General features: G+C 29.2%; 3 protein-coding genes and 1 long non-coding RNA gene across 4 annotated transcripts; 3 read left to right on the forward strand and 1 right to left on the reverse strand.

The window, feature by feature from the left end:
* The first annotated feature begins 20,951 nt into the window (after positions 1-20,951).
* On the forward strand, positions 20,952-95,082 carry LOC148234197 (discoidin domain-containing receptor tyrosine kinase B-like). The gene is made up of 6 exons (XM_088188316.1): positions 20,952-21,083; positions 80,528-80,696; positions 92,016-92,118; positions 92,183-92,414; positions 92,557-92,704; positions 93,582-95,082. The coding sequence occupies exons 2-6, from the start codon at positions 80,615-80,617 to the stop codon at positions 93,908-93,910; spliced, it is 894 nt and encodes a 297-aa protein (XP_088044442.1). The 5' UTR covers positions 20,952-21,083; positions 80,528-80,614; the 3' UTR covers positions 93,911-95,082.
* Positions 95,083-102,720: 7,638 nt separating this feature from the next.
* Positions 102,721-108,103, forward strand: LOC148234198 (uncharacterized). Its single transcript, XR_015810178.1, has 3 exons — positions 102,721-102,784; positions 102,864-103,021; positions 107,509-108,103. It is a non-coding gene; the product is annotated as an uncharacterized LOC148234198 (long non-coding RNA).
* A 3,270-nt stretch (positions 108,104-111,373) lies between these two features.
* Positions 111,374-115,027, forward strand: LOC148234199 (ephrin type-A receptor 4a-like). Its single transcript, XM_088187896.1, has 7 exons — positions 111,374-111,586; positions 112,055-112,192; positions 112,264-112,514; positions 113,393-113,485; positions 113,558-113,699; positions 114,640-114,790; positions 114,867-115,027. The coding sequence occupies exons 1-7, from the start codon at positions 111,392-111,394 to the stop codon at positions 115,022-115,024; spliced, it is 1,128 nt and encodes a 375-aa protein (XP_088044022.1). The 5' UTR covers positions 111,374-111,391; the 3' UTR covers positions 115,025-115,027.
* Positions 115,028-116,100: 1,073 nt separating this feature from the next.
* LOC148234200 (uncharacterized) lies at positions 116,101-118,521 on the reverse strand. The gene is made up of 3 exons (XM_088187897.1): positions 118,112-118,521; positions 116,899-117,293; positions 116,101-116,233 (listed from the first exon to the last, which is right to left on the reverse strand). Exons 2-3 carry the CDS (start codon positions 117,290-117,292, stop codon positions 116,157-116,159), a joined length of 471 nt encoding a protein of 156 aa, XP_088044023.1. The 5' UTR covers position 117,293; positions 118,112-118,521; the 3' UTR covers positions 116,101-116,156.
* Positions 118,522-121,896: the final 3,375 nt, after the last annotated feature.

Consider the following 121,896-nt stretch of genomic DNA (forward strand, 5'->3'; position numbering starts at 1 on the left):
TCCAGTTGCAGTCGTTGAAGGTGACGGGTTAGGTCAAGAATGGAGTACATGTTAATGTTACTGCTTGATAACTGCCCGGTGAGTAAGGGCTTTCTACAGCTCTTAGAGTTCTGATGACTTGAATTTTAGTTGCTTTTTAAGTGTGAATGTCTGTAGAAGTGTCAGAGAGATACTCTGAGGGAGTATATATATTCCCAACGTTTCCGTATTTATGCTTATAACCAACTTCATAAAACATTTTGTTTTTCAAACCTTTCATTGCACGACCAATTATAAAAGGGTGGCCGTTAAATAGTTTTTTAAAACAGATTGTCGTTTTCCTTAAAATTAGATTACGAACGGCCGTTTCGAACGCACATGTCAACATCTCTTAAAGCGTTTGCGACGAATATTTTAAATATTTTTGTTTTATGCGAGGATTTTAATCTGCAAAAATATTTTCTAACGGTAGTGTATTCTTTGATGTTTAAAATTCATTAAAATATTATATATTCATTAAAACTCGGTTCGAGAAAAAGTGTTAAGGTAAGTAGAAATATCAACAAAAATCTCTGATGAAAATGATCGATATTTGCTCACATTTCGTCCTTTTTATATAAGATTTTGTTTTCCGCTATTTAAAACTAGTACTTAATACTAAAAGAGTGGCGAGTATTTAACAGATTTTAATTAGCCGCTAGAACAGATTGCAAACGGTCGTTTTGGTGACCATCCAAAGCGCGTGTAAACCTTTCTATATTAATTTCTTTTAATATTTTAACAATCAGTCTATATTTTAATGGCATTTAAGATTTTACAAAACAATGGCGTTTAATAAATCAAAAAATATAATATTTAAAAAAAAAAACATTTTTGATGATATAGCACTTAAGAAGTTCACCAGATCAACGATATGTACAAACCATATATTAGTTTTAGAGAGAAAATGTACGCTAGTGCGTATATGTATGTATGTATATGCGTGTAGATTTTACGCCCACGCATGCAGTGCAATCTCCAAGTTTCACTCAAGCATCACGAGACGAGCGTCCATTATCAGATGAAAGCTCGAGAGCAAATTTTGCGGAAAAGCGTGCAAGCCTCTCTCGTTGAATACGCGCCGAAAAGTTTTTGCTTACACAAAAATTTCCAACTTATAACGGGCGATGCGATAAGGCGTTCTCATTTCCGCCAGTACTGATAACGCAGACGCTCTTATTGTTGGCGCATATCAATCGTAAAGCGAGGCCTAAAACTCGATGGATACCAGAGATCAAAATTTAAGCTGAAAATCTCATTAGACCTAAAGAGAGCAATTGGCGCAACAGCTAAACAATATGCTACGAATCAAAATTGTTCATTAATCAAAACGAAATATCTTTGTGGTCGATGATATATGTATAAATTTAAATCTTATATACTCTGCTAGTGTCTGTCCGAGTATCTGCCTCGATGTTTCTCCAGTCTGCCTCAATGTGACCAAGTGTCGAATATTTTATATTGATTATTTGAAACAGCTATGTTATATTGTAGATGAGGATATTACGAAACAATTGTATTACTTCTTGGACAAACCTTCAAAATTTAAAACACGGTACAGATGGCTATTTCGTTGTGTTTGAATAACATTCTCATCTTCTAACAGGTGGTTAATGTTTTGGTAACCAGAGTTCGAAGAACAATAATAATAGACGCAGAGTCGAAACAATATATCTGGCGCGTGTCTTTTGACGGTGACTGTGAAAATGAGTTGTTAACGTCTTTAGAATTATGCTATTCGGTGTCCATGCAATATTGCTTTTGCTGACGCTGGTCTTTCGAGATACTGGGATCCTTCTTACATTGTGTGTTGTGTGAGGTCTTAACTTTCATAAACGGTTTGATAATTTTGAAGTGTGGGGAGATTTCTCTTTTTGTTGTTCAGGTAGTCGTTATGATGACCTCTATATTTTTATTATTCTCTAATTAATATAAAACAATAGAAATATAAAAATACTTTATTATCATCTTAATTGGCAATACCTATTTTAAATTAAATTTACTTATATTTAATATAAACAAATAACTACTAAATATTACAAATATCATTTTATCGCTCGTCACTAGTAAATAAAATTTGTTATGGTAATAATTCCAAATAATTGTAATCACTTATGTTTCTTTGTCATTCAATTCGAGTGGCACATAATATTATATCATTTGTATAGAATTTAAGAAGTCTAAAAGAGTAATATTAATAAAAATAAAATTAAACATAACCATCATCATCTGTGTGTGTATGTATAAATAAGTAAGAAGAGCTAATGCAATATTTACAGAAAAACATTCACGTTACTTTGCTTAGCCCTAACGGTTATCGAAAGCTTTAAAGATAATTCAATAAGACGCGATGTCTCAGAAAATAAGCCAATACGTACATCGCCGTACTAAATTCACTAAATCATTCATAGCATGTGATCGTAAACGAAAGAAACTATCAAAGGGATATCGTTTTAAAAAAATAGTACCGTTCCAGTTATTAATTTATAATTGAATTCTGATCGATCGATATGAACAACATTTATACAATTTAAATTTAACCAACGTAAGTCAAACATGTAAAAATTTTCTCCTTAAATGAGTCTGGCGACACAGCTCATGTTTAAATTTTTATCCACTATATCGGGGGTGGGGGGTGTCTTAAAGAATAACATTTACGATTATTGCCACTTAAGTACACGCAAAATGGATATAGCAAAAGCTGTCACTAAATGCAAAAAGAAACACCTATCAAGCAAAAGAGTATGCCAAGTGTAAAAAAATATTTGTTCCAAATGTAAAAGATAAAAAATCAAAAGAGTATGCCAAATGCAAAAAAATGTATTTTCGTAAATTTTCTGAAAATGCTTAATTTTATATTACTGTTGCCAAAACTATTATTAAGTAATTAAAATACGTTGAAAATAACTAGAATAATATTTATTATGTAACATTGTCACAGAGTTAGGTTGTCCAATCACAGCAACATTCCGGTCCGACCCTGAAGCGAATAATAACAATTCTTTTAAATACATAATCTCGAATTCTATGACAGTGTTGGTCAATTCGGGTGAGTTGCCACCCCTAGTTGTACGGCATTTGAAATATACCTGTGTGAAAACCAATGCAATGCATACACTGCGTTGGTCGAGTGTAATGCATTTGTCGAATTCAAATATCAGTCGCATTGGAAATGTAGGAATTCATGGGACATACCAATATGCACTAACGAATGATCTCTCAATTTTATATACACATTGAATTGGTATCTATTTCGTGCACTTCAAGACCAAGAAAGCGCTCGTAACTTTATTATTTAACGCCGAAAATAAGGTATCACAAAGGTACGTAAAGGAAAGAATTGAGTAAATCTATCGCTAGATTATTCAGGGTGCTAAAAGTGTCTGGTAATCGGTTCTAACTAGAGATTCTGTGTCGAGACAACCAGGGAATTTATTCCCGAGAATTCAAAGATTTTTTGCTGTCTCGAGTCCCGGGAATTTAATAATTAATAACCCGGGACTCGAGACTTTCCGAAGTGCAATTTTACAAAATTATGTAAAGAGCGAATTTGATGTCGAGCTTAATTTATGTCTCGCTATGAAGACAAGGTGAAATTCCTTATTACCCATGATCTCGAGATTTTGAAAGTTACGAAATTGCATTAGAAAATCATTAATTGATCTTGGCATCGGCCAAATTTGGAATGAATCGAACATTCACGTATTGGAAAATATTTGTGAAGTACTCACTTTTATAACACTGGCAGTTGAAGCTCTAAGTCGTCGAGATGCCACTTTATTAACTTCCGAAATTATTGTTAATTTCCTTTTAAAAAAAATATTTGAAATCAACACAACTCTGTCGCACGAACCACCAAAATATTTTAACGACTAGAAATAAAAAAATTAACTTTAAAAAGGAGTTTCAGATATTAGACTCAACTATCAAGCGAACTCCGAATCTAGAGCTTTTATTCAAATCATCGCTTACAATTAAGCCAACATCTACAGAAAGCGAGAAAGTTTTTTCTACATCTGGAATATTTGCCACAAAAACCAGGAACAGGCTATGTGATTCATCATTAAGCGCCTTGGTGTTTTCAAAAACATATTTTTCCTTACAAAAGTAAAGGTTTTAACTTAATATTGATATAAATATTTCGATTACAAAAATTGTAATAAATTAAATTTAAATAAATATCGAATAAAGTGTTTTTAAATTGTTTCAATACATTTTCACCTATCGTACCTATAGCACAAATAATATAAGTTAATAATAATAAATTAATTAAAGTTAATAATAATTAGTTAATTTTTAACATAATTTTTTTTTCATGATTATACGAAAAATAATCAAAGTCTCGAGTCCCGGGAAATCCCATGACTTTAAAAATTTGGATCTCGAGTCCCGGGAATCGAAAAAACCCGAGACTTCAGAATACCTAGTTCTAATCCCTTATTGATTGTTCGTAGTAGCACTTTTCTTCATTCTTTAAACCATTTGTTTAAAATTCTTAAGTTTGGACCTCAAGTGGACAAACTCTTGCGCTCAGTTGGTGTCTTAAAATTATGCAAGTTGCATTTTCAAATCATCAATTTGCATCCACTGGAAACAATTTAAATCCAGTACCCTAGACCAGAGGTCGGCAAAGTGCGGCTCCGGAGCCGCATGCGGCTCTTTGACCCCTTAAGTGCGGCTCTGGCACAAATATCTACGGGCATTCGCACCAGATTTAAAAAAACAAGGAAATATGGAGCTCTAAATTCGAACGTCTTTGTGTTGATTTGGAAAATTATAATAAAGGTTTGCTGCTAAATTAATAAATAGATTTATCTCTCAATTTTTTTAATCTTTGTAATGTGCATATTTGGCTCTTTGGCTAATAAGTTTGCCGACCACTGCCCTAGACTACTAATACATCCAGAAATTTAATTATTATATTTTTCCGTTCCAAACTTCTAAATTGCTCAAATATTTTCCCGAACTGGGCAAGAAACGAGTTTTCAATATGCTCGTACTTCATATGTATGTGCCTAATTTTTTTTCTACGGTTGTTTTGGCCTTCTCGAAATACTTTTTCACTTAAGAAAAATACTTAATAGTTTTAGTATTTATACCTCATTTTTTTTTAAGGTAACTTGCAAAGGCTTTTATGTATCTAAGCATAAAGCCACTACTTTTGCTAAAGCTTATAATTTCAAGTTAACTCCATTTATATGAACAGAGAGATCTGTTAAAAACAATGCATTGATCCATTTATTATCATTGAGCTTAGGGAAAATCATAAAAAAATACCTTATTTTTTACAAAGCACTCCACAAATCTGCATTGGCACACAACACCTAATGATGAATAATGTAAGAAAAGAAACAAGTGGACGTCCAATAGCTTTTATAAACAATTTATTAAAATAAAAATATTAAAGCTACTTTATTTACACATAAATTATATTCTTTTTAGGATTCATAATATCTCGGATAGCTATAGGCTTAAGAAATTTATTTACCCGAAAATATTGTACAGCTAGATAACATATATTTAAATTAATTTGATACTTACTTAAAAACAACATATATCAGTATAAGTAATGAGCGATTAAAAAATGTGTTCAGCACACTAGCAACTTTAATATAATCACTCTTGAAAATCCTTTTTTTTAATGAAAAGAAATTAAAAAGTTTAAATACATATAAATATATTATAAAATAGTATTACGATCACAAAGAAACTAAATATGACCAATCAATATTTTAAAAAGAAAATGTTAAAATAAATGGGAATCATAAATTATGCCATAAATGTAAATGGAAATCAAAAACTATGCCATTTACTTATGAAAGCGCCCTTTTCGGACAAAATTAAGAAGTAGTAGTCAAAACCTCAGAGGGGAAAGCAGGCGTCATAATATAATCAAATTGTGCCCTGTAGGGCCGAATTCGGTAATATATTTCTTTCGAACTCCCCCTACCCCTAAGCATCGGGTTAATTAAATCAGCTCATTTTCTTTGCTGCGCATGAAAAACATTACTTTTAAAGATTTGTAATCATAAGTTCCCCTGCAGTAGCCAGGAGCCTAGGTGTAAAATGACTTGAAGGCTCATTAATATCCGTGCCTAAAATATATAAGATTATCGTCCCTTAAGTACCCCACGTTTCTTTTCGACACTGCAAAGATTCTACTTTTTAGATGATATTTTTACTACTATGAAGAACCGCAAATATAAACAGTGAAAATTCAATAAACAATTGTAGAAATTAAAGTAACTAGACAAAATATATTTTTTGGAACTGTTGATTGCCTGACAAAGCACAATTAAAAAAATATTATTTGCACCTCCTAAAGAACTTCCGTGATAGCTATATTGTGAGAGGGGATTTTAATGTCAAGCTCACAGACTGGGGATCAAGATTAACTAATACAAAGAACTTATAGATGCAATAAGTAATATAAAATGTGATTCTCAAACAACTGGCAAAGCAACCTTAAAAAAAATGACAAACCGTCTTGACTTCTATATTTTCAGAAAGGTGGCTACCTTAATATTTATTAATTTTAATTAAATTAAGACCATCGTTACTTAACTTAAATAACTTTAATTATATCAATTTTGTTATACATACTTCACTGCGCTCAAGCGAATCCTGAGTGTATTAGTAATACAAAATACGAAGAGACCTTTGAACACTGGATAAAAAACAGAACAGTGTAAATGATAATCTTAAAAATATTTGACCAGATTTTTGGAAATGCATAAATAGAAACCATTAAAAATTTAATTTCTTTAAAAAAGAATAGTATTCAAGCATTTTTGATTATTGTTAAAATAAAGAAACATACAATTATTTATTAAGAATTGCTTAAATATAAACGGTCACAGAACAAATATATAATAAAAACAGTGGTAACTCGTTGAGAAAAAAGTACAAATTATTAACTTTGTACACTATACTAAATAAACGCCCCATATATGTACATAAATAACATGTAAATAAAATTGCACGTTCTATCTACAAAATTCAGTTAAAGTATTTTTTTATTTGTGCACTCGGTAGCAATTAAATAAGCAATGCAGGCATCAACATTTACCAGTTTTTTATTACATTGTTTCCCTTTTAACCAGAGCTTAATTGACCAACAACTCAATTATTGATATAGTTTAACAATACGTCGATCAGCATTAACAGTTTCCACTACTGATATTGTTCCGTTCTCTGTATTTTTTTAACATACACATTAAACGGGAACCGCAAAAATTGATGCGACAAAGCTTCAATTATTCATATAATGCATGATTGCATGTCGATTCAAGTTATTTATATTAAGCGATATATTTGTAATTTAATTGCTATTCGTTTCATAATAATAAATTAGTTGTTTATATTTCGTTATAATTCACAGCACTTTGGAATACGCAATAACAAAATTTTGATTAATTAGTGTATTGTATATAACAAGCGTTTTTTCTCGAGAATTATATAATTTTTTGATCTATCGAGAATGGTCATAAAGAATTTGCGTTGAATATTTTTAAATGCTTTTTTACCTCTGTAAAAAAACCAGTGGGTCTATGCCAGCTGCTTAACAATTCTGAGACTTTTTAATAAAGGTCGAAAGCATTTGAGTGTTTACGATATTCTAAATTACACTTATCAGCCATACTTTACTTTGGTAATCTAAGAACTACATTAAATATTAAATGAAAAAACTATCCCTCGTGGGACTCCAGGGATTTAAAATATGTGTGTTTTCCAAATAATATGACCGATTCCATTTTAGATGCCATGTTATTCTTAAAATGTTATGTAAATAATAATATGTAATTATTTTTCTACTAATATGTTCTAATAAACGATTAATATTTTAGCATGCCTCAAATTCTTTCGAATTTTAATTACTATGAATAATGATTGAAAGATAAATTACCGTAGTCGAACAAAATTATTTATAAGGGAATTGGCAACATATTTGATAAAACAAAAAGGTAGAGAGTGGTGAAAATAGTAGTAGAAACTATTACAGGCACAACACGGCTTCGAAATATATAATAAACTTACTTATAATAATTCAACAATTAAATAATCAGTAACTCATAGGACTAGAAACAGATAAAGTTTACGCTCCAGAAACAGGGGCAGGAAATAAAGAGTTCACTACAATGACAGTAATAAGTCAATTTGTGTGGTTAATAGACCCCAAAAAAAAAAATGTCCTGATTGCAATTATTTGTAATTTTATAATCATATCTAATTTTAATATGTATTATTTTACAAAGATGAAATTTTAGAAAAAACATTTTTTATTTTTATTTAATATTAAAATATGGCGGCCAGTCATAAATGCATTTATTGCAAGGTATATTATATTTACAAAAATGCATATGTTTTGTGATATATTTTTTTGTCAAAAATGATAATTTGGCATGAAACATTGGGGGCCAAACGATTTTTCGATTTTTCTACCTTCTTTCCGCTAAGGGTGAAATATTTGCAAAAATAAAAACAGTAAATATATTTTATAAATTTAAAAACATCTATAATGATACATTATTAAAATCATTCACAATATATCACACATTTTTATTTAATAAATATCGAGAAGTGAAAATGAGAATTATTATTATTAAAGAAATAAAAAATATCTAGAAACTAAAATTTCAAAACATCTATAAATAAAAAGGCCATGGCCCTAGAAGGAGGGGCTAACCCAGGGTCCCGGGTCGCGAGAGGGCTCGGCACCCATCGATTTTATAAAACTATGTTTTTACTATTTGTTACGAGATCGATTAGTTTTGTTTATTCTCGTATTTTGGAGTTAATTCGACTTTCAACTTGTCGGTTTACCTGCAACAACCGAAGTCTGCTATGTCAGTCGTATAAACTTGACTGGGTACCTACTATGACCGAAGTTCTTAGAATTAGTTTGTAGCAATTTCGGAAAAGTCCGGCTTTATTATTGGTCTTGTAAATATTTTGAAGCTCATTTAAGAAACACATTCCCATGTTTGTGAAGATCCTTTGAAGTAACTTGTATTTAGCATTTTATTTAATGTAAATTTAATTGTTTCTACAAAATCAACAAAGAATATAAGTTTTGCGCTTTTATTTAAATTGTCAGTTTAATATAAAACTTGTATATAATCAGGTTATTCTAACTTTCAAAAGTTGTAAAAAATTGATATAGTAATTTTTAACTCTATCGCACCGGTGCACGCTGAAACATTTAAGTTTTATTTTTTTATTTTGATTTGAATTATTTAATAAATTTTTAATTGGTATATATATATTATTTTTATTAAAAAAATAGTACAAAAATTTAATTTCAAAAAATCGGCATTTTAGTGAGAGGAAATCCGAATCAGTATGTGGTGGGCATGGAAAAGTCTATAGAAATAATGAAAATCTGCTCTGCCATCTTTTCCGAATTTTAAAAAACTGTTATTTACTAAGCTAGCCAAAATCATAAAATCTTAGCTATTTTGGTATAGAAGGTGCCTATTCTGAGCTTAAGTTAAATTAAGCTCTAGTCCGGCAGGGAAGTGTATTGTGCCCCTTACTGTACCTACATCACGCCAGTGACCTACCAGATGATAAAAAATACATTATAGCTACGTCTGAAGATGATACTGCATTCTTAGCTGTTGGTGATAATAACATTAATATAAGTATGAACCGAACTAAATAACTTAATCTCCATTATTTATACATGGACAAGTGGAGAAGAGTAAGTCAGTAAAGCAGTGTTTTCAAAAAATAAAAAGCATCGAGAAACCAGAATGCCTATTTTTACCAGTACGTTTGTAAAATTAATAAATTCTAATGAAGTAAACTTTTTATAAAAAAATTAAAACTAATTTACAAGATGTATGTTTGATTTGAACCAGAAGCGTCAAAAAATAAATACGAGCTTAATTTGGTAAGTGAAAAAAAAATTTTGAACGACTCTTATTATCCTTGTAAAAAATACTTAATTAGTGTGTTATATCTTCATTTTTCTCCTTTTAGTATTTATATAATTCTAATTTATATTACAACAATTTCATATCCATCCCTTTGATAATGCGAAAAGTCGTTATGAAAAATTTCAACACGTGTCATCAACTTCAAGCCAACAGAATATTACGCTCCCTACGCCATATTACAGCATCGCAACACGCGTAATAATTATCGTAAAGAAAATGCGAAGAGACACCGTAAATAAACACGCGTTTCCACAATGACAAATATGTTCATTTAAACACTAATAACATACTCAAAAGCGAGATGGAGACAAAGGAGAGAGAGAGAGAGCAAGAGACGAGTTTTTGCGTAAGAGGCGGAAGTGGGAGGCCCATTCCTTTTCATCCTCCGTCTCCTTACGAAACTGACGCGCCTCGCATAAATGAAGTTTACGACCTGTAATTTATACACGGAACTCCAACCTAACAAACTCACTGCCATAATTGGATGCTGCATTATTGAATGGAACTTCCATTGTATAGTGGTATCGCCTCACGGTGCCCGTTATTGTAAGAATCGCAACGGTTACTGGATCCTTTGTTCGGAATGGCGATTATTGTTGTTCATTGATATGTTTCTACAACGTTTATCACTATGCATTTTGTATAAACAACCATCAATATACTGTAATTATGTCATCAATAATATGTTCTAAATATTATCTTTTTTACATTAAATATAGCTTTTCCGAATTTAATTATGATATTTATTTGGAGTAATGTGTAGCCAAACTGTAGACAAAAAAATTTTTAATTTGACAAATATTTGTACAAATTGGAAGGCTTCTTAAATCAATTTAATTTAAAGCAGTTGCAAAGACCTAAAATTTAGAGCCATTGGTTTCTTTGCCTTTACCCTTGCTGGCCATCTTGTCTTTTAAATGTTGTGTAAGGAATAATGTGATGAATGATGTTTTAATCCTATATTTTTACCTTATACTAAAGAAATTATAAATTTGATAGTTAGTAGCAAAGAAAGTTATTGCCTCCTTGCAATATTCTGACAAGATTTAACACTTTACCTACCGCTCACGCCAATTGGCGTCCTGAGTGTGCCGAAAGTTAAGCACCGCAGACGCCAATTGGCGTCCTGTGTATGTTTTCGTTTCCATGGCAAATTAAAAATATATGTTTAGTGTTTTATTTGCTTTTTTTTAAGAGATGACTAAATAAATGTATGAATTTTCATTTTATTTAAATTTTTTTTTTAATTATATTTAGACAAATGCGAAGGTTTTATAAATATATTTTATATTTCTTTCATCAGGCAATTTCACTACCAGACAAACTTATGTATCTTTTGATGTGGTCCGAATATTTTAACAATTTTTTCTAGACATGTTATAAATGTAAAAATGCATCAATTCAAGTCATTATTGAGTGGTTCTCAACATGTGGTTCGCCGGAAATAGAAATTAATTATTACATTTCCTTATTATTAGATTTTAAAATTGATTGATGATTTTAAAATTATAAAAGCAAGTAATCTAGGAATTTAAATAAAAATAATTTAAATTGAATTAACCAGCGGTTTATGAAAATTATAGTGATAGTGATTCAGACTCCTCTGTTCATGAAAGAAATCGTCCACATGCTATGATGCTCATCAGCAATGAGGAAGATGAACAAGAAAAATATTTAGAAGACACTTTACAAGACACAAAACTTTATTGAAGATGACTTGTTTCCCGTTATTGCAGAAGAAACGAATGGACACCATAATCAACACATCAACAGATACAAACTGCCAATAAAATCTAAAAAATGGGTGGATGTAACGGTACCAGAATTAAAAAATTGGTTTGAGTTGATATTGCTAATGGGCCTGGTAAAAAAGGCTCATTACACCTGTTTAGACAATAAATCCACTAATAGGAACCTTGATATTTACAAAAACCATTAGTAGAAATAGGTTTTATCAAATATTACGTTACCTGCGTTTTTCCAATAATGAAAATGTTTCTGATAATGTAGGATTACTGTTCAAAGTACAAAAAATAATTGATTATTTCTCCGAAAGATTAAAAAATATGTACAAACCAAGCCATAACATATCTCTGGATGAGGGTATGATCCCATGGTGTGGAAGATTAAATTTTCACGTATACAACCCCAGTAAGCTCACAAAGTACGGTATAGTGATAAGAATGGTATTAGTGTCAGGATACATATCGAAATTTAAAATATATTCAGGACCTGGAATTTCGTTACAAGATTCAATATCACATCTAACATCAGACAATAAATACAAATGGCATCATCTTTATATGGACGATTTTTATAACAGTGTTGTAATAGCAAAAAAAATATATATAAAAAAAAATATAGAATCTGTGGTACCATAAGGAAGAATCGGGTTTTACCAGAATATCTGAAAAATGCAAAATTACGAATATTTGAAACCAAATATAAACGATATGGGGTAATATTGTTGCAATTGCGAAAAACAGTAAAAAATCGAGACACTTTAAACTTTCATTATATAACTAGTTATTGTGAAAAGTGATTTACACGTGAAAGACAATGTAAATTATCTGTGTATGTGCCTGGAAAATTTCACATTACGCTGGAGTGAATTACAAGGGTTAGTGGATATTTTATTGCAAATGAATTATATATCAGTAAACTCGTATTAGTAAAAATGTCACAATACAAAAGAAAAGTTTGCTTGAAAAAAGTTTTTACAAATTTAAAAAAGTTTGAGAACCGCTGGTTAACTCAATTTAAATTATTTTTATTAAAATTTCTAGGTTATTCGTTTTTATAATTTTAAAATCAAGATAATCATTTTAAAAATCTAATAATAAGGAAAAGGAAAGTAATAAGGAAAATTTTTATTTCCGGCGAACCACATGTTGAGGACCATCTAATAATAACTTGAATTGATGCATTGATACATTTATAACATGTCTAGAAAAATTCAACAAAATATTCGGACCGTATCAAAAGATACATAAATTTAAATAAAAAAGGTAAAATTCGCGAAGTTTTGCGAAAAAGTGCCGGTATTTAGCGTAAGTCTGGTAGTGAAACTGCCGGTCGGTAAAGTGTTAATATGTGATTTTCGTTACTAAAAACTGTACAATTGCTATTTTCCCGCAAAATAACTGCTTGCACACCTTTATATTTACCTACCATATTGGCTCCATTATCGTAGCCTTGTATTACACAGTTTTTAAAACTTAATTTTAATTTCTGTGACAAATTTAAAAATCGATTAGCAATTTCTTGACCCGTATCTTCAGAAAAATATTCGAAACATAAAACGTCCTTCAATTAAAAATTCCAATTTAATAAACTTGACGTAATGAGCAGTTAATGTCATTTGTTCCTTATGAAATGAAAAATAATTTGCCGTCCTAACTATTTTAATGAACAAGTTTTAAATAAACGAATCGCAAATATTAATAAACTCGTTTTGTATTCTCGTTAAAAGATGATGCCCTAACATTCTCATGTTGTCTTCTTGTACAGCTCAAACATTTAAAACATGCTGCACTAATATTAGACCATATTCAACTAATACAATCAAATTAATGTTATGTGAACTTTCAATAAGCTGCAAAACAGTAGCTCTTTTCCATAAAAAAGTATTAAAACGAGATTTTTCTAATGTTTCGTCTGGTTAATATTCTATTTTTCGATCAGCTTAAGCTATTCAATGTTATTTTTTTTTTACATAATACGTAATCTTATTCATGTGTAAGAAAATTTTGTCAGATGGTATAAATGAATTTAATCAAATTTCATGCGGGATATATATATATTTTTAACATATTGAATAACCAGAATGATTCCCGTTATAATATAATGAATGGCACAGGTCAGTTGCTTCTAATGCCACTCCATTCTCATAGACCCTGATTGTATGTATTTTATATAGTAAAAATATATATATCTATATAAATATTTACATACTGCTATGGGCATTCTATGATCACGAGTTCAAATACAGTCGTGGTAAAAATACCGAATATATATTTTATAATATGTAAAAATAAATTATCTATATACAAGTTGGGTTACTTTGCATTTTAATTAATATAAGTTATTTGTGATATGTTTTTGACTTCAATTTATTATATTTTGGTATAATAAATATCCTTTCGCGTTACGTTACGCATGATGGCAACACGTGTAGTGTGACGGCCGATATAGACATTGTGGCAAAATGAAACAACCATAAAAATACAGACGTTTAGATATGGATTTGGAAAATATTATTGCCGTTATCTGAGAGCGGGGAAAAAGGGCTCACGTATTTTGGCTGTCTGTTGTGGAAAATAGAAAAATTGGAAGATAGCGGCACGTGACGGCCGCGGAAAACACATCAAATAACTTGAGCCATACTGTTTGGCTTTTATACATCGCTGATCCTTTGCCAACGTAGATCGATGTGACGGTATTGGTATATACGTGTATGCGTATGTATAATACACTTATAATATAAAAAATATAAGGTTCGTACGCACTGAGAATATTGAATTGATTGGTTGAAAGCGACCTTTTGAGATAGTAAGATTTACTAACATTTTTTTCCAATGTTTAATTTATATTTTTTCGTTGTACACTACAAGCAATTTTTTCGTTTTTTGTATTTTGTGCATGTCTACAAGAGTTATTTTTATATTTAAAATTATAAAATTATGCCTATTGTATACATAAAATTATTATGTTAAAGTTAATGTCTACTATATGTTACAAGTCATCTAGTAAAATTATTAAAACAATAAAGTAAAATATCTAAAAACCAGTTCAAATTGTCTTAAAATTTATTGTAATAAATAGAGTTGCTAAAAATTTACAAATGACCTCACATTTTATATTTTCAGTATGAATGTAGTCAGAGTATGTATTGCTATTTTTATTCCTATATTTATTTGTTTATTACAAGTGCTAGACATTACATTTTCACGCCAATACATCATACAACTTATTAATAATAAACATTTTTTTAAATATTCGTATAAACAATTAGATTTAATAAAATACCATAATAATTGAAAGACCACAATACCTTCACCGAATGTTAGTACCAGGAAAAAAACAAATCAATTCAAGATGGTTAAAAATTAGAATAGCTGTGTTAATTGTAAAATTGTTAAGTAATCCTATTTTTACATGCGATACGTCAAACAATAATTAAGCACAAATATTTTTTTTTATTTAAATACAAATATAACATACCAATTAAAGTCTCCAATTCGAGTAATCGAGTACTCGATATTCGAGTATTTTTGTCTATTTTTCAAGTACTTGATAATATTTTGAAAATTACTCGATTAATACTCGAAATTAAAAAATTTTAAAATATTTCAGAAACAAAAATAACTTTAACTCGGTCCGGTAAAGGTTAACGTCTTGCTTTTATTTGGCGTTTATGCCCGAAGTCCCTAGTTAGAGCGGTTACTATCAGGTATAATTTTTTCATAGTTCCATAGTTGCATAGTTCCGGTCGTCGGCTATGTTAGTGGGTACGACGGAGAAATTTCTTTTGTGTTTTCTGTTCGACAGTCCCGACTTATCTAATTTATGGCAATGAACAATATGAAATATCAACAAAAAAAAATTTTAGGTTTTATGAGTATTCAGTTGTAGCGTAAAGTGTTGTCAATTGTTTATACTGATCCCTCAGCTTAAAATATAAATCAAAACAATTGTGTGTTTTAAAGGCATTTAAAGTAAAGTCAGTTCTTTGCGAACCGTTTAGCTCTAGAGTGAAAGGGATTCACCCAAATACATCTTCGAAGGATATAGATTTAAATTCTTCGCAATAATCAGAAGGAGTAGAATATTGTATATTGTTAAGAAAAAAAATCTATTCAAGAAGAATTACAAAATGCGATTTTGTCAATAGTCGAAAGTAATAAAAGAAAAGCAGAGAAGGGAATGAAAGAAGAGAACATAAAAAGAGAGTTCAAAAAATTGTATATCTATAAAAAGCGAACAGATATAAATTAGAAGCCTTATCCAACGCGTTAATGACAATAAGTCCAACATCAACAGCAACGGAAAGGGTTTATTCCAAAACGGGAATATTAAAACCAAAGGTTAGCAGTAATATTAAATTCGAGACACTTTTTGCATTATTGTTTTTAAAAAGTATGTTCGTGAAGTTAAAATAATTGTAAAAATTAACATACTAAGTATTTTATTTATTTATTTATATGTGCACGAATTTGAATAATAGTTATTTTGGTACATTTGGTAAATACTCGAAAGTACTCGAGTACTCGAGTATTTTAAAATTTGAATATTCGATACTCGAGTAGTTGATGGTTCGAGTAATTGGAGACTCTAATACCAATAATAAGTGTTGGTATACAAAATAATATTTAAACCACAGTGCGTCTTCTAAGCGCTAATACCAAGATGAGAACAAATCGATACTATTAGACAAATGATTAAACAGTCACATTAAGAATTTGTCTTGCATAAGGTACTTCAAACAATACTTAGTATTGCAACTGTTGGCAAATACATGGTGCTAAAAAACAAAGTTCTTATAGAATCTCCGTATTTTGTAACAGCTTTAATAAGTGATTTAGACACTTCCTCGAGAGTAGACGGATTTCCCGATTTCTTACATAATTTTATATTTTAGTAATATAATATTGATTTCAGTAGAATAGCTACTGCCGTATACCATGTCAAGCACTTGAGGGCGCTTTCAAGTAAAACACTGATCGAATGCACAATATGGCGCCTCATAGAATGTCGAGAAAAAATTATATAATACTAAAAATACTATTTTATTATTTTATTTTATTTTATTTTATTAATTTATTTAGCTTAATAGCTAATCTTTACATCTAACAAATTTAGTAAACATATATAAAAATATATAAAAAATACATAACAGAAAGAAAAAATGAAAATATACAATAATAAAGTCTTAATATTATAATTTATTTCTATATGTACGAAGGTGTTTTTTTATTCCATTTATGAAACCCGTTATATTTTTGCTGTTTCGGATTTCTCTTGGAAGACTATTATATAAATCAAAACCTCCGTACATAATTCCCCTAGCCGTACTCGTTTTCTTATACTTAATTTTCTTTAAATTTTCTCTATTTCTAGTATTATATTTATGTACATCTTTATTTCTTATTAAATACTTATTAAAATATTTTGGTAATATATTATTTTCTAACTTATATATAAATACTAAAACATTCATACTCAATATTTCTTGAACATTCAACCATTCTAATCTATCAATCATACTTTTACAATTAGTTAATCTATTTTTATTTAAAATTACTCTCATTGCCCTATTTTGTAATTTTTGCAACATTTGTTTATCTAATTTATTTAACATATTTAATAGTGTTGCACAATAATTAAAATGGGGCAATATTATACTATTATAAATTATTTTTTTTGTATTTATACTTAATATATTTCTTAATCTAGATAATAAACCTATTTTTCTACTATTTTTTTTTAATATGTAATTACAATGTTCTTTAAAATTTAATGTTTTATATTAAATTTTATATTAAAATACAATATGTTTTATATTAAAATACAATACTAACACAGTTGTAATTGAAATATATGACAATTTAAATAACAAAAAAACAATTATTTTAAACACTGAAAAATAAAAAATAAAATAAAATTTAAATGTAAATATGTATTTGTAGTATAAAAGAGATTTTTCCAAGAATAGGTAAATAATGTTTAAAATAAACATGTTATATTCATATTTATTAAATTTGAAAAGAAACGTGTCTCGCTTTATAATTAATATAAATTCATTTTACATAATGTTGCATATCAAATTCCACTTAATTTATTACTGCATATGTAAGTATACGTAACGTAATTCATACACGTAACTGTAAGAATCTTTCATGTGTACGGCGTATAACAAGTTCGACAGTTTTGAAAACTTTAAACGCTATATTAAAAGTTAAATTTCATTCTGAACGCAAAAGTTCTCTACTAAGAAAAATTAAATTTTTATAATAAATAATGAAAATATGTATATATAGTGTTGTGCAGGTATGTTTAGATAAGCAGTAAAAAATTTAAAAATAATCCCTTTTACAAAGTTATAAATTAATTTAAATCTTGACCTATTTTAAAACCGTTTTTGCTCAAGTTGGTCATGTTTTTAATTATTTATATGGGACAAAAAAATTATTTGAATATATTGCCAAATATCTATTAAACATACAACTTAATATATTTTATTATTTTTCGAATGTATAATATGTACTTTACTAGTCAAATATGTAACAAGCGTTGGCGGAGAAGGAGTTAACTCACAAAGATGGATTCTTCATTCTGACAATTGCCAAGGGCGACGTAAAACTCGGCTAAAGTTAAACAAACGGGCATATGCTTATTTTTTAATATACGTGGCGTACAATAATAATTAGTGTGTATAACATATTAAAATTAAAACTAATTAAATAAAATTGGAAATAATAATATAGTATTGATTCATAATCATATCACAAACAAGATATTTGTCATATTGTTTTCTATCTCATATATATGGTTTGCTATTTTATATAACTATTGTCTCTCGCAATTATTATCTTACGATAATATCCTTCGTGAATTTATTTTGCAGTGTACTAGTTTTAATTTTTAAAAAGCATATTATTTGAGATAATTTTACATCTGGACAAGCTTTAAAATCTTTTCATTAATCTTTCCTTATATCAATTCACAGTAATTCACAAATTTCAACTGAGTTTTTAATTAAATTAAAAACCTTTACAAATTATTTTTATACTGTTCAGTATTGTATATATTTAGTAATTAAAATACTTATTTAAAACTTTGTCCAGCTGAGTAAAGTATGATTAACAATATTAAAGTATATCAATACGAACAATTTGTAATAAAAACACACAGCGCTTAAATAAATAAAAGATAAAGCTAGTAAAAATGTATTTATAATAATTATATAAATATGAGAAATGTTACAGTGGCTATAAACCTACTTTAACAAATATAAAAAAAAAATTAAATAAATATAATTTTTTTTTTTTAAATTCAAATTTCACTTTGGTTCTGTGTTTAAATGTTCTGATTTTTTAATTTTTATTTATTTAAAATGATATTTAATGTTTATTCACAAAAAAAAGTTTTTTCTTAAAAACATTTTTTTTTACAGATTTTTGCGTAAAGAGATAAAAAAATCAATTGAGCGACTGTAGTCGACTATCGCGTTCAAAGGGTTAATATAATAAGTAAAAGTGTGGCAAAAATTTCTTTAGTTTACAAAGTTTCATTCTGGGTATTTATCCTTGGAAAATGAGCCCCATTAGAGGTCCCATCAAAGTTTCGAGCAGACCTTCGATTTACCAGTAATGAAACTTATAAAAAATCAATCAAATGTCTATGACATTAGTCATTCTCCCAGTACTTCGCACCTATCAATAACTATTTATTTTGCTCCTTGCATACTTATTTAATAAGTACAAAATATTATTAAAGAAGACAAAACATTCCTAGATAAGTTTATTCTTTAAAACCAAAAAATATTTATAGGAATATAAGTAATAAAGTAACTAATAATACTGGTTATATTTATTTATAAAAAAAATAATTAGCATACTAGTCTATTACATAATAAATAATGAAGTTTCTAATTATGAACAAAACGGCAACACACAAAAAAACAATAAATCAATAGACCAGTGAAAGTCACACCTTCCAATTTTTACACACGTACATTCGCGCGTGCTAGAGCCGAGTCACAAGAATAAAGTCGTATACGTCGCACGAAAATACGATTGTGTTTTGTTTTTATTTCTACCTGCGCTGCAATACCTACGCTGCTACCTGTTTCTCAAGGGTCCAACCTGGGTCTTCTGCTTTTCATGTTATTTATTGATGACATAAATACGACAGTTATAAATTCAATTTTTTTCTATATGCATATGATGAAAATTTTTAAGATGTATTCGATTTTTTGCGAACTCTTTTTCTCTACAGAGTGATTAAAAAAATAAGCTTTCTTCAACCATCTGCCCTTTAGTGTCAAAAAGTGTCATTCTATCGATCCCGTTTGCCAACAGATTATTTTTACAATCAGAGTGGGATTATTTTGGCTATAAAAGGTTGCACTTAAGAACTATGAATCACTTTTGATGGCAAGTGGAAGTTCTCTCTACACGTAAAAGACGTCTGGACGTCCTTCACTTTAACGATCGATCTGTTAATATTGTCTTTTATGACACTTTAGTTCGTAGTTGTCTTAAATCATAATCTATAAAATGGAATTCCCGAATCCCTATGTTACCATATTGATGCATTAGAGTAATCTGTTAGGTTACGATGGTCTTAATTTAATTTTATTAAATAAATTTATAAATGTTTAACTAATCAATATTTTTTTCGAAATAAAATTAATTTAATATTACATTGTTTAACTTAATAAATATATAAGCATAATTAAATAAAAATATTTTGTAACATAAGACGCTTTTGATCAGAGCTATCAGCTTTCACTTGTCCAAAATACCGTTGACGACAAGATAACTATGAAGAATAGCTTAACAAATAGGTTATTTTATAATTAACATATAACAAAAAATCTTTATTTGTGCATTAAGCCTAATATTGAAACAAGGTTTAAAAAAAATCTGCCTTTATTATTATTGCGGAAAAATTTGTTATTAACTTCGATAATAATATGATAGATGTGTTGGTTTATTTCTTTACTTTTAAATTTTATAGGGCGTTCGGCCGCAATGTGCGCCCAGAGCGACGCCCCATGGACACCGGTCGGCCCTGCACGCAAGCTTTGTTACAAGTTGGCAGAGTAGGGGTGAAAAAGTCAGAGCGAGAAAGCTTCATTGAGGAGCCTTCGGCCGGGGCGAGTGCACGTCGCGCACGACTTGAAAGTTATACCGGATCGATGTCGTAAGCTCCGCTTCCAGTGAGCTTTCGCGCGAGCTTTGGATAGGTCGCGTATTCCTACCAAACTTTTATTCAATCGAAACTTTCCATTTTCGATCTAACTGCGTTGTGGAAAATCTCTGAAGCAGACCAAAACAGTGACTGTTGGAAACTTTGGAGGTTTTGCAGAAAAGGATGACCACTAACGTTTCCGGAGTGGTGAGTACATTATAATTTTAAATACGGAGAAAGCTATCCAACTAAGCACTATTTTTTACATTTGCTAATTAACAGCGATATGTCAGATCCCATTTGTTTATATCATATGTCATCACACCACATTTTATTACCTCTTAAATTTTAAGGCCAATGTATTTAAATATAATATTTTATCTTGCACTTGGTAATTAAGGCAAAATATTTTATTATGCTTCACTATTAGAAAGTTGAAAATATGTTATTATACATTAATTATTTTTGTAACAATAAAGTTTCAAGGCCCCTTTATATTTGTTATTTAAACTAATGTTTTAAATTATTTATTTATTTAATATAATAAAACCATAATATTTAATAACATTGAAATGAAAATGTTTTTTTGGTAAAAACAAAGGTAATTACAGTATTGTAAATTCTAATTATAAATAAATAAATTTTTCAACCGTTTTATTTTCATTTCTATAAAATAGAATTTAGTTTATTATTTATAGTAGATCTTGCTTAATGTTATTATCACTACGCTTCTTTTATATAAATAATTTAATTATAAAATTTTAAAACATTAGAGCGCTTATTAAATAATGTACATACATTCCGCAACGGAACATAACAATAACTTAGACGAGACGGAGTAATTAGACCTGCTATTTTTTTTTAAAGTTAAATGAGCAATTAACAAGCGACAAATTTATGTATATAGTTCTTAGAATTACGGTAAAAACTACCTGCTAAAATATTTCGGTCAGTTTATGCACTTGTAGAGAGCTACACACCACTTTAAGGGGTGCCCCATTATTATGGCCAAGGCTGTATATATAATATATATATATATAAACATATTATTAATAAAGTGAATATTGAGCTAATTTTTTCGATATTCGTGCATCACTACCTAATTTAATAAATTAAGTAGCAATGCAAGGATTATTTAAAAAATGCATATATAAAATGTTTTGATGTTTTTTTTTAATTTTACTTTTTGTTTGCTTCATACGAGAAAAAACAACATTACCTTTAAAACATATTTTTAGAGTGTAGGGTATTTTTTATTATGCAGTTTTATCACAATTATTTAATTTTTAAGATAATAACGCGCAGGCTGCATTAAAGAGTGTTGTGGACCGTGGGTTTTTAATAAATGAGAAAAACAAAAAACATATATAATTTTACATTAAATAAAATAAATAAAATTTATTGTGCTAGCTTAGGCACGTATCTTATATTCAATACTTTTACCCAATATGTGTGACGCAGGTGTGGGTAGTGATTATTTTTATTATATATGAAAAATCGTTCATTAATCACTGCGACAAGTTATCAATCAATCAAATGAACGTTTCATGAGTTTATTTACGTTATATAAATATCGCGTGATTGTCGTGATTTTCTTATTTGAAAATTCAATATTCGGATCGGTGATTTTTAATAAAAGTATACTACCTAAAACTGATTTATAAACAAAATGATCAAAGAAAATAATAATGATTATTAGGCCTACTATAAGTTTTCTTGCAAATATAATTATAAAAAATACAGTAACTGAAAATTAAAACTCTATTATTATTGGTGCTTTTAATAACGTTAAAAAATCGAGATTTTTCAGGGCCTGTATTTAACTGTTCAGTAAAATAAAATAAGCGGTCCGTAAATATTATATAACTTAATGATTAAAAGACATAATAAATGATCAGTATCCGTTGATCAAGTTATTAAAATAAATAATCAGTATTTAAATAAAATCATCAGTGATTAAAAACAAAATGATTAGCATCTATTATAAAATGATAGGCATTTCATAAATAAAGATCGATAATTACAATAAATCATTGGTTTTTAAATTATATGCTGCTCTAAACTGTCATTCTACTAGCGTGTAAGTGGTAGTTTTCAGCTGATAGTATGAATACAACTTGTAGTATAAGTTCATTGTTACAGTCACGAAACGTCCATTTTCTGTTAAACCCAAACCTAACCAAATAAAACTAATTCATGTTTTTGAACTTCCATTACATTAATTGGTTTAGATTAGGTTTAGGTTTTAACAGCAAATAGACGTTTAGCAACTTTCAAATTGAATATTATAGACATTTTAGAACAGCGTATAATTTCACTAGCGGCTGTCAATTGAATTATATTTTCGTTATTAGAAATATATATCTACCAGTGAAAATTTTTATGAAATGGCAATAAAACTGGCTTTATTAAGTTTTTTTTATTTAATTTACTTTTATTATATAATATTGCTTATTTTTCATTTTTTAACTGATCATATATATAAATATTTTCTTATTAAATAATTATTTGCAATTTTTCAGTCGTATTTATAATAATAAATACTGATTATGTAAATATGTGTAATTGCAAATAACCGTTAATAACCTGTATAGTTGTTCCCGCCTCTAAAAATATTTCGCATCATTATATAAAAAACCTAATAAATATCTGATACATTGCTGTAAAAACACATCAAGTTTGTTACCTGGTTGTCACCTGGCAATCTTGTCGGTCAATGGCCATTAAATCCTCTATTACATCCCCCAGTCTCGCCCGATTCTAAAGAGCAGCGACTTTGAATAAATTAAAATTTCACAAGGCACCACGCGAAACACGGCTCGTTCTCTCTAAAATGGAATATGCATTATGTATATATTGTAAGTTGCGCCTGGGCTATTTTTGAGAATATATGAGTGCCGTTAAATCATCTAAATAATCTAAAACAACGCAAAGGTAGACACTTAAAGGTACATGACCCATCCCGACGAGAACGGGCAAATTATATTCCCTCCTACGCCACCCCTTATCGAAAACCACTAGTAGAGATAAGTAATCGGCGTGTCGAAACATCATCTGAATTTATATGAACCCAAGGGATTATTTTTAAATTTTAATCGTTACAATTTCTATCGATTTTCCTCACTTATTGAATCAAAACAATATTTGCATATTAAAGATTTATCGCACTGTCATTAGATGGCTTAAAATACAACTCGGATGACCTTTTAATGTTTATGTTCTTGTAAGAGACTACTTTATGATTGCCACAATTTAAATAATTATGAAAATGGATGTTAATTATCTTTCAAATCAATTTAATATGAATATTTTAATATGCGGTAGACCGAATCAAGAAATATTCTTACTGAATCATAATAAAAAATATGTATGTGTATGTAAAGTTTACATATACTACATCTGGACAATCATTTCCTTATGATGATTCTCTCTGTTGTATTCATGGAATATAGTTTAATAATTCTACGTATTCAATAGAGTTTGCTTTTAATATTTAAAATATTTTCGTGAACAAGAAACATTATGGCCCGCGTGTGTATTGGGTATTGAAAGCAACATAGTTGATCTATAAAGAGAGCCATATTAATTTATTTAAATTAAATTGAGACTATCGTAACCAAACAGATTACCTCAATGCGTCACAATAGCAAAAAACAATACATTTTATTATTTACAAAGGTCGGCAAAATACGGCCCGCGAGCGAAAGCTGGCTTGCTGCATATTTTAATCCAGGCCGCGAGCCAAGAATGAATTTTACATTTTTAAAACTCTTAAAAATTTCAAAGTATACGCTACAAAAGAACGGCATACCATCAAGTGATATTCATTAGGTCACTTTCAAAGTAAAAAAATAAGAGACTAGTGAACTTATTATGTCATGCTTTGAAACCAGAGTAGAGTGTGATTTTTTTTGTTATCAAATTATGTTTATTCTGAAATGACCTGACGTCTATACTAAAATAATACAATAAACATCGTCATTCCAAACTCAACAGAATATTCACACTTGTAGAAAACTTGAAATCTCTGCTCCTCTTTGACGAAAGATCAAGAGATTTTTGCCGTTAGCTGTAAAGCAGTCATGAAGGCCAAATGCACGCATTGTTTATTTTCAGAGCGACGGATAATATATTTTTTTCTGATTTATGCCGGATACTTTGTGCCTTTAGCTGTTAAAAGGTTTTCGATGGTGGTGTTCCATTTTAACGAAAATAAACTATTTTTTTATTAGATGGTTAAAACGCTTTATCACAAGTCAAACTGTTTTTTTTTTATGATTTAATAGCAGTTTTATTGCTTCAGTATTGCTTTCAATCTTTGATGAACAAGTTTTTCGAAGACTTTTAATAAGATCGGGAGCAAACTATTTTGGTTTAGCGATATCCGTTCCTGCTTTGTGAATCATTATAATCACCTGACATAAGTAAACGCATCAAATTTTTTAGTAATGAAGACCTTTCTCCTCCTTTTTTAATAACTTTAACTTGAGAAAGTATAACTAGGCACACGTATCATTTTTTTAAAAAAAAGCAAAAATTGTCCATTGTTTAAAGTGCGGCTCTGTATTTTAAAACCACTGCACTACTTAACAATTAAATAACGTCAATAAGCGCAATGTGGACGGCGATGACTCACTTCACCGAAAGCGGCAAAATTTTAATACCTACAGTAATCGAATCTGAAATGAATATTTTACGAGCTTTTCGAGCGACTTTTCAAATTTTGACACTAGGGCTTTGTTCAGGCGCGTTTTAAAATTAAAATGAGCCGCTTTGGGGCCAGAATATGTATAAACATTGTCGAAGGTGCGGAGGGGACAATGGGTAGAGGACATTCGTGTACGAGAAAGATTTATAAGCGCCGATGAGAGCCGGATAATATCGCGATACGAGCTTACCCTTTTGAATAGTAACAATTTTCAATGCTAGCTATGGGTACGTAGTAGGAGCAGAAATAAAAATATAATAAAACGAAACAGCATCAAGATAATGGGAAAATTTACGTTCCTAAAAATAATTTCATCCCGACCTAGTTTCGTGCAAAAATACGTTAGTTTTTTGTTATACGTGCAAAAGTATGACAAAATAAAAAAGATGCTTATAAGAAATGTTTTATAAACATATTTCCACTTAATTTATATACAAAAAAAATAATTTAATATATGATAAAACCCAGTGAACTAAATCTGATAAAGGCTAATATCATTTTGCGAAATTCACAACACACATCGCAGAAAAAGATTTTCGCAGTTTTTTTAAGAAAATACTTTATACCATTTTATTTTAACAAAACTCCGATTACGTCAGGAAAAATGTCTGTCCAGTCCGATTTATTCTTAAACCAAAATATACGGCTCACAAATTTTAAAATACTGAATCAAACATTTTTTTTAAATTTTCAAACTGAAAATCTTATAAATATGAAAAAAATTCTATAATAAAAAACTTTTTTTTTTTAAATTCAATAACTTATTTACATTAAATGATATTTTTTTTATTAGAAACAAAACAAAAAAGGTTTTAATTAAAAATTATTTTAATATTTACATTTTTCCTGTACGATACTTTTCATGTCTTATTTTTTAAAGCGTTGAACAAGATTTATCTTTTTTACATTCGCAGGCATTTATCGTTTTTTACCTGTGTGAAATACCGGAAATTCCACTTTTATTTGGTGTCTTGTTAAAGTTGTACAAAGAAAATATCGTATGATTGAAATGTCTATACATAGAACCCAATAGAATGTTTTATAAAACTACTTAAAATTTGAAAACAAATTTGAAAATAATATTTTTAATCATTTAATTAAATTGTGTTCATCAATTAATAAAAATCTAACATAGTACCTATTTAAAATATGTAAATTTATTTATTTGTCGATATTATATGTAATTAAATATTTATTAGATTAATTTAGCTTAATTTCGTCAATAAAATATACCCTACATACATACATAAACTATATATTACAAGTTCTTGTTAAGTTTCGCCGCGACAATATCACAAGAGCTTTGTTAACAAAGCTCTACTTAAGTCTTTAGAATTAATATAGCAAATACTATAACAATGACTTTTTATTTATTTTTTATATTATTTATATTTCAAATTATTATTATTAATATAATAAATTTATTTTATTTTAAAACTTATATATCTTGCAGTCAGAATGGCAAAATCATCTATAATTCAGCTTTTTTGCTTTTTTTCTATCTAAATGCATGCTTTTTTCTATCTAAAGTATACAAAAATGGTTTATTAGTAGTTTTTGAGCAGTTTCAGTTTCAGTTTAAAAGTTACCAGAATACTAAATAAATTTATCTATGCTGTCTCTATAAGTTATTTCTAAATGTTTCGTTTATTTTTAATACATATCAAAAGTCCGTATGAATTGCATAAAATATTTACTTATTCAGTTTCATTTAGCGATATTATATTTAAACCAATAAGAAAGTAAAAAAGTTTTCCTAATCTTAAGTTTAGTTGCTCGATTATTGTATCAACAGCGTATGTGTATGTATTGCATATGTAGTTTTTTTTCTCAAATATAAAGCTTAGCAAGATCTACACTCTATTGTTGAAAAGTCCTAAACTTATTATTTCTTATTGTGACGATTGTATTACTTACATCTTCTTACTAGCAATAGAAACAGTTATGGTATTTATCATATTCACCCTGTGAAACTGCAGATCAAATAAAAATTATTTGCTTGCTTAACCCTTTAGGCGGTATCGCCGTACATGTACGGCAGTAAAACTTTTACTGTTTTAAGGTATCTCATATAAGTATATATTCACATATATAACTCAAAAAATAATATTTAAAATCATTATATAATATTTTTGTGATTTGATTTAAACTAAATGATTTTTATAAATAATAATACTAATAAATTATATAGTACGAATTAAATGAAAATACCAAAAAATATTTTATTTTGAATTGACAAAAAAATACACATAAGCCGAATAATATACAAAAAAAATTGAATAGATAAACGAAATTTAATAATAGTAAAGAGTTTAAGTAAATGATTGAAACATATTAATACAAAAAAGTAGTCACTGTTTTTTCTATAATTTAGTATAAATGCAATATAAAATATTATTAAAAAATGTTAACAGAAATAGTTTTAGAAAATACGTAAAATTAACTCACTCTTTGCTGTATACTACTAAATAAAATATGTGTTTAAATTAACTCACTACTCAAAGGATTAATATTTATTTTTGCTGCCAGTTTCTCACTTTTTCTTCATTGTTTAGAGGTCCTCTCAAGCATTCAAGATCATTAACAACTATTTGAACACTGTAGATACAGCTTTTTTTTAATGACCAATGAGTATTTTAATATTTCTTAAAAGACACAGGTAATTTAGACATAATTATTTTCTATCTAATGAAGAGAAGAAAAAAAATTTTGAATTGTATAGAAGAATCTTACAATTTATGGCTATTTTGAACTTAAATAAAATTTTAAAATTGCGCAATTTAATAACCCAAAATTTCATTTTTTGTTGTACAATCGAAAAAATTGAGAAAGTATTTCTGCTTATGAATTTTATTTAAAATATTTTTTCTCACTTTACTGATGAGTTATTCCTTGATTTTTAATATTTTTCTAAGTAATTTTTTTCTGGATGTTTTACGGCTTCGACATGGCAGGTATGTATTTCTAGGTTATTAAATTAATTTTTTCAATAAAATTGCGGAAAAATTTTCAAAAAATATTATGACATAACGGAAAATTATTTTCATCACAATAAATAGTCGCGGTAAAAATTTTATTTATTTATTTTTAAATTTAACATCAAATTTTATTTAATCACCTCTGATTTTGGCGACTGGGCCAGCTTTGCACAGCTCTTCCATAAGGACTATGGGAGAGCCGTGCTTTTGAATTTTGTTTATTGCACCTTTCTTTGAAACGGCCAATTACAAAATGGTAACAGATTGCCGTTGGCTGCTGGAGCAGATTATAAATAGCCGTTTTGATGGAATTCCTGAATGCACCTAAAATTCTTTCCCAATACGTTTTCGACAGATACTTTTAATTCTTCTGATTCATGGTAAACATTGACTTAATCAATAAAAAGGTTTATTTCACGGTAGTGTCTCATTTTAACAAAGAAGCGACTTTTTTGTCTTAGACATTTAAAGTATTTTTATGTCACAAGCTGAAACTAGTTTATATCATAATATTTGGATTCTTACGCTTGTCAATTTTTCTATAGAACTTTTTAGTCATGCTGATTTAATCCCTACAATGTAACGGGTGTCAGACCAATGAGTTAACAGCTTATATAATAATTCTTTAGACAAGTAATCAGTATTTAGCAATCAGAACGATATTTTTAATAATTGGAAATTATTGGAAAAATAATTTTAATTAACTAATGCAGCTATAAAACTCAATTTTCTTGCGGGATACGAACGTATTCCCTTGAGTAATAAGCTCAGACCTCTACCAAAGCGCAATTGAGGCCATTTAGATGCTATCGTACGCTTGGAAAAAACGACTCTAGTTCTAATACAAGACTTATAAATTGCCTGCCAATTTTTAATTAATCATTAACTTTAATTTTAAATCATATATTTAATGTTCAAATTATAGCTTGTATTATCAATTAACATTTTTTAAGTGTTAACTAACCATACATATATTGCCTTCTATTTTCATATCAATAGTAGCTATAATTTAAATGTTCAATAAAATTAATTCCATAGCAATTAACCACTCCACAGGATCCACCCGGTCCGATTGGCCTATTTTGTCACTTACCTCGCACATAACCCCTTAAACGCCCACATCCACGTAAGCCTCACTCATACTCACACATATAAGCATACGAGGTCATAACAAACGATTTTACCCCGACATTTACGCCGATACGCATTTGTATGGTCGATCCTAGCGTTGACCCATATACTTTGCAACAAACTTTTCCTGACCGCACTAACGGTCAACGCAACAACGCTTTGCCTCGATTTTTTTGGCACCCTCCCTTCGTAACCGTCTTTGCAAAAATTATTTACATACCGAATTTCACGCTCGGCGTGCAAAAGCGCTTTCGCCTATTCTCCTTTATTGTCAGCTTTCGCCTATCTCGCTCTTCTTCTCGCCTCCTCCTGCTCTTCTTCTTCTCTTCTTTTTGCTTATTTTCTTTTTGTCTGCTCGCTACCCTACCCATTCCCCACAATCCACTCGCCGCCGAAAAAGGGTGATTTTTCTCTCGTCGGACGTTTTATCTCACCTCAGAGACATCGCTTCGTTGCTAAAGTTTCATAATTTAAAAGAATCTGTCTTGTCGGATGTGCTACCCCAACTGCTACAAAAGCTATATATAAAAATACATTAACCTTAATTTAAAACTAACTATTTAAATGCATTGCCATTGCTCATTGAAACATCATGTTCTTTACACATAAATGTAATTGCGTTTACCTCTTAAAATATGTATTTAACAACTCAAGTTTAAGATCGTAACTACGTATTTTAATAGCTATATAGATATTTAAATATGTTTTAATAAAAATTTCATCATTAGAGGGATTAATATAGAGGAACGGCAAGCTTCCCAGTGGAACTCAAGAGAGTTCATTATTTAGCAAAACACTATAGCGTTGACCTTTCAGGCGTAAGCGTTTTATTTTGAGAGTATAACAGAGGCTTAAAACCACCGCACCATACTATATCAAAAGTTTTTTCAATGTCGAGCAACCATAATCCTGTTCATTATCTTTTAAAAAATTACTTTTTTAACTCTCTAGAGGGCTTCTGTTAATTATTGACTTTAAGCTTTCAGTGAATGCAAACTTTAAGCGCTGTTGCTTTTCCCGCGATATATTATATATCTAACATATAAATTTCCTTTTATTTTTTTTCTAAAAAACACCGAAAAATAATTACGATCACAATATTTTGATTTTGTAATTATTGCGTAAACGTAGCACACAACATTTTTTCAAAAAATACAAAAATATTGAAATTAGATATTACAATACATAAATAAGTATAAGTCAATATATATAAAAAAAAATGGCAGTATATCTATTAGGTCGGGAAACCAATAAACCAGGGGCTTTTGTAAACTAAAATTTATATTTTACAAATACATTATTCATTGCTAAAATATTCTAGTACGTTACATTATAAAGTTAGACAAGAAAAAAAATTCAACGGAACAAATTACACGTGGAAAAAATTAAACTGCAGTACTTTCACATTTCCTAGTAGCATGTACAACTCTTTTAGTGTGCATATAAAATATCAAATATCTTTTGAACTAAAAATTCAATTTTTAATCTTTATACATACATTCTATAAATGATGGAAAAATTAAACGAACGATACTAACTTAAACAAAATTGATACATATTTATGGCACTATTTTAAATAGTTTCACTGAAATAACGTTGATGACAACATTGCATCCTATAACAGAAACACGTTGAAACTCTAGGAGGTTAATAAAAATATCCCTTTATTTTTTACAACATATCGAGTGAAGTTATCATGGCTGCACAATAGTTATATTATATTAAATCATACAATATTTCGTGATTGAATGGTTGTAGTGGTATCATTAGATCTAAGCCCAATTACTAACAATATTGTCAGTTAAGTTGAACACAAATGCGTCATTTCTAAATAAATAAATAAATAATTAGTCAAGCGTGTATACGCAAGGGGACTTATTCGTGTATATACCTACATACATATATGTACATACACACAATACACATATCTAGATATATCACGAATACGCATTGTTCGCTCGTACAACATACAAATACTCGTCTACTCGCCGAATTGGGATGGCCATTATACTCAAATATAATATGACATATAATTTATGAATAATTGTAAGCGTTCCTATAAAGAGTCTGAATAATACACTTTATTTATCCAAATTAAAACAAGTTTTACCTAATAATGGGGCGTTTAATGCCAAAGAATATGTATTACAATTTTTAAAACACAATAACGTAATATACACATTAAAAAGATTCGCTACTTATAGCAATTTTTATTTTTATTTTATACTAAAATTTATCAAACCATTTAGGATAATACAGTCCATTCTAGATTACTTTCCCAAAGAATCATCTATAATAAATAAGCGTTTCACTTTGATCAAAATCCGATTATGATTGATCGAAATACCTTAAATTGGTCAAAATACGATTATGTGTAAACTCAAAACCCAACGCATGATCTCCAATACTTCTATCATTTAATATCATAAAAAAGTATAGCTAAATTAAAAATACGCATAAATGAAAATACAAGAGTACTTAAAGAGACAATACAAAATTAAATTTAACACCTCCCTTTGTAATAAATATTCTTAAATATTCAATTTATCATCCTATTAGCATTTTCTTCTGCTTTAAAAAAGTTATTTTTGTAAAACATTAAATAAACAATTCGGTTTATACAAACTCCATTCATCTACTCACCGAATCAACAGACCATTGAAACACATTTCCAGCAATGTTATTATAAAAAACCAGGATTATTATACTTAATATCAAAAAAAGTCTTTGGTATATTATTACATAATAAAAAGTAAAACCTTTATTGCTTTTTTTCTAAGTAATGAATTTGCAAAGCTCCGTAAAATTTTATAATATATAGAATTTCGCATGCTAGTTTGCTCGAGCTATTTCCCTCAATTTTATACACTAATGATTCTCCATTTTTTAATACTCACTTAATAATCTACGCTTACGATGTGGCCATTATTACTGGTTAGGGTCAAATTACAATAGCTAAATAAGTATTCCTTCATTATTTAAATAACAATTAAACATATAATTTTTTTTAAATGTATCAACATCTTATAGTCAAGCCATTACTTCTTAAATTAAACAAGTAAGTTGAAAAAATGAAGAGAAAGTTTTATATACTAACGTACAATTAACTACACCTATTACAAAATAAAAGCTATTTTAACCAGGTTTTTAAAAATATATATTTGAAACCGCAGTATTATACGCTTCAGCCTTAAAGTTTAAATTGACAAGGATTATCTCTTAACCTTTCCTTAGTAACATGACAAGCCTTATATCAATACATTATTACGAAGTAAACACTTAATTTTATTAATAATCGATTTCAATAATTAAAAATGTTTGATAATATAGAACTTTAAAAGGTATTATTAATTAGTAAATAGATCGAGTTTAAAGGACCGCAAATATTTTAAATGACCGCTAATCTACGATTATTGGATGTGCAGTCAAAAATTACCGAGAAAGACATTCTACAGCCAAAATAATAATTTTAATATTTTAAAATACATATGTGTTCCGCATATTTCTATTCCAAAAAATAATAGGTAATAATAAACTGAAATAAAAATAAACATCCTGTCATGAAAATCCGTAAATGGTTTAATGTGGTGGATAAGGTGATTAATTGAATCTGTCGAAAAATCTGATATAGAAATCCAGGAAAGGAAGTAGGAAGCGTTCATGGTCAAAGATTAATATTATACGAGATATATGCGGAAACGGTCCTTCCTCTCAGCGCGCCGGAGGCTGTGGTCCACACACTTTTCCGGAGATCCGTTTGACGTTCGTGAAATAATTACGTGAGTAAAAAACGCCACTACGTGACAAAATTTCACAAGTAGCATTTAATTTCAATAATAAAAATGTTTTATTAGGAAAATCTCTCTACATAGTTTTTACAAAAATGTATTTAATGATCATGTTGTAATTGACGTACTTTAATAATTTAACCTTTTCCTTGCCGAGCTAAAAAAAAAAATTATGCGTTTTATTGCATTCACTATTACATACAATGAGTATTTAAAAATAAAAAAAATAATAATATTCATACATATCGAAACTTTATTAGTATTGAAGTCATACTAAATATTCAAATTGAATTGCTGAAAATAAGAAAAAACAACGCTTGAAAACCATAAATGGCCGAAGGGTTACTCAAAGCGGACGCCCGAGTGCGACTGGCTTCCGTTTGCACATCCGACCAGTCTCGTCAAGGTCATCCGATCCGTGTCACCAGGGGTTTTAAATTCCATCATACTTAAACTAGTTTTATAAATATACAAGATGTCAAAATCAATAAAGAACACCGCTAATAGATTAAGTGTTCTTATAAGTGATCATTATATTGCAACACAAAATGTGTTTTTGTTCTTTTGTATGGGTAGTACATACAGGTTACATAGACACTGATGCACTTGTTGGTACTTGGAATATGATTCGAAGATTTCTGATTGGCTTTAATTTATTTTCTAAAAGCTTTAAATCTTTTGTCTTGTATCCAACTTATAATATGTAAAATATTTAGCTGATTTATGAATAAGTATTAAAAATAAAATTTTCCGTTCTCTAGATGAAGATAGCTATTACCTTAATAAATACGCTATGATATCTTTTAATATTCGTAGCTTAGATTTTATTAATTAATTTAAAATAAACTTAGTAATAAGAGTACCATTTAAATTAAATACATTATTTCAGTTGTATTTATGTTAAAAATATGTAGAGATTATCAAAGGGTTATATTTTATATTTCATGTTCTGATTAAGATTAAGGTTATACAAATATAGAACATGTATGAAGATATAAATAGATTGACAATCATATACAAATGAGCATTATATTATTTAATGCCAATGCCAACATATCATCATTTTTATTCTTATCGCACAACATATCCATTCATAAGTATCAGATGAGATAGCCGAACGTTAAATTTTGCACACGTTTAATTAATTTAACCTGCGTACGGTATGAACATTAAGCTTATCAGAAGTACCCAAACATCCCTTTAAGGGTTATATAAATGTAAACAGTAAACCTTCTTATGAATATTTTTATATATAAAGTTGTTGATTTATATTAAATGAATTTTATACTAAATTAAAAATAAATGTTGTGAATTTATGGCAATTAATAATAGATTAAGCACCTAAGGTAAAGCGCCTATAATCTTATACAATATGAACTAAATTATGTTATATGGTTTTAATAAAAAGCTCTATTTTGTAGGGACATGTCATATTTCCATAGTTGCATTATCGAATAATTAATTACTTATCAATCTTTCAGTAGTTAATGGCATGTTTTAAATATTGCAAGCTTAGTCATATGTATTAATCTACCAGTATCAAAGAGATCTATAAAGCCTTGAGTTATATATTCATATTTAATTTGCCTTATTGTGTCATCAGATTATTCTTTCAATCTCGGTGAAACGTTTTGGCTAAATAAACCTTTACCAAAGATCTCTGAATTAATTTTGAGAGCAATTGGAGCTTCTTTATTTCCGTACACGGTGTCTAAACTTAGAAAAAGTTCTATAGATACCGTTATAAGAGATATATTGTTAATATCTGTTCTTATATCCAGCGCCTTACTTTTGTGTTTCCAATAGAAAATGCATATTTTTTAACATCTGACACGGACTCGCCATTTCTTATGCAACGGTACAAACTATTTAGCGGTAGTTTTACAAATATTCCTTAATTACATCTCAAAGTATTCGTTTAAATTTAATTTATAGCAAATAAAGGCTGTATAAAAATAATCGATAAATCAGCAAATTACTTGAAAAAGCATAATTCTTAATTTGCCATTTTTTTATTCTCGAAAAGAAGCACTATTCCATAGCAACAATTTTGTGAAAAACAATTTCATTATAGGCAATCGAGAAGATGTTATCTACACTGATCTTAAAAAGCTTTCTGATGATTATTTTATTCCTCAGTTCTTAATTTTAAAAAAGCATAAGCTTGAGTTTTTACAACAAATGATTATTTTTTATCGAACTTTTCAGATCGTTGTCAAGTTACAACAAGTTACTAAATATATTGCTTTTGTTCTGTTTATTAATGATAAAATAATTCGTAATTACAAACCCTTACATTTTGACAGTGACTTTAAAGTGTTTCTATAAATAGATTTCGTTAATGATTATAAATCACTTCAATTTAATGATGAAAATCAATGCGCCGTCATTCGCAAATAGATTTTCACTTGACTTATTCCTAAGCAAAAACCATAGAGCATACATAAAGCCTTAAAGATGTTGGGATTTGTCTTGCGATACGCACATCAATTGGGGAGTTTGAGACACTATCTACATATATTGTATAATCACCTAATGCGCAGCACCTTTGCGCATTTTTCTCTAGTGTACAGTAAAACCTCGATATAACGGACTAATTGAGGGGTGGGTGTGTCCATTAAACAGTATCATAAGGGTATACAAAATCTCTATTCTGTATCAAAAATTTAAGTCTAAATCTTAGAAAGGAACCAAATACCAGCGTTAACTATATGCCAAGTCGCATAAAAGCTCGTATGGGAGCCCGGTCAATTTACCATAAAACTTGTTTTTAAAAAAAAAAATTTAAATACAAATTAAGCTTCTGAATACTTTGTGCATACAACATTTTCCAGTAGCATTTGATTTTGCAAAGTTATGACACTTTTAATTTTTGCAATGGCCGCCATTTTGTAAAAAAAAATATAATATTTTTTCATAAAAAAAATATAAGGGGTGCTCAGTAATTCTATATGATACTAAAAATTAAGTTCGAAATCCTTAAAACGAATCAAATAAATGCGTTAACTCTTCTGCAAGTCTCAAAATGGCTCGTATGGAGGTCCGATCGATCTGATACATCGCTTGTTTTGAAGCAAAAAACTATTTTTTTTAATATTTTATTTAGATAAAGTTTAAGCTTCTCAACGTTTTATACATAACAATCTTTTCGTTAAAATTTAATGACGTAATAATCATGGGCAGAACATTGTTTAAAAGCAGTGACATTTGGATTTAAAGATGTTTAACATTATCAAAACGTTTATAACAATTTTCACATTTGAACGGATATTTTGTCCGTTATATCGAGGTTTTACTGTAGTTGCTAAATAATGCAACTGATGTACATTTAATAGAAAAAGTGCAATATAGGTTTTTTTAGATACCTATACATGAAAGAATATAAATATTTTAGCGATAGTAGATCTTTGATCAAGTCAGTACTTTTTCTTGAGTGTATTCTGGAGGTGATGCGCAAACATAAGACGAGACGTAAGTCATGCAATAAAAATAGTATTCGTCAACTTTATTAAACACAGTATTGATTTGTTCTCGTTTAAGTACTCGAAGTTGGATGACGCTTTGTGACCTAGCAAATAATATATTTTTATTGCTAGCGTGTAATTTTCATTGGCGTAAAACTGTTATTTTCGCACATGTATGTAAATAAATTAATAAATAACCTGGTACTTCACTTTATTAGGTTAGTTTTTACACACTATAAACACACGCTTTTCATTCAAACTTTTAACAAATTGCAAGTCACTTGTCTAGACTCCTGTTCCTATCTACCTGCACCATAGATAGTCCTTGAACATACATTTATTTATTTTTCTTTACATTTTAATAAATAGTTATAAAAAAAATATTTTATTTATATCTGAAATATGGTCTTGAATCTGAAAATTTCTATACTTACTTAATAAGACAATATTTAATTAAAACAAATAAAGGACATTAAATAAAAAATAAGCTATTTACTGACTTTATACATCTACCTATAACAGTCAAGTTTGAGAAATTAGTAAAGTTGACGTATTTTATACAAACATAAATCTTAGTTTTTGGGATAGGTACTGTGTATGATAAACAATGGCATCGAGGCTTGGCATTTTCGAGTCCGACTCGATGTATACATATTCTATGTATATGTAGGTCGCGTTCTTGCTCTGATTCGGCAATAAATATCCAAGCCGAGAATATTAAATTGAAAGTGGCAAAAGGTCGAGGGCAAGGGTGAGGATGGGAGGGGCAGTAGATTGGTGGGGGGGTTTACTGCCGCATCATCTGAGGCCAAATATAAAATTTTAATATAAGGACATCAAAAAAGAGTTTATCAAAGAGTCTAAAGGACCAAAGATTGCTCGGTTTTTCTCTTCTCCGCCTCCCCCCTTCCATTTGCAATTCTTCTTCAAGTACCCCTACTCCGTTTCAATACTTCGAGTCCGTTGTTACCGATTCGACGGTGGTGGTAAATTATATACATAAAAAAGCAGAAACATACAAATTTGGTTATTTCATTGATTTATGTGCCCCGGACTACTTACCCTCTGTGTATTTTCCATTACGCTCGCAGGCGTGTGCAAACAGCTATTAAACTTTTAATACTTTGCGTGTTTTGAGGGGAAGTTATAAAGCATGCACACACAAAATATATTTATATGTATTTCTTATATGTGTATATACATGATGGACGAAAAAACTTACATAATTATAAATCTAGATATCACGTGAATATCGTAGAGAAAGAAAAAAAAATATTTCATAAAAAAGTTCGCTTAAAAACAACATAATATTTAATTGAATGCATTTGCCAAATAATATAAAATCAAAGCTGCGAAACAAGCGATATTCACCAATGCATTTCACGTACGGACCGCCACCCATGATAAAATAAAAACAAGGAATAGCGGGCATTCTGGATGACGTCACAAAAGATTCAACTTTTCCAGTTCGCGCCGTATATACAATAGTCACTACAAATCGGATCAAAAAGCGCAATTCGCGCATTTCATGGGGTAGATAAAAAAATATTTGACGGAGCAATGAAATCATGAAAAAATGAAGTTTCTCTTTCAGCTGATTTTTTTAAATAAAATCATATATATTAGACCTGATACTTTGACAAATTAGATTTGACTTTGGAAGTCAAGCCCCAGTTCAGACTTTATCTTGAAATCCATCACTAAGCCGTCGTCTGAAACCAGAATCTTTGTGCTAAGGTAAATCGCCCTCTTTCCGTAGTCCATGGACCTATCTACCTGCGTGGACCAACGCTGAGCCCGACCTCCTTCCCAGTGGCGTAGCTAAGGTGGGGCGGAGGGGGCGGGCCGCCCCGGGCGGCACTTGCTTGGGGGTGGCATATTCGCGATGGAATCGTCTAGTGTGGTTCTTAACCCTCAATAAACTAAAGTTTATGTAAATCTACGAATAGCAAGAGCTTAACAATAATCAATTTATTATTATAAGAAATGCTGATTTTATGACCCTGCAAAAAAATATATGGGGGGGCAGCAATTTTAAGGATTGCCCTTTGCGGCATATACCCTAGCTACGCCACTGCTCCTTCTTAAGCTATCTTGAATAACAGCCGCATGTGAACACCTTTTTCGAAGTTAGCATGTTAGAATTGACACAAGAGACATCAGTGGATCGTCACGACGATAACCTCAGCTTATCCACCAGCACTTATTCTATAGAATACTTATTTAGATGTTTTAAAAAGTTGCCTTATTGCTTTTTGACATTTTTATTGCATATGCTAACTTTTATATGTGTTGTCTCGTTTCAAGTTTCTTTTTAATTATTTTATCTTTGCTATGGTTCCCAAATAATATTTTTTTATATAATACTTAGCACTTCATGACTGCTCTAGTGTGCCTGAGAACCGATTGCGTCTTCTATGGGGTGAAAAGGGTTTATTTTCCTTGCATACCAAAGCCGTTTCTGACTTTTTAAATGTACTTATATTAAAGGTTTTTAATTATAAGCAAAGAGATAAATTTTATAACTGTAAAAAGTTATGCATATACAAAATATTCTCCCATTTAAATTTTATGCGCTATACATAATTAGTAATATATTATATATGAAACATATATATTTAGGTTATTGTTAATTTTTAAGCCTTAGCATTTTTTTTAAACGTCTGCCTTGCTTATAGTGATGATTTTGATTTTGTCAATTAAAAATATATATAAATTTATTAATTTAGAATTTTTATTTTCTTAATTATAACTGGTGTAATTATTCATACTTTTACTAAAAAATATATTTTTGAACCATTCTTTAATAGCGTTTTGTAATTATGATTTATAAATCAGATGTGTCCAACACCTATTACATAGCTGTGATTTATGAAATCTCACGCTAAATCTGAAGCAAATTATACATTACAAAGGGGAAATACGACTAATATTACTAATTTAATTTATTTGTATAAACTGCACAATAGAAAGTATTTATAATAATCATTTAAATTTTAGTCAGTAATCCATAAATAAATATCGTTTTTTAATGAAACAAAAAATGATTTTAAAATGTTGATTGTAGTTGTAAGTACTTCAAATGTAATGTTTATTGTAATTGTAGTTACTTAAAATTTTTATAAATATATTTTTTAACGTTTATCCACCTCTCGGTATTTTTTTTTATTCTATTAGCATAAAAAAAAAATTTCCGATTGTCTATATTATTTTATTTATTTTTTCTATTCAGGAAGTTTAACATTGATCAAAATAAAAATTAGTCATAAGAAACAAGGTCTGTGAAATAATATACAAAAATCCTAATACAGTTAAAAAATGACAGTATTATTCCGATTTAATTTTGAATGGTTAAGAAATCAGTCTCGTTGCCCCTCAATGACGTTTTTTTATCTATTCCTTAGGACGTCTTTTCTGATCTTTAGTAATACAAAGTCACTATTGTTCATGAAAAGGATGACAAACTGTGCCACTCAGTATGTCAGCTTCAACAATTTTTCGAAATATTTATATATAATTACGTCTTTAATCACTTTCGCCAAATTTTGTCGAAAACCAACAACAATAAAAATAATATTCTATCCCTTTGGGAGTTTTATTTAATTTATTAATAACCACTATGGCAGTAAAAACTTTAGTTTTCTTCTGTATGCAGATAATATTATATTGTTTAGATGCATTAGATCTGTAAGTAAATTAAATTCTCTATAGAGATGGTCTTCTATCGACCGCTTGCCCTCAAAAAGTGACATATTTGTCATTGTATTGATATGGTTTGCCATCAGATTTTTTCTACGATCTTGGTAGACGCGTTTTAGTTAAAGAAACTTTCATTAGAGATCTCGTAATCACTTTTGAAAGCATGTAAATGACGTTTGGTTTGCAAAAAATATTTCAAGATTAGAAACGAATTTCATTTAGATTATAAGATAATTATACCCCAGAGTTGATGCTGGGCACTACTTAATTTTTATTATTTTATATATTACATGTAGATAGCGCTCACTTGAAATGCGTAAATAAAACGAAAGGTAGCAAAAACTATTTTTAATTGTTAAAAATAAAAACACATATGTTATTGATATCTAAAAATCAAATAATAAAAATAAAAATATCTACAACTATGTGAAAAATAATTAATAATGAAAAAATATATTTCTATAATGACACTTATGATAAATTCTTAACTGCTAATAAACAAATAATAAAATAAAAATTAATTTTTTTTGTATATAAATATTTTTATAATATATACTTTTGTGGCCAAAATGTTTTACAATATCTTATTAAATAGAAATAATGACAACAAAAATAATATTGATGATAATAACTTTACAAAATTTCGTGTGATAAGTTAAAAACTTTACTACTTACTGATTTATTATTAAAACCAATACATTAGACCCACTTTTGTACAATATAAAATATTGAATAACTCAACAAAAAAATGTTACCGTTAAGAATTTAATATTAGTCCTGAAAAATTCAACATAGAATTGTATAACAGATGTTTGTCAAATTTAAATTTACGTTTTGCAACTTTAAAACAATTTATATATGCTTTGCATATTATATAATATACCAAATATATTTAATATAATGGTATAAGTGTATTGCAGGCTTGTATAAGTATTGCTGTATATTTAATTATTCAAGCAATTGAAAAAGTTTCCTAATCATTTCAGCAACAACATACACATAATACATATGACAGAATTAACTTTCTCAGTCAGTTAACTTTCTAGATGGCAAAAACAAGTTTTACTTCTACATTACATATATTGTACATACGTATTAAATACATATTAAATACATATATTAAATATATATTAAAAAAAATTATTTACGTATTTTATTACGCGTTTTTTTTTTAATTAGTTTCTATATTTTGCCAAGATCAGGAGTTTTCACATTTTTTTGAGAACACTTTTTTTACTTTTTTTTTTATTAAGCATTTTTTATGCGTTTTTTTTTATTGATTTTAATGTTAAAAACACGTTAGTTTGAATATTTATACCCTCACTGCTCCGCGGATAGGAGCATACTGAAAAAAATGTAATCGATCGCTTGTCCTATTGTTACAATTATTCGATCGTTGAACATTTTTTTTAAATATAATATCGCGTAAAAAATAAACAATTTAATAATATTACTTGTGAAATATACCTAGTTTTTTTTAGTGTTGTATAAACATACTTACAACAGGCAGGTAAATTGCGTCTAAGCATATTTCATAAAAAAGTATTAATTCTATCGAAAACTACTATTTCAACTAATTTTTGCCAGTCGTAATAAAACATTAAATTAACCAGTGAAATCTCAATAGCTATACCAAACGCAATTTTTTTTGTTGAAATGCGCAGTTTTTTACTATTTAAAATTAAAGCCAAATCATTGGAAAGCAACGTATATTATTTTAATATATTTTTTTGACATTTCATAAATTGGAAAGCTTTATTAGAAAAATTGTACATGAATCGCAATAATATATAAGTAACCCAATTTGTGATCGTCACGAATTCTGGAGCATAATTAAACGAAATACCAATTATAAATACTCGTATTATGAAAGTATATGATAAATATTAAAAAAATATACAAATTAAATTATATAATATTTTATATTTTTTAGTTATGCTATGTAAATAATTTTAAATCGAATCTCTATTCGTAAAATCACAAGAGTATTATCCTCAGAGTATAAAATTGAAATAGGTTCGAAATAGTTCAGAATGGATTAAAAAAGTTTAAGTGAATATTTGCTATAATATATAATAAAAATTGTGTTTAATTTGTTTTATGCATTTGATTCCTCCTTTTACACCTCTTAACATAAAATATTTTTATGACCTCGAAGGTGTTCGCCATTGTTCAAAAAATGAACCGAGTAATATTTTAGCATGCGGTACCAAAACATGTAATTTTCCGTACGGTTGACCCTACAATCAATTTGGATTAGGGTCGACCCTTCTTAACTATGGATAACACTGTAACACCGAAGGTATAATCTACAACAAAAATGGCGTCAAGTTTTATCAATATAAGCTAAAATATTCTATTTACTTGTTTATATTTCATTTCGTCGACCGAATCAATTGGATAGCGAAGGATTATCATGTTATTTATTTAACAATCGTGGCTGTTTAAGCAAATAATTGTGCAATACATTTTCCTGTTTTAGATTATCATCCAAAAATATGTTAAATAAAAATATTAAACGATGTTATTTTCAATTTCTTTAAAGTCGCGGAGACAAATATATTAAACATATTTAACAGCAAATACATTTAAGTATATTTATAAAATAAGACCGAGATATTACTGACAAGTTTTCGAAAAAACTAGTTTGTTAATAATTGAGCTATTTGTTATTTGTATAAATCATAATAAACTCTATACGATTACTTAGCTAGTCCAAATCTCACAAACGAAATATAAGCAAGCTTTCTCTAGACTTTAATGTTATTACATATATGCTTTAATTTACCGTAACTCCACTAGTATTTAACTTAAGGTCAAACTATATTGTATTATATAGTCAGAAGAAAAGTAGTGAAAGTAAGTACATATGATTTATATGGCAATGTTCCAACTTATATTTTCTTGGTCAAATGGAAGATATTCAATAAAATTTTAATTCCAGATCATCTACTCAAAACAGTATAAAACGTCTATTGTTGATTGTGTTTTTAATATAATATTTTCCTGTTGTATAAAAATTACAAAAGTGATCCCATAAATAAAAATGAAATAAAGGAATGATGTAGAATTATAGGCCTGCTTCAATTGTATCAGCAACATTTGTATTTATTTTTATTAATATGCTTTAAAGCATATCGAACGATACTTGATCAATTTTAGGTCCCCCGTGAAGCGATCCATTGCAACTAAATTTCCAAGAACTATAGTCACCCGCGCGCCCTTCCATCGCGCAGTTAATGTGCAAAAAATTACCATTGATATGTATTTTAAGCAGACTACTAAAATGCGTTTCTGCACGTAGAGTACGCTCGGGATAAGGATTCGGTTTTGTATACAGGTATATGAGAGAGAGAAAATATATAGGCGCGTATGCCTATTGACAGAATCTTCGTACTCTCGCTTTCTCTTTCAAAGACATTAGTTGATTCGTCATCGCTGTTGTTTATTTTTGGAGTACAGTGTGACACGGAACGTTTTTGTTTATATTTTCTGGGATGTATTTTAAAAAGAAAGATAACAATTATTATAAAAATTAAATTTATTGTGTTATTGTCTTTTGATTAGGTTAATAAATTGTGGTTCATTTAATATCATTATAAAACTACTTTCCGCTCAATACTAAAGAAATAAAGTATATGGTCTATCAATTTATAAGGGACTCTTTGTAATATCATAAATTTATGCTAAATAAACATGTATTTTTTTTAAATAAAATCTGGATTACCAAACAATAGCGTTAACGTTTAAAATATTAAGCCCAAAATAAAGCACATTTTTCTCGAACCGTTGAAAAAAAATACTCTTTGTTTGAAAAGGATGCACGCTAGACAATACATTTTGCGCATATTATTTTTGTTATTTTACACTCAAGTTACCAATCGCCAGAATAACTATTACTCCGTTTATATTTTAACGCATAAACACGTTTTACGGATGTATCCAATACGCGATGCAATTTCCCCGCAAATATCTTCATCTGTGAACCAGCATTATAAAAGATGATCACAAAGGGAAAGGCGAGTAGGTCAGTCCATTGAAACAAAGTACTCTGACTTCCAAAACCACCTGATAGCGGCATCTACATTACTCTATATATGTGGTAAAATGTATATGTTTTCCGGGCGTCTATTTTGACTGCAAAATCGCACACTTTCGAACTTAAAACACGAAAAATAGCTTTTTTATATTGCGTAACGAATCGTGTACAAGTGTAATGCCTCTTCATTTAGTGTTATTGAGTCCCTCTGTATTTGTAAATATATTTAAAAAAAAATATTGCTATGTTTTGAAACTGTTATTGAATCACACTGTATATATTGTGGTCAATTTTTGATATCCGGTGTTGATTGTTATTAAAAAATACATTCCACGCAAGGACATAGCAATGTATGAAAATTATGAGTTTCCTGGGGCCTATTACAAGCTTAATGTGTAATGCAGTATGCGAACAAGGCAACTTTATGTCGCCCTGCTTTACAATTAAAAGTGACGCTTAGCAGCTATATATTAATGTTAAATCGGAATGAATTGCTCAGCGTAACCGTTGTTCTGGTTATATAAAGCTCATTCTAGAAAATGAGATTCCGCAAAAGCAACAAAAAATAATATTCTTTAAAAATTGATCAACTCGGCTGAAAGATAGCTGCTATTTTCTTTCACCTTTAAAACGAATGAGTGGTGTATATTATTTCTTCAAAGTATAAAACACTATAATAAATGTTTTAAACAGTGTCTAATCGCTAACTTTTCACTATTATTATTTTATTTATTTTATTAATTTATTTAGCTTAATAGCTAATCTTTACATCTAACAAATTTAGTAAACATATATAAAAATATATAAAAAATACATAACAGAAATAAAAAATAAAAATATACAATAATAAAGTCTTAATATTATAATTTATTTCTATATGTACGAAGGTGTTTTTTATTCCATTTATGAAACCCGTTATATTTTTGCTGTTTCGGATTTCTCTTGGAAGACTATTATATAAATCAAAACCTCCGTACATAACTCCCCTAGCCGTACTCGTTTTCTTATACTTAATTATCTTTAAATTTTCTCTATTTCTAGTATTATATTTATGTACATCTTTATTTCTTATTAAATACTTATTAAAATATTCTGGTAACATATTATTTTCTAACTTATATATAAATACTAAAACATTCATACTCAATATTTCTTGAACATTCAACCATTCTAATCTATCAATCATACTTTTACAATTAGTTAATCTATTTTTATTTAAGATTACTCTCATTGCCCTATTTTGTAATTTTTGCAACATTTGTTTATCTAATTTATTTAACATATTTAATAGTGTTGCACAATTATTAAAATGGGGCAATATTATACTATTGTAAAATTTTTTTTTGTATTTATACTTAATATATTTCTTAATCTAGATAATAAACTTATTTTTCTACTAATTTTTTTTAATATGTAATTACAATGTTCTTTAAAATTTAATTTTGTATCAACAATTAGTCCTAAATATTTTATATTATCCACTATTTCTATACTAGAGTTATTTATTACTATTTTGGTACTATTACCTAACACATTTTTATAATTAATAAACATACATTTAGTTTTATTCTCATTTAATTTAAGTACATTATTCTTTAACCATATTTCTAATATACTTAATTCATTATTTAAATTATTTACAATTTCTTTAATGTTATCACCTATGCAATACATTAATGTGTCATCCGCAAATAAATGAATTTTACATTTTTTCACGTTATTAACTATATCATTAATATACAAAACAAATAACAATGGTCCCAATTTAGACCCTTGTGGTACTCCATAAGACACTAATTTCTCTTCAGAATATACATTATTTATTTTAACTTTTTGTTTTCTTTTATATAAGTAATTATTAAACCATCTTAAAACTATATCACTAATACCTATACTCTCCAATTTCTTTAACATTATTTTTCTGTCTATTGTTTCGAAGGCTCTCTTGAAATCCAAGAAAACTGCTCCAATGATTTTGTTTCTATCATTAGCCAACAGCCAATCATTTATCACTACCTGTAATGCAGTTTCAGTGGAATGCTTTTCTCTGAATCTTGATTGTTGTTCACATATTATGTTTTGAGAAGTAATAAATTCCTTTAATTGTTTGATTACTACTTCTTCTATTATTTTTTCTATACACGGTAGCATGTTGATTGGTCTCATTTCTTCAACTTTTTTACTATTTTTTATTTTAGGTATAGGTACAATAGTAGCAATCTTTAAATTTTCTGGCATTTCTCCTAAGGAGAGTGCTTTATTTATTAAATAATTTAATTTAGTTCCTATTATTTCCCATGTTTCTTTAATTATATATATATCTAGTTCATCAGTACTAGTTTCTTTTTTAAATTTACATATTATGTTATGAATTTCATCTAATGATACTGATTTAAATTCACTAAATTTTACAATTATTGCTCTATTATTATATTGTACTAAATTACTAATCCTTGGTATTGAATTCACAATTTCTTTTATGCTCTCAATGTAATATGTATTTATTTTTTCTGCTATTATATAAGGATCTTGATATATATTTCCATTAATTTCCATTTTTATTATGTCGTTTTTCTGAGTTGGATTAATTAATTGTTTTATTGATTTCCACATCTTATTTGGATCATTTTGTATTTCATCTATCAATTTTTCATACCATTTCTTTTTAGCCATTCTTATTACTTTGACTGCCATATTTCTACATTGTGTGTATGTTTTCCATTTTTCATTAAAGACTTTATATTCTATTTGTTCTGTTTTTAATATTTGAAAAATTTTGTATGACTCATCTCTTTTCTTTATAGCATTTTTAACATCATCATTAAACCACGGTTTTGGGTTGTAACGATATTCCTTTTTAAAACTATATTGACTTTTTGTTTTACAATCTACTATATTCTTATAAATTTTGTTCCATATCATATTAAAACACGATTTTTAATTTCTTGGCTTTTTAAAAAAAATACAAGTTAAACATGCCTATTAATTAATATATTTTTAATTATGATTATAGTGTGCTATATATTCATAAATAAACGCTGTGGAAACTTTAATAATTGCTGAAATTAAATAATCAATACCTAACAATTACTGATATATAAACTATTTTTATCATACGTATTATTAATTCACTACATATCGATTTTAACATATTTTTACTTATAAGTATATCCGTATGTACAAAAGAAATATTAATAAATTTTTATTTATCTATATATGTAAAAACTCGTGCAATTTTTTCGAGGTAAAATAAAACGTTTTATTTTTTTTAAAAATCACATATACATTCTATGACACTTACAACACGATATATACATGTACAAATTTATAAATACCTTTTCAATTTAACTGTCTTTAGAGGCAAAAATATACTTACTCTCTTTTATAAATTTGTTTTAAAACTATCGATTTTCAAGAACCTAAATAATACAGTTTTAAATAAGAACACTTAATTCTTTTGGTTGAAAATTATAGTAGATAAATTATTAAGCTTGCACTTGTATAAAGTTAAATAGGTTTCTTATGGTTAACAAAAAGTTGGCATTTATAATAAATCTATAAATAGCACTTTCTAATCCATTACTTTTAACTGCCGCTTAACGTGCGTATTTCGTGTCTGCTAAAATCGTGCAATAATGTATCTATATTAATAAAAAAAAAAAACATTTTATGCATCCCCTCGTTATGCTTCACGCTACTTGAGTTTTAATTCAGTTTTCCTCAACTTCCTGAACTAAGCTTTTAAGCGGAACCACGAGAGGTTACGTTTTAGATTTTCAGCCAGAGATTCGCAATTTGTTGAAGAGCGGGTAAAAGTTTTATTTTCATCTTTCGAACGTGGCTGTTTGTTTTGAACTTTGTTCGCTCGAATCAATCGTATTGCTAAATTGCTTTGACTTAAATATGTTTTTATTATTTTATTTATTTCAAAAATAAACTTGCATGGTAATTCAAGTAATGAAAATAGTCAATGTATCATTAAAGACAAGGTTAGTAATAGTGAAACGGGCGAGACGAAACGTACGCTGTGATTATCGAAAGTATCTTTGGATTATTATTTGAAACAATTAAGCAGAATCTGACAACACTAACATATATTCAATTAATAATAATAATAAAAGTAAATTAAAAAGACTATTACATTTAAGTTTAATACTTAATAAATCACACAAATGTGAATTATTGCCTTAGCACCCTTGTACAATATTATAAAAGTATTTGTCTCAAGTCGCGTCTCTTTAGTCACACGAGTAACTTTTAGTAAGTGGTCTTGAATATTGCAAAGTATATTTGAGAGGTGACGAGATGAACACAATGCCTGAATGGGGATAATAAATTGTTAAGTCGCTCGTCATGGAGTGCGCCCATGAGAGGAGTCTACCTGTTGACGTTTAATTATTCACACGAATAAGTCATAGCCGGCAAACTGCTAACGATGTATAAAGTTTGTCACATAACAATTAATAAGCACGGTGTGTGTGTGTGTATGTGGGTGTGTATAGATGTTTGGAAGGGGTGCGATTGTGGGTGTGCACGTGCGTGTGTGACATTTAATAATAATTCAACAATTTATCGGCTTTTCGCGTTCTGTATAAGGCGCTATTTCATGGCTCCATCGTTTGGATTCTCAGCGAGGCAAAGTACTTATTGTTGTTAGAGAAGGTTCAAAGGAAATTTCTCAGGTATCTCTAAAAATCAATATCAATAACGGTGATATCATAAATTAAAAAATCAAGTACTTAAGCTTATTACAAATAAAACTTAACGCCTGTTGGTTATAATATTAAAATAATTTATAGTACAAAAAAAATAAGATTTTTATTAAATAATCAAAAAATAATGTTTACCATCCAGGATGATAAATACAGTATCGATTAATAATTTGCAGATTATTTATGCGTTAAGTAAATTTTATTTTATTGAATAAAAATATTCTGAAGAGCCTATAACAGGCATGTGTTGCTGAAATACATTGTTGGGGACTGAAATGGCAAAATAATTGAGCATTTTAGAGGACTAAAATAAAAAATCTTCCTGGTGATTAATATAACCAAAAAGTAAATATAATCGAATAATGTTTCAAAACCAATAAATTTTATTAAAAGTACAGGGTTGCCACTGAAAGCTAAATTGTTAATAGATAATGCTATTTCTCATCCAAACGAAAGCATGTTCAAAATAAATTACTGTCTTATGCTTGGAATTTTATATCAACCTATGCGCCAAGGTGTTTTATCATTATTGAAACAGCTTCAATATGCTGGTTTTAATATTTTCGTTATTACTCTAAAAACATTGTATGACAAACTCTAGTAACCACGAGTAGCCTTAGAACTAAGGACATTGAGGCCGCGCCTTTCCACTCAGAATTTTATGACACAACCTGTACTATTCTGTCGACTAAGACAGTGGCTTCAAACGAGATATAATAATTTGTTTTAATATAATAATTGGTTTACCAGTACTTTTTATTTAAAAACCACCAATTTTATACGGCAGAGATTTTATCAAATGAGGAGGCCATCACATTTATAAATCGATTAAAGAAATGGGTGCATCGCTGGGAAAAGTGTATAGACTTACAAGGAGACAATGTTGAATAATAAAAATTAATTTGTGTTAGGCTACAAACTCTTCAAACAGCCCTCGTATATGATTAAAAAAAAATAAAAAAAACCGTTGTTATTAAAGAAAAAATATTAAAAAAATAATTATATTTAACAGAAAAATAGTTTTGCTCGATATACTTTTTTATGAAAAATAAGTGCCTAGAAGTGTAATGTATGTGTTTAAAAAAACATCTCGTTTCAAAATATATGTATAATGATCGATATATTATACTTTTTATGTACAATCTGTCATTTGTGTTAAAAAAACTTATTCTTTCCATGATAAGCGAACATTGCGGTCAATGGTGAATGGTTAAAAGTAAATTAAAATGTGTTCTACATAAGGTTTTCAACTTTGCAATATATTAAAAATTGCAATATAAAATGCTTAAAAAAAATTTTATACGTTGCATTTATAATTTCTGAATATCGTATATAATATTTTTATATAACTAAAATATATGAGTAATGTAGAGATTATTTTACCTTATCTTTGTCTAAAAAATCATAAAAACGAACTTACGAGCAAGCTGCGTTTGTAAAACGCACACGCACATGTGGCGGAAAATAAATAAATAAAAAACATGGTCCATACAACAATGTAAACGTTCGGTCATAAATCTGGTGTCGCAAACGAAGGTGACACGTCAGTAATGCGAGTCGAAAATGGCCTTTGTGCTATTTTTCGGCCATGCTTCATAATTTACGGAGTAGCGAGCAAGCATAGTGGGCTATTTACTGTCGCCGCATAATAATCGTAAATATCCTTGCCTCGCTGTGAAAAGAGCATAATCTAAAATGAGATTTATCTTGGATTTTACGTTCGGAATTTTCCGGAAAATCCGTATTAAGAAACTGCCTCGAGAGGTCCAGTCTCGCAGAAATCTACGCACCGGGTCTTGTGTCCCTAGACACCTTTGGCATTGTGTTGTGTGTCGTTAAGTGTCCATTCTGAGACGTTCAGGGCGGGTTCGTATTCTGTAATTTGGCTTTGTTTCAAAGATCTGAATAGTGCTGGGGGTTAGTTTGAGAGCTTTCAAATATATATTCATTTCTGCTATATATAATGGAATCAATAGCAATTGTTAATTTATTATTTAAATGAAAATATCGAAAATTGTCGTCGATAAGACAATGTCTATATAATCATATATATCCATTTAAATCCACTGCCTCAGTTGACAGAATAGTACAGGTAGTAAGTCACGCCATTCTGAGCGTAAAGGCGCATTTTTACATTTTAGACTTGTATATACTAATTCAAAACTATTATTTTATTTTTTAATACATTATATCCCAATCTTAAATGTACCTTATGAAACTGTGATTAAAAAAATTGTATAGGTTTATATAGTATTATTGTCATACAAATAGAATTCTGTATTTTTTGTTACCTTGTATATAATTTACGATACATGAATATATTTATATAATAAAATTATACTAAATAATTTTTGGCGATAATATAGTGAGTTAATTTTTTTTTTGTATATATAAATATATCATGAAATTATTTAGAGAATGTGTCTGTTAATAAAAATCTATTCATGGCAGACTTTTCTCTAGACAACCTTTCATGTTTCGCAGTAAGTGCTTCTAGGTAAATATAAGATGAATATGTTATAGTATATAAATAGATCTTAACATACAAAACTGAGTTCACGCTAGGCCGGAGGTTGATAACGACGATTCCTCCAATTGGGATTCGCGAATTTATTGCGAGGCCTCTCTGTTCGCCTTTTGTGCTTTGTATCCCTTTATTTCGATTCGTTATACCGGCAAACGGAGCGTGAAAGAAAAACATACCTTATTAAGCACAAAAAGGGAACGTCGTTACTGCACTGAACTTGAATATATTTTATCTAAAGAACAAAGTGATCAAAAGGGCACTATGTATTTAATTTATTTTTAAAAAAGATATATTACAAAACAACTATATACAATAAACTGAAATCTTGCAATGATATCGATTACTTGCTAGAAATAAATAAACTGTTTTGCTAAAACTTGTACTGTAAAGTTTTTATTAAATCAATTCATCTGTGCTTTAGAAAATCGAAGACCAGATGTCAAAGAAAAAGTGTTGAAAAACAATTTGCACCAATGTTCGTCACGCCACATGCGCAATTGTTAACTGAGTACATATGCATACATACATGTCTGTGTTTTCCTGGCGCGTCTTGGCGTACCGCATGTAATGTAATTCAACCAGCCACTCGCAGGCCGCAAAATACGACGCCGGCGTCTCTTGCGACTATATCAGGTAAACACTATCTATAATTGAATTTTTTTAATGCATGGCAGCGCCCTTATCTCGGCGACGGGAGGCAGTCGGGGAAAACAAATTTTCGTACAAGGATTACATGTTCCGATTTAAGAATTGTTTTGCCGTGACAAATAATGTAACTTTTATCAGTCGTGCCGAGACTTAATACGGTGCTTGGCCACAAACTTATTCCTATTAATTTTAATTTAATTTAATTTATCCCCGTCGTTAGATATGTCACAATACTTATTTTATTTTATCAGATACATTAAATAGAATATTAGGTTTAATATAAAGTACGATCTGATCATTTGATATATCCCAATAACCCTAATTGCAAATTGGTATTTAATCAAAAATTTAATCAAGGACAAACGTTTTACAATCACCTTTTTTTTTTTTTTTTTTCGCTTCCGGACACGCAGAACTTAAAATAAAACATTCTCTACTCTGTAAATCGTATCGTCTTGTATGAACGGTGTTTAAAAATACACGTAAACAAAAGAAATATATTTAATTATAATTAATAAATGTAAAAATAGAGTTGGTACGATTATTTTCGAGCCTCCGCTAATGTATTCTTTTGTTGTCGACCAATGAAAAATAAGCATTCAAATATAAAACAAAACGATCGACATCAACAGTTATAATAATTCTGTTACGCGACGATAATTTTCATTAATTTGTCATGTGCGTTGTTCGATTTGACTGGATATAAATAATCAGATTGCAAATTAACTAGGTATGTTATAACTATGAAAATGAAATATATACATAACGTGTGTAAGAATTAAAAGAATACATTGATTAAACTAGATAAACAATCATAACGAAATCTTCAAATTTTGAATTCCCGTCGACGGGCTTCGAGGCCGAAAAGTGAGTTTTTTCCTTTTACAATACATAAAAATTATCATTGCTTCTGATTTAATGCACATATTTGTTAGATTTGACGAATTGCAAATAAATCAGATACGTTTTAAACGTGAACGTGTAATATATTCTTAGTATGTATGAGGATTGAAAGTTAATGTCGATCGAATCGGCGCTGTCGCAGTGGGAGCGCTATATACAATATATCAGCCAACGGACAGCTTCTTGGATGTTATCTAATAAACGACATTTTACAATGTTTATAATTATGTGATTGCATACCTGTAATAATGGACAGCCAAAATATTTAAGAGTGGGTGATTTTTAATTCCGATGTAGCAAAATATGTATCTACGTCATGGTTTCTTTTCAATTTCTCTTCTGTGCAATCATTTCTCTTTTGGAACAGCCAAATTAAGGATTTTCAGTTACATTAAATTTATGTAGCATGTTCTTTATAAAAGATAATACTTGCTGACAGTGACTGTAATTTTTATTTTATATATATACCAATTCTATGTTGTCAATAAGACTTCTTAAACGGATATGTTATCTGTCATATTTTAATTGTTTGCCATACGTCAATTTTATTAGATCATTCGTTGCTTCTGAAAATTAATTATAAACCATACTATACAGTGGGTAAAATGTAACTTTTTATTAACACTAATATGAGATTTTTCATTATTACTACCATTGTAATATGTTTAATAAGCTTTGATATGTATGCCCTTAATTGCCAAATCACTGCTGTTTGTTTTTAATATGTAATCCTAGAAAGTCAATAGTATATTTTTTAGAATAACCGTGATATATTATTCATACAACCAAACACTGGCACACTCATAATTTATAGTTTTAATTATATTATATAAAATTTCAAGTGCTACATCATTTGTACACTTTGTAAGAAAAATGCTGTGATTATAACATATTTCACTGTTTATTTATTTGCACTGAACTGCACGCAACGAACGCTTGCCAGATGACAGAAGAGCTATCACATGTATGCAAATTTGCTAGTTAAGGGAAATCCCGTTTTTGGGCGCGCTTGAGAACTAACTACGAAATTACTTTTATTGATTTAAATTCTAAAACACTTTAAATTATCAAATTCTAATAAAAATATTTGCTTAACTTATAAAAAATATGATTAGTTTATACGATATTTTAAATATAATATAAATAATGTGGATTTGTATTAGCTTTTCTACAATATATAAAAAAAGACGTATTTAAATTTTTGCGAGCGTTGGCAATTTAAAGTTATAGTTTTTATAGACTTTTTAAAATTTCGTTTGAAAAAACATTTCCAACAAAAAAGGCTAGTGACTCAAAATAAGTACTATTCGTAAAGTACTGTCATTAACAACCAACTATTAAACAAGTAGTGTTTTAAAAATCGCTCTTACTAATGCCTTTGAAAGGTTAAAAACATTTTCTTTAAAAAATATATATCAGTTTTAAAATATTCGCTGAAATTTCTATTATCTTATTTGAGGAGCTCAAGCTGGAATCATTATACAGTGTAAAAACATACCTCTTACTACTCCAATATGTGGGCTTTTCTGTATTTGTATAGTAAGTGTATCAAACCGTCATGTCATACCGTGTCGAAAGCTTTTTCTATATCTAACATTAAAGGGCTCATACTCTTTTTTATATTAAAATTAGTGTATATATGCTTCGTTAAACTATTAACTTTATGTTTTGTCAAGTGATTTTTGTGGAAGAAGTACTGTTCGTTGTCACTTTTATTTCTTTTTTTTTCTTATATATGTATAATATAAGTTTTTTTTTTAATATTTTACTTAATGACGGTAATTTACTGATGCTAGTTACCCTAAATTTTAGGATCGATACAGAGCTTTTTTATCAAATGAAATAAGTGATTTTCCAAATTGTTGAGAAATACATAAAAGATAATTAAGCGTTAAAGATGTTTGTTGCGTAATAAATGCATATTCCAGGAATGTGTTTAATCAATGTGTCTATCTATTATTTCGAGGACTTTTTTTTTTCAGTTTCTAATGACACTTAAAATTTCCCCTTATTTAACTTTATAAATTGAATCGTTTTATTTTTCTTATTGATATGTTTACTTTTATTTTTAGTTTGAGAATGCTTAAACTATTTAGTGAGCTCGTACGATATAAAAAAAATCGTCAACTATCATCTCTGCCTTACCCTAATCTATATAAGTGTGATATTTTCAGTTTTTAACAGTGAATTTTTTTTGTGCATATTTATTTGTAAATTATTATCTGCTGGTTTTAGCTTTTTAAGTTTACGCGATCACGTCGCTGGCATCAAGTGACTGGCAAACTCGACTGGCATCGTGTTAATCAGCCTTAATTGATGAACTCCAAATTAAAAAGTCGTTTTCTAACAAATAATTGTATTTCGGAAATTCTGCGCAAATTTGGTGTCGTTGACAAAAGTTCAGGTACTAATAAAAATAACAGTAATAATAAATAAACGTGTGTCCTTGGACTTGGAAATATTTTATACGAATATTATGCAAGGCCCGTGGTTAAATTATTAAATAAATAAAATGGTTACAGGCTCATTCAATGTATCAAAGAAATAAAAATAGTTTAAATTATGTTCAATAAATTCAATATTTACTCTAGAATTGCCATGTACATATTTTTATTGACATAATATTACTTTTTCTTAAGTCAATGTTTACATTAGAATAGTAATTTAAAAACAACAAGCAATTTAATTTTCCCCAAGCAAATATATACATTCAATATTTATTTTTAATTTCCAGCTTTATTGCACGATAAAACTTTATACGTCAGTCAGAAAAGTAAAGATTTTTGCGAAACGGACGTAATTACTTCTGCAGCGAAAATAAAAATAAGTTATATACATAGAAAAAATAAAATGAAAAAGATATTTACACATTAATTATTATATCGTATTATTTTTTTCTTTCCATCAAATATGAATATTGAAATGAAGTGGCAATTAGCAAGCAGAAGCTTTAAAAACGTTTTGCCACATATTTTTAACAAGAATGTCGTATCTTACATTTTATCGTGAAAAAAGTGTAACCAAACTTAATTAGAAACTTTGCAAAGATGTTTCTCGATAAATTTTCATCTGAAAACTTTTATTATTCTCGGTTCGTTTGGAAAGTGTGACTGGAGGCGTAATATGTGCGTTTCGCCAACTTAACGATGATTTGCAGCCACGTTTAAAACTCTCTCTTTCTCTCTCTCTACCTATCTCTCTCTCTCTCTCTGTGGTAATCCCCAAAGATTTGACTCTGACACTATTCTATACTTACCATGAAGTAATAATATTTGTTTATTAACATTAGTTAAGCACTAAAATATGCGCAAGTTTGCTAACCTTCGCAAATAGGAGTTCATTAAATTGAGGCATGTTTGTTTCACAATTTAAGATTATTTTTATTATAAACTACATATATACCTCATCTAGCATACTTTAAAAATATTTTTATTCACTACAAATTAAATCATGCATAGCTAAGAACAAAATTAATTATTGAAAGCATTGCTTAGAAATTGCCACCCCCTTGAAATATGTCTGACAATTTTTTTATTTAGAAAATTACAACTAACACAAAATAATTTATTAATTAAAATATAAATACAAACATTTACATATACATACTAAACAATAACTAAATATAAATGGCTTGTAAGTCGTCACTTGCATTTCTGTACAAAATATATAAAAATCCCATTTCAATCAGGCAGATGGTGGCAAATGGTATGTCTGCAATGCTGCTTTTTTCAACTGTGGATAAAGTTTTAACAGTGAGCACCAGAAGTCCAGTTTCTTAAATTTCATTTAAATACGTGCATTCGCTCGTGCTTCTAAAAAATCGTATTTTATTGGATCACCATCGTCTATCGAAATTAGATAAAATATAAATGGATCCAGCATCCATCTTCAAACTTTGCTAATATCTCTCCTGAAAAAAATCTTTAGAAAGACTCACTGAATTGTTGGTAATGTATTGAAACTTCAGTTATAACTGTGATTTCCTATTTTTCAGAAAGATTAAAACCAGCAAGAGAAAGTATGCAAAGTTAACATGTTTAACTCTATGAGGCAAAATTTTAAGTTTTTCAGATATTTTCAGATATTTTATGCTTAAATAAAACGTCTTTAATTTGATTAAAAACGTCAATTAAGTTTGACGTCAACTCCAGTTGCTTACAAAATAAAAATTCTTCTAACATTTTTTCTCCTTAATGTTTTGCACAAATACTAAAAACGTAACAACAACTGCAATTATAAACATCAGTTGACTCGTCCAGTTTAATTTTCTTTTTTACTTCAGAACCAAAAATATTTTTTACAATTTATTATACAATTGCTTTATCTTATTCCTTAGCTATTGTGTGATATTTTTAATACCACACAGATATAAAGCTTGATAAGAAGCTTATAATAAGGGATTTTGCACTGCTGCAACGTTTAATTTTGTGATATCACCTCTGGTATCAAATCTTGCCTTCTAAGAGTTCAAGGTGGTATGACTTTGTCTCCTGCATCTTCACTATAATTATGGAAATGCTCTAACAACTTAAACGATTTTATTTTAAAGTTTTAAAATATCTTGCAACATAAAATGCATTGTGGTTGTTGCATACCATATTTTCATGTAATACAATTTAATCTATAAGATTTATAATCGTCTTTCCATTAGCAACCCCCATAAAGCAACCAATACATAAAATAATTAAAAATAGATATTTTTCTAGGCTCTAAAAGTAGATAGTTTATTCGTGTCATGTTTGTATAACATAAGATCGTTTTAAATTTTTAATTACACATTTAAGGGTTATTTTTATTTAATTTCAAAGCATTTCCAGGAGACCTAGTTGCAACATTAAAAATAGGTTCACTCAGTTATGATATATTTAAGTATTTATTGTAATAATGTTACAAGCTAATCACTAAATTAAAAAATAATACAAAGACCCATCTTGGGTTGTAAGGGTAATAAAATAATAAAAAATAAATTCAGTAGGGTCTTGTTTTTACTTATAATTGAGCTATTACTAATAATTGAGCTGTCACGTTTAGAAATATAACCATTGTTAAATAATTTACGCAAATTAATAATTAGTCCAAAGCTTTTGATAAATACAAATTAACTATTATCGTATGTTATAATAAATTATATTTAAATTTCTTAAAAGGTAACTGATACTTATATGAAAGACAATAGGTTTCCGATTTCTTTCAATATTGAATAACCGTGTTTCGGAAAACATTGAAAAACAATATTATGTAACGTAATTTATAATACCGTACACTAGCTGTATATGAGATAAAATGCTATTTAACAAAAACACAGATTTTTTTGAGGTGCACTGTTCAAAAATTTAGCTAATGCTGTGTTAGAAATTGGCCATAATAAGATCACTGTACAGACGCGATCATATATTTTCACTTAGATTTCTGTCATTTAGAAAATTTATACCTACGTATAATTTACTTTGAATTACATCGATACTGTGAAAAATTATGTTCTAATTTCCTTCTGTTTTTGGAAACATTTTAGCCTAATTTTGATAGCATTTAACACATGACATATTTTTATGAGTTCTTAAAATAAACACTATCCTCGTATTCATTTGCGAGCTGTTTTATACCAAATTTCTGTGCATATAAATGACATAATAATATTTACACAAATAATTAATTTAAAGAATCAGATAATAATTCAAATACTTAAGTAATTGTCTCTCATATTTATATTTATTTTATAACAACTACAAATGGCACTTCAGCGTATACCTTTTGCTTTTCCTTGCCGTAATTTCTAAAAACCTACGAATTCTAAGCCAAGTTTCTCGCGCAGTAACACAAATAAAACTTCTTATTAAATATGTCTCTAGGGAGTGCCTAGCGTCTACTTACGATTCGTTTTTTTTTCTCATATAGTATATACCCGAGGCAAAGTTGCAATTTTTCCGATTCGACTGTGTGAGAGGAAAAAGCGAGGAGAGAGGAGCAGTACCGAACACCCAAACCCAGGAAATTCATGGAAAATTTTCCAACTGATAAGCAAAACCCTCGGTGCTTATGTGAGTCGTTTGATTTCCTGTCTAGAAGTTTAATGAGACGAATATTCACATTTTGCCGATAAACACGCTCTGGATGAACATTTTTATAATCTACCCATATGAGCATTTATACTTTTACGTGTGTGACGTGGACATTCGATCCCATTTTTCAGGTCGTGGCTACGGCAATATCTACACAACCATCAGTCAATTACGGTCATATGTTATTTACTTTTATTTTGATTATGATCTAGAATAGGGAGATGGTGGTTGGTTTTTAAAAATATATAAAGCGATATTGGTGGTACAACCTTGGAATCATAAAATAATTATTCACGAATCAATTATCTTATTAAAATAATAATATAATATAACTGTCTGGTATTGCTTGGTTTCCCTCAAAAGCTCTAGTCATGCCTTTCGTGTTCTTTATTGTATAAATTGATAAAGGACATATTTATTGATTGGTATTAATTAGGTAATAACATATGTATAAACTATTTTTATGCGGTAGATGTGTTTATGCAGGATAACGCATAAAAATAACACGGCCCACATTGAAAAATTAGGGATGCGTTCAATATTTTTTTAAACGCATGACTCTAAATCTAAAGATAATCAGTGATTATTATATTTTTATGCAGTCCCTAATCTTTAGATAATTTTTAATTTACTAAAAAGCTCAAGACCTTCTACAATTATAAGTGCAATGAAAGGGGCCATAGATGTTGGTTTTTCTAGTACGTCGATTATGGAATTATCCGCAAGTAATTTGTGGTTATTATTTCGGCTAAAGTTATAAAAACTTTCTCCGCTAATTTTATTAGCAAAAGGAATAACTTCTGCTGATATTTGTGTTGCTTCAATGGTTAGACTAACTGTATTATATTAAATCTATATTTTTCAACAATAATTTAAGGTTTGTGGTCATAATTCAGCAATGTGACATGATTTATTAAGATCAGCTAGTTTTAATGCATCTTTTTTTAGTTCATATACAATACATTGATAGGTAATCTTAGTGTTATATCTCTTAAATTAGCAATTATGTCTTGCTTCTCTGACTGAATAATCACTGTGTTGAATAAACACATGTCTTAAATTCGAACAATTAATAAAATTTTAAAATTGATAGCTTTCTGCTTTGTGTAACTTTCTACTTCTAGTAAAAACAATTCATGAACCTTATAATAAATAAAGCAGTCATCACCTGAGCCCTGTATAATAAAAAAATAACCAATTAAAAATTACATTCGATACAGAATTCGTATCAAATATAAACCGCATATTTTTAAAACCACATATAAAGAGACTTTACTTTTATTGGTCATTGACTAGGGCTTCCAACCCAGGTAGAACCGGAACCGGTTCATTTTTAAAAGAACCAAATACCCTGTTATTTTCAACGTGTATCTGACCATTTTAATATTTAAATATTATTTCATTTCTGAACATAAAATATATATTTCAAACGATTTTAAAGATGCAAAATTCTCCGGCTATTCTTCTATTTCGCAAAATTCATTTAGAGTTTAAGTAGGTAGTGAGAGCGGTGGTATGAAAAGGGACAGAAAATCCCTTTTTAACATTCCGAAAGTATTGTTTCACAATGTAAGTTTTATTATTTATTTTATTTTATTAATTTATTTAGCTTAATAGCTAATCTTTACATCTAACAAATTTAGTAAACATATATAAAAATATATAAAAAATACATAACAGAAAGAAAAAAGAAAAATATACAATAATAAAGTCTTAATATTATAATTTATTTCTATATATACGAAGGTGTTTTTTTATTCTATTTATGAAACCCGTTATATTTTTGCTGTTTCGGATTTCTCTTGGAAGACTATTATATAAATCAAAACCTGCGTACATAACTCCCCTAGCCGTACTCGTTTTCTTATACTTAATTATCTTTAAATTTTCTCTATTTCTAGTATTATATTTATGTACATCTTTATTTCTTATTAAATACTTATTAAAATATTCTGGTAACATATTATTTTCTAACTTATATATAAATACTAAAACATTCATACTCAATATTTCTTGAACATTCAACTATTCTAATCTATCAATCATACTTTTACAATTAGTTAATCTATTTTTATTTAAGATTACTCTCATTGCCCTATTTTGTAATTTTTGCAACATTTGTTTATCTAATTTATTTAACATATTTAATAGTGTTGCACAATAATTAAAATGGGGCAATATTATACTATTGTAAAATATTTTTTTTGTATGTATACTTAATATATTTCTTAATCTAGATAATAAACCTATTTTTCTACTAATTTTTTTAATATGTAATTACAATGTTCTTTAAAATTTAATTTTGTATCAACAATTACTCCTAAATATTTTATATTATCCACTATTTCTATACTAGAGTTATTTATTACTATTTTGGTACTATTATCTAACACATTTTTATAATTAATAAACATACATTTAGTTTTATTCTCATTTAATTTAAGTACATTATTCTTTAACCATATTTCTAATATACTTAATTCTTTACAATTTCTTTAATGTTATCACCTATGCAATACATTAATGTGTCATCCGCAAATAGATGAATTTTACATTTTTTCACGTTATTAACTATATCATTAATATACAAAACAAATAACAATGGTCCCAATTTAGACCCTTGTGGTACTCCATAAGACACTAATTTCTCTTCAGAATATACAATATTTATTTTAACTTTTTGTTTTCTTTTATATAAGTAATTATTAAACCATCTTAAAACTATATCACTTATACCTATACTCTCCAATTTCTTTAACATTATTTTTCTGTCTATTGTTTCGAAGGCTCTCTTGAAATCCAAGAAAACTGCTCCAATGATTTTGTTTGTATCCTTAGCCAACAGCCAATCATTTATCACTACCTGTAATGCAGTTTCAGTGGAATGCTTTTCTCTAAATCCCGATTGTTGTTCACATATTATGTTTTGAGAAGTAATAACTTCCTTTAATTGTTTGATTACTACTTCTTTTATTATTTTTTCTATACACGGTAGCATGTTGATTGGTCTCATTTCTTCAACTTTTTTACTATTTTTTATTTTAGGTATAGGTACAATAGTAGCAATCTTTAAATTTTCAGGCATTTCTCCTAAGGAGAGTGCTTTATTTATTAAATAATTTAATTTAGTTCCTATTATTTCCCATGTTTCTTTAATTATATTTATATCTAGTTCATCAGTACTAGTTCCTTTTTTAAATTTACATATTATGTTATGAATTTCATCTAATGATACTGATTTAAATTCACTAAATTTTACAATTATTGCTTTATTATTATATTGTACTAAATTACTAATCCTTGGTATTGAATTCACAATTTCTTCTATGCTCTCAATGTAATATGTATTCATTTTTTCTGCTATTATATAAGGATCTTGATATATATTTCCATTAATTTCCATTTTTATTATGTCGTTTTTCTGAGTTGGATTAATTAATTGTTTTATTGATTTCCACATCTTATTTGGATCATTTTGTATTTCATCTATCAATTTTTTATACCATTTCTTTTTAGCCATTCTTAATACTTTGACTGCCATATTATTACATTGTGTGTATGTTTTCCATTTTTCATTAAAGACTTTATATTCTATTTGTTCTGTTTTTAATATTTGAAAAATTTTGTATGACTCATCTCTTTTCTTTATAGCATTTTTAACATCATCATTAAACCACGGTTTTGGGTTGTAACGATATTCCTTTTTAAAATTATATTGACTTTTTGTTTTACAATCTACTATATTCTTATAAATTTTGTTCCATATCATGTTAACATTCATATTATCTACATTGCAGTCACATTTTTGTAATTCTAATCTTAATTTATTAAAATTAATTTTTTTAATTATATCAATTTTTTTTGTTTTTTTAACCTTAAGTTCATTATGTATTTCTATATTAATATATACAATAGAATGGTCAGTTATTCTTGAAGTTGATTTTACTTTACAATAAATTCTTTTGTTGTTGGTAAATACTAAATCTATTAATGTGCTCGATCTATTATTTGTCCTTGTATTTTCTTTGACACATTGTCTTAAACCAAATATATTTGATATTTTTTCTAATTTTGATGTGTAAAAATCTTCACATTTGTTTCAATTAAAATTCCAATCTCCAATTAAAACAGTATCCAAAATTTGATCAAAACTCCATTCTGCAATATTATTTATAAATTCTATGAATATATTCGGATTACTATTTGGAGATATGTATGCTATACATAATATTATGGGAATTTTTTCAATAAAAATCTTAACTGTGATAGACCAGTATGTCTTATCTTGATTATTTTTAAATATAGTATTGAATTTTATATAATTAATTTATATATAATTTTATAACACATTTCGTTTCGGTATCCCCGAAAATTTGCCGTTAAAATAATAAATATGCGAGACGGTCGTACACAAAAAACGACATTTAGTCTATTGTTATTATTTACCGTCAGTGATTTATGATCATTAGTCTTGCTCGCTCGTTATCCATGACAAAATGTAATCTTTCCTCAATACAACTGTATAAAAATTTCATCTGCTAAATATATCAACCATAATATTTTTTTCTGTTTTCAATTAATATGGATTGTTTTTTGAACTTTCGTAGAGTTGTTATGTAATAAAATAAAAACAGCATTAAATTCCTATATTATCTTGCTAATTAAAGCATACTTCTGTGATGTCCATCGTGATTTAAATAGTAATCCTAATGTATATTCCATAAAAATAACGAATGATGGTAAAAGTATACTAAAAAAATGTATGCCGTATGTAAAATAATGTTAAATGATATAATTGCTTAAAAATACAGATTAATAATATTTTATTTGTAATATTTCACATCATAACAATTGTTTATTTAATCTCTTTTATTAATTTATTAGGCTTATAAAGCTAATTGTTTTTAATTTATTTTGCTAATATATCATTACAAATGGTGTCACATTTTTATACTAATTTATGACTGTTTCAGATAATAATATTTATATGCCAATTGTATCGCTTCTTGAACACACCTACGAAATGTGTTTACGCCTTAAAAATATTACCGGTCTAGGTAGTAAATTTAGTTATCGGTCCCCAAAGGGTAGAATAAAAAAAGTTGTATGCGCAAGGTATAATGTATTGGCTAGCACACATTCTTTCCAAACAAAGAGTAGTTACAATACTTACAATACTTATTGGTGATTAGCATCTTAGGACGAATGTGTTTGTACAATACTTACCAATTATTAAATCAATCGTTTAGTTTCATCCATTGTTGTAGAAGTACTATGTGTGCCCTTGCTTTCGAAACATCTTTTCGTTTGCTCGAAACGGTCATTTGAACGAACTTCAAATAATAACAAATTGTACAGATGGTCGAAACTCTCACAAAACATATTTTACAGCCAATAAAAATCTGGTAGGCAATGGGTTAAGCAATAATATATTAAAAGAATATTCAACTTTAAATTTAAAATTCTAATACGGTTATTTGATATTCATGGCAAAAAACTTAAAATAGTGCTATTCAGTGGATCTTGCTGTAAAACTTGCGGCGAACCATTTTAAAATAATATAAGTCAGTCAACAATAAATCATTACCAGGTCAAAAATTTTATTTGACCTCTTCATCAACGTCGGAATGATTGATTTTTTTGCCGTGCACTTTTCCCTCTCGTTCTCTTTTTCAGCGCCCGGGGTTCGGCCTTACTTATTTTTAATTACATCGGCTCTGCCTCGGAGTCCCTCCTGTGAGTGTAAGAAGTTGGAAGTTAAATAATGAGTTTTTCTCCGGCCGGAGGAATGCCTAATAAAAATTTAGCCCTTGTTTGAATTTAAGGTCACTCTTAAACGGAACCGTAGTGTCGTTACGGTGTTAAATTTCTTTTTCGCGCATAATGACCGAACAATCGTAAAGAGAACTTTCGGCCGCCCCCTGTGACTACCCGGATCTTGCCTCCCCATTTTTTTGTATGTTAAACACGTTGTAATATAAATCTTTCTCTTTTCCGTGTTTCCTTCACGTGAAATAGTGCTATAAAATTAATAACGACGAAATAAAAGATTTTTCCCTAGGTTTTTTTTTCAGCGGCAAAATTGGATAAATGTTTCGGGGCATTAAGTCGGCGAGTTTCAATAATAAAAGAAAATATACCCTATATAAGTCGTTTAAAAATAAATTCAATTATAAAGACACCCCTCGTCCCCCTTATAATAAACCGGATATTTAAAATTTATGCGTTTTCACGAAAAACACTCCAGCTAATCACTTTAACCTATTTACCTGCACGTAGAAGTAACAAACATTCGATTTAATTAATAATCGATACTATAGTTCTCAAATTTTGTACTTTTTATCTTTTGACTAAATTTTTAGAAATGAGATACTTAAATAATTAAATTAATTTTATTTAAATACTTCATTAAAAATTTGGGCGAATAATAAACTATCTAGTTTTATTCTATAATTTTAACTTTGAACATATTTAGTGCCCTATATTCTTAGTATATATACTGTTTCGATTACTTTATTAATGCTTAGATCTAATGAGTAAAATTATTAAAAATATAAATAGTCTGTTTCTCTTTTTAATTATTTTCACGTCAAATAATACACAAGCTCTTTATGAGTTAATTATCTGCAAATACTATAAGTTTCTGTCAAATTAAGAAACTATTGTTCGAAGTTCATATTAAATATTGTATGTAATTTATTTTACACCCAAACAGAAATTTGTATGGTGAAAAAAATAAGATTAAAGTGATTAATATGTTATTATAACTAATATTGTGCATTATTACAATTTATAATCAGTAATTAAATTTAACCGTCTTCGCTTTTGAAGAGGGTCGTCTTTGCGTAGAAGAGGTTAAATTTAATAACTTGGGTGCCAGCTACCACCGCTCTCCAATTGCCTTAATAGATAATGATATATACGCGAAGAGCTTGATATATAAATAGCTGAAATATATAAATAACAACAAAGTTTCACTTATTTAAGCTATTTAACAAATTAGCAAAATTATAAAAAATATTCGCTTTTTTAATACTTATTTATATATAATCAAGATTTGGACCACGAATACTTTTTATGTACCCCTCAGGAGTTTTTATTATCCAAATCATTTTTATGGTATCTAGAAAGCTGACAGTTGTTTTTTAAGTTCTTTAATTAAAAAAATTATCGAATAGATATTGTGCAACATTTTTGTTGCACAATATCTATTCGAATTTAAGAAATTGCGTTTAATCGTTATAAATTCGCACTTGAATATCTAAAGCAAAGGCTTAGGAATTACCCATTTATTTGACCAAACATGTCCAGTTTATTTACCAATTAATGTTTTACTAATCCTTAATACTCCGTTCTAATTAAAACTGTATTTAATAATGTTTGCAGACCCTTTATGAATTTTGCAAGTATTGTATCCCCTGATTTTCTGAGCTACTGTTTATGTAAGCTTAAATGTATTTGCATAAGCACATTTATATTTTTCGTTGCACAACGTCTATTTGAATCTACTTAATTGTGTTTACTTAAATATATTAAGCATAAGCTTTAAAACTGTCCATTTATTAAAATTAGCATTAATTGTTTTAATGACCATTAATAAATATTAGAGAAACCTAATAAATGATGATGGTAAGATTTGTACAAAATAAAAAAATCGTGTAAAAAGATATTATTTTTTTGCGTAATTGCTTTATTTTTCAATAAAAATAAATTAACACGTATTTAAGTGTGTATGCAATTAATTCGGCTCGTACCTTCAAGCTTTTAATAGCTGGTATAAATGTATTGTGCTTCGATGGTAATTGCGACTTTTTATGCATTACCACATATTTAATAGCCGTTTAAACGATATTGCCTAATCATACTTTTTTCAATAGCTTTATATCCTTAAACTTAAAATTCCATTTATTTTTAATAAAATATTAGCCACTAATTATAACAAACATTTACAAAACATAACAAAACAACTTGCAGTTACAGTTAGGACAAGTTTACTTTATGTTTAAGTCTATTAGTCTAAATATAGTTTTTAATTTGTAAAACTATGTCTAAATCTTCTACACCAAAAACAGGTTTATAAAAATTATTAATTTTATAAAAACTTATTAACGAAATATTATTTTTCAAAAAACTTTATTAGAAAAATTTTTATCAATGGTTAATTTCTATGTTACGCAAACCCAAATCCGTCACAAATATCTCTAATGAAGACTTAATATGAATAAGCAACAAAAATTATGTTCGTCTTAAACTATTAGGCGGAAGTATATATCTTATAAAAATACGTATAGTTATCCCATTACTAATAATATTAATGAATTAAAGCAAACGGTCAATTTTAAGCTTTTCCGTTTCTCGCCTGCCAACACGACTCGTGTGCAAAAGTATTTCCAAATTAATTTGCGAAAGCTCAACTCGAGCAAAACTATGCCGTTATACAAATACGTATTACGTATTACGTATTGTGTAATATTGTATGACACACGCGTATGCGTGAATTATGTACGTATGGAAAATCATGAGCTATCCTAAAACTTTATTAATTAACTATAGGTGTATTAACTCTAAGCAACACGCGCGCAAATCGTTTAATATAATACATAATACGTAGTAATACTACATGATAATTCCCATAATCTACAAATTTCTAATTATACACAAATATCTATGTATGCAGATATATTAAACAGGCATTTTGCTTCTAATTTATTTAAAATAAAAATGTGATATGATATTTGAAAAGCTAAGAAGTATTGATTTTGTAGAAAACATTCAATATATATATATAAGAGAGAAAAAATGCTATGGAATCAAACACGCAAGTCAATTGATAGCAAATAATTTTATTGTCATGGTATAAAGCTTTATTGACATATATCATTGTAATGTCCACATTTAAAATGTTATATAAATGCATGTCCGAAGTGAGTTATCTTCAATCAACCTCAGACACTTTAGATTTAACATCAGAAAATAATTACATGTATCTAAAGTCTATAGCCTACTTTTGTATATTTACATAAAACATTTTAAGCTACCTATTGTTTATTTTGAAAAGTTTCAAACAGAGATATTGATTACAGTTGTTTAAAGTTGTAAAATGTTTACACAACTGTATAAGTTGTTAAATATATAAATTCGAAGAATCGAAGCAAATATTTAAGTCAAACATAAATTATAATAATTATTTCAAGTTAGTTCCTTAGCTTTTTTTACTTTAATTTCTAGATCTCTTCTGGTATTTTCTTCATCCTGAATAAGATTACTGTTTGTTACGTATCATAGTGCGTTAACAGCGCATTAAAGTACATTATTCTGGAACTTTTAATTATTTTACGGTTTAGTTAAGCACCAAATGTGAATATCGTAGTTCCATTTCACGATCTGCTTATATTGCAATAACCTGTTTTCTATTGGAAGAGATAAGTTACTTCCCAATAAGTAACGCAGTTTTATAATAAGTTCTTATTTTTTTTGGTACACTATTTCTAGTGTAGTGTAGCATATGTTGTCAATCCCAGATATTTTGCCTGATTGAAAAAAAATATTTGTCGGTTAGTAAATATTCACATTGGAGATCGGGTTTATCAGTTTTGTTTTACTTCTATTTTATTATCATTTACAGCTATTGTTGCAATATTGTCTGCAAATATTGCTGTAATGTTTTTTAATGTGAAGTACACTTCCCTGCGAGACTCCAGCTTCAATTTTCTTAAGCTCAGAATAGGTATCCTCTTGCTTAATTCTAAAAGGTATTATTCAAATTTTTCCTAGCTTAGCAGAAATTTTTTTATGAATAAGTTCATCATCACATCCTGTTAAACGCCTTAAAAATGTGAAGAAATATGGCTGAGCAGAATATATTCTATTACCTTCTCTATTTTGCTCGTTATCATATGCATCTGTTCAATTGGCAGGCGATTCCAACGAAACTCAATCTGGTTGCCATGAATTATTACTTTCTCCTCAATTAAAAACGGTTATAGTAAATAATTTTGTTAATATTAAAATATAAACTTGAACCTCTTTCTTCTTAGCATTTGAATATCATTCTTTAGAATATATTCTACATGACATTTCGTAATATTTTTATCAGTGGAGCACTAACTTCTCTGATGATAATTTCATTTAGTGAGTTTGTAGCTTATACACTTTATTTTTAGTAGCCATAAAAAATTATTGTTACTTATTAATAATAAAAATTTTCTAATTCATAAATTTCTGAAAAATTATGGTACACTAAAATTAATATAATAATTGAGAACAATGCAGATCTATACTAATTATGCGCATTCTAGACTGGGTTTAAAATATGCTTATTGTTATTATTCAAGCAGAATGTGTAGTCAAATTGCAATTCAAGTTTGTGCATAAACTTTTACTAGCAGCCTTTAGCGAGCGCATAATCTAGATGTGCTGTGAATATTTTAGCACATAATACCATGGCGATTTTATATTAACAACAAAACAAAATGACGCCAGCAATATTATCTAATTTCATTATCAATATAAACATCTTTTGTCGAAAAAAAAGTTATATCGCCTCAACAATCAAATCTTGGCACGGTATAAATTGTTTTGAGAGATGTATATAAATAAATAACTGTAAAAGATACTGTTTCTAAAAACTAATTGAAATCTTTCAGAGACTATTTAAACTAATGGTTGCTCTAATGGAAAAATACCCAATTTCTTCACAAATTTTATTGTTATTAGAATTTCATTGTAAAGTAAAAAATGCTACTAATGCTATTTGTCCTCCTCAATTGATTCAGCGAATAAAATCCAATACATCGGCATCCGAGATTCACTTTCACTAAGACTTCCATTTGCAATTAAAAGCAATCAACCGACTGCATAGAAGTCGCTGGGCATCCGCAGGGTTTCGCATTCGGTAAGACCCATTAAAGTTAGTCGCTAAATCTCCTACTAGAGGCTGCAGCCAGAAAATGAGCAACTCCAAAACTTCGTTAATGAATACGATTGACACGGAGAAAGTTTTTACCTGGCGGATGTCGCAAAATCACGCAAAAAGTGCTTCAAACATCGAATAATTAATAACCAATTTGAATAGCCGATGTATCGATAATTAATTGAAATCCATTTCATACTAATTACTTATTAACGTCAGTACAATTTCGTGATACATATAATTTATACAATCATCAGCATAACAAAATCTCAATTTGCAATAATCATTATGTAAAAAACCTCAAATTGCATCCTGTCTCATTGGCAGATTTATGTATACAAACTTGAAGAAAGGCTCTTCTGTACAATATCGATATTTTTTTGTAAAAATTACCTATAACTATTCTATGAAATAAAATCAATTGTAAAATGTTTTGCATGAACACTTTAGCATTCAAAATGGTATTATCATAAAAAAACAGGAAGATTTTTTATTTAATTTCTTAAATGGTCTAGGTGGTTTTGCTTTTCCAATCACTTGAATTTATATTTTATGATTTTCATATTAATTTTCAAAACACATAAGTGTAATACGCTCTTTAGATGATTTCAACATTCAAAATTATATGGAAAAAAAAATTTAAGCACAAATGATCCGAAAATCGAATATCTTGCAAGCTAATAATAGAAGGTACAATTTACAAATAGCGAACTTATTTTCATTACGAGGTAAATCTACGTATTATCCTTACTCAATGCATTGCTTTTAATTTTTTAATTTATTCCAGGTACTTTGACTTTATCCGCAAAATATTTTTCTCACGGTGGTGTCCCTTTTTTTCTTGTCGTACATTTTTAAACCCTGTCTTTAAACATTACATGCCGAAACTCTCTTTGTCACTGATATGATTTAATAGCATATTATAGAGATTCTCACGTCTGTAAGTTTGGCTAAAAGCTTCCTAATTAATAATTTTAATTTGTGGTTCAATTGATTTACCCGATAGTATTTATTTAAAATTTTATGAAAATATTTATATACATATATCAATCATTTAAAATACGTTTTTTGTTATTTATACAAAATAAAAAAATAAATATAAAATATAACGTGTACTAATAAATAGTGTTATCAAATCATGATTTAGAAGATTATTCCACTTACTTTTAAATTACCATTATATCTTCTTTTTGAATGTTTTACATTTTTTAGTTTGAATGACGCGAAAACTTACAATCGAATATATCCTATGTAAAATTTATTATCCACCGCAGACATAAATCATCATTTTTTACCGCAGATTGTTGTTGGGCACGATCACTGATCGGAATTCGCGACTCTTTCGCTTTCGTAACTTTATGTCTTCGTGTCTCATTATGCCGTGTGACGTCCCCGGCAGGCACCGGCCCCAATTGACATTTCGCCCCATGATCTAAGAAACGAGGACCTTGGGTACTACTGGAAACAGCAGTCACTACCGATTGTCACGAGCCAAACCCATCGAACCGTTCGAGAAACTCGTATAAATTTGTGCCGAGATCGGCGATAATTTTATGGACTATGAAGCTGGCGCACGCACACGCACTGATTGGCTATAAGTTCAAAAAAATGATACATAAATTAGGCGAATGTGTGCCGCTCACGTTCATGCTATAAGTATACCTATAATATAATTATAATAGCTCTAGTCTTTTCCATTTAAATTTCGCTAATATCACTCTAGCGATGTTTAAAAAACGCTCAATTATATTTGATAAATATAGTACTTTTAAAGCACATATCATTTTCTAAATTCCATATGAAATTTTTCTCACAACTCAATTTTGAATATATAATTATGTTGCGCAACCTTTCCGTTGAATTTTGCCCATAAATGTTGTATAAGATTTAGGTATGGTGGCTGTGTAGACATTCTACAAGTGTTAGACTCTTTGACGCAAGCCAAACCCTGCTTTTTAGAGAAGTATGACACGGAGCGTTTTCTTGCTGGAATCAGATGGTATTAAAAATATTTTTCAGTAGGAATCTATTAAAGTGCATTCTAACATATAAATATAAATGTCATTATTCATACTACCCTCGCAAGTATATAGGTTTTTCGACCCTACTGCTGCCCCAAACCATAACGCTTCCGCCAATATATTTGACTTTGGGTACTACACAATCAGCTAGATATTTTTCTCCGACGCTTGGACGCACGCATATTTTTTTTAATTGTAGTACGGTTTCATTTTTTTATTGTTCTCTGTCTAAGCTTGTTTTTAAAACGAGTTAATTAAGTTGGCAAAATTCAATAAGATAATTTTTTGGCAAAATAAAAAAATGTTTTATGCACTGGGTTTCTGCACCGTTTACAAATTTAGCTTGAATTTATATGAAATAAAATGTTAATTTTTGCATTACAAACAGTTGTTTGTAATACTACGATATAATTATAAAATATTAATATAAGTGAAAAAATACAAGGAAAAAGTATAAATATGTTAAAACGAATATTTATTGAAAATGTATATAATTAATAATCTTTGACATAGTTTTATAATTATTTTACATTAAAAAAATGTATTTTTTAATTTATAGCGTATTTTATATTTATTAAATATTTTAAATTATGAAATAGTATTTTGATTAGTATTTGTTTAAAGTTAACTTACCTTAGAATGTAGAGAAAGCGGTTACATAGCATTCAATTAAAAATATTAGCCTAAAAAGGGTTTAAAAAAACAAAATTAATAATACGGCTATTTTTTAATTTATTTATCACTTATATTTCAAGGTAAATGACTTAAAATTATTTTCTGAAAAGTATTTAAAATATATTTCTCTTCAACTGCAAATTTTATGAAACTGAATCTCTATACTAATCTGAATTTATATTGGCAATATTAATCGAGACAGTAGTGATTTTGAAGGAGCACTATTTTGGATAGTAGTAAACATTATAAATGTCACGAAAATAATATATCTTTCTTAACTTGTGAAGCGTTATATAATTATCTGCCTTTATTTGTTGATAATCGTGACCCTCAATGTGTGCGTTTATCGTTAATGCAACCTTCAATTATGAGTTTTTTTCTAAGCTGGTAAAATTAATATTTATATAAAATTATAAAATTGCTTGTATTTTCGCAGTATGTATTTTTACATCTTCGTAATGCTTGATGTGTTCGTTAACGAATATTAGTATTGTGTGAAATTAGTTTTTCTTAAAATGAATCTTTGTTAAAACTAATGTAATGGTTTTTCTTAAAATTATTTTTTTTTTACAAACGACTTTAAAGAGTGTTTTCTTTTTGTTTAATAGAAACACTGCGATATCATTTTAACGACTGAAAATTTCAGCTAAGTAGTCCAAAATCACATCTCCTACATTTCTATATAGTTCCCCAAGTTATGGATATCCTGTAAAGGTTCAGATATTTCTTTCTATTGAAACAACAAAAATGCTGAGCACGGTGGTTGTTACTTTCTCTAATATATAACTAATTTTTCAAGCAAAAAAGAATATCTAAGAAAGATATGAGAGATGGGCGCGAGACGTCTCGGGGGCGCGCCATTATTTTTGCACGGCGTCTCCTCCTCTAAGACTTAGCTTTAAGTAAACATAAATCACTCTGGAGAAATCTGATAATGGATTTTTAATTCGAGAAATAACGCTGAAGCGCAAAATTTGAAAATTGTGCCGGCGCCGGGGATTACTAGTACTTCGGCGTGGCGCAATTTTCGGGGCGCGAGGCAAGGGCCTCGATAAATAATTAATCCCGCGGCGCCAAGGGTACACCGGATTAACGGGCTAAAAATTATGTTTGGATTGGGTTATTAAATTTTTCTCTCTCAGGAAATATAATTATTGAAAGTGGAAAAAATGTAACCGGCGATCAAGTTGTGCAAACTACAAAGGTAAAAGCTAAATAGGGTGTGCTCACGAGAATATTGATTTTTCTTCCCTGAAACAAGGCAGTATACATTTTTAATTCTCGCAAGCGGACTATATTGAGGTATTGTTCTATATGTATATCATAACAGATTTGTGTAAAATCTAATCTTGGTTATTCAATATCCGCTCAGCCAAAGATATAAATTAAAAAATATCGAATACGGCTCTCGAAATAATAATTGAGAAAATTTAAGAATCAATAAAAAAATACTTTAAATCTTGTCGAAGCAGATTTAGCATAATCTTTCAAAGAAGCAATTACTTTCTTTGGTACTTTTCAGCAAATTCATAATTTCCTTATTACACAACACTTTATAAACAAGCAAGGCCAGAAGCAGTAAACCAGGGGCCCTAAGTTTAAAGAATTTGTGATAATATTTGCGATAATAAAATAAATCGTCGGATATAATAGCAAAAATCTAGCAAAAACAGACGAAATTATAAATTTATTAATAAATGTATGCCCTAGGGATTCTGTGTCGAGACAACCCGGGAATTTATTCCCGAGAATTCAAAGATTTTTTGCTGTCTCGAGTCCCGGGAATTTAAAAATTAATAACCCGGGACTCGAGACTTTCCGAAGTGCAATTTTACAAAAATATGTAAAGAGCGTATTTGATGTCAAGCTTAATTTATGTCTCGATATGAAGACAAGGTGGAATTCCTTATTACCCATGATCTCGAGATTTTGAAAGTTACGAAATTGCATTAGAAAATCATTAATTGATCTTGGCATCGGCCAAATTTGGAATGAATCGAACATTCACGTATTGGAAAATATTTGTGAAGTACTCACTCCTATAAAACTGGCAGTTGAAGCTCTAAGTCATCGAGATGCCACTTTATTAACTTCCGAAATTATTGTTAATTTTCTTTTAAAAAATTATTTGAAATCATCACAACTCTGTCGCACGAACCACCAAAATATTTCAACGACTAGAAATAAAAAATTAAACTTTAAAAAGGAGTTTCAAATATTAGATTCAACTATCAAGCGAACTCCGAATCTAGAGCTTTTATTCAAATCATTGCTTACAATTAAGCCAACATCTACAGAAAGCGAGAGAGTTTTTTCGACATCTGGAATATTTGCCACAAAAACCAGGAACAAGCTATGTGATTCATCATTAAACGCCTTGGTGTTTTTAAAAACATATTTTTCCTTACAAAAGTAAAGGTTTTAACTTAATATTGATATAAATATTTCGATTAAAAAAATTGAAATAAATTAAATTTAAATAAATATCGAATAAAGTGTTTTTAAATTGTTTCAATAGGTTTTCACTTATCGTACCTATATCACAAATAATATAAGTTAATAATAATAAATAAATTAAAGTTAATAATAATAAGTTAATTAAAGTTAATAATAATAAGTTAATTTTTTAACATAATTTTTTTTCATGATTATACGAAAAATATTCAACGTCTCGAGTCCCGGGAATTCCCGGGACTTTAAAAATTTGGGTCTCGAGTCCCGGGAATCGAAAAACCCCGAGACTTCAGAATCCCTATTATGCACGCGTCTTTCTTTCAATAAATTTATTTATTGTGCAATATTTTTGTATACTATTTAGTTTTGTGAAATTTAATGAAAAAAAAAGAGAATATAGTTTCTTATGCAAAATTATTGTTAGATAAATTTAAATGAACTTATACTGTTTCGTAAATCTGAATGAAAATCTGAACTAAAACATATTTACGTATTACATATGTTAAAAAAATGAATTAAAATATGCAGTTAAAAGCAAGTTTATCTGTATTTACCCCGGAAAAGTTAGTTTCAAACCGTAATCCCGTTTTGCGCAAGTTTGTGGTGCAGTAGCCAAGAATTCCTTTCTAAAAAACTCGTATACTTTAACCAACAAACTCTAAATATTTGTATGTGTAGATGTGTAAAATATAATATTTACAATTTAATTAATATACAAAACATTTAATATATTATATTTTTAAACTAATATTATTCTTTAGTTCTCTAAAATTTAATATTAGATAAATTAATGTTTATTTACCTTTAAACACAACACTATTCGAAGTTACTATCAAACAATAATCTTACCGAAAACTCATGATATGCCCTATAATTTAATTTTAATAATCAAATATTCAATTAACCTTTCGAAAACACTCAAGTTTCCAATTGAAATCTAATTCATTGTGATATTAAATAAACCCTATTCTTCACGTCACACAATACTCTTGCGTGGGTTTATGCGTTAATTAGTTAATGATTATTGGCGAAATAAATGTTTGATACATAAAACTAAAAACAGAATAAGTCAAAGTTTAATTTAATCATTTATTGCTCATTTGATAACACTGACACTAAATTATGTTTTATATATATATAGCTTTGGCTGTAATAATGGGGCACACCTTTAAATGGTGTGTAACTTTTTACAAGTGCATAGTCTGACCGAAATATTTTAGCAGGTAATTTTAACAGTAATTCTAAGAACTATTCATACATTTGTATTTAAGTCTGAATATGACCTGATTAGTAGCATATACTATATGCGTATATCATTATATATATATATGTGTGTTTTTTTTTGTATAAAGACTATTATAACATGAAAATCTAAATATACAGAGACATAACGAACCAGTTTATATTTAAAACTATGTGCTGATGTTTTTTATCATATATAGTTTTAAGTTATATCTATAGTATCTTTTGCAAGGGGCTATCATTTATGTGACCATTCGCCCGCACGCCGCTTATGATATGGAACTCGAGTGTGAAAAGGGTGATTTATTCGCGCGAAAGGTATACATCTTGATATCTGACAAATCTTTTCCATTTCGGCCCTGAGTGTACGAGACGTCACGTCTAGTTTAGCCAAGGCGTTCGGATTATAAATTGACCCGTTGGCAACCCGATCACGTATTGCGCTTCTGACCCGTTCTACAAGCGCACCCAGCTGACTCCAAATGGCGGTTGTTTCAATTCTTTGTTACAATTATTATCCTGGACCGGAATAATCAACAAGTCCCACGCTCGTTACACGCCCGGCAATCTGAATCTCTAAACATCATTTCGATATATATTTTTTTTATTTTCTCTCATCTCAATAAAAGGTCGATTGGAATGATTTTTTTGATGCGCAAGGGATGAATCACTGGTATAGAGACCATTGTGATCTGAATTTCATTCGTCATAAAATAAAACTACGAAACTGTATCAATCATATATTTTCACAATACAACTACAAAAACCAGCAGTAGTTTACTCTCTTACTGTCTCAGAAGCCCTACACTATAATGTTCCTACGATCTTGGTGGAAACATTTAAGCTAAATAAACTTACACTAAAGATCTTAAAAGGGTAAAGACGTGAACGAGATTAACGAAAAATCTTCTACGAACATTTGTTATGAGGAACATGTTTTGCTTTGCCGATCCATCAGTTATTCTTACGCTCTATGCTACTTTGATTCGTATTATTCTTGAATTAGTATCTTTAATTTAAAATTTTCAAATAACCAAATACTCCATCTAAATCAAAAAGGTTCTTGAAATACATTTGTAAGAGGATATTTGTTTTTTTCTTATGGAGCTTTGGGATACGATTTTTGTAAAAAGTTGTATGTGGCTAAGCATTTCTTAAAACTACCGAAGGGTCAATAAGCAAACTATTCTCGAGAAATTCCATTTTTATGTTCCAGAACATCTTCGAGATTCACGATCACGTTCTTTATTCATAACTGTTAGAGCCAGGACGTCCACAGTATCCGACTCGCCTGTATCTGTCGCCATCCGGCTCCTTAATATGCCGCAATTGCACATTGATCAATTTAATGCAGCTACTAGAAGCTGGTCCGGATCATGTCATTGAACTTATTTTAATATGTTACGATTTTTTCTCTTTGTTACTATGTATTTTTTTGAGCATAGTAATAATACAACGTATTGTTTATATTTTTGAACATCGTCACGATTTGGGGTAACTTGTTGTCTTAAGATGGTCTTAATTTAATTTTTAAAAAACGTAATAGTATTATCTGTAGACTTTTGCGATGTACCACTTTTAAAACTTTTAATGGCATTAGCTCTGGTGAGAAAAATCAAGTAGAGTTGTCTATGTAAAATAAGGATATTTCCACATTTTATTTTATTTTTCAATGGATTTTAACAAATAGCAGTTCTTAACATTACAACAGTATTATTGATTTTTTAGAAGTTTGTTTTTTGAATTGCGAACACTATTTCCAGCAACAGCCAATTTGAGAGCTGATGTTTTTATGTGCTCAGTTTCATTTGCTATTTCTCCATGAATGGACTTGTAAATTGTGCAAATTTATTTCGAAAATCGTGGTTCAGTTCGCAATACTTACCGTGCGCTAAGTCCATTTTACGGTTGACTTAAACGTCCATCCAAGCAAATAATTCGAATATCCATGGATCGTTTTCGCACCACGCTTACTCTAATTGATACGCATCCGCAGAGACGATATACAGAGCGCACAGAAGAAGTTGTTTCTGCTAGTATTGAGAAGGACCCGAATGAGTGCCATCGTATCCAACCACTTTATGGAAGATTTTGCGTAAAAATCTTAGCTTACGAGCTTGCAAGATCTAGCTTATGCAAGAATTAAAGTCGGTGAATGGGCCAAAAAAATAATTACTCTTGATCCTCATTTTCACCACAAAATTTTGCTCAGCGTTGAAGCTCATTTTTATTTAAATGGCTACGTCAACAAGCAAAATTGTCACATTAGGAGTAAATAAAATTCACAAGCCATTATTGAGACACCGATACATCCACATAAAGTCACCGTTTGTGCACTTTATGGACTGGTAGAATCATTGGTCCATGTTTCTTCAAAAATTATACTGGCCAGAACGTTACAGTCAATGGAGAGCGCTATAGATCCATGATAACTGACTTCTTCGTTCCGCAATTGAATGATTTGGAAGAGCTATGGTTTTAACAAGATGGCGTAATATGCGCGCGCCACAATCAATTTATTGAAGAAAAGATTTGATGAGCGCATAATTTCGCATAATGGACTCTAAATCGTGTAAATTATGACAATTATGACGTGACAATTTTCTGTGAGGATATACAAAGTCGCTAGTCTACACCGATAAACCAGAGACGATTGACGACTTGGAAGCCAACATTCGCCGCGTTATTGCCGATATACGTCCCCAGCTTCTCGAAAAAGTGGTTGAAAATTGAATCGCGGCGCCCAAATGCCCGAAACACAAATGCCATTAAGTTATCTTTCCATTAAAGGCAATACCATGGCCATTACCATAATTTGTCTGTGTTGTATTTCATTATAAACTTCTATACCTCTTTAAAAAATATGCATGATTGATTGATTTAAAAGCAAATATGTTCCTATGGTAAGAGTTTTTTAAAAGTAAAGTGTTACCACTGGAATAGTATTATTAATAATAAGTGAAGGACGGTCTTATGGTTGCCAAAGTTTAATTCAACCCATGGACCAAAATGTTATATCAACAATGAAACGCTTTACTGTGCTGGTCTTTGCAAAAATCTTGCTAATGAAGATGACGGTTTGATCAGTTCTGAGAAAAAATGACAACATTGGATACTACAATATTGGTCAATCGTAAAGCCAGTAACTCGATCGTGGAGAAAGACTATGTGTATTAGATTTTGAAGAGATTGAGGTGCGTGATAAATCTGAAATATGCAGATTAATTGAAAATTGAAAATTCTTTAAAAACGCGAGTAGTGGTATGATCGCGATTAATATGTATTGTGAATATATTATACATATTTTAAAACCAACTAAAATTTGATAGTTCGGATTTTGCAATTATCCTTGTCTTTCTTCCTTAAAAGCTAAAGTATAATGTAAATAGAAAATTAACGCTTAATTTACAATATAATACTTTGATGTACACATTAATCGTTGAACTTTAACGGGTATACATGGAACAACTTTGTTGATAAGTTAATATTGAAACTAGATAAAGTAAAAAAGTTTGTACAGGAAATAAGACTCCACCTTTCTATATAAGGAAACTTATAGCTCCTATGTTTATGTACATTTATGTATATGTGTATAGATATTTAAAAACTTAAAACTTAATATGATAATAAGCTAAAATAATTTTAAAATATTTCCAGTTTCTAAAGAATCTTTTATTTTCTCTTGTTTCAGATAAAGAGCGCTCGAAAACGGGTGCGAGGACTTAGAAGGACTATGAGAAAAGACGCAGTGAATCACGAATGACGTCAGGGCCAAACTATGTCCTCGCGGAAGTTAAGAGCAGTCTTTTCGGTCGCAATATTCAATTTGCTGCTGCAACCGAGCCACACAGTAAACTTGAGTAATTTCATATTCAATTACTTTCAGTTTGCTAGTAAACTTTGCTCCTCGAAAGCTTTGAGCAAAGCGCTACCACGTGACGATGCTTTAATATTCGTTGAAAACTTTTCGGTTTTGCCTTATTACCTTATTCATACGAATCCGTGAATATATGTTTACTAGCATCGTACCGTTGTATTTTTAGTATAAAAGTTAGTAAATAATAGTATGATAATTTATCCACGTATGTATGTATGTATATTATATTTTCACTTTCTGTTCGATACAAATTTATTTGTAAATTCCATAACAATACAACAGTTTACTCTTATTTTTCTCTTTAAAGTCATAGTTTTATTTAATATTATCTTTAACTCATATCTTGTGCATAGTTCGTAAGTTTTATATTTATTTTAAAAAATCAATATATTAAAAAAGTATTAAATAGATTATCCATTAAATCAAGAATCATGAATACGATTAAAAAATATTTAATGACTTAATAAAATTAATCTCAAGGTATCGTTAATTGTAAGGATTTTGACGAATTTCAATTAAAAATGGTGCTAAATGAATTAAAATAAATTTTATAGAAAAAATATTATTCTATCAATAAGTTTCGACTTAAAAATTCACCAACTGTTTACAAAAGTTCTTTCACTGGATAAAAGATATTTTTTCCGGACAAACGGAAATTGAAGTTTGTCGTCAAACGCCGAATCGATGCACGGCATTTTTTTATGAATTTGTCAACGCTAAAGTACACAACGGAAAAAGCAGCACCGCTGTATGCAGAAAGCCATTTGTTTGGGTTCTGCTTTTTATCTGTGCTGTTGTTGAATTTTACCAACCAAACAACACATTTAATTTACTTGATGAATGGCGATTTTCAGAAATAGACGAATTCCTTTCGTGCAAATTATAAGTACAATGAATTGACTATATGATTAAGGTTATTATAAAAATAATTTCTATTTTTGTTTTAACTTTCATATAAAGTAAAAGTTGAAATTTCATTGCATTTTTAGTAAATTTTTCGATCTCTTTTCAATAACGTCAAATTCGGTTTTGATACTTTTTTGCTTTAAATTAGGTTATTTAAGATAAACTAATAAAAACAGTTAAAAATGAACAATAAAGCACCAAAAACTAAAGTTTAAAAAAATAGCTAGCAAATGATGACAAGAGGCAATTAGACACAGATAGCTCGCTGCAGTAGATCTTAATAAAATTTATAGTCACATTGTTGTTCCTATCCCTTCAAGGAAATCCAATCACAGAGTAAAAGTTTACGATTCCAGAATCCAGTATTAGTCTCTTTTTAAAAAATAATCACATTAAATATATAACTAAAATTATTAAAATTGGTATAAAAAATGACCAATACAGTTTATTTTATATGAGACATTTATTTTTTATTATATATTATAAATACAATCATAGTCTATGATTGATCTTTATGGTATATTATTTACTGTATTAAATTTATATTTATGATTCATAGAGATAAATTAGATTATTATTAAAACAATACAATAAGTAATTTAAATATTATTTTTAATAATATGCTGTCAATGTAATGTCAATTCGATTAGTCCGGATTAGTCTCTAATTCGAGTAATCGAGTACTCGATACTCGAGTATTTTTGTCTATTTTTCAAGTACTTGATAATCGAGTATTTTGAAAATTACTCGATTAATACTCGAAATTAAAAAAATTTGAAATCTTTCAGAAACAAAAATAACTTTAACTCGGTCCGGTAAAGGTTAACGTCTTGCTTTTATTTGGCGTTTATGCCCGAAGTCCCGAGTTAGAGCGGTTACTATCAGGTATAATTTTTTCATAGTTCCATAGTTACATAGTACCGGTCGTCGGCTATGTTAGTGGGTACGACGGAGAAATTTCTTTTGTGTTTTCTGTTCGACAGTCCCGACTTATCTAATTTATGGCAATGAACAATAAGAAATATCAACAAATTTTTTTTTTAGATTTTATGACTATGCAGTTGTAGCGTAAAGTGTTGTAAATTGTTTATACTGATCCCTCAGCTTAAAATATAAATCAAAACAATTGTGTGTTTTAAAGGCATTTAAAGTAAAGTCAGTTCTTTGTGAACCGTTTAGCTCTAGAGTGAAAGGGATTCACCCAAATATATCTTCGAAGGATATAGATTTAAATTCTTCGCATTAATCAGAAGGAGTAGAATATTGTATATTGTTAAGAAAAAAATCTATTCAAGAAGAATTACAAAATGCTATTTTGTCAATAGTCGAAGGAAATAAGAGAAAAGCAGAGAAGGGAATGAAAGAAGAGAACATAAAAAGAGAGTTCAAAAAATTTTATATCTATAAAAAGCAAACAGATATAAATTAGAAGCCTTATCCAACGCGTTAATGACAATAAGACCAACATCAACAGCAACGGAAAGGGTTTTTTCCATAACGGGAATAATAAAAGCAAAGGTTAGCAGTAATATTAAATTCGAGACACTTTTTGCATTATTGTTTTTAAAAAGTATGTTCGTGAAGTTAAAATAATTGTAAAAATTACCATACTAAGTATTTTATTTATTTATTTATATGTGCACGAATTTGAATAATAGCTATTTTGGTACATTTGGTAAATACTCGAAAGTACTCGAGTACTCGAGTATTTTAAAATTTTAATATTCGATACTCGAGTAGTTGATGGTTCGAGTAATTGGAGACTCTAGTCCGGATCTAAGTTTGGTGTCTAGGCAGCCTGAAAAATCCCGCTCAGCCTCCACACTCCTCGGAGGTATTGTCATGAGATATCTGTATAACAGTTCGAGGTGATGACCACATAAAACGCCATTTTCAAATACGTTCATTTATTTCTTATTACGGTCATTTTAAACTTTCGGTTCGTATGTTATCAAGATTTTTTTGATTGCTTCGTGTAATTGCTTTTTCGTCGTTATTTGTTCAACTGATGAAAATTGTGAGTGAAACGACTGCCCCAAGTGGCTCTCATGGTCTTCAGTTAACATTTTCACTAATTTTTTAATTCACTTCCTAAGATTATTTTTTTTTCAGGATAAGTACTATAAATCTCTATATATAAAGTACTTATATATATTATAAATCTCATCAAAAGATTTGGGATTAAATAAATAAATATGTATCTGTCAAATCTATTTGCCTTCGTTATTCTACATGTTTTTTTAGCGCAGTTTGAGCTTAATGCAGATTTAAGCACGGCCAACTGCCTGAAAATTTAAGAGTTGCGTCGGCTAAGCACAAGTTGGAATCACCTCGGCAAAGTGCTTCAACAGCTAATTTTAGAGGTTTAAAAACTTCTATAATTGCTGCAATTTTCATTCAATCGCATTTATTGAATTTTACCTTTTTTTTACTTCTTTTTAAAAAAAATCGGTTCCGTATATTATGAAAAGTATTCCATCAAATATTTTGGGAAAAAATAGCATCATTCTTAGTGAGTGAACTTTTAAATAATATGATGAATTTTCTCACTCTATTTACATCTCTGAAGTCGTGTTTTTCAGATTTACAATCAATTATCAAAAAATATTTTTATATCCATTAGTGAATTCATATTGATAGTCTTCTTCCCAACATGATTATTGAAAATTAAATTAAAATCATTTTGTAAATAATTTCAGAAACATAGTGAATTCAATGAGTAATACATAATTGATGTTACGTAAGTGATACATAATTACGAATGAGCGTGTGTGAGTAATGCAGGGATGTCAACTTAATAATGAAGGATATCCCTATTTTATTGACTTTTGGTGCTATTTATTATTTGTGAGTTACATTTTTTTATAGAATTCAATCCGAATTTTATTAATAAAATAGCCCACCCTGAAGATTTCGAGATTATTTTTTATAATCCCGAGATTGGTAGGTATCGAAAATCGTTCGGGATATCGGGATTGGATTTCTTACTTCAGTCGTTGTGGCTGGAGTGCCACCTAGCTCATGGCTCACCCAATAAGTCAGACCCCACAAAATTTCAATACTATTGAGAAATGTAAGCAGCAATTTTGGTTCTAGTAAGAAGACGAAAGATAACGACTAACTAAATGTGTTAGTTTAGAACCATGGATATTAATTCGAGATCCGGCACAAACATTTGGTGTTAATAATGCAGCCACGAAAATTAAGCAAAAAATTCGCTTTTACAAAGTTTGTTCTGGGCTTCTTTTATGGTACAAAATAAATATAATTTACAAGAGCGAGTCGTCTAGTTTAGCGATAGTTGCTGTCTACGCTTGATAACATTCACTACAATTTTGTAATCCTTGCAAAACTATAACTTAAATTTGTTTTCAAGAAATCCACAAAATGCACTAATAGCTCCGCACTCTCCAATCAAAAGGTCCAATTCCTTTGCGCGACCATATATCACATGGGTTTCAATAACATGGGTTTTGTCCCGCTTGTTCTGTCTTCTATCTTTCACCAAAATAGTGCCAAAATCTCTCAATGTTGTGATACAAGTAGATTTTGAGAAATCCCTCGACAAAGTTTGGCATGGGTTATTCAAAAAAAATTGTCGTACCTTGGTTGCTCAAATGAGGATGCCGGTTTGTTATTGTGTGCGTGTACATGTATATAAGAGGGAGAAGCGGTGTAGCGTGTACTTCGTTGTCTCACTTTCTCTTTTAAGGACAGTCGCTGATTCGTCAACGCTGGTATTCGTCATTAAAGTGCAGTGTGGCACAGAAGTTCGATCTTCTCTAGTGATTTATTTGAAATAATTTTGGGTTGATATTGGTTTAAAACCCAGATATGTCCACTGCCCCATGGGTAGGTCACTAAACTTGTGCCACTGTTTTTTATTTATAAATGAAATTTTAAGAGAACAAAATTTCTTGGGCATATCTGGGTTAATTGATATCAAGGCTTCAAATATACACTGTAAGTTATTCGTTCTCTTACCCGTGGATTAAAATATTTTAAATATTTTTCCATTAATCCGTACGTTGTTGGTTTTTTTACACTATTCTCTGTAAGGCTTAAAAAAGTTATTATTCTTATCGTTGCGCCAATAATAATTTTTTAATTTATTTAATGGATTCTAATGATTTAATAGAGTCGTCGAGCCATTAAACAATCTGCGAATAATTTCTTTCCCCATTTTATATCTTTTTGCTTTTGAAGAATAGCTAAAGACTTCATTATTTTTTTGACTAGTGAAAGATTTTGAATTTTGCAAATATTTAATTAATGACATCAATGTCTGGTTTCTTCGATTATATAATATATTTTTAATTGTCCATTGAAATTTCCAACTTAGCTCAGATGTATGTATGTTAAATAAACATATATTTTCTTTTAAAATAAAAAAATTAAAATTCTGAGCGAAATTGTATTGAGCCACACAGTTCACGCACACAATAACAAACCGGAATCCTTATCCCGAGCGTATTCTAACCTATGGCGGCCGATTCTCAAAAGAGTATTTCACCCCTTCTTAAAGAGTCCATTCTGGGCCCCTTCAAGTTATTTATGAATATATTTATTAGGTATTCTTTCTGTATGCAGATGATTTAAAATTGTTTAGATGCATTAAATATGTTGTGGACTCCTTCTTTCAATACAGTGAATAAGATTCTTTATGGAGATGGGATTCAATCAACCGTCTGCTCTTCCGTGTAGCCATGCTGTGTCATTTTCTCGATCCCGCTAGCCATCAGATTATTCTAACGATCTCGGTGGAAACGTTCTAGCTAGATAAACTTCCATCTGAGTTCTTAAAATCACTTTTGAGAGCAAGTAGAGGTTCTCTTAAAACGAAAATAGCATCTACAACAAATTTTCCAAAATATTTTGATTTATTATGAGGAACGCATTTCATTTTTACGATCCGTTAGTTATTTGCGTCTTCTATTTTAATTTCCAAAAAACCAAATGCTCTTAATCTAAAACAACTTAGTAAAGGTTCTTGAGGTACATCTTTAGGAGGTTATTTAATTATATCCGAGCGTCTTTATTTTAGTACCGTTGGAATACGATTAGTTGAATTCTCATAAAAATATATATGTCGCTAAGCATTTTTATATACTACCAAAAGCTGCAGATGACAATCAAACTATTATATTCGTTTTGGGTTCCGGAAGATGTCTTTATAGCCAGAACATGGTTGTCACCATCCATCTCCTTAATACGCTGGCATTGAACTTTGATCTATTTTATGTCAGCTATGAGAAATTGGTCCAGTTTGTTTTATAAAATTTTAATATATAATAGTATGTATTTTTAATTTTTCTTACTATGTAGTATTTTAACTAATTATGTTATTATTTTTCACGAATCATTTTAGCATTGACTTAAAATACTTTTATAACACAACTTAAATTATCTTTAATTACAATGCCTTCATTCTCACACCTGCTCTTTAACCTGCACCTAACGTGTAGAGTTTCCGATAGTCTAATATTTTTTCACGCATTTAAAAAAAATAGTTCTTGAAAACTTCTTGAATATTTTTTTGTCTATTGCAATAAACAATTTCGGCATTGGTTTTGATTTTGGTACAAAATAAATGGATTGCTGAAAAACTTGCATTCGACGGGACTGAAACTTGACACGGCTGTTCTGAAACATACTATATATGTAGGCGTTGCTACAACTGAAGCCTAGTCACGCGAACTCAAGTGAAAACGAAAGTATTTCTATTGAGTAAAAAATGGCTTTCATTTTCACTAGCCGTGTTTCTTTTTTTACAAACATCCCTCGTATATAAGTAAAAACATACTGTTTACTGTGTGTTATTCTAAATTCCAATCCTGGTGTTCGATTGCATTAAGACATAATCTGAGATACGGAACAGACTGCGATAAGCGGCAGTTGTGCTTCAACGTTCATTGTAGCAGAATATTCCCGATTCGGCTTACATTTCGGGAAGCGATCTTAGTATTAAAATTGCCATGGTAGGCTCTTTGTCTGAACGATTGTCTTTCGAGAATCTGGCATCCTCCACAATGCGTTCCCGACAAAGAGATTAAACGGTAAGATAGCAGGTTGTATTAAATTTGATCGCCGGAGCGTGACGATAACGAACAGCTTTATAATTTCATTGTTGAAACTTGACGCGCACCGATGACGACTTTCACAGTTTTTCTATACTCCGTATGAAAATGCTTAGTTAATTAAGCGACTGCTGCAGCTATCCATCTGTTTTACTCACTTGGAGTATCTAAACCTTCCGTGTCACACGTGTATCTAAATTGCACACTGTTAAAATTCGAAGATATGTGCAGAATAATTTGCGTAAATATATATTCACAAAGCAACAAATGTAACTAAGAAAAGTAATAATATACTATTTACTCTATCTTTGTACACAAATATATTTTATTAACAAAAACGTGATTGTCGTGTCGATGTTTATACAACGTGTTAAAGCTGATTACAAAGGCTCCCTTATTGAATTCGAACCTTCAATACAGAATAAAAAAATATGGTATAATTTTGCAATCGAATTGAAACCTAGTCTTAAATTCCGTTTACTTTGGCTTCGGCGCTCGACCTCTTAAAGATTGCCAATATTTCCTTGTTTGAATTGGGTCCCTTGCGGCTCCCTGGGAAATTCGTAAAATGTCCACAACAGTATCCGAACATAAAGTAGTTTGGGCAAAAACTTAAAGCACATAGCCAAAGGTGTGGTCGAATGTGCAAATACTGTTGTAAATATCGCGAAGGGGCGTGCGTGAGATAGGTGTACCGTGATTTATGAACTGATTCTCTTGAATACATATTCTTTATCTTATGGGTCTAAAGATTTTTCATCATCGATTGGATAAAATAGGCTTCTATTTATTATTATTATTTTAAGGTATATATTATGTTTTTCATCATTTGCTTTGAGGTTTAAAAAAAAATACATTATTTACAATTATTATTAATATATGGCAGAACGCTTCAAAACAATTATGACATATTAAAGTAATCATTAACATATGTACCCGAAATTATTTGTGTATATGAAATGTAAATTAACTACCACCTGTAAGTAACCAAATTTTCTCGTCATTACAAAGTTAACTGGAAAATAAATTAGTACACACAAATTACCTGAAAATTAAATGAGTATAATGTTTTTTATATTTTAATATTTTTTTAATATATCAGTGGTGATAAGTACAATTTTATTTTAATTCGATTAAATTATAATTATACTGTCAAAAAGTTTTTTAAAATCTTATCAATTAAATCAGAAATCACTTAAAGGTTTAAAACAAATATAAGAGTTTAATTTAATTGAAATATTTACATTGAATAAATAAATTCTACATAAAACCATACATTTTATTTCAATTTTCTCATTTTTATTTTTTGTGCTCTTGAATACATATAATTTATTTTTATAGAATTATTATCAGTTAATATGCATAACCTAGCTCGATTTCGATTATATAAAAATCGAGAGAAAAAAATAATATAATAAAACCTAATCTAAGATGATGAATTTAAATTAAAATTAATCTCCCAGATACGATGAAAATTAAAAAACTCTAAGGTCCATATGGGATTCTAACCCGGGTCTTACAGGTTTTTGTTTTCAATACAGAATTTTATTTTATATTAATTTGATTACCGTATTATTCATTAAATCTATATTCAGCTATAAAAACTTTCATTGCATGTCTAATAATATGTTATTATATTATTTATGTCATGGAATATCGTAATTTCATACTTTATACGGTTATATGTATAAGTTTCTAAGGTCAAAAATTTAGACGCTTGAAGGCGGTTTTTTCGTTATTGATTTAAAAAATCAATTTTTACAACGAATCATTGTTTGTGATGAAAATGGATTTTGTATGATAACAGATAATTATCTCGATAATGGTAATAACATGTTATGATAACACAAAAAGAAAAAAAATCTGGATAATAATAAATAAAACAACTTTTTTATTTTGTGGTGAAATTTATTATATAATCGAAAAATTTAAAAAAAAGCTATTTTTTATAAACAAATATGAACCAATTATACTACACGACAACGCTTGACCGTATATATCAACATTAACAAATTGAATTATTTAAATTATGAAATTTTGATGCATCCTACGTATTCAGCAAATTTCTCCAAAACAGATTTTCAGCTATTCCGATCCTTGGAATAAAACAGAATAAATTTTGCCCTCGAGCGGAAGTAGGTAAAGGGTTCCAAAACTTAAAATATTATAGTAAAAAAAATTCAAAAACAGTGATTTTAACTGGGTTTCTTGATTAAAGAAAAACTTAACTTATTTTGATTAAATAAATTTAGTAAAGTTTTTTAATTTAATTAATTTGAATTTACTACAATTTTATAAATTTCTTAGTACAACCTATATTTTAACCCTTAGACCGCCGACTGGTAAATTCTTAATTACTCGCTGTACGCCATGCGTTTTTAGCGATATAATTTTTTGGCTACTTACTCTGTTTAACACATCATTACAGCCAAAATACTCAATTTTTATATTTTAAAATTATATATGTATGATTAACATGATTTAAACATTCTAATTATATCAATAAACAAACATTTTTAGTCGTATTGTTGGAAATATGGAGTGAAAAAAACTAAATCTATTGGTCGGTCCGCGTGTTGGCTCGCGTACACACACCTACACACACATGCACGCGCGCGGCACTATACAAGCAACGACAAGCAGGGTCATGCTCACACTGAGACAATTTTAATATATAATATAAATCTGCAACGCATTTTATCTTCGTCTGACCTACATCCTGTTATAAAAATTTACAAATCGACAAGATTTCTTTGATGCATACAAAATCACATATATCGTACACAAAAATAACCCTAATAACGAAACCGTTTGTTTTTGATCAATGGTGTTTGCAATTGGTTGTTGTTGAAGGTTGTCATATTTCTTTATATATAAAAATAATAAATAATAAAACTTGATAGCAAGATACGATGTTACATTTAACTATATATAATTAGATGTATAATTTATAATATATACATATTCTACTTCTTCTTCCACTGCACTACAACCGGTGATCGGTTTTGGCCTTTCCACCTAATTTCTTGTAGGGCTTCTAGATATATCTTGAGTTTTAGTATTTCTTTCGCTATTGTTTGCATTTTTCCTGGTTGTAATATTGCACATTCCAGCTTCCAAAATTGAAGTTCAGTCGTTTATCTAGATTTCTATCGTCTAGGTCATTATGAATCGGGGCGGATTTATTATTTCTTTGTGATTTTTTCATAACCATTTGGATTTATCCACTTTAGTTGGCTTGCTCCATGATAGAAACCCTCCTCCTTTATACGGGGTTAGGACCAGCAAGAGTGCAACATATCTACACTCCAGGCGGAATATGTAATATATATTACACACACACATATATATATACAATAAATAATAAACTTTTCGACCATCGTGACGCATTGGGGTAACCTGTTAGGTCACGATGGTATTAATTGAATGTAAATAAATAAACACATTACAAATAAATTATAAAATAATAGAACAAGTAAAATAAAATGATTCTACGACAAGGAATCGTTTTTGTTATTATTATTATTATTATTATTATTTAATATTTACTAAGAGTTAATATTGATATTTTATTAATTATATCTTATTTATATTTATTAATAAGTATTTAATAGTAATTATTATTATTATTATTTAATTATTACAAACAATAACAACCAATCACAAAAACAGTTGACAATATTAAAACAGTCGAAATAACGTATAAATATATTCACAAGTATTTACAAATCACAATTATCATTGAAATATTGATGACATAATTTAATTTCGATTCATAAATTAAAGTATAAAAAAACGAATTTCCGCGATGCGTTTGTGCTAACCCTAAAAGTGGTCTAAAGAAGCACGATCGAAACCGCGCGCGAAATACAAACGACTAAAATTAAGGCGTGACTTTATAATTATATATACCACTGTTTCATCGCAAATTCTATAAATAAAATCACTGAAATCGTTTACTAGGAACTCAAACTGATTTTTAAAACATATATTGCCAACTTTTACCTTTCCGTTTCTTTAAAAAACGAAGGTTTTAACGAGCTCATCATATAATGCGCTTGGCGTTGAAAGGATTAATGGTAAATTTTTAATATTAATTTTCTTATTGTTTTTAGGCTCATTTAGAGTTTGTCGGTCAGCATAATTATTTTTTATCTGAAGTATTATAATATACAACATGTAGTTTATATATAATTAAATAATTTATATAGTATTAAATTATAAATATAGTAGCAGCAATATTTGAGGAACATGAGATATTATTAATATATATTCTCAATAGATTGTTCCACTTCTAACATTTTTATTTTCATCTACAGATTTTTGCTCATCTGCTTTGGGATTAGAATCCGGCTACATCTCAAACACTAGTCTAACTGCTTCGTCCACTTACGCGATGAGCGTATCTCCACACAGTGCCAGGTAACATGCGTTACAACCAATCACCCAAAAGTAAATCGATTAAGCGAAACAATTCTCTTTCAAGATTAAAACAAGAAGTTAACGGTGGAGCCTGGTGTCCCAAGAACCAAATCGAACCGGGCGTCAAAGAATACCTCCAAGTGGATCTCTTAAAACCGCACTTCATCACCGGCGTGGCGACTCAAGGTCGAAACCACAATGGCAAAGGGCAAGAGTACACCGAGGAGTTCACGATCGAGTACTGGAGACCCGGGATGAGCGAATGGAGGCAGTACTCGAGATGGGATGAGAAAATTGTAAGATCGTTAGCATAAGGCCCTCGTATTAGCTCAGCAAAACTCATTGTTCGTCCAAAACTACAGTCATTCAATATTGACTGTATTCTTAACAAATAACGTTTAAGTTTGTATGCATATTGTTGTTGTTTTGTAATTCTAGATATTTGGAGGAAACTCCGACACGGACACCGTGGTTCGACACCATTTAACCCCGTTGATCCAAGCAACAAAGTTTAGAATTGTACCACACAGTCTTATGAGACGCACCGTCTGCTTGAGGTTGGAACTTTACGGCTGCATAGATGAATGTAAGTGTTTCTATAAACGTGATATTATATAAAAAACGCATATGCTAGATATACAGATCGACCAATATCCAAACCTCATATCTAATGAATTGTTAATGATAATAAATAAGTAATAAAATCACTACCCTAAAATTTTAAAATTAATTAGACAATGGGAAACCGTGATTATTCAGGAACAATAATGGTTAAAGATACAAAATGTTAGTAGCAAATATTATATGATTTGATTTATTAAAAACACATTTAACAATAAGTGGGTAAGTAGTGAGACACCTAATTAAAAGCAACGTCTATAAATCAGTGACATATATTTAATAATTTATAGATTTTTATTAAAGTGTCCATTCACACGAAGAGTAGTACTTATCGGCGGTATCTCTTTTTCATTGGGTTGTGAATATACTGTATGTGTGATCTTTATTTTTGCTCGTTCGAATGGTTGTTAAAGTGACAAAAAAGCAGATAGTGAAAAATTAATTGAAATAATACATGTGGAAAAAAACATAATCAATAAACTTAATTCTCGAATACACCTGTGGAGATCCCTATGAAGATATGTATTTATACAAAATGTGTCTGAACAAAATGTAATTAATCAAGAAAATCCAAAATAAGAAGACTCATCGATCTTTAGTAGTAATATAAAAACAAAAACAAATCAATTAATAAAGGGCACGAAAAAATGGTAGGTAAGGTAGATAGAGATTTAAATTTTACATATAAATCAATCTCGATACTTTCTTGCCATTACTGCGGTACGATAGCGATAAATTTGTCAATCTAGACTCCATTGAGACGTAGCGTCGGTTTTCCCTCAAGGTCCGTCCATCTCGTGAAAGTAAAACAGTGTTTGTAAATTGTGATATATTGTTTGCAGCCGGCGTCGTCAGTTACACCGTGGCCGAGCCTTCGAACGAAAAGGGCGATCATGTTGATAAAAAATATGATGGATGGAAGGACTCTTTCGGTAATATGAACGGAGGTCTCGGCGGACTGACCGACGGGCAAGTCGGCGGTGATTTTTTCGCGCTGGATATGGGTTTCGCCAAAGGTATACATATTTTAGTTGTGTTTATTTATTATAGTTCGGCTGAAGCGTGTAACAGGTGGATGAAGGTTGGATTTTATTTTAGTGAGATCTCATTTTTATTACGTCGTGAAAATTACATGATATGCAGAAATATAAAATCTAAAAGAGTGAATTAATCATTTATTGAAGTGATATTTTTATTTGCTAGCTAAATATCTTAAATTAAAATGAAAAATACGCTTCTTTGTTAATTTTTACCTTTTGAAATACATACCAATAGACTTTTTAATCGTGCTGATAAAATTATTTAATTTTCCCATAGCAAAGCTGTCCGAGTATTGATTTCTATTTTAATAAAAATTTTCCTATTGAAAATCTGTAAAAATTAGAACACTCGATTAACTTATTTAAAAAAACAGTATATTTTAATAAATTAAATTAGCTCATATAAATACTATTTTTAGCATCATTTTCACTCATCTCAAAACTAAGGTAGAATACAAAAAAATGTATAAATTATAAATAAATGCAGTGGGTCCTCAAATTTTGAATAGCTTTGTTTCCGAGTATTTCGCAATACGTGCATTTTTTTAATTATTTTGCTTTGATAAACAAGCAATGTTTTGCAATACGAGCTGTGCGTATTGCATCACAAATGAACCTTCATGCAGTGAAGACATACCTTTTCGAAAATAATTTTCCACTTAAAGTTTTGTTGATTTATGCTCCTGCTCATCCTTCATACCTTGATAACGTAACGACATACTGGATGAATTCTAGTTAAAAATGATCAAGATCACCATTTCATTACTCTAGCCCAGTGGTACCCAAACTCTTTTGACCCACGGACCCTTTTCATACTCAAAACTTGCCCACGGACCCTGGGTGAAAAACTACATAAATGCATAATAGAAAAATTACAAATTTAACTTTGTTCGGCTCAATGTTTTTGTGAGTAGCAACTAGAGTCTTCAATTCGAGTAATTGAGTACTCGATACTCGAGTATTTTTGTCTATTTTTTAAGTACTTGATAATCGAGTATTTTGAAAATTACACGATTAATACTCGAAATTAAAAAAATTTGAAATATTTCAGAAACAAAAATAACTTTAACTCGGTCCGGTAAAGGTTAACGTCTTGCTTTTATTTGGCGTTTATGCCCGAAGTCCCGAGTTAGAGCGGTTACTATCAGGTATAATTTTTTCATATTTCCATAGTTGCATAGTTCCGGTCGTCGGCTATGTTAGTGGGTACGACGGAGAAATTTCTTTTGTGTTTTCTGTTCGACAGTCCCGACTTATCTAATTTATGGCAATGAACAATATGAAATATCAACAAAAAAAAAAATTAGGTTTTATGACTATGCAGTTGTAGCGTAAAGTGTTGTCAATTGTTTATACTGATCCCTCAGCTTAAAATATAAATCAAAACAATTGTGTGTTTTAAAGGCATTTAAAGTAAAGTTAGTTCTTTGCGAACCGTTTAGCTCTAGAGTGAAAGGGATTCACCCAAATACATCTTCGAAGGATATAGATTTAAATTCTTCGCAATAATCAGAAGGAGTAGAATATTGTATATTGTTAAGAAAAAAAATCTATTCAAGAAGAATTACAAAATACTATTTTGTCAATAGTCGAAGGAAATAAGAGAAAAGCAGAGAAGGGAATGAAAGAAGAGAACATAAAAAGAAAGTTCAAAAAATTTTATATCTATAAAAAGCGAACAGATATAAATTAGAAGCCTTATCCAACGCGTTAATGACAATAAGACCAACATCAACAGCAACGGAAAGGGTTTTTCCATAACGGGAATAATAAAACCAAAGGTTAGCAGTAATATTAAATTCGAGACACTTTTTGCATTATTATTTTTAAAAAGTATGTTCGTGAAGTTAAAATAATTGTAAAAATTAACATTTTATTTATTTATATGTGCACGAATTTGAATAATAGCTATTTTGGTACATTTGGTAAATACTCGAAAGTACTCGAGTACTCGAGTATTTTAAAATTTTAATATTCGATACTCGAGTAGTTGATAGTAGCAAATCCCCACGAGTACTAATTTCTAGTCGATTTTTTTTTTTTGTGATGAGGCTCATAACGGCACTGAATCCACGTTCTATCAAATAGGAAGACGGAAAAGTAATCAACAGCTTCTGTACAATAGCCCATAATGCTGAATATAAAATTGGGATCTGTTTTTGTAACCAGAACGTTGTCGTATCCTTGTTTAAACAATGGTTTCAGCTCCTCATTTGTGGATAATTTAATTAGTTGCTCATGTATTAGTATGTATTCATCTGTATTTGTGCTCTGAGTTTGACTACTTGCAAAAGGGTTCAACAACCAGTCGAGAATATCCAAGTGAAGAATGTCTTTAAATCTTTGGTTGAGGTCCGAATGAAGCGCCGTTAAGTGTTAAAAATAAACAAACAAATCTTCATCTCTATTTTGCAATTTTGAAAGATTTAGAAACTGAGAATATTCTCCACTTCTCAAGTTTTGTTTGTACAGCAAAATTTTTGCAACAAACGCAGATATTACAGTTTTAGTTTTGATTAAATTGAATGTGTCACCTTATAGTTTCAAATTAGTCTCATATAAGCGATGTCATTTTTTGAGATATTTAAATTGTGACGTAAATCATTGTCCTTACTCTCCAGAAATTTCAACACTGAATCAAATCCAAACATGCACTTTTAGATAAGCAACGTACTTCTGTGTTAAGTCATAAGTCATCATCATTTTTCAATCAAAGTTGAGCAAATAATCTCTCATTTAAGGCATTCCTTTTGATTTTAATAACTGCTCTAATGACATAATGTAGTGATTTATGCAAATGTTCACTAAGGTTTTTTGTGACCAAATGATGTTGATGAATGACACAATGTACCGATTATACATTTGGTATAGCTTATTTAAAGTATATCATTGCTGTAGCACCATCAGTAACAACGGAGATTATATTAGTTAAGGGTATAGCTTTTGCATCGAAAAATCTTTTTAATTCAGTAAATAACGTTTCATCTTTCGTATTAGTTTCTAAAAATTAAGCAAATAACAATTAATGTGATTTTTAATTCATTGTTATTTATTTTAACTTTCGTATTAATAAAAATGTGTCACAATTTTTTTATTTTATAATAAACATTGCTCGGATCCCCTTACGTTGTTCAGGGACCCCCAAATCAATTTTAATTTTTTACGGATCCCTTGGGGGTCCGTAGGGAACACTTTGGAAACCACTGCTCTAGCCCATGAATCAGCAAGTAATTTCGAACTTTAAAAAACTTTACACCAAATCACTATTTTGGCGATGCTTCAAAGTGACCGAATAAACAAATTTTACTGCATCAAGATCATCGCTAAGGCATGGGGTGGTGTGTACCAAGAAAACCCTTAATGTTGCTTGTGAAAACTGTGGCTTAATTGCGTTGAAGGGTTTTTCATGAACGAGAGCCGCTAATTGTCGATGAAATTGCATCATTGGAAAAGAAAATGAGACTGTAAGTGAACGAGGAGCAATTTAAGAGTTAGAAGCTGACCACCAAAGTAGTAATAGATCTGCGTCGCTAGCAACTACACGAGGCTACAGAGGAGAATAAAGAGGCTGTCACTTTAAATAAGATCAAGAATATCTGTAAAATTGGAAGCTAAAAAATCAGTATCAAATAATCATGCAATGTCATTGAGCTATCAGTAAAGAAAAAAATCATTGAGCTATCAGTGATAGACAGCAGTGATTCTGTGATGAGTATTTATTAAATGAAATGATTTTATTTAAAATTAAAATATTATAAAATACAAATAAAAACATATATTTTGCATTAATAATTTGTATATTAAAATTACTAGGTTTTTGAACGAATCAACTTAATTTTATATTATTACGAGTATTTATAATACTAACACGTTTATGAATCGAAATATTTTAATAAGCCGAGTTTTCACTGTAAGTTTTTCTTACAAGGAAAATATATATCAATCTATAATATAATTCAATCATAAACTAGATTGTTTATATGTAAAGACTATTCGTAAATCCTATATATTTTTACATAACACATTTTATTATCGCCTTTAATAAACCCCTAATTTATTTTTCAACCTAATAACTGTGGTCCTCGATACATTTGCTAATTTGATTTCACCGTTATATAAGTCTTGTGAATGTGCTCTTTTTCGATTTTTGGTACTGTATTTTCAATAGCCAAATCTCGAGTTTCGGTCTTTAAATACTCATCAAAACTATTTTACTTCAATTTTTTGTGAGTTCATTGCTGACAAAAGATATCCTTTCAATGAAATATTTATCATCACGTTACATATAGTACGCAAGACATTTTGTCCGTAGATAACGTCATTGCCGTAAACAGCAGCAGTTTCACCGACAAACTTCGCGCATGGCGAGATTAGTAATTGACACGGAAACGTTACTGCGACTGAAACCTGATAAACTTTGTCACTTCACGACATAGTTCACCAGACATTGGTACCATGCCTAATACATATCAGAACATTCCGTTTCTGCAAGATAGTTGAAGGATGCTGCAGCAGAAATAGGAATACACTCATAACCCCATACAAATGTGTTTGTTTATTTATTTAAATTAGGACCATCGTTTAAAAACTGAAAACGTAATATAATAAAAATAGGAGCGAAGACGTATGTTTACGAGAAATATCAATACATCGATGCACAGTATTAAATAGTCGGACGGCCTTTGCCAGGAAGAAGAATTGACAAGTGCTTTAGTACTAGTCTTTACAGACAAAAACAAAGGATGTGACCGAGAAATATGACTGCCCTCCGGGGTTCACATTGGAGCTGCTCAAACACTAAATGGTTATCGACTATACCTGTGAAAATTTTTTAACATGTTTAATAACAGAAACACAATGAAATCACATAGCTCCCAAATTGAAAAAAATAAATACAGAAAGAATTTACGCTGTACTTTTTAGAGAAACAATGTATTGCATTGAATTATTACGCTAACATTTTTATAATGGAGCCAGCATCTAATATGCTGCAGATTATGGCATCATAAAGAGTGCGCAATACTAAATTATTATTATGTCTCTACAATGTGCTATTTCCAGTACTTCTCAAACGTCACCCAAAGATCCATAGCAGAGGAAGATCTGTCAATAATTTCCACCGAAATTATTGACAGATAGAATTATTTCGCTGGCATCAAGAACCCTAAAAATGAAATTGTGTGACATTTCATGATACTGAAAGACAATCGGTTATCAAAAGCCTAATTCCATAGAGAATTGAGATCTGACAGTAAGTCAAGATAATTCAAAATCGACTCCACTCTCTTAAAATATTTTATGTCGTCCGTATATTACAATAAATTTGAGTGATATATTGCTGTCTCTATATCATTAATGAACAATAGAAACAGTAATGGACCCAAGTTGAAGACATGCGGTACTACAGTGAAGGTAATATATCGTTCTAAATATGAGTTTTTAAAATTGACAAATCTATTGGTCAAGTAATTAAAAAATAACTTGTGAGACTCCAAAAGTGAATCGTGATTAACTTTAACAAACGTCTTTTTAAAATCTATGTATATAACAAATAAATATCTTCTGCATATATTACTGCTAATTTTATTGTAATACAACATATAAACCTGCGAGAAAATAATATTACTTCTGAAATAAAATATCTTAGATGCAAGCCAATTATATTTGCCAGTAATTGCATTGAAGATTGTAGTGTATCCACACATTTTTTTAATATAATAATAAATGAGCATGGTTTGTAAAAGCTTGTTCCTTGTTGGGTGCAGAAAAATGAAGTAGTACCGTGGTACTATTTAGGAAAAAAATCCTACGTTGTATCCACTCCCAACTGCGCTCGCTACGCCTCCTCGCCTAATTATGTAAGGCCGCTTCAGTCGATTCAGCGTTTGTATGTTAATAAATAAGCGAATTAGGTAGACCCTCGCAATTTATACTGTCATAAAAGTGCCTCGTTTTGAGCGTGACAGTGTTCGCGGGGCGCCTGGATACCGGTGATTTATAGATTTCATTATGTACGGCACATGTGTAATTTCAGGTAACGGCTGGATAGCGTGGAGGAACTCCTCGTTCAGCGGCGGATACATGGATTTGGTTTTCGAATTCAGCGAGATAAGAAACGTGTCAAATATAGATTTATTCGCGAACAATTACTACACCAGGGAGGTACAGGTGAGACAGAGAGGTCGAAACGGAAATACTCGTGGGTCGTCTAAATTCAAAACCGTCTATAATACACTATATTAGTGGCATTCAAACTGTTTTAATCGCGGCTTTTAATATTAAATCTTATTTCACTATCCCGAACAGATAAAACAAGCATTTTACGAAAAGAGAGACGCGTACAAAAAAATAAAGAAAATTGTAATATATTCCTAATGAGCCAATAACACTCATTAGTGCTAATTAAAATATATTCAATATTATGTCTTTTTAATATTGAATAAACAGAAAATTAATATTTTAATAATTTGCTTCTCGCAGATCTGTTTCTTGTTCTTCTTATGAATCGCTTATTTACTTAATTTGAAAATATGTTATTTAAGCTTTTTATGCAAAACGCTCTCAACATATCAATTAGCAATGCAATGTAAAATATACACATAATTAATTTATAATAATTGAGACATATACATTATTAAATTTAATTTTCTCTGCTCTTCCACATATGTCCTGTATATATATGTATGTATATATCTTTCTACGTTTTTAAGGACTCGAATGCCGAATAATTTATTTGAAGAAAGTTTCCTTTTTTTGGATCTAATATATATTCTATGACATCTTATGACTTTTCAATTTAAATACACATATTTTAGATAATAATTAATTTTATTATCCAATTTTTTAAATTGTTAACAAGTTGCCAAATACATAAAAAAAAATGTGGATTTGCGGTAAACTAAAATTTCCGTTTGTTTCAATCCGATGGCACGATTCAAAGCAATATTATTAATAAAACTGAATTTAATGTAATTAAAATACAGACCATAACATGAAAGTTAAAATGTTATTACGATAACGATTCTACTAAAAGTTAAAATCACAATTATTTCCCTGAAAACTTAATAGAAAAAAGTGCACAGCTTTTTACATTTACATCGAACTTACCTCGCATTTTTTAATTCTTATGTATTTAATTTAAAAAAAAAACTAAATAAATGTATATTATTTATTATCACTGAGCTCGACTATATCCTTAAAATTTCAGTAATTAATATCAAAGGAAGAGCAACTACAAGCAAAATCGCAAAATAATTGCCACAGTGAAAGCAGATTCTGTCCCTCCAAAGTTCTTAAATGTGGTTTAGTTTTAGAGGTTCTCCTAAAGACATAGTATATTAATTTTTTTTTTGTAACAGAATTACTAAAATACATTGATAGTTCAAACATATCAGAAGTTCAAAAATAAAATACTAAAAGTCGCTTTAAGAAGAAAAGCTAATTAATAAGAGTAAAATTCAAAAGTCACATTATTTTTATTGCCATAAATATTTACAAACTTTGTGTGTAATTTAATGGCTACTTTTAAAGTGTGTATATTTTTTTCTTATAAAAAGGGGACGATCAAAAAAATACTAGTATATTTTTGTAAATATATATTTGATCTCTACCTATGATTGTATTATCTAAGATATATATATCGAACAGTTTTGAAACTAAACGACCCTTTTGTACATTGAAATTGCTTTTATGTTTATTTTATTATTGGATTTATTTATTGTTATCGTTTTAGATATTCAGTACGGCAGTGGTTTATTTCAGTATCGGAGGTCGATATTATAACGGCGATCCCGTTGTACATTTCGAAAAAGTGGACAAAGTGTCACAGAAAGCTAGGAACATTACAATAAATTTAGATGGTGGCCGATTAGCTAAATTTGTAAGGATAAGGCTGTATTTCAGCTCAGAATGGATGATGCTCTCCGAGGTATATTTCTATTCAGGTATGTATCTAATATTTATTGATATAAACTGTAATGAATTAATAGTAAAAGCTATAAAATTAGTTTTTAGTATATGCTATATCACTAAAAATTTAGTTTCAATAGTATGCATTCATTTTCATGAACTGTAAAATTTCAAATGATATGCAAAATAGAGACTGATAAAATCTTTGAAGTTGAAAAAATAAACAGGAAAAACAGAAACCTTACTATATTATTATACATCGATAACATTTGATAACAATATGTCCTTGAAAAGATTTTTATGATGATTTAAATATCATCACAACTCTTTAATAATTCGTTAATATAAAGTAAAAACAAGGCTTTATTGTGTTGTGGGATTCGAAGGGTATATGTCTTAAAATTTATTTCAACGAATAAATTATCGATTATCACAAGTTGTTCCACAGTAGCAAATTTTATTCGTTCTCGACTGCTGTGCTCATTAGCTTAATGCCGTTTTGCCCTTTTATATTGATCGATTCAATGGTACAGTTTAATTCTGAGTAACCTGAAAAAAAACAGCTGGCAAGCATTGTATAATATAAATTATTAGGATTTTACATACTTATTCTATAATAAACAAATTATTTCTTTCTATGAATAAACTGCATCATTCATGGCTGTAAAATAATCTTAAATGTACAATAGATAAATATGTATAGTAAAAGGCTGGAAAAAATAATTTATTAATTACACAATTATTAGTGAGCATTTCAAAACTTATCTGTATTCATATTTGTTTTTTTTGTCTTTCCAAAAACTATATATACAAAGCTTGTAAAATTTATAAAATTAAGCAATAAGATGTTTATTGAAACAACATTAAATTTAATGCGTTTTATGCGTTTTATAAATACTATTAATAAAGCAAAATAAATACCTAGATCAATTAAACGCATTACCTGTACTTCATGGATCCACATATACAAAATAATGTTTTTTTATAACTTTTAGAAATCATAGATAGAAACATAGCGGAAGAGACTGAACAGAAATTATTTGACAATATTTTAGAAAATTCAATCAATGGCAACAATTACAACCCCAAACTATCTGGTGAGTTTTAATATTAAACATATGTTTAATTAATTATATTTAATTTGTATTTAAATATATTACTTTATTTATCATACAGGATCTCGTTCTACAAGCATCATTGTTGTACTTCTCATCGTGTTAATATTAATATTAATAATAATATTTGTACCGATATTGTACATTAAGAAAAACCGAAAATATTCTTCTCAGAATACAGCTTCAGTATGGAGAAATACGTTTAATTTTAACTTTAAGGTAAGTAGCATTATGTAAATAACTTATTTTAAGAAAACACCAATAAATTATTTTTCCATGATTTAACAAAAACATAAAAATGTTTGCTGGTACTTTTTGAATGATTTCTAAGGATTAATAAGTACGTTCTAAAAAATGTCTAATTTATTTTAAGATTGAGTGGATGTAAGAAAATCAGTTTACTGTTTTAATAACTGTCAATGGAAGATGATTTTTGGTAGGGCTGGTACATATATACAATTTAGAAGAGATTTACTTAATAATACCCTTCAAAATTATAAATAAAAAATTTGTATTAGTAATTCTGTGACATATTGACCCATAGTTTAGCTAATAAAACATATGTTTATTTTATTAAAAACCCTTAAAGATATTTAAATTGCTGCCATTTGATGTATGTATATTACATATTTTAATATGGAACATATTAATACAAAGATTTAGAATAAACATTTGTAGGGAATAAACACATATTCTCGACTGAATTTAAAACTAGTAAATGTGTAATCTGATCCAAATTTTTTCAATGGTCACACTACCTTTGCAAGAAAACATTTGGTCTGAAATTCTGTGATCGATTTCTCATCGATAATTATTTTTTATCTTAACAATACATTTCTAAACTATCAATTTAAATAGATTACGAACGAAATCTAACTTTTCATATCTGAGTTTAAGAAAATAGTAGCTGAAATCACTTTCAGTGTTTCTAAATGTTACAAAATTGAATTTCTTGCAAATTATGGAAGAACTTCATCACAAATTTTGATGACAGTTTTTCAAACATTGCAACAATTTTATCCTTGTGAAAGTATAAAAGGCATCTGTGAATTGTATGTTTATATTTATTCAAAGATGCACTTTATTAAGCTATATAAAAATGTTACCTAAATAAGCAAGATGCATGATCCATTCTACATCATTTAACCAGGCTAAATAAATACATACTTGACATTTTCTCTTAGGAACCATAAAACATTTGTGCCGTAAACAAACAATAAAAAGAGACAAAGACGTCTGGAACATTTAGTAACAACAGGAAAATGAACAAAAAACAAAGAAGACAATGGAACAAATATTAAAACCTCTACCAGAGATGAATTAAAGCCACCACCGAAAGACAGAATTTCATCCGTATCTACAACAACAAAATAGAAAAGAAACTATAAAGTAGTATTAAAAAACCTACATTCATCGTCCGACCAAAAATCTTTGATGAAAAAACTAAAAGATTAAGGACATTGTAAGAAATATATCCAACATTTCACAAAAAATAACAAAAAACCACTGCCACCGTTTTACACCGATCTACAATTTACACCGATTTACAATTATTAATCAATACGGTTGTAAAATTTGAAGTTCCACGCGTTAAAAAATAAATATCACAATGTTTGAAATGGTAAACATACGATCACACAAAAAACTATTGTTATATATTACAAAGGTGTGTCAAGTGTGTATGGATGCATTTAACTCTCGAATGTCAATAGAAAGTAAAAGATAATAACGTATAATGTGCAAATTGCAATGGAAACCAACCAGAAAATTGACTGATATAAAAGCATATCCAAAAAAAACAACATCTAAAAATTCTAAATAAACAAATAGAACTAACCAACACAAATACAATAAAATCAAATGAGAATAAACCAACGTATGCATAAAAAGTTAGAAATGCCGCTAAGCAACCGATCTAAGCATTTAAAGAAAACAATAAATTATCTGAAATAAAACATGATTGCAAATGACTGTTTTAGTACATATTGCCATATGGAACGCCAATGGTCTATCGCAACACACACAAGAAAAAAAACTTAACAATACAAAATAGACGTCTTTCTATATTGCGTTTATACCACAAGATTCTCAGACAGATCTGCATACGTTGGCACAACAATATTCAACATTACAAAGAAAAAAAATCAAGAAAAATACCTTCAGACTACTAACTTTGAAAATCATCATTAACGTTTTCCGTCGCATTAGGCCCCAAAGTACAATATTGAATAAGAGAACTATAAATCTTTTTAGCAATCTGGAAAATAAATTTATAGCTGCAGGGGATTATAGTGCCAAAAAATTTCTATAGGGATCAAGAGTAAAAAACAATTAAGGAAAATTATTGTATGAAGCGGCTGAGGAATATAACTTGAAATAGATCTCCAACAAAATAAGCAACTCACTGGCCAACTAATCAGAAAAAACTACCAGACTTGAATTACTTTTTACACAGATGTAAAATAAATTCTATCTGATGTGTGTTTCGATCTGTCATCAAATCATTCGCCAATACTAGTAGAATTACAAAAAAATTTAATCCATAAACAACAAACTCCGACCTTTTAAAAATATAATCTAATTGGGATTTGTGCGGAGAACACTTAACCACATTATAGAATTGAATATTCCCTTCAAAATCCATAAAGAAGTAGAACAAACCAGGGCTGTGGAGTCGGAGTCGGAGTCGGAGTTGGAGTCGTGGAGTCGTGGTGTTTTGGCCGGAGTTGGAGTCGGAGTCGGAGTCGTGAAAAATGAGCGACTCCGAGCATTTTTTAAATTATGAAATTTATGAATTTTTAATTGCGTAATAATGAATGTGTATAGCGTATGAATATTAAACGTGTAGAGAAACACCAAAAATACCTGATAAAATTAAACTTTTTTGAGTCGGAGTCGAAGTCGGAGTCGGAGTCGGAGTGGAGTCGTGTTGTTGGTAAATATCGGAATCGGAGTCGGAGTCGGAGTCGTGTTTTTTTTTAACGACTCCACAGCCCTGGAACAAACAGTCGAACACTTCACAAAAGCAATTCAAACAGCAGCCTGAATAGCCACACACAATCAAATAGAAATGAAAAAAAGGAAATTACTCTGCAACATTAACAAAAAAATAGGAGAAAATTTTAAGCTACTTAAAAATTCACAACATTCGCAACAAAATTCAATAAAGCCGTTGAAGAATTAAACTACTTAAAAAATAATTTTATTTAAAATTTCTTGAAGAACTTATCCGCTTCAAAATGAAACAATTAGACACTGTGAAAAGCTACGAAAAATCTAAATCAACTCATAAAATACTTACCAGTAATTAGAAAAGAAAACAATAAATGGTCTAGAATTGATAAGGAAAAATCTGATATCTTTGCAACTCACTTTAGGATTGTATTCACACTATATGATGCTGCGACAGAAACAACAATAAATACAAATAAAATTGCATATTATCTGAAAGCAACTCAGCAATCAAGTTTAATAATTTAAGAGATTTAAAGTAAAATAAATAAAACAAATAATATTAATGGACACAAATCCAAAAAAAATACCTAAATTTGACATAATATGAGCAAAATTACTAAAAGAATTATCAGAAGAAGGAATAAAAATTAACACAACGCCATAGTAAGGCTAGAATACTTTCTTTGATAGTAGAATGATTGATGTAATAATGATACCAAAACCAGGAAAACTACTCGAAAAAGCAACGTTGTATAGACCGACACACCTGTTACATGTGCTGTCAAAAATACTTCAACGAATAAACTCGATAAATAAAAAAATATATATTTTTTACATCAGCAATTTGAATTTAAAAATCGCCACCAAATCCATATGATTATAAAAAAATTAGCAATTATTTTGAGGGAAAAAAATACAGCAACGATGCGCTCATAGATATCAGTAAGGCTTTTGACAAAGTCTAGCACGATGGACAGCTCTATAGGATAAAAAGAAACAGACCACATTCGCATTAAATAAAAAGACCTGCCCAAATCTGTCGCTTAATGATCAAATGTTACAACACAAAAAATATATCAAGTACCTGAGAGTATATATTTGGGCAGAAGACTTACAAGGCAGAAACAAATTTTCACTAAAAGGAAACAACTTGGAATTCGACTTCGGAAAATACACGGAATGATGGGAAGAATATCTCAGATGACACTGAAAAACAAGATACTAATGTACAAATTAATAATCAAACCAGTATAAACACACAGGATTTAACTCTGGGGTAATGCCTGTGCTTCCACCATCGCCATCATCCAGAGATTCCAAAACAAGGTTCTGTGAATAATAATCGACGCTCTTTAGTGTGTTCCTAATGACATTATACATAAATGACTTTAACATAGAATTCATAAAATACGAAATAATGAACAAATACACGATATACAAGACTAAAATTCCACCTAAACAGAATGTGAATCGTGCTGCTTGACTTTAAATCTGACGACACCAGACCACTTAACTTAACATTTAGTGTGAATCTTTAATAATTTGTCTGTTTAAGAGTGTATGTATAGATACGTGTGTATATGAACGTATCAGTTAATGTATGTATTATATGTGAATTGTTAAATGAAAATTGTTTTTATAATAGCAAAAATGTGCTTAGTCACGATGGTTAGATTTATAATAAAAAATATGTTAATTGGCATCGTATTCTTAGGTTTGGTAATAATATGATGATTTGTTTATTATTTCAGGATATATTCATGAACTTAACACCCAATTTAAACAACGAACCACCCGAGGGAAAGCTCGACTCCCCACAACTCGGCAGAATATCCCAAGGAAGGAGGGCAGCCGCCGAATCGGACGTATTTCGCTCCGAGATGTCCTCGGGCTTTCTGGCTAGCAAATCCCACAATCACAATCTGAGCATCAGTTCAACCCACAGCCGCATGGGATCATACAACTCCAAGCAAGACTTGAACCTCAACTTCGGCAGGGGTTTCAACATGGAACTGGATTGTAATATGGCGTCGGGGCACAACAGGCACCACGGGTACATGGACCCGGACGGCCAAGACCTCAATCAGTTTTCTAATTATGACTCCGAACTGAGCTCCAATCTGGAGCACGGACTGGGAATCAGCTTCAACATGGGGAGACCGACGATGGTGACTGCCGTTTCGCCCGAAAACCACAACGGAAGGACAGTAGTCACCTTGGCAAACAGCAGCAAGCCGAGATACAACACGAAAAACTTGCCCAACATTCTGCAGGACGGCATTCACGTCGACTGCCTCAACGACTATAGACACAACGCAAGGGACGACTTTTTTCAGTATCAGGCGGAAAATTCAAGGGTAAAGTTTCGTTACTTTTGATATGGTGCGACCATACGCTTGTCAAATACGCAAAGAATGGCGAATCCCTTCATCTTTATTTCTGAGAATCTTGACGTTTCTTCAAGGCCATAAACTAATGGGAAGTGTATAGCGAGATATTGTGGAGACCATGCTAATAATTTTTACACTATGCAACCTAATGAGCAATGCGTTTTCTTTAGGTAAATCGTCATTTTTCGAAAAAATATTTAAAGATTTCGCGTTGCGTTACTATGGGTATTTCGTAACATTGTGTTGATATGGTATAAAAAAATATCTGAAATTTATGCGTTGCGTGGCCCTATAAAACATTTTTTTGCATAAAATTTGCGCTGCGCTGCAAAATTCATCTCAAATCTTGCTTAAATGCCAGACATTTTAATTTTATTTTTTGTGTACAAATATGGTTCTATCTCACTCATAATTCAAGCTAACTCTTGTAGCAAAACAGTCGAGTTTAAAATGTCGTTTAATATTTTTGGCATACATACACTTATTTCTATATCCAAATGTTTTTAAGTACAAAGCCATTTTTTAAATACATGTGAAAATTACATGATTATTTCACTGACAGCTAAATAACCGTTGAGTGGCCATGATAAAATAATATTTTTAGTAACACACGTTGTTCACCGGTGCATTGGTTCATGGTTACTTTATGCTATAATATTATTTTTCTTCTTATGTTCTCTTTCACTTTGTAAAATAATATGCTACATACTATGTAACAGTAGCAGTTACACAATGAGTTTACTATAAAATATGTATACTAATGCGTAATGGTTACTCAATTGCCTTTTTCGAGTAAAATATTGATGATTGAACCATAGTGGAATTTTTAAAATAATGTTTTTCTCCTTGCATAAAGAATTAATAAAGTTAATTTTAAAGTATACATAAACAAAAACTCTGTCACTGGCCGCAGGATTAAAATATATTTTAATTTCATATTTGAGCTTACTGTTCCTTAAGTGCTCCTTACATACTAATTTATATAAAACTATACGATTTGTTTGTATCCTATCTTATAATAACGAGCTTGTTAATGTGCTCGACTCTAATAATATTAATTATTTTCTAATTAAAATTCCTGTTTACAGGTATCAGAAACACTTTTCTTTAATATATCAAAGGCATAGATTTTTATTTTCCCTTTTTTTAATAGCTTACGTTTATCAACCCATACTTTTTTCAGTCGAAGAAAGGGTTTGTCATTCGACGTCGGCGTATATTCACCAGCATATGGTCGCACCATTGCACTTACAAATATTCAACGCTTTATTTTCAATGTGACATATCTTTTTACGATTTATGAAAATATGTATATATATATATTTATATATATGAATTTTTGCGATATATATTTGTAATGTATTGCAGCGATGAAAATAATATGTTTATATTATATTTTAATAAAATGCAATCTTAATCTTAATAATTATATATATATATTTCTCCCAGCAACTAAGCACTTAGGAAAAGAAAAAAAAACATGTAGAAAATCTCCCACTGAAGGCTGCCTTTAAATAATTAATATAAGAATATAGTATGTTTAATTAAGTTGAATTATAGTCTTTTCTCTATCTTATTTTATTATCCTAATATAGTTCAGTTGCTAGTATTTTTGTAAGTTGTCATGATATTGCTAATGTTAATTAAATGTATTCGTTGTTTTAACATATTTACATTTACACACTTAAGTCAACGTTTAGGTATAACATTGTTTTTTAGCAGATTACTCTCCTTTATGTAAAGGTTAGTTTTTAATTTGTTCAAATATTGTTCACTTATATTTCTAATTGTTTTTGTTACACTGACATAGTTTCAGTCACTTAATATTTAATTATCAGGCACAACCCAAGGAGCAACGGTCAAGAACCTGAAGAATAATAATATTAGGTATAAGAGTAACACTCCAAATCTGAACTCTCTAAGACAGTTTTATGATAGAGTTACATTTATGCCTGAATTTGCTCCTGCTCCAGATTAGCCTGCAAAAATGTGACCTTATTTTCCAAATATGAGTTTTCCGTGTCAGTCTTCTGTCGAGGTGAATTTCAAGATAAAACGCGTAAAATTAAATGGTCAGAATTCAAATCAACTTTGGGTCAGAACAAAAATAAAATCTCGGCCAGAAATAAAAACCGGTATTAATAATTATAACATAATTTTTATTAATTAATCAAGATGCGTTTTTTTTCAATCAATTATAAACGCCTTAATTGCCAACTTTGGCCTCCCTCTTTGTTTTTTCATCCCAATCGGTATCTGCTTGTATCCATCGGTTTCACCGATAGTACAGTCAAAAAGTATCGTAGCGAAGGTCTAATAGTTGGTGTTGTTGACAAGAGCTGCTGATTCAGCGTTGGCGCGTCAGACCTGTCAAGATGTAAGATGACAGATGCAGGCGTTGCAGTCGAATAGTTGTAACAATCTTATACGATAACACTATTGCCAGCCGAAAAAATTAAATCTGACTATGTGTCAACATAAATCTTACCATTTAATGTAAATTCTGAATATCTAATATTTATTCTGATCGATGTATTCTGACCTTTTAATATAAATTCTGACCCATGCACCACAACCATATTCATATTCTGTCCCTAAAAGTGTGTACCAATAAGTTTCTCACCGAGTTTCTTATAATTATTTTATTTACCTTACAGGTTTAGCATTTTTTTAAATCCATATAATTCTCTTGGGTTTAAAATTGTACTTAATTCAGTAAATCTAAATTAACATAAATTTAAGATAAAATCTCAAAACTTGCGGTTTATTTGAATGTTTTTTGGAATTCAAAACTAAAAAGTACCTGTTATGCTATATGATATTTTTTTAGCATCAAATGTCAAATCTTAAAGAACGATCTTTTTATGATTTTTTAAAACGACTGGCATGTACATGCAATGTAGATCTTAAAATCATATTTTGCCTCAAAGATATCAATCAGAACTTTTTTTATTTATTATATATTTTATTTTTTAAAAGATCATTATTATAGGAAATTGTCATTTTAATTATTTTTTTATTTCTTTTTTTAATTTATACAATGATTGCTAAGGCGTCTCTCACTAATAAAAAATTAAAACATTTCATTAACTCTTCTGTTTACGTCACCTTTATCCCAAATCAAGCAATTTGGAGATAATTTATTTTATGTCTTTACTAGTGTCATGACCTACATTTATGTACATATTTTAAATGTTCATAAAATAAATGCTTTCAGGTGGAAGAATCTCTAGTGCCGAGGTTTATGACTCTCGGATCGTCTATGAAGAAACACAACGAACCTGTCAACAAAGAGCATATAAGCGTGTTCCATTCAAACGTTAGTGATCAAAACGAACAGTTTAACATGAGATATGGAAATCATCTGAACAAGGCAGATAAAGCTTTCAGTCTGACGGATCTTAAGAATATCCACGGAAGAAATCCGCTCAATGCAAAAGTGAGTAGTACTTTTCCATAACGGTACTAAAATACAGATATTCAAAAAATGGTTAAAATCTGAAATTAAATTGTAGTAAAATGCCTGATCTTTACATTATCGGTAAAATGGTACATTTTTAAGTCTTATACTATGGTGATTTTTAAGGGCCGTTGAGATCGGGTTTCATCGCCTTTTTTACTTACTATAAATATTTAGACAGTATATTCTGCATGTTTTATGGACTTTGAATTTTAAAAATAAAAAAAAATTAAGCTCCTTATGTTTAACCTTATACTTATGCTTAATCAACATCTGTTTTTTTTTATTTGTATATTGTTTAAAAAAACACCAATCTCCAACTAATACCAAACCCACCTAATGCAATTAGCGCTTGCCAGCCTAACTTGATTTAATATTAAATATGCCAATAGATTTCACTTTATTTTTACGATTTTTCTAACACGTGTTTCTTTAATTATTTTTTAGGATTTTGGGGCCATTACAATGTGGAACATCTCACCAGCATTCAGAAAACTGTTTCCAGACGTCGAAGTGGACTTTAACACCATATCGATGCACTTTCTCCACCTGATACTAAAAATCGGATCATTCGGATTCCAAGAAGTTAATATAAAATACAATACTATCGAACGAGCTTAGTAAACGATTTTTATATTGTATATTTCTTATTTCAGATATCAATCTATGAGACGAAAAACCCACCAAGAATTGTTCAAGTGAAGACCATAAAAGTTTCAAAGTTAGATCCTAGCTACAAAGAATACTTAGAAGAGCTGAAGTACTTAGGAAGCATGGAACATCCCTCTTTGTGCAGACTTATTGGATTAGTAACCAATCATAGTCCACCTTTGGCTGTTTACGAGTATACTCATGCTGGAGACTTGTACCAGTATCTCAGAAAAAAGAATCAACCTGACCAATCAACGTAATATTTTACTTGCTTAATTAAATGTATCTTAGACGACACATTACATTTCCTTTCACAGAGGGATACCATATTTCAATTTAATACGATGAATACAGAGCAAACCGTAGTTTTTGAGACACTGATTTACATGAATTTGGTTTCACGTGATTTATCATTTATACTGCTTCATTCATAACATATTTTAAATTTGTAGATTTTTTGCCACCAGGCTTGTCGATGCAAAATACTATAGCTGTATACTAAATATACGTATTTTTAAGCTGTTTTTTTAATATTTTAATAAGATTTTAGCGCGACTTACCAATTTAATAATCTTAGCAACTGTTGACAGACTAATGACAGTCGGTCAAATCGGTACTTACCAAAAATAACATATTCCTTTTTTCATACTCACTGGGTGCAAAAAATAGTCCTTCTTTATCATAATTGCCTGTTAATATGGGATCAAACTTATTTGAATTCTATATACAAAACACCTGTTAACTTTAATATAGTTTTGAAAACACTGAATTAGATCAATGATAGGTAAAGATATTTACATCTTGAAGTTAACAATATTGTTTTTATGAAGAGTATGCTTAACAATTATTTCGGGAAAATTTTCTGGTTTAATTTTTCCACACAATCTGGTTTAATTTTATGAAGTAATTTTTCCCAAAATTATTTTTAGAAAAAGCATGTAAATTATGAATTTTTAAATTTTTAATTTACATATTGATTATTACATAGGTAATTGCTTCCATCATGGTATAAACAGAGTTCTAACAAGATTCTAATGTTTTGCATGTTTGGTATTTTATAATTGTTTTATTTAATACACCAGAATATTATATATTAATATTTATGTAAAGTAATTCATAGGTTATACTTTCTAGATTACCCTTGCTCCTGTCGGTAATTTTTCAAGTATGTTCAGGCATGAAATATTTAGAAGCAAGAGATGCAGTACACAAAGATCTAGCTGCTAGGTGAGATTTATTTTATTTTTATTGTTTTGTACCTTCTGAGAATCTAATAGTTCAATAATTTTATGCTTACAGGAATGTCTTAATATTCCCTGGAAATAAAATTAAAATTACAGACACTGCAATGTGCTCGCCTTTGTACGCCGAACACTACTATATGCAAGATGGTTCTAAGCCATTGCCAATTAGATGGCTTAGCTGGGAATGTACATTATTGGTAAGTAAAAACGATATCAAGCTTATACTTAAATTATAAAAATTAGGGATTCTTAGCCTGTTTATTTATTTTTGTGCTACTTGGAAAGAAATTTAAAAACTTTGCGTTGCATCGTAAAATAATAACTGATGGCAGATAATTTAATTAAGTAAAAGATATATAACCAGCACTTTTTAGATAAAATGAGAGGATCAAAGCAACTAATATTTTAAAAGCCCTTTAACATTTAAAAAAAATGTTGCTAGACCATAAAATTCTGTTCTTCGGTTACAATATATTCATTGTTAGTTCCTCGAAAGAATTTGTGCCGTATCTGTAATGTCAGTGCTTTTATCTAAAGAACTATATGTTTGTTCTTCGGATTATTTCAGCTAAGCTTTATATAAAGATTGTATTAAATTCATAGTCAGTTTATGGATTTTCTTTGTTAAAATATTAAATTTGCTAACACATAACTAGCCTTTACTAACGAATGAGAAGTCAGTTCTTAAAATTGTTTTCAAGATTTTATCCGGGTTTTTAAATTTTCGTATACGACACATTTCTTACAATTTAATTAAATTTAAAAGCAATTAAACACCATGCTTTTTAAAATTCCTAATGCTTTATTTTTTTAACTATAAATGGTCCTCAGTCTTTCTTCGTGAAACGCTCTTTTTTAGAATATTTAATCTTTTCATTTTACTATTTTTGTTAAAAGATAATGTAGATGCTAAAATTATTAATTTCAAAATCATTCAACTTTAAATGTCTTACAATAATATAATGAACAAAGCATCTGTTTAAAATCAAAGGTATATTTTGAGATAAATAATTAAAGCTTGTAATCTCTAGTCTTAAAACTTGTAATTGATATTATTTTTTAACAAATATTTTTATGCTAAATTATGTTTCTATTGTGTAGTTTAAAAATATATGAAATACTTACATTATTTTATAGAAACGTTATACATGCCCAGGCGCCGTTTGGTCCTTCGCTATAACAGTTTGGGAGATCTTAAGTTTGTGCCAGTACTTACCTTTTGAAAAGCTCAGCATTAAAGAGATCGTAAAACTAGCCGAAGATTATCTTTTAAAGCGTGAGATTAATGGTAATTTGAGACGTAAAAAATATTTTTATTTTAGCAATTTTATTTGTAGTAATTGTTTTTATTTATTTATTTTCAGAAATACATCCAAGACCTCCTCTTTGTCCAGATGATCTTTACAAAATGATGCTAAACTGCTGGGAGAGAAAATCTAGATACAGACCCACATTTAAAGAGATTTATTCTTTTCTTAAAACGCAATATATAGATTTTCTGCCAATTGATAACCCACTATAAAATAGCAAAATCAATAGTAAGAGAACAAATAACGAATGTGTTTGCAACTATTGAGACCAGCATTTGATCATAATCATATATATGTCCTTTTAATGATACAAAAAATATGATATCAATAACCACTTAGATACACGTATTATAGGTAAAGCATATAGTGACAATATTATCAAAAAATAATTAATATGTAATTTTTAAAAATATAAATTAAAATGTACTTCATAAACGAACAGAGTCTATTTAAGGCCAAATGTTAATGCTCATAAATAATTATTAAATAGGTGTAATTAAATAAGATTAAAATATGTACATAAAGAAAGCAATAAACGGAGAAAAATTAATAAAAAAGTCAACAGCCGGGAAGGAATATTTCGTTTATTGGAAGTTTCGTTAGTTACATTATATTGTATAATCTTACAGTTATAGAAAAAATTGTGTATTTCAGTTATTTCTTAAACATACTTAAGTATCGTTGTGTATTACAGTTATTCCTTAAACATACTTATTTTATCTATGGTAATATAGTTAAATAATAATACTAATAATTATATATATCCACAAACTAAAATAAATTATATTTTCCTTCCCATTTAATACGCATTGATAGAACCAAAATTAAAATAAAATTATATTAATATTTAATAAAATATTGACTGAAAAATTGTAGATGTAATTTTTTTTATGAAATTCTGACGTTAGGGGCCAACTTTTTAAAATAAGGTATAAAATCTTTTCTTGATTTTACAAAAAAATTTGGAACAAAATTACTCTCCTTTAATTTAGTTTTTGCGTGATTTTTCACATACGTAGTGTATTTGTAGAACTTGTGCTTTTTACTTTGAAATTAATAAAAGTAAATATGTACTATGAACTTATAATAAAAATACACCTATTCACTCACACTGTGATCTACACGTAAATGTTACTTTTTGTTGTTTACCCTGTTTGGATTTAATGTACATATACATGTTATAAAATATGTAAGTTACTAAAAAAAATAAAAATTTCTATAAAAGATTTAGTTTTCTTTAAAGTTTTTTGTATATAATTAAAAATAATTGAAATATCAATAAATAATATACGTATTAAATATAAATATATTAAAGACTAATTTTTATTTTGATCCATATGTTTTTCAGTCCTGCTTTTCTCCTTCTTCAGATTTTTTGGAACCCGGCTCCTTTTCATTATCGTCTTCAGCATTATCCGGTTCTGTAAAATTACAGTATTTTTTTAAAATACTCTAAAGAGATTATCTGACGATAAAATATAGTTATTACTTTTTTTAACTTTAAACATTACTGGATTTAATGTAAATTTTCTCAGAATATTCTTGCAACAATCATGAAATAAATTTTTAAATTATTTTTCCATAAACTTATTTTTTACTTAAAAAAAGTAGCCAATAAAATTGTCGCGTGGCAAAAAAATAATAAATTTTGATAAAATGTAACATTTGCTGTTATTTTCTTAGATAAATATTTTTGTAATACTATCATATAATAGCAAAAAATTATAATTAAAAGCATAAAAGATGATCAAATATAGAAACCAGTACTAATGAATTTAATTTAAATATGCTTTAATAAACATGAGGACTATATGTTTTAATAAAAATCGCTCTCTAAAGAATACATTGCAGAAAAATAAAAAATGTTTATATAGTATCGATTTGCATACAGTATTTTTTATACTAATATAATAAATGTCCATAGTAAATTCAGTATATCTTGATAGCTATTATGTAAATTTATGGTACAAAATACAAATACAACATTTTTTATAATTGTGCTTAGCGCCGAGCTATAGAAAAAAATATTGAAAACGCTATGCTAGCAAATAAAATTAAATATTATTTATATTAAATAAAATTATACCCCCATCGAGTAGGGTTTCAACGAGGTCACTCTCTTCGAGCTGTCCTCCCTGAATTATCTCTTTATAAAGAGTGTCCCCTGAACTTGCTGATTGTTCCTCATAACCGACAATCTCTGCCAATGATTGTTCAATGGTTTTTTCATCCGACACTGAGGGAGGTGGTTCAGTTATTTCTTCTCCAGTATCAGAAACCATCATCTTCCTTCTTTTCACTAATTTTTCATTTTCATCTAAGTAGGACGGTTCAGATAGGTCAATCTTTGTTGGCTCGATACTGCTTAAGGACATTTTCTTAATTCTAACCGTGCATTTCATTTCTGCCGAAAGCTTTTTATCGTTTAAAATCATAATTTGCATCAGACTTTTGGTTTCAGGTTTGCTCTGTGAAGACATTCTAAAACCACAAAAAACAATCAATGCCTCAGTGTAAAAAGTAATACGGTATTGTTTGCATGTTTAGTTATAACGATATGATAACAATATCGTAGCATAGAATGCTCATGGGTCACTTTGATTATGTCCTTAACTCAGATATCGCCTAAAATATTACTTAATTAGAATGAAAAAATATTTAAAAAGCTTCAAAATATAAGTAAAAATATCTAGAAAATATACTAAGAAAATTGAGACAATTCTAATTATTAGAAATAAAATAAATATATCACTAAAGAAGAGTTTTTACAATAAGATAAAAACTTGATTCATAAAGAAAATTAAATGCTTGTTTATTGACTGATTTTACATATAACTAAAAAATATAACTGAAAATATCTATATATAATGAAAAATAAACAATAAATTCTAAATATACACTTAAATGTAATTATTTAAATTAAGCTATTAAGCAATTTTATTGTTTATAAATTACACATGCAATGTTCTAAGAAAAAAAAAGCTATTTAAAGAATTATTCAGCTATATTGAATACTGAACACAAATATATGGTTAAATGAATAAAATGTATTTTTTAACAAATATAAATATGTATATCTGTTTAACAATCTAAGGGGAAAATACATAAAATACAATCAATATATAAACATATATGTATATAAATATATAATAAATAAATACATATACTATATATTTAGGTATATATATATAACACAACAAATAAATATTTAGCAAAAAGTATAATCTCGCAATTCACTAGCTCTAACATATGGCCGACGAAATACGTAAACTGCTAATAACAATAGACGCGGAACTAACCTGGAATTACTACTCGTCTGGAACACTTTGTGGATGTATAGAAAATGTATATCGATGTCTATATGATTCGCCTATTTATTGGTTTTCGTTATCTACCAGACGTTAAACATACGTCAATCAATGCTTTATGAGAGGTATTGCCAACACCCTGTTATATTAAAATATGTTCCGAGATTAATTATATCAATAATTTATTAATTATATTTTTTTTTTGTTGCTTATATTTTATGCTCTAAATGTATTTTTATCTTACGCTTTGTGTTCTATTACACCGCAATGTTTATTTGAATGACAGAGGGGGAATTAATTATATTAACATTATTGTTGCCTAGTGTGTTTTACATTAACTAAGAAGTGATACATATTATTTATTATTCTTACTCTCTGAACTATTGCAAAAATGTGTCAAATTAAATCTTGGACTTACTTTCAATTGTTTACAATAAAACAGTGTAATATAAATTTTCATATTATTAAACTATGGCAGCAAATCGCAGCTCGTGAGCCTCATATCGATTTTTAATAATATTGAACGTAAAAATATATTTTTGCTACAACTGGTAGTTTTTTCGGTACTCACACAAATCTACTGACTTTAGGAGTCAAGTTCTTAAGCTAAGATAAATAAACCTTTAGTATTTTACAAAAAAAAAAAAATAGAAACAAAATTATTTTTCCTCAATTTATTTTCACAAACGAGTGTATTCGTAAAACTCGTGCTTATTACCTTGAAAAATAATTAAAAGTAAATGTGCCCTATAAATTACTAAAAAATATATTTAATTAATATAATTTTAAGAAATAAGGGTATTTTTTTGTTATTCACGCAAATATACTCTTCTGAGTACATCTTAGAGCTATTTATATCAAGATATTTTACTCAAGAATCCGGTGTTATTTTTTTAGAGAAAGCATCCGTTTGATCATAAATAAATAAAGAATTACTTTTTCAGGTTATGTTTTAATTATTTATCTCTCACTCGAAGCAAGCGGATCGCGACTGGAAATTCTTTCTACAATACTTTTGTCCATCTCTAATAAAGATAGTGATGCTGGGAGACCATAAATAATTTTTCATCTTTGATACTCGGCCAGGTACATGCAGTTGTTCATGGTCGAAAGCAATTGCGCTTTATGCAACTACGTGTCGAGGGTGGTTATTCCTGGTACAGCATCCCCCCTGTACCATGTTATATATGCATGCATGTGTGTTCTATGCACAAGCATGAGTCACCTGCGTCTGTATCGCTCGACCGCCATTTCATGACGGTCTAACTCTGGTCGACACTCTTTGGCTATATATACATGCATACATGCGAATATGTTTTATGCACTGGTATGAATCACCTGCGTCTGGATCGCTCGGCCGCCATTTCATGACCGTCTAGCTTCGGTCGGCTCCCTTTTCTCGTTGCTATGCTTTATATACATATATATATAAAATAACGTTAATTTCAATCGCATACCTTAATTAAGTTTTAGACCTTAAAAAAATACTATGCATATTTGTGTAGTGAAATGTATGGTTGAATTTATATTTTTGAGATATGCAAAAAATCACGCACAATAAAACATACTTTAATAATATATAACTTTTTAGCTTTTAGCACAATAAAAAAGCATAAAAAATGATTAAATGCTTTAAAATTTTAATTTTCTAATACCTAGATAATACATTAGAGATAATATGATATCAATAATAAATTACAATAAATAAAAATAAAGATTTTTAAGCTACTCCTTGAGCTCAAAAAATAATAATTTCTCGTTGCTGAAGTTGAATTTTCCATTTTATTTATTATTTATTTAAATTAAAAACCTTCCTGCAGATCAATGGTATAATTACAATAAAAATAAAATAATACATAGTTAAAAATAGAAAATAAAATTAAAAATATAAAAAATTTAATTTTACGAACTGGACCAACTCTTCTTTGCTGATGAAATAAATCAATGTTCAATCAATAAATATAAATAGAGTACGCGATCATGATTCTTTATAACGTTCCGGAACCCAATAGTTTGATTGACAACAGAGCAGTTTGAATAAATACTTACGACTTACAACTTTCTGCGAGAACTCAGCGGATCGTATTCCAGCGCTCCTATAAGATACAAGAAATGATTATAACCAAATATCCTCTTATAAATGTATATAAAATGCTTTGTTGAACTTTTTAGATTAAGAGTAAGCTATTTGTGAATTTTAAATTTTAGATTCTGATTTAAGAATGCTGCGAACCAAGTGTCATAGAAACTCCTTCACTTTATAAATAAATAAAATATAACATACAACAATTTATAAGATAAATCAATTATGGACCAACGGTTGCTAAGCATTCGCCTACGTGCAAACGGTTGCTAGACATTCGCCTACGTGCGTATCATGCGCGACCAAGAAATAAGGGAGCTTGCGGAAACATTGCGATAAAAATAAACGTATTCCGGGGTTAAATGAAATAATACTAACCTCAAAACGACAATCACACGCAAAAATGGAAATCATATTCTATTCACAATAATTCACAGATAATAAATGTAAATTCGGGATGTAAAATCTTTCACCCTGCAAAAGAGCTGATTCAGAGTCGAGATCAAAATGAGGTTATTGCGCAATATTTTAACGAAAGCCTGCTATATCAGGGGTTGGATTATTCATACAAAAACACTCATTTGAAAGCTCGCATATTGTCGGGTCCAGAATCATCCAGCTGCGAACTACCTACATATGCTCTGTATTCGAGTTATATATGTACATACGTCAATCGACAACTTCACGACGTCAGTCAGCTGATCCTGCTTTGCTTCCTAACCTTTTTTGGCTTGCGTACCACTTGGTAGTACATCACGCTTAATTGTACCACTTCGTAAAAATTATTGTATTTCGAGAAATTTATTATTCTATTTGCATTATAAATTTTATAGGGTGACTATATTTCCCAGAACCCAGTTTATTAAAGTTTAAAAAAAAGTACCAAAGGTTTTATTTTTTCTGATAATAATGAGACATTTGAACTTCACATATCACAATGTTTTTTTTAAATAAAAGGTGCCGAAGCTCATTTCTTATCGAAATTTAAAACTAGGATATTTTAAGAAGTATTTTTTTAACAACCAATTTTTATTAAAAAAAAATAAAAAAATTTGAATTAAATTAAATTATTTGTATAAAAAAAATAAAAAGCGCCGCAGGCAATTTTTTCCAAAAATTGAAAATATTAGGTAATCCCGGAATTAATGTCGTTTTTTTAATAGGCAACTTTGGCTTAGTATTTTTGGGTCCGATGAGCAGTGAAGACGTGCGTTGTAATTTTTTTCTTTTCTGTGATCCTTTGCCTTTCTTTTAAACAAAAAAAATCTTTTCTACCCCATTTACAAACAATGGCAGAGACGTGTCCTTTGGAAACACATTTAAGAAGCTGTATGCTGTTTTCGTTTCATTAAAAAAAAACTGCGACAGAAGCAACAGAATGCATTTATGACATTTACGATGATATACTGGACAAAAGAAAGTGCCAAAGTGGGTTCAAAAAATTTCCAACGGGCAATCTCGATTTGAAGGACGAGCTTCGAAGTGGACGGCCCAGTCTAGTGGATAGTCCAGCTCTAAAGGCGGAAATCGAAGCAAATCCGATTATGACCATTGATGAATTATCGAAGAAAGTCGGCACATCACGGTCGAACACCCATCGTTATCTTGAGAAACTGCGAAAAGTTAAAAAATAAGGTATCTCGGTTCCTCACGCGCTCACCGACGCAACAAAGCTCAACGCCTCAACACATGC

Source organism: Plectrocnemia conspersa, unplaced genomic scaffold (genome assembly GCF_051122295.1).
Source record: "Plectrocnemia conspersa isolate PC_06_02 unplaced genomic scaffold, ASM5112229v1 ptg000006l, whole genome shotgun sequence".
NCBI lineage: Eukaryota > Metazoa > Arthropoda > Insecta > Trichoptera > Polycentropodidae > Plectrocnemia > Plectrocnemia conspersa.

Coding starts and splice junctions, on each gene's coding strand:
- LOC148234197 (XM_088188316.1), top strand. CDS start 80,615: ATGTCCTCGCGGAAGTTAAGAGCAGTCTTTTCGGTCGCAATATTCAAT. Junction 80,697..92,015: donor GAGCCACACAGTAAACTTGA/GTAATTTCATAT, acceptor TTTCATCTACAG/ATTTTTGCTCATCTGCTTTG. Junction 92,119..92,182: donor GTATCTCCACACAGTGCCAG/GTAACATGCGTT, acceptor TTCTCTTTCAAG/ATTAAAACAAGAAGTTAACG.
- LOC148234199 (XM_088187896.1), top strand. CDS start 111,392: ATGACTCTCGGATCGTCTATGAAGAAACACAACGAACCTGTCAACAAA. Junction 113,486..113,557: donor CACAAAGATCTAGCTGCTAG/GTGAGATTTATT, acceptor TTATGCTTACAG/GAATGTCTTAATATTCCCTG. Junction 114,791..114,866: donor TTTAAAGCGTGAGATTAATG/GTAATTTGAGAC, acceptor ATTTATTTTCAG/AAATACATCCAAGACCTCCT.
- LOC148234200 (XM_088187897.1), bottom strand. CDS start 117,292: ATGTCTTCACAGAGCAAACCTGAAACCAAAAGTCTGATGCAAATTATG. Junction 116,234..116,898: donor TGAAACCCTACTCGATGGGG/GTATAATTTTAT, acceptor GTAATTTTACAG/AACCGGATAATGCTGAAGAC.